This window comes from Plectropomus leopardus, chromosome 13 (assembly GCF_008729295.1).
Source record: "Plectropomus leopardus isolate mb chromosome 13, YSFRI_Pleo_2.0, whole genome shotgun sequence".
Lineage (NCBI taxonomy): Eukaryota > Metazoa > Chordata > Actinopteri > Perciformes > Serranidae > Plectropomus > Plectropomus leopardus.
This window is the reverse complement of record NC_056475.1, coordinates 15,642,934-15,787,112: the sequence shown is the minus strand read 5'-3', so window position 1 is coordinate 15,787,112 and position 144,179 is coordinate 15,642,934. Positions and strand designations below refer to the sequence as shown.

The window sequence follows — 144,179 nt, the reverse complement described above, 5'->3', positions numbered from 1 at the left end:
ATTAAATCCTGCCTATTTCATATATATACAAATGCTACCATTGTGTTAACAGAAAGGCTTGTAAAAAAAAAGCATAACCTTTTTTTTTTAATCAAAAGTTCATTAGATCAAATTTGATGGTTCAAATCAGTATTTAATGTCAGAGTTAAGATTCATTTTCAAATCTATGTGTTATTGCAAATCCATTTCATATTATGTTGGTTTCTCAAAATGAAAGCTCAAGAATAATGACTGGTTAGCTTGCAGCCTTCGATGTAACTTAACTGTTGATAAACATCATCGTGAGAGAGATTCGCCATGCTTAATTGATATAATATGCTTGGAAATTAGTGTCATTTATTTGGCATAAAAAATGCACTCTCACCACCAATATTGTCTGTTACTGTATCTTGACACATCTCTCACTCAGTGGAGGCGTACAGGGTTTGTAGGAGGATGTTGTTATTATATTAATAGACAAAGGCTGCCCAGGAGGTCAATTAATAGAAGGGGAACATTGGCTACATTTTCTTCTCAGCCAAACTCACACTAAAAGGAGGTGTGGTCGACCCATCTTTTTTCAGTATCTTGAACCTTTTTATCAGAAAATTATTATTGTTAGATGTCTTTTGGGCAGATAAAATAATACTTCACCCACAAAGTGATCATTTGCATATCAGTTTTTCCCCCATCTCCATCTTTACAAATTAGCACACAAACTGTGCAGTGTAATCCAAGTCTCATTTAACTAGACATATGCTCAGTTCTTCCTAAATGCATGCATTTTTGTTAAAACCTTGCCATTTAAAACACCTTTGCATAAACAGTCCCACACATAGACAAGTATGGAAAGCTCAATGGAAGTCCAACTGCTTGCTCAGGTGTGCTTCTTGTATGCAGAAGGGTTTAACAATGGACAATGAGACGTGGATTACATTATACGAGTTGTGTGTATGAGTTTGTAAATGGTTGTTTTGATATAGGTTACTGTTGTGAAACACATAGCCGTTTTACTCCAGTTCATCAAGAATTTTCTCCATTTTTGAATTCTTTGTTCACTGTAGAGGCTTGCACCAAAAAACAGATAGCTTACAAATGATCATTTTGTGGGTAAAGTATTACTTAAAAAATATACTTGAAAAACATCAAAATTAATTTCCTCTTGGAAGACCAACATCGTTCAAGCACTGCTTTTTGAACAAGCTTTATTTTAGGCACTCACTTTTTGTACCATCAAGCTCTTCTCTTACACTGGGCTGCTGTGTATACCATCAAAACACTGGCAGTATCCTCATTTTATTGAAGCTCACAGCTATTAGTTCCTGGCAAGTTCTCCTTGGGGAATCAATTCTTTGAAGACTGAACTACTAAATGAGAGCTGCACCACATCGTCCACTCTCCTCTTTCTCTCTCCCTCAGAGATACACTCCTGCTCAGAGCCATATATGGTCAAATGAATACGTCTGCCCAAACACAAAAGCCTGTTTCATAAATATGCGAATACTCATAAACATAGCCTGGGATGAGAAAATATCTAAAATACAAATATATGCTCAAGCACACATACACTCATTCCAGGCTATTACTCATAGCTTACCGTCTTTTTCCCTTTAATTTATTTTATTAACTTTAAAACAAACAAACAAAAATGCAACTCACATTGGTCCCCCTGGTGCTGAATAGTGAAAGACACATATGATCAAAATGCATACACACAAAGTGCTTGTTAAAAGCATTTCAGTTAAACATTTTTTTCTTTACAAAATGAAAGCTGACACAGTGTTGAGACTTATTTTTATTTATTTACAACCTCTTTTATTACTGAACATTACTATTCTTGTCCCTGAGCAAATACATGTGCACATTATACTGCTCTATTGATGTCATGAACATCCACACAGCATGTGGATTTAGAACAGATATGCAGAAAGACCTAATATAATTACCACATGGAACATGAGGAATAAAGCCTTCAAATCTTTAGGCTTCTAAGTCTTTAAATGCTTAAGCAATTAACGGAGAATAACATGAGAAGGGTCAGGGCCAATGCCAGTGGGATATCAGGACGGATGCTGTCTGGCTAATGCACAGTGCTGTGATTTGTAATGTGTTATGCACATGGTAAAAGCTACCATGATGCTAACACCTGCTGTGCATCAAGCATCAGCACATTTAACAGCCAGTGTCACACCTCCTGTGAAAAAAAAGATAGGGTTATCAAGGCTTAGGAAAAATGTTTGATTTTCAGCCCACATTTCCAGGCATACTGTGAATTTATTTTGTTGTTGATGTTCTTCTCTTTTGTGTAGCCAAGAATTTAGCACTAAGCAAGTTTACAAGTACTATAACATGGAATCCTTAAGACTATTGACAAGATGGCTGTGGAGTATCATTAACCAACATGCATGTTAGCAATAGTGAGGTTTGACCTTTAGACCTGTACATTCTGTGCTTGCATTAGAAGAAATAACTTCATACCTACAAGCAGTGGTTGTCTGTACTTCTTTAAAAAGGCAGACCGATGAATTAGCTGAGTAAAAAAAACTGTCAAAGGCAGTGAGTGCCAGTGGTGTGGGACACAATACAAAAACTAGGTTTAAAGATGATCGCCCCAACATTGACCAACGGCTGACTGATGGCTTGGTGTGACAGAGCCCCAAATAAACAAAAAAATTAAATATGAGGAACTACTTGGTAACCACTCAATTTGATGTACGACTTTACATGGGGTGCACAAAAATAGTTACAAAGGATCCAGTAATGAGTAATTAATTATTGAGTTCTTAGTCTTTGTTGGTTCAGTTAATCAGACATGACTCAGAAAGAAAATGGTCTTTATTCTGATTCACAGGTATTTATGAATGAATCACTACAGGACTGTTCTTTAGTATCTCATGATTTTCCAGTCCTCAAATCAGAATTATTTAGGAAACTATCAAAAACGATTCACTTACAGCACACATCCTATCAAGAAGCCAATGATTTTGAAGTTGACACTCTGAGTCTTCTTTGTGTGAGCTCTTCCCATTGAGTTGCTGTGTGGCCCTGAAGGCTGCAGTTCACCTTCAGAGCCACAGTTGTAGAGCAGACTTGTTACACTCTGCACTACTTCAAAACTCGATTCATCTTTGCTGCTTAGATTAAAAGTGGCCATCTGTTGTTCTGTGTCCCATGACACTGGTTTCTGTCTTTCTGGATGATCTAGGGAACACTGTGCTGGCAAAGGGTAAAGATGAAACCAGAACACAGCATCACTGATGACAAGTATGGGCCGCCAATGACATTGACCCACCGCAAAGCCCTGTTTGTGCTAGGAGCCTCCTTTAGAGAGATTCTGAGTTTTCAATCAGGATAGTAGTATTGGAAATAAGATTTATTTCTAAGACAGGCAGTGAACCCTGGTCTTTAGTGTCAAAGTCTTGCACTTTGTTAACCGTGCAAGCATTCACCACGTACTAAACCTCCTAAAGGAAGGTAATTAGTGAAATCAGCTGGTGTAACATTTGGTTGGAATTTAACCTTTAGGCTAATTATGGAGAGTGCCAAGTCAACACTTGCGTAAGAGAGAGAGAGAGCGTTCCTCTTCAGTCATTTTTTGGGGGAAAGGGAACAAAAAGCGGCTTTACAGTTTGAGATGAGCTTTTTGCTCTAGGTCACACGGTTAATTAAGTCACACAGGTGCTTCTTCCACCTGTTTTCTCTAACATTCTTGAGCTTTTTTTTGTGTTGCCTTCTCATGATCTCTTTAATCAGAAGTCTGCATATGTATGCAGAAACAATGGGACAACATTTTGCTGTTGGAAGCTTTCTGGTTTCCATGTGTACTGTCCATTAGTAAGCATTTCAGCAGCAGGTAAACAGTCAGTTTGGGGAGATAGAATCGATTGGCCCAAATGCAGTAGTAACTCATTGGCTATCATCTGATGATTTTGCTTTATATTTGTTTTATTTTGGTTTGTTTTTTTATCAGTATCCTTGTGCAGATATCCGTTTATAGACATTAGCTGAAATGACAGGTGTACAGAAGAGGGAGTCTTGGCCCAGATATCCTCTTGCTAAACCGGGTCCTCAAAAATATTGGCCATTTCCCCTAGAGGCTTATTGCCATCAAACTGACAGCCGATGAATTCAGAGATTACCCTTTTCACATGAGAAATCTTGGGACTTTCCATTCTTTTTTTTTGGCTAGACTATCCAGATGATATTAGATACAAGATTTCTATTTATGCTCCATCTTTGGCAGTTTTTGTTTTGAAATTATATCCGGGAGGACACAAGAGTGGACATCAATGAAAGACTGTCCAAAGAAAACGATCTTCATAGTTATAACTTGTAATCTTTTTGTGACACTGGAGACTAATTCTACTAATAATGATATTGACACTGATTGTGAGTGTAACTAGAACAAGTAATACATAGTTATAGCCTGCTATGTTATAGGCAGACTTCTTAAAAAATGCAAAATGATGCAACCATATTTGTATTCTGTTCATACACTTATTTATTTACTGCCTAGTTGGATGCAAAAAAGCTTTCAAAGTAAAAAAAAATCACTGTCTGAATTATCAGTTTGACCTGAACCTTCAAATATGTGCATTTAAAGAGAAAAAATGCTAAACTTACCCAATCCAACAGAAAAATCCCTGCAGCTCCTTGAGACTTTGTAACAACTTTCAGCCTCTAACAAGAAACAGAAGGATCAATCTGTCTCCCTGTTCACCAATAAAGTCATGCACACAATATAAATAAAGCATCTGCACTCGTGGCTCCCCTTTTGGGAATACATCCAACAGAAATCAATAGTTCCCTCAGAGAAGCACAGTACGTATGTGCAACAGTTTGTTTCAGTGTCTACAGAGAGACCCTGACACACATCCCACTTCTCTGACACCAAGATTGACAAGGTTCCTCCCAGAGCGGATCTCAGACCAGAGGTTAATAAGCTGTGGGTGCACCTCGCTGACTGGCTGGACTGCTGTTGTCTCCATTTACCAGCATTTGTCCTTCCACTGGAAAACATTAAAGTAGTTCTGGGAGTAAATGAAAGACAGACAGCAACATTATATTAGATCATTTTATTTGATGATCTTCTTCATGCCTCCCACAATCTCGTTCTTCTCTCATCATCTTCCTCCTGTCCGCAAATAGCCCTTTCTCTATTAACTATATCTATTATCAAAGCACACCCACCTCTCTTCAAGTTTATCCCCCCACAACTTCACACTTCTACATCCTACGCTCTGGTGCGTGTGTGTGTCAGTTTGTCTTCGTGAATGTGTGTGTTTAGCTCTTTCACAAGAATAATTGTAGTCCCGTTGCCATGGCAGCTTGGCATTTTAATTGATAACTTAAATTTGTCACCATCAGATTTTTTGTGTTTTTGTGATTAAATGTTATCTTAAATACTTTTGCTATAAATATTCATATTCCTCAAGTGTTCTTGACATTTTCTCAACTGTATTAATTGTTAAGGTCAATTAGAAAAGAGTGTATTAAATTTGAGCATAATTTGAGGTAAGCCATGTGGGTTCTCAGAATGGAGAACGGCTTTTGTGCAAATCTTGGCACAATTCGTACTTTTTCGCCCATGAGAATAACTCGGCGGAGGCAGTCAAGTGTTCTCTTGCAGATAATCGGTCTTTTCAGCTTTAAGCTCTCTCCAATAACCAAAGTGTTTTGTGACCGCAGCAATGATTGAACTGCTTTGCCTCTTTCACTTTCTGATGAACCAATCGCTTGCTTTAGAAACTCAGAAAGCCAGCTGCCATTGACTAATCACACAAATTAATCTCCTTTAAATCAGCCTTGAGGACTGACGGGCTGAAGTTTCAAAAGGTGTCATTGTCTGTGGTCAGCTGTGGTTTGCTGTTTTGCATATGTAGACTGTACCTGCTAATATGCTATTCTCATGTGGAGCAGTCTAGGGCACTGGCAGGCACTCCACTGAAACAGTCATAAACAGAGCTTTGCAATCCAGATGAAATATGAAAATGGAGTTACAGGAAAGTTAATGGGTCATACTAAATAAAAGTTTATAGCTCCCTCCTTTAAATTAAATCAGTAACTTTCACTGAAATGTGATAGAAAAAAAAAGGAGAGTCGCAGTACACACTTTTTGTCACGCTCTGAAATAGTTTTCCTTTCAGAAAGCATAGATCAGTGCATTGTTCCATGGCCTATGACCAGGGTGCTAAAAATTGTGTTTTTAAATGAGCTTTGTAATTAAGTGTAGTGGATGTACTGTACCTGTAAATTGCCATTTGCCTGCTGAAATGATAAAAACAGAGCGTTCAAGATAAAGAGATAAAAGTATTAAATAGTGTTAACTATCGAATTCAGTATTTGGAAATGGTTATACAATTGCAATCTTTGGCATTTAATCATAATTGAAGAATTTGTTTTGAGTCATCTCTCCATCCATCTTTTAATACACCCATCCATATTCAATGGCTTATCTGAGTCATGAGTGACAGAAGCAAATTGTGCAGAGTAGCCTGGACACATCCTTCAGAGACATCTTCCATTTGGCAGTCTAGATTTGTATGTACTGTACTCCTCCACTGAGTCTCTTTACAAGGTCTTCTCCCAGTTGCATATGCCTCGAGAATGGCTCCGCAGGGAAGAGTTCAGCAAGCTTCCTGATCAGATGCCCGAATCACCCCAAATGGATCCTTTTCATTGCTCAGGAGCAGGGCCTCGACAAGCACTGAGCACCTCACCCTTCCCAGACTAGACACTGCCAAGGAAACTGACTGCTTGTATCTGCAGTCTAATTCTTTCAGTTACTATAGACAGTTCATGACTAGTTGGAAAGCATGTTTGTTACTAGAAAGCAAAGAGGTTTACCTTCAGGATCAGCTCCCGCGAGCTGGAGGATTTTGGCTGGAGCACGGAGTGCCTTTTGTAAAAAGCTGGAGCATCACCATATCTTTCGTTCCATCCCGCTCCAATTTCGCTCTGGTGCTGCTCACACGAAAGTACTTTAAAAAGGAAGCTTAGAAGTCATACATACAAAAGTACTATTCCTGTAAAAGTAACAGATGACATCTTTTCAGTCGGTAAACTTTCACTCGCATTTACCAAAAGTACAAATGTGTACTGAAAAATTAGAATGTACAATAGTGTGTGATTCGGGTTGTGACTGACAGTGCCAGCAACATGATAAAAGCATTTAACCTTCTCCCTGGCACTGAGGAAGAGGATAGTGAGGAGACCGCGGGTGCCAGCAGCAGCGCTGAGCATGAGGACGAAGAGGAGGAGGGACCACCTGCGCTCTTGCAAGTCAAACAAGCTGAAATTAAAATTCAAGACAGATGTTTTTATTTTCTTTTTCTGGAGCGAGCGCTGAGCGAGTTGAGTGGAGCGGGTTGAAATCTGAGTGAAGGGTGGAGCAATATTTAGCGGAGCAGGTATGGGCAGAACGTACAGCTCTGTGCGCGAGGAGCAGGAAGTCTCATCGCTCCACTCTACTCACATGCTCTGATCCATACCATGCAAAAACAAGACATGGAGTTGCTTGGGATTCCTCAACTTTATTCCAAGATGGAATGACCATTTCAATTTTTTTCATGGAGGTCTGTTACCTTTAGGCCGTTTAGGTGGCAAGACGGCTTAACAGAGTCAGAAATATTGTGACAACATGCTTGACTCGCCGCCAATAATATGGACACAACTTTTACTTTGGCCATATAGAAATCGTGGACTACAGGATGCGTCTTCTGACAGACCATGCCAGTCAGTCTTGAGATCCTCGAAGTCTAAATGATAAAAGATATGGGACACAACCCTGCTTCCTATTTTTAGAGCCATCTGACAGTTTTCAGAGTTTTCAGAGTATCTTTCTACATGGAATCTTCAAAATCCTGCGACACAGACGTTTATGATACTCCAACCACAAAAGCTGCAGTCCTTCTTGTCTGCGTCTACCTGTCCGCTACATCAGGACTTCCTGAGCTTCTTACTTACAACCTGATGGCTTCCTCCACAGATTCGTCCATTGGCTGCTGTCTTGAAAGGCACTGGCAATCTTTTTGCTACAGCTCAGAGTATCTGTTTTACTGAAGGAGGCTATGAAATAGGCCAACTTGGACTGCTGGGATATGTTTTATTTTAGGACACATAATCATGGTTTCCCTGTCTGGGTAATAAGCACAGCTATATATTATTAGTGCTTTGTCTTGGCACTCTGTATCCATAACATCTTCACACTGAGTGTGTAGTTCAAAGTCGTTTTTTAGTTGACTGGTTTTATAACCTGCTATATTGAAATTCTGTCATCAAACACAGCTGGAAAGATGGTGGAAGTAGACCAAAGTTACAACATATGGAAGACTAAACTTTCAAATAACCATGACATATTGAGCAATCTTAAGCTGTCCTCGAGTCAGCAGGTGTTCCTTCAAACAGGATCAGTTGAAGCCTCCACCAATGTGACCCTTATCATATTGGGTCTGCCGGGTGGATAACTCCCCCTTAGCAGTCCTTAATGTAGAGTGATACCTGAATGACCATTACCAAGACATCAATCTCCATTCGATTGCCTTCTGGGGAAGATAGCTGGGGAATAAGTTAGGGAAATGACCGCTTTTGCCAGCTGATGGTAATTCACTATGTATGCAGGCTGTCAAATACATGGGCTGAGGTCTTTGATCAAAGATTATGAAGGGTTTGATGGGTTTAATAAAGATAAATGGTGGGGGGGGGAGTGGAAACAGAGGGACATAGGAAGATTTGGGGGGTGTAGAGAGAGGGGGAGGAATAAAAGGTGAGTCACATGCTCCAGAAATGTGAACACTGTTTAAAGAAATGTCTTCAGTGAAGAGTGCTTCACTGAGTAGATTTTCTTTGGATTCCTTTAGATTCCATCCATCTGTTTTCCTACCAGCGAAAGGCGCTGTGTGAATTATTATAATACAGGGTAGTGTAGGGTACACTACAAAAACACAGTTTGAGCTTTTAGTCTATGTTCATAATGAGTGTAAAAAGGGACCATGGGGCCAACAATTGCTTGAACTGTTTCCCTAACCATAGTGCACCCTGTGTACAAATGAAATGAGAGGGCGTTTTAGATGAGGAAAAAAAAATCTGCAATTTTAAATAATCCAGACTTGCATAATTATTAGTTTGCAAAGTTCATGGATCCCTAGGGGTTCTTAGATCTCTCGATAAAAGAGGCACGTGCAAAAGGATAGTCTGCTATGATTGTCAACCACAATACATGAGGTTAAATCACGAAACTAGTGTTCTTTTCATGTTTTAATCCATACACTGTAAGTCATGCATATTTAACATTACAGTGGCAATAATCTAGCTTTACAGAAACAAAACAAAACATAAAACTCCACGATGTTCACTGCAATGTAATACTGAACAGCACCCAAGTTTCAAGTTTTGACAAGTTAATTTTCATACTGTGGAAATAACTGACAAGCAGTGGCTATCTGAAAGTAAAACACAGATATTTAAAAATGGAAACACCATTGTGCAATATGCCTTACAAACTAGTGAACAGTATTTTAAGTTTATGCAATGCTTGTGTATATACCTCATATAAAGCAACTGACAAAAACGTGCAAAAACATGAGTTCGAAAAAAAAAAAAGACAATAATTATAAGCCAGTTTTAATCTAATTTATTTTAATTTATTATTTTTTACCAGGACAGCACACAAATAAAAGTAATTGCAGCAGAGTTAGCTAGCAGTTAACTACACTACCTAAAACATGACATGGCAATATCCAGAAATATAAAAGTTTCACTACATAAAACGACACAATACATAAAAAGTCCATCAGAATAAAATCAGTTTGACAGACAGCATTCAAGGCAATCATTAGGGATGACCCTCAGCAAACATTTTGACTTCCAGTCCTAGGAAAAACACTGGTGTTAGTAATAAAATTATTGATTACTTTGTTCTACTCAAGTCAGCCATGACAGTATGCCAGCATGCAGTTAAAACCAACCATATATAAGAAGTAATGGGCCAACTACAGAATCAGTGTTTTGGCCTTTGCCAAATATCTTATTTCTAAAGCATGTTGGCATCACATGTGCATCAAACTTAACTTGTGCTTCAGTTCAGTTAAACTGTTGTTTCATTTACAGCTAATTGCCTTGCAAAATGTGTTGCAGTAGTCAGTGCTTCAACCCTGACAAACACATTAGTATATGGGACGCTGTGTCCAACATTTTCCGTAGCACACCTGCGGGATGACGGTCATCACTCTACCACACATGCCATCCATTTAGCACAATTTGAGATCCGTTCTCTGCAGCTTCCTCTGACAAACTGCCTGTTGTTGCTCTGAGAACCTAATAATAATATATTGTCTTCTGAGTTGGCTGTAAAGGCCGCTGGCTATCTGCCTCAATGTTTTGTACTGCAGTGGTAAACAGTCTTTAAATATAATCTCTATAATCTCCACCGTCAGCACAGCATATACAGCTCATTTAACTGTCTGTGATCGTGATCATGTCTGTTTGTCTTTCCCTCTCTCTTCATGTGCTTCATGTGTGTTAACACCCATGTGTTGGGTCTGAAGCTACACCATAATTGATGTGTGCCTCCTTAAAAAATTGACTCCATATTGGTGCTGCAGGGCGGCTTAGGAAATATGGGGACCACAGGAACTGTGATTGGCTGCTTGTATTCTCTCCTACAAGTTTCTGATGTCAGTAGAGATTGATAAGTGTGATTGATGTCAGTAAACACTGTTACTGTATATTACAGTATATTATACAATAAAGTAAGATACAGCATGACATTTGACATGTCCATTTAGTATTAGGGTATTGCCACCAATGGCTGTAATCTATTGCTTCCAATTCAGGACTTTGAACTCCTTGCATTCAGTAAAACTCCAGTTTATGAAGACGTGGTTGTGAAGTGAACAGTTGTGTCCTTTCATGGATATAAATATCTGTGCCATTTACAGAAGGTTCCCATGGTAGTGGAAAACCTGGAAACATCATGGAAAAACCATGTACTTGTAATTGCTTTATAATTAGATTTTTACAGTAATCTTAGCTGGATTACCTTCCATGTTATGAAACGTAATGGCAAATTTATTTTCTGTAGCTGTCAACTTAACTTAGCTTTAAAATTCCTCTGTGTGACCAATTTTTTGTTTACCATCACATAATGCATTCGTCTCTCCATTCATGTGCCAGCTAGCTGAAATTATGTTTGGAAAGAGTTTGAATTTGAAATGTTTGGAAAAAATGCTGGGTAAGTGAGGCAAGAAAAAAAATCTTTATGATGGATCCTTGAAAAGTCACAGAAAAGTTTGGAAAGTTTGTCCATGAAAAGGGTTTGAATTAAAAATGTTCGAAAAAAATTCTGGGTAAGTGAGGCAAAACAAAAAATCTTTATTATGGATCCTTGAAAAGTCACGGAAAAGTTTGAAAATTTTGTCCATGAAAATGTGCGAGAACCCTGTTTAGTGGCTCTATTGATCCTGTAGCCAGTTGTTTCTTTATTGTGCTATGATTAAGAATAAATTCTGTTCTTGTGTTCATTTTCAACTGCAACTTTAACATAATTATTTTTCTAAACTTTGATATGACATATTAAAAATCTAAAAGTTATACTGCCCTCTGGCAAAGCTACCACAAAGAAACCTGCAAGCAGAGAATTTCATTCCTTAGATGTTGGAAATATTGACAAGACTGTGGGATGCAGCCTAACTCCCCCAACCCCCCTCAAAATTTATAATGCTGTTCTGATCACAACTACAGTACAAAGACACTGTGAGCCTGGAAACCTCGTATCTGTGTGTGGTTACAGTAGCTCAGCTGGGTAGAAACACAAAATGAAAATCAAGTCAACTTAAATGCAGCAAGATTTCAGCTTTTTATGATTTATGTGATTCCTTCCAATTAACTTCCTCAAATGCCATGAGAAGCAACTGACAGGAAAGAGAACCATCTGCTTGAGTCTGAATGTGTGTGGCTTTGTGTGAACACCTCACTTTTTTTCTTTTTCATTTTGAGATGGAACAGATGCTATTTCACAACCTCACTGATTATCTTCAAACACTTAGTCTTTTGCCTGTCCATGTTTGAAGAAACTGCATTATTGATGCATTTAGAATAACCTTCTTGGGCTGCTTGCATTTACATGAGAAATTTCCTATTTGTATTTCTGAGAGGTTATACAGTAGGGATATCACACATATATTATATTCGCCTTTTTCAGCAGAGGAAGGTGAGTGTTAGTGCCCTTATCTAAGGACTGACACAACTTAACATTCAGGTTCTACGTTTGTATAGAAGCCTCACTTAACTACTGTTCGTCACTGCATGCTTATGAGATAAGGGAAGATGAGACAGAGAGAGAAGAGTGATGAAAACCCACAAAGGAGAAGTAAATACAGTGGAGGAAAAAGAGACAGACAGCTGGCCGAGGAAAGAGACCAGCACAGGAGATATAAAACAAAGCGAAAAGGTCGTGAATAGTACTCCAGTGGTGGAGTTAATGGCCAGAAGGGCTTGGAGACAAATGCATCTTCAGTCCAGAGGTCACATAAACAGCATTTGGTGTCATACATCTCCAAAAGGCAATTAAGAGTTGGAGCAGGAGAAATCTGACCACCCACGACAGCAATGGCACAAATACATAAACGCTAAAAGTAAACTTTTCTGTATTTCCTTTATACATTTCCTTTTCTTCCTTTGGCATTTTCATTTTAAGAAGAACCAATTATGCCTCTGTGGCCTGAATCTATCACACAATGTAGTTTCCAATATTAGTGCGATGCCAACGCCCAGGGGAGAATGAATCGGACACTATTAAATATTGTATTTGTTCTGCTAGTTCAGGTAATCTCGGGATAAAATGTAATAAAGAGTAATTCAATATCCATTTATTCAATCCATGAAATTCTATTCTCCTGTAATATTGAATGGACATGCTGTCACGTCCGTGTAAGAAAATTAAAGACTGTGTAAGGCCTTGAGTTATTATAGTACCTGCTGCGTCCTTATCAAGGTGATATTCATTCTAAAAAGGAGTAATCCTGTGTAAAAATAATTCATGAACTCCTGAGTCCTGGAATGACTTAGCTTGCTAAATGAAAAATGATTTCTGGATATGGGGGAAGTTTGAAGGAATCATCACAATCATGGCTGTTGCTCTGTGTGTGCCTGAACCAGGTTCCAGTAATATAGGCTGAAATGTTACATTAACAAGCTAAATGCTTTACTATTTTAACTTTTGAAGGGACGGCAGTGGTGGTATCATGTGAAACAATCAGTTTGTTCTGATACTGTTGTGTTTCTGTGATGCTCTTTAGGAAATTATGTAAATGAATTTCTGCATGACCCTGATAACATTTGAAGCTCTGAACAGATCGCACGTCTGTGAAAAGCATCAGTTAGTTGTTTTTTTAAAATATTTTTCAGAAGTTAGTAAGGTGGCAGTTGTAATGTACACCTGAAGCATTTCTTATATTCATATAGCAACATAACATAGAACATTACCACCGTTATATCCTTTTATCATAAGTAAGAATGGATATCTTACTCTTACCATTACTGCCTACTGATGCAGTATTTTAAAGTCCTCTTAGTACTTTTTGTTGTTTTTCTATTATAGACTACAACATACCAGAGGAGGATAGGGTAACGGGAGACGAACTACAAGCTAGACGTTCAAGAAAAATGCATTTCTCTGCCTGTATGTGACACACTTTTGCTAGATGTTTTGAAAGATCGCTCGTGTTTCCCCCCATAAGTGCAAAAGAGTTGTTGCACTTGTGGCAACGAGCAATGTCAGCAACTACAATCAGACTTAGGAGAGTGTCACTGAGAGCAGCGTCCCTGTGTGTGTGAGGGACAGAGTGGCAGAGCTGACCATGCCCCGCCCCGCACATATAAAGCAGGCTGCCAGGCGGCAATACTCAGCAAAAATGCATCATAGAAAAATCTCTTATTGCAAATTAGAAAAACTTTGAGAGATCAGATAACATTTATGTAACCTAAATAAACAAGAAAAGTTTTTTTTTTATTTCCCCAGTACCGATAGCAGAACCGTTAACGCTGGAGCTCACCAATACTCCGGTCTTTAATTATTCTGCCTTGGTGCCTGTTTAATACCGGGTTTTAGTACCCATCCCTAATCATAAGTGACTCCAAACAAAATTTAGCTTCAAATTAATTACCAATAACCATTTGTTTTTAGTGCTACATACTAATTCTAGGATGCTAACACTTTAAACTAAAGCCGCATGAATTATTTGTAGCAGAACTGATTCCGCCGCACATTTTCACATTTTATTTATTTCACCATCTTTAGAGACTTTGCTCTACTGATTGATCAAAGCTTGCTTTTTCTGCGAACAGGTCTCCATGCTGTGTAGCGAGATGAGCCCCCCGCACCCAAAGTGCTGTCAAAACTTTTATCTGTAATTGCCAACACAGCCTCTCTAATTCTTGACCAAGACAGAGGCAGAAATGAGGCATGTCGAAAAAAAGAAAACAATATATTCACACAACCTCCGTGTTTGGCAAAACATGATGGTAATTTGATGTGGAATTTTTATGCGACTAATAACAGACATGGCAGATTGGCACGAGATTAAGATCACATTCAAACTCTGCAATTACTACAAATGACTAGAGTTCCTCAGGTAATGTACTAGTACCGTGCAAATGGGGCTTAAGATTGTTAAGACGTGTTAGCCCTGTCAGAGTATTATGGTGAACATGTTAACATGCTGACATTAGCATTTAGCTCAAACCAACATTGTGTCAAAGAACAGCCGTCACAGAACCGCTGCATGGCTTGCAGATGCAAAGTAATGTTTTTAAACTGCTGCAAGAGTTCTTGTCGATTTGCTTTGTTTGCTGGTGCTGCAGAGAATTGGTGTCTGTCTTTCGCAGAATATGTGGCAATCCTGTCGTGACTTGCTGGACTTGTCTGCTATAGAGCCATGTGTGTGGTGAGTGACTTGCTGGGGATGTTTAGGTGTGTTCGGCCCTTTTATTGTTGTATATATGCCATTCAAATACACATATTACTTTTTTTTTTAAGTCTGTCATCATCAAATGATTTTAGGAACCCAGTCTCTTATATTTTCTAATTTAGGCCTATTGGTATATTATTTTGAGGCAATTGGTAAATGTTCTGTGAAGTGTTATAAAGGCCAACCTTTTTTATTTATTGATATAAGTTTGATTTCAAGGCAGTTAAAGCCTTCTGCAGAGCCATCTCGATTCTTCTGATCCTTGTTTTGTGCTGATATGTGGGCATCTTTAAAGTTTAATTCATATTAATTTGGGATTACGTGACAATGCGCCCCAGGCTGTTGAGGAGTAATGCAAAAGTAATGACACGAGTAGAGTAACAAATTACTCTCTGGTTAAGTAAAGTAATGCATTACTCTCAAGTAATGTGTACTTCATCATTTTTCGCTGAGTAACGATATCACCACTGGTAAGAATAAACCAATGTTACTTCCCGAGTGAAATAAACCACTCTATAGTGGAGACTGTGGGCCGCAATATTATGCAACTCACATAGAGCACAAGGCTGATGCTCTGCATTTTGAGCATGCTCTCAGTGTACAGTAAGGACTTCTGACCTTGATGGGAATACAGAGAGACCAACAGGCTGACACAGACCTCTACCTGTGGTGCTAGAGGTCTCAACCAAAAACAGAATGGATAATGCTCTTTTTCCCTCAAGTACTTCACTTATAATGCCCTTGAGCAGGGCACTAATGAGGGAAATTAGTGAGATTTTTTACTGCCCTATCCAAATAGTTATCTCTCCGGCTCGGCCTCTTTGAGTGAGCACTTCATGAGCTGCAAGATTTCTGGCTTTAAAACTTACTTTTTCAGCCTCTGTATTTTTGGAGCAATTCATCCATACACACTTAGGTTTTAAGCCAATCTCCCAAACTTTATTTTTTTAACACAAATGAATCTAGCTAAACTGCAAAACTACACACACCACAAATACTCAAACAACACCTACTGCAAACTGTGATGGCTTTGTGAGTGCAGGCTTTGTTCAACACAAAGCACAGACACAATCCTGGACATTTTTAGTATTCTGTTCATCTGTGCCTCTCTCCCAAGGGTGTGAGCATTGACTTTGGCAGACCACTTTCACTGTAAGAGGAATTATGGATTTATGTGAAGAAATACAAATAAGCAGTGAATACAAACTTCATTTTCCCTACAGTGTGTGATGTTGTAATTGATATTGCACTGCACTGGAAGGTTTGAGAGAGAAATTGCAAGGAAGATGAGGCAGAGAGAGAGAGAAAGAGAGACTGGCCCCCAAAAAAGAAAAAAAAAAATCTAATAAGTCATGTTAGAAACTTATTAAGATTCAGACTGATCAAAATGTGATCCTTGGGGTTTGAAGTTTCAAAAATAATGCTGGAAGAAAGGATGAGAAAATAGATGTGATCAGTATCTCCACAAGAGACAAAATGCTTATTCATATTAGGATGGCCACATATCTTTTCAGCAATCCGATGTGACTTTGAAGAATCTTTGCAGTGTTTCCAGGCCAGACCAAAAAGGGCATTATAATCCAGGTCACAGCGCCATTACACTTTCAGTCTGTTTCCAAAGTGTTTTCTAGCTCTGAGTCACGGCTAACCTGACTAATCAAAAGAGACATGAAAGCGTTGCTCCTTTTGAACCAGAGTCATTAGCAGCAGCAACCTCAGGGACTCGGTGCCATTGCAAACAGTGCACTGTCTAATCACAGGGATAACCGCTAGATTTATCCAGAATCCACACAACTCTGACAACTGTGTGAAGTTTAACATTCAAGTTTGGATGCACATCTCTGTGAAGCTCACTGATTTCTCTAGCTAGATGCCTAAGTTTTTAGTCAATTTCAACAGAACTGAGATCCTCTTTGACTCAAAAATCCTTCCTTCTACCCCTCCATCTACACTGAAAAGACTTTGGTGACCACTGCCTAAACAGCTGTATTAGCATCATATTAAAGTGAGGCAGCATCAGATTTCATACGCGCATAATTCAAAGTTCATTACATAGGACATTAATCAGTCAGTTTTTAATTTGTCACTTGGAATTGTACAAGGTACAACTCCAGTCAAATGTAATCCTATTAGCTCCCTCAGTTTGTTCACTGAGGATGCTGCTTTATGATTGTCTATGTTTCCAAACAGGCTGCAGTGTGTTTATGGCTTCCCAGATGGTTCTCTTGTGAAATGATTTAATTATAGTTTTGGGTACAGTTGCTTCTGCTGTTTTACACATCCTCCACAGGCTTATTAAATTCAGTGATGTCATCTGTGACGCTGACAATGGTATCCTGGAATATGTTCCCAACTCTGATCAGCTCAATCTCTCGTGTCACTGGTTGCATGTATTGTAGTTTGTCTGCGTGTCTTGACCTCAACAATACGACCCTAATGGTCTTTCCTCGTGAACACGGGTAGCAACTCTGCTCTATAGCTGCCTTTGAATGGTATACAGAAGTGATCCAGGGTGTTTTTTTTTCTCTTGTGCTGCAGGGCGAGCAGGAACAAGACAACACCTGAAATTCTCAGTGAAACTAGTCTTTATCGACCATAAAGCACACACCTCTTCCCCTTCCTCTCGCTAGAGTCCTCTGCTCTGTTAGATCTGCAAATAGAAGTTGAGTTATAGTTGAATGGTGCTTTTGGGTATTTCAGGATTACCCACGTTTCAGTGAATAAATGGATATAAGAGTCTGGGATATTCTACCAGACACTGATGTAGTACGGAGGTCCTCCACTTTATTACAATGGCTATCAGGATGCTTGTTTGGCTGGTCTCCATTTTCATCTTTTCCTCAATGTTTACTGATGTTGACATTTAAACACCTCAACATAGCTAGCAGAGTCGCAGGAGGAGAGTTTACAAATTGGTGAATTCATTTCCTCATCTTGCAGCCACATGCCACTATAGCTCACCAGCAACCATAAAAAGCACTGCCAACTCTGGAAAATAGGCATAAGAACATAAAGTAGGCATAAATTTACCATAGATTTAGCAGAGCTGACAGAGAGGTGATCGTAAACACCAGTGCCTACTTATTGCTTAAGAATTAATACAATTTCAAATTAAAAGAATAATGAAGAAAATGCTAAATAAAGCTTAACAAACAAACAGAAAACTTTGTTCAGTTTCAAGCAGCATCATTCTGAATGAGCTGCAGCTGTCAGAAAGCTTTTTGCCGACTTAAAAACTAGAAGAGCTTAACCAGCTGGTGTCTTCTCTTAAACACATATTCAGATATGTCCTTACCTCAGCTAGCTGTTTGAATCTCACTCATCTCCCATCTGGACCCACTACAGCTCCCTCCTTAAGCTAAAAATCTTTCTTTAAACTTTTCTCTCTTAACTCAAAGTGCTTCAATGCAGCATGTTTTCAAATTCAGCTAATTCTCATATGTCCCTCACCCTCTAAACCTTATCCACTGGATGCTTACACGAGTTTCACAGTTGTTGTTGAGGCATATGAGGCTAGTAAAGGATTTCCTGTGTATATCTATGATCAGCCTGTTGTATTTTTGGGGGCTTTTTGCATCATACTGATGCTGTCTTTGCTATTTTAAGTGTTCAAACCACCACTGCTTCCTTTTTTTTGGTGAGAGCAGCCTGGATTTTTTTGTTAATTAAACATTTCTCTAAAAAGTGGCCATCTACGGCACCCTTTATGGTAAGTAGTCATTACGATGGAGCTCCTGCTTTTCATTTCCCAAGGATCACTTTTTTTCTTCCACCATAAATCAGTACAGACGGTTATTTTAGCGTGACTTCTACCCAATTAGTTACAAGAGGGTTTGTATAATTTGCTATTATTCCTCTCGCCTTCTCCCTGTTATTGGTCTTTCAGATGGAAATCATTTCCTGACAGTGTGATGACACACCATTTTCACCAGGTCAGACGAGTTCCTGTAATTATGTAAATCACCATGGTTGTGTGGACTGGGAGCTCAAGATGGTCAAGAGGTTGGAGAGAGGGATCATGGGCACTGCTGCGGTTCAAGGTACTCAGCGTGTGAGTGTGAGTGTGACTGTGACTGTGACTGACTTATTATAAATATTATATACACTATTTTTTCCTCCAAGTGATACAGTAGTACTTTGCAACATTTCCAACATTGATAAAGATGATTAATTACAGAGTCAAACACCTACCTTTTCCGCAGTTTATCTTAGAGTGAGGGGGGTGGTATTTCTCTATCAATTTCTTCAAGACAGTCTTTGTTCAGAGTCACAGCTGAGAAATGCAGAAGGAAAGTGCTGTAGTCTTACACAGTAAGGTACAGTCAAATATCGTAGAGAAGAGAAGAAATTAAAATCACCTCGATTCCTTTTAATCCTCAAAGAAAAAGTGTGAAATTTTATGAGAATTAAAAAAAAAAGTTTTAAGTATCAGAGCGCATTATACCCAAATAATATATTCATATTCTGTTACATCCCCAGTGTATACACAATAATGAAAATTGTCAATGGAAATTACCTGGTAAAAAACTAAACAGAGAAACTTCCTGAGCATCTTAAAGCGATAAGAAGAGGATATAAAACTGTGAGACCTGATTACATGTATGTATTAGCTTATTTTGCAAGCTAAGTCAATATCTTCTTTCACTTTTCGCAAGAAACATGTAAAATTGCTTGAAGAGTTATGTCATGGCGTTTGCAGTAAAAGGCTGTGAGAGTGTTGTCAGCGACCTTGTCATCTCTGGTCTGGCTCTCCCGCTGAAGCTGATAGGACTGCTGAAACCTCCCTCTGTCCGTTTCCAGGGTCTGAATATGGGCTTCTGTTTTCTTCACACTATATTGCCATTTTATAGAACTCTCCTACTGTTTAAACATCCCAGACTAACAAAACCAAAGTGAATGAAGATAAGATGCCTGTGAGGACATAAAAAAAATCCCATCCAATTTCTCAAAACTTGGTTGCTATGATAAAGTTATTGCTCAGTCTGGATCAACATCTGTGTGTTATCTGACCGAAATAAAAAGAAGAAAAAAAGTAGATTTAAGCACAGTGGTTCTGGTTTAGGCCAACCACAGCCTTATGAAAGAGTAGACTACAAATATCGCAGTGGTTTAAGACTTGCCTACCTTTGGACCATGCTTTAATAATGCTGGAGGGTTCCTGAGGAAAAATCAGTCTAAATGCCATAGAATATATGGGAGCTGTATTTGACGTTTTGTGGAATTTGCTCAGTATTGGCTGGTAGAAGCATTTTGTTTTACATTGTTTTACAGTTCTTAACTTGGGAGATGATGTATTGACAATTATTTTTGTGAATTCAAAACATTTAATTTTGTGGTTCTCATGGTGATTAAATTTGATTTAGGTTGAAATATGAAACACAGGAAACATGGTCTTGGGGTGCCTTTTTATGCCTTTGCGCTGGCGACAGCCCCGGCTGATTGCATTATGTTTACGGGTTGTGTGTCCATTCGTACGCCCCGTTCTTGTGAATGTGATGTCTTCAGGACATGTTAAAGGAATTTCTACAAAACTGGCACATAGATTCACATGGATTCAAGGATAAATTCATTATATTTTGGTGGTCATAGGTCAAGGCAACTGTAAACTCATCTGTCTTATTTGTGTGAATGTAATATCTCAAGAACATCTTTAGGGATTTTTTTTTTCTTCAAGCTTGGCACAAGCATTCAGTTGGACTTAGCGATAAAGTAATTATATTTTTGTGGTCAAAGGTCAAAATAAATTTGACCTTGCATGCGTTTCATTCTTGGGAACATGCTATTTCAAGAACACCTTGTGGGAATTTCTCTAAATTTGGCACAAACATTCACTTTAACTGAACAGTTAACTGACTAGAATGTGGAGGTCATAGGTCAAGGTCTCGGTGACCTCATAAAAGATGTTATAACTCAACATAACTCAAGAATTCATATGCTAGTTATGACAAAATTTCCCACAAATGTCTAATAGAATGAAATTATAAAGTGATGTATATCCCAAAGGCAAAACATTAACTTCACTGTGACATCATAATGTTATGCAAAAACACTTTTTTGGTCTTTACTCAACCTCATCCCAGGAACAGAGACAAGATACTGGATTGGTGACACCAGTCTTGGGTGCCCATATTGAAACTGTGCAGATTGTATAGATTTTTTTTGTGTGAAGCATCCATGTTTTCTGTAAATGCAACTTGACTGGGTTGTGGAGACATACAACTGAGAGTTGGTAATTCCTGTTTTTTTAAAAAATTATTTTTATTATTTTTACAGTAATAATGATATACAAGGATGTATTGTATGGTGTAAAGCCAACAGAAGCCTGTTATTTCAGGTGCAGGGCAACATTTTAAGCCTTACATCCAGAAAACTATAATGTCTTTTAACTTTACAAAAAATATCTTATTCAAAAATTTACAATCTGTATTTACAAAAGGCATCATGTTGAAATTTTACCAAAAAATAGCATGATGAAAGAAAAATAATGCAAAAAAAGAAAGCCGTTATTTTGCTTTCTTTTGTAATATCATTAATAATTAATATTTTGCCTTAGTTTAATTCACCATGAAGTCCACATGGGAGTTCTAAAGCAAAACCTTGTGTACACTACAAATATACTCCTACACACACACACTTCACCCACACATTTACTTTTTTATATGCATACAGCAATAACAAATGTACAGCCCTGCCCTGTACCGCTGACCTAGATAAAAACTGCTCTCTTGGTGAGTTTTTTTTTTTTTTTTTTTTTTACCCCTTATTATAGGTTATGGATCAAGGGCCAATACAGCCTGTTCATAATGACAGAAAATGACTGGTTACTCCTCCCTAGCACAGCTTTGAGCCAGCTCTCATCTTGTTCTCATCTAAATTATTTCCCTCTGTTCTTCCTGATGCAAAGGTGTTGTTCTGCATGTATCTATTGCCCAGATATTACCTACATTATGCTTTCCTTTGCTGTACTGAGGAAATTGTAATAATTTCTACATACATGCACATATTGCATGCAAGAACACACATGCAAATGGTCGTTTTTCTTGCTCCTATCAACCCACAGTCAGAAAACAGCAGGTGCAATTTTGACTGGTTCCGATCGTCTATTTCAAAAGCAGCATCGTAAATATCACTGTCTAAAATTCGGTTTGTCAGATAAAGACATTAGGTCACAGGTCAAGTTATTAGCAATTGCACCAGAGTTAAAGGTAAAGATTTGGAGAAGAAGAGAAAAGAGGTGGAAAATGGAGGGAAGAGAGAATTATGTAATGGAGGGAATAAATGAAAGGCTGAAGTGCATCAAAAAAGGTGATGGGAGAGAAGCAGGGTGGTTGGGGAACAGAGAGATGCAGTGAATAAGAAAATAAATGACAGAACAGAAAAAGGGAGAACAAGTGACAGACAAAAAGGAGGGATGATGGATGGAAGAAGCAAGATAGAGAGGGAGGTCTCCAATTGAATGTTGATATGGATTGTTTTGTGTTAACAGAATACCTTGTCATGTCTTGTCTGTCTGGAGGCTAAAATCTATCGGATCTATAATCCATCATCAGCTGCAGAGATGACGATCAATACTGCCACGGCTGGTGGCTGAGGACTAATTAAAACAGTTTGTGCTTTTGTGGGTTAAATCAAGTGATTCTGGGTGAGTGGAAAGGTTGCAACTAATCTAATTGCTGAGAAAATGTGAATGAGTCTCTTTTTGTACTTCATGGTTGAGTATTTGTGCTTTCACCTGGATGACTACAAAGTGCAAAGCTGTTTTTTCCAGTGTTCAGCGTGGTGGAATGAGTCATCATGTTAACTCAGTCAGCTGACCTGTGTGACAGTTTTTTTTCAGTCATGTTAGTAAGTTAAAACGATTTTTTTTTCTAATTCAGTTTCCTTAATACCTTCTTGTGTGTGTATGTGTGTTAGTATGCCAATATCATTAATTGAACAATTGAAAAGCCCATACCTCTTAAGGGCCTGTTTCCAGATAGCATGTTTTCTGAGCACCAGCAGTTTTGTTTTTTTTTTCCAGTTGTTGCCATTGAGGAGAGAGCACATGCAGCTGCACCTAGGGGGAAAAAAAGTTTTTTAAGAGAGCTCCAGCTTTTTTTTTTTTTTTTTTTTTTTGTGGGCCACTTTGAACATTGGAAAATTTCTAAACTTTTCAGAAAGGCACTGGTGTCTTCAGGCCTGCTTTTTTAGCTCCTCTTTATCACAAGCTGTATGGCATGTCTGTCAAACTATCACAACAAAAACAGCAAAGCCCATTTGTGGGAGGATATCAGCTGGACCCTGAAGGTTGCTGGCAGGTGTTCTTGATAGTGCTTCTATCACTGTACATGTTGTAAAGTTGTTATTAACTGTGTGTCCAGCCCTCTGTTAACACAACTTTACATTAGACACTGAACTAATGGTAATGTCGAGATGATGTCATTAAAGCAAAACCCATAGGACATTGTTAAAAAAAAAGCACGTGGAGCAGTATTGTTTGTTTTTGTAATCGCTGGGATGAAGCACTCCACAGCCCCGTCACTGTTTGTCAGCCAAAGAAAATACTGCGTTGACACAGGCCCTTAGTCTTATAATGCTGTATTAGGGAACACAAAGTGACTTTATTATGTGAACCTAACCAACCTTCCGACACAATAGCCAAATGACAATCTATTGCTTCCAATACTGTCCTGCAGCAAATCCTTTGTGAAATTAAATTTTTGTTGACACTGAACCAGAGGGGTCAACTCCACTGCACTTTTAAGGCTACACACTGTGATGATGTTATATTGGACGTCATTATGCTGAAAGATGTCTTTTTTTTTTCTCCCTTCTCTTGCAATCTTGCATTCAAGACATTATTGAATCACTTCATCACGTCTCAACAGACCATAGTCCACTGACAAGATCACAAAATTACCAGAAAGTTGACACGATGTCAGCAAAAACTGAACCACAGAAGCTTTACAGGATTTATTGCAGGGCTGTTGCATCGCAGCAAGTGTCCCTAGGAATTGCGTTAATATTGGATGATTCACAATTTCCACCCGGTGCCAATGTTTAGTGCCAATGCGGGGAGTGGTAAGCCTTTTATATACCGAACAAGATCAGGATGGTGGATGGGTGTGTATCGTGTCAGACTTTTGTGCTGGACAGCAGAATGCATCTTGTCACATATCTAAAATTACTCCTTTTTATAAACCATACTTAGCATCTTTTCCTTACTCTTAGTTTATTTACAATCCTTCCCGTACAGTACAGCAGTTGCCATGGACAGACATTGTAACACCGTAAACTGGCTCTTTTTCTGCTCAACCTGAAAAGAAGGAAAAGAAAAAAAAACACTGTACAGTGTGACCTAAAATATGCTGTTGGGTTTCACTAACTAAAATTGTAAATCATACATTTACCTTCGACTTCAGCAGTACCATGAATGCCAATCACAACCATTCACTTTCAGTTTAATCACTCAATGTCATCAGTTGAAATTTCTTATTCCTAACAAGACACGGACTCCACTGTGAGCATTGTGTGAGAAGTAGAGGTGTGTGTCCATATAACTAGCTTAGCAAGCCTCTAAAAGCAGCTAATTAGAGCTAAGATGAATGCCCAGTGGGGGATGAGTCAAGGTTAGGCCCCATCTGGCCCTGTTTCACACAGATAACAACTGCAATAGGCCTTCAGTCTCAACTAAAGATAGCAATAACCTATACATATGCCCCTAAGATCAAGTCTTTTTCCCATCACACAAAACAAAATTGCTTCATTTGGTGGTGGTGCTGTATTGCCTACATGTGCAGTTGCTGTGCGGTGGGCTTTGTTACAAAGTCACTTCAGGTCTGGCAACAAATATTGAAGTAGTTTCAAGAGCGAGTTTGTGACTTTGATAGAAATTTGTATGGTTTTGTATTTAACGTGGAAACTCTAAATTCTGCATCCACCATTCTTCCTAAAACCTGATTGTAAAGGTAACTTAAAAGCCATTGGTTTTAAGAATACAGCAGCCAGACAGGTGACATTACAGTTACAGTAAAGTTCTTATTTGAAAGATAGGAAGCAGATGACAGATGTTGGTTGGACAGTGTCGCATTTAAGTCTGGAGATTGTGGAGTCCCACAGGGGAGTGTACATGGACCACTTTTTTTCCCCTTATTTATAAATGACCTGAAGTCTTTCACCTCATGTAATTTTATGCATATGAGTCTGCACTGTTGGTTTTTCTTAAGATAAAAGCAAAGTATGCTGAGGGCAGAACTCCCTAATGTCAGCAGGTGGATAACAGATGATAAACTTACTCCTTTAATTTTTTTGTTGGAGGTACTGAGTTTGCAGCTTACCTTCCCTGTGTGCAGGATAGCCATATGTCAGGAGTGGCACAAGCTAAAAAGGTTAAAAAATAGCATCTTATATAATATCAGAACAGCAATGAGGGTTATTTTTTATCTCCCCATGAGAATTCGCCCGTCTCATTTTGAAAGCCTTGGGTGGTTGAAAGTTCAGAGTCTTAAGAGTCTCTCAGAAAGAGTTGTGCACAGTACATAAGATTGTGTCTGTCCCTCAATACCTAAAAATTTTCTGATACAGGTGAGGGATATTTACCGCTATTCCATAAGGATCAGTTCCACTGTCATTGTTCCTCCCAGTTTTAAGGCTAGCCTGGGGAAGCGGACTTTTCTGGCAGTGAATCTGTCGAATGGATTGCCCAGAAATCTTAATATCATAAGCAACTTGGGAGACTTCAAGCTGGCACTAAAGATTTGGATCAGAGGATTTTCACAGTAAGACATTATGTCTGATAATAGACGTAAAATCTCTCTTTTACTTTACTAGTTCTGTATGTATGTATAGTGAATAGCTTGGTGAATGACATTGTGGAAATAAGCCTTGGGGCTTTATTGTGTTATCCTGACTTTTTTCTTTTACATAAGCACTCACAGCCTTGGCTGAGATGTTTGTTTTTTTCAAGACAAAAATTGACTAATAATATCAATCAAGAGACACAGAATGACCTAAACATATACAGTATTCTAGACAGAGGACATTTACACAATGTACCACAGTGTTCCAGCATTTAAATCCCCCATTTCCCATTTTTAATAAAGAACCTTCACTTTGAGCATTACAAAGAGTTGAAAGAAGTCACCTTTTATCTGAAAATTACAGTGATGCTCTATAAATACTTGTCAGCCCAGAAGGAGTACAACAAGCCAGGCTGGCCATTTGACTGGCAGCTGGAATAAAAGAGCACACAAAATCACTCAGACAGCATTCAAGTGACCGTGACAAATACGCAATCTGTAGAACACGAACAGTGGAGGTTTTTATGGTGGGTGTTTTGAACAGGGAGGGTGAAAACACATTTGTGTTTCTGCCAGCGGAGACTTGAGTTCTCACACAGCCAGATGGCTGGTGCTGGTGCTGTCTTGATTCGTCTATCCGGGGCAGCTAAAATAGATAATTACACACCTTGGTGCCAGAAACTGGCTGCTGCACATCAGTTGAAGTGGGTGAGTGTGAAAGAACACTAAATGACACATCTAGCTGAATGTGGTTAGCAACACGTAGCAAAGTGTTTTCAAGTAAACAGTTCATCCATGTGTATTGCCTAAATAACTAATACTGGGTTTATGCTAATTTTTAATAGACATACTAAGTATTCACAAATGCCAAAGGGTCCCAAAACACAGCTTCCAAAAATAAATAAAAACATTCAGGCATTTAAAATGTTTACCACTTGCGATATGCGATGTAAGCAAGATTAAAACAAGCTTAAATTATCACATTTCAAGGACAAAATCTACAGTATCTCAATATGTAAACATACACATCCTACTAAGTTATCTCAATATGTAAAGAAGCAATGGTCAAAAATTATCTACAATACCTTTAATAGAAAACATCTATGCCTTAGGCTGAGGAAGGATTGAGCTGTCAGACAGCACATTAACCACTGTAAGGATAATCTTCAAATGAAAAACATATCTAGTAAAGACAAATACTGGTCTCACCTGTTTTTTTTTTTTTTTAATATTAAACATTCTTCATTTAAATTTCAGTGTTTTCAACTTCAGCACTGTTTGCTGCAGTATGCAAAGGCACTGCAAAGCAAAATGAGGCTGTGGGTTAGAAAGATAGGTCTCCCTGTGTGGGAAACAATAGAGCTTAATAAATAGCCACCTAGCTATGCATACCATCTTTGTTACCACTCTTTGCATCCCAAGCTCTTTTTACGAGTGGAAACCATCGAGCTAAAATGACCTGCAGGTCAGGAGGTGTTTGGCATACTTTTCCAATGGGGGATTGTACAGAGCTAAATAAATGACTTGTTAGCGAGGAGAGGAATGTTATGAAAAGGAACACAGCGAGAAAAAAGCCCGGGAGTTCACCACAGTAATGTGCAAAGATCAGGAGGTCTGTGGCTACCAAATAAATAAGTAACTACTGAGAAAATAAGGAGAAATAGGTCAGAGGATGAAATATTACAATTGCCTCCTATATTTTGGCATTGGAACAATTTTGTTGAAGCCTAATTTCCAGATGCTGAGTACCAGAGTGGTAAGATTTATTAAGAATGAGCCAATTTGCTTTTACATCTCTCCTAGGTCACAGAAAAATAACAGTTCCAAACAAATAACCCACCAGCTTGACAGTACCATCGTTTTTTTTTTATTACCAATTTCAATTTTTCAACATAAGCGGAGACAAAAAACAGATGCATCAGTCTTCAGCTCAAGAACACAACAGGCTAAAGTTTAGTTTTCCCCGCCTCTCAGTGAGAATGCATCTGACATATTGCAGTCGACCCGCTGCTCAATCTCAGTTACAAGCGCGTCTAAGATGTGGCTTCCAGATAGCCCTCATCCGGACATCTGTCTTGCCAGGTGTAGCTCATAATGCCTATTTATTTTGCGCCTCAGAGGAAATAACTCAGCTAATTTGGAAGGCCTTCGAGTTCAAACGCTTCTTACGTCTCAGTGGGCTTTGGTCCGAGTAGAGATGCATTTTTACCTATTAGAGATGTGAGAAAACACTGTGCACATGCTATTAATTAAAGCATGAGTCAATGATTGTAAGGATGATATATTACTGCATATGCCTGACCAACGGCTATGGAGTTAGAGGTTGCATTTTGATTAAAAAATCTTCCCAAGACACAAACTGATAATTATTACTCTGTGCAGCATCTGAATTGGAGTTCTGTATGAGCACTCACAGTGAGCTCAGCTATAAATTACAGGACTTATAAATTATGTAGTAAGTAAGTATGATTATATCATTTAATTTTACCAGTGATTTTTCACCCATTATTTATTTTTTCCAGGATGCTAAATAAATTTCTAGTATATTCAAACAAGGAAACATTTTTTTCTCAACATTATTTCAGCAATACTTATATTTTATCTAGTAATATTAATGAAAACAGTAAAATATGCAAGTTGGATATAGTACCACTTTGACATATATCTAGCCTACTTTTATTGCGCACAGATCCTCTCGTATTTTAGACATGTATACTTCTTTAAAAAAAAGAATGGAGACTGGCTTGCTCATCGTGTGTCAGGTTATACGTATGCTTCCTTGAAAAAGCTATCCTAATTTAAAATCCACTTTCTCGCTTTTTGCAGAGCTGTCAGCTGTATCACTTCAATATTGTATACTTTTTGGGGTAAAGAAAATATTTGCTGATTAATTAGTTGATGTTGATCTCATTAATCCTTTAAAGTGATACTTTGCTGATTTTTCAGCCAGATTTGTATCCTAACAATGTGGGCAGTATGTGTAAAACTGAGGTCAATTGCCATCTACCTTAACAACGCAGGTATCTCCCTGCTGATTCCTCAGCTCAAATCTGCTCGTCATCTGGTGGATTTTTTGCTGCCCCTCTCTCGAGCTCAGACCAAGCTCTTGTCATATTGTTAAACTAGGTAAACCAAAATTTTGTTACCACATCACCCAGTTCTCATCTCTAGTTTTCATAAACATGTTTTAGTGCACTGTGTAGCTGTGTAGCTGCCATATTGTTTCCTGTGTCGCAACCACCAAGCATGCATTATGTCACTCACCAGCAGGAGCATGTATTGGTCCAGTGCAGCACAGTGCATTCTGAGTTGTAGGTATTTTACCGCTTAAGCAGATTTAAATGCAACAGTCCTTTCTCTGTATTCTCTGGTCAAGTTGCACCAGTTTCAAAAGTATTTGTTCCTTTCTACTGCATGCACAGCCTACTACTATTTTTTTTTATGGAATCCAGTATTGATCTTCTCACTAGTTTTCCTTCAAATATGTATAAATGGGGAATATATTTGGGTTTTGGACTGTTTGGAAAAACAACCATGGACATCTCCTCTGAGTGTGGGAGTTTGTGATAGTCAGCTTTCCTATTCCATTCTTCCATTACTATTTTACAGACTAAATGGTTATTAGGAGAAAAACTAATGAACAAAGAATGTAATTAATTATAGCTGCTTCCCTAAATTATAGTAGATAATACATCAATTTCTTGCACTGTGCAATGGTTAGTATATGAGTGCTTTATTTTTGTGACATCGGCTTATTATATATATATTTTTTTGTTTTGTTTCATTTTTTTATTTATCTTTTTTGTTTTGGCTCTTGATAGATGGTTATCCAGTTGTTCCCATTACGGCTGACAGGAGTCCACAGCCTGCTATCATGCGATGTTATCTCCCTCAAGGTAAAATTTGTTTTGTGCAGGAATGAATTGAGAGCCATGCTGTAGACCTGCTCCCCTTTCCCCAAACTTATTGGTGACATTTCTAATTCATGTACCTCGTCGCAGTCTCCCCGAGGACATCTCACTTTCTCTTTTTTATTGATATTTATGGTGTGATGCTGTCTGGGTGCGGGGACTGTGACAGCTCACTCTCCAAAGCAGCACTTGGATTGTTTGCTGCTGTGCGCAAAGCAATAATGTATTTGTCACCCACTGCCAAACGCCATACACTTCACCGTTCATCTTTTTGTGTTCCATTTTCTGTACAACAAAGCAAAAATATGTCCTACTTTCCCATGGCAGGTATGAGAAAATATGGGGATCTGAAATCAGAAACCTTTGGTATAACTTTAAACCATTATTACAGAAACAACTGGCTCTTTTCAATCATGAATGTCCAGGCTACGCATTTAAAATAGTCTGCAATGATGTTATGAAAAAAGTAAGACACACCAAATAAATCTCACATTGGAGGCAAGAAGAATATTAAAGTTTCAATATTACATGAGCAACAGCAACAAATGTGCCAATGTACTTCCTTCCCCATGCATGTACGCTGCTTCTGTTATTTATTATTGTTATTTATTAAAAAAATCTATTTTTTTGGATAATTACACTTATTTGAAACTCTTATTTTCATAGTTTTGGCTTTCACTCCCATTGGCAATACTGTAATAATGTTGTACGCACCAAGTTAATTAGTGAGATCTATAAAAATGGTGAGAAACACAAGCAGTCTATTAAACAGTTTTAATCGAACCCCAGGCAAGCCAAAGTTAGAGAAAATGAAGGCAAACAGTAAAATGAATGCCTAAAATATGCATAGAGAGAACTAACATAATTTGTAAGATGGCACAGAGTTGCTAACATGGCTTATACACATGAACAGCAACAAAAATAATTTAGTTTTTGCACTCAACTTCTTAATTTCTTTTTTTAACCCAATATATTTCAAAATGTAATAATACCAAACCCTAAAAGTCCCTTCAGTTACAATATTAATTTCTGTTTTTTCTTTTTGTGGAAGAGAAGTCTTTCTGGGTCCGTGGGAATCTCATGATCTGCAATTCAGACTGTTAGCAATGCACCACAATCACCTCGCAGCCCAGCTCTACTTCTAAGGGCTCCTTTTAAATATCCATCACAGTTTCCAGACTGACTATGTGGATCGTCTTACCGTACTTGCCATACATACTAATTCAGGTAATTGTGGGTGTGCACACTTTAGCTTTTGGCTAAATGTAGTCTCTTTTTTGTTCTGTTTGCTTTTGGTTTTTGTTGTTTGGTCCAACTTTTCTTTAAGTATGTTGAAAAATATGAGTTTTTGTGGCAGATTCAGACAGGCCATATGTACTGTGTGGCACAGAAAGTGAGCATAAAAATAAATTTTGCTAACAGGCAATTTAATTAAATTCAGTTACTTGACTATGTTGGAAAGTTTGACAGCATATAGCTGTGTAATAGAGTGCATATTAAAAAAAAAAATCATAACACTGCCTACATACCTGGCAGGCTGACCTCCTTGCTTATTTTTTGGAATACGTTATTGGTCCTGGTTTTGTTTCGATAATGCTCAATGCTCATTTTCCCGTGGAAGGCAAAAAAACAGACAACATTAACATCTCTCTCATTTCTGTATTGGCATTTCTATCATCCATAAATAGATGCATTTTCTTCTGCTGAACACCGGGAGTTGTAACAGATTATACGGAATAATTGACACAAAACTATGTGGAAACAATGTGTAAGAATGAAGAAATGACTTGACATAGTACAATTTCCCATTACTCCTCTTATACCTGGCCTTCAAGTAGGTTTTGGCTAAATGTGACAAGCAAGATGATTGCAGCATTGCATACAGTCATTTTGAGTGTATGTGTGAACTGCCTTTACAGCCTTTGTGGTGATCCATCTGGTTGGAAGCAGATCTATCTGAAAGAAATCTATGAAATCTTTGATAGATTAAGTGGAAGGTTATTCATAGAGAGCTGTATAAGATGGGGGTATTCGCTGTGTGCCATGGTGCATTAGTCCCCAACAATAGTTGCTGGAGCAGAAAGGTTGGGACTTCCTTTGTGATGGCTCGAAATGGAGAGTCGTGACGATGATGTCACGGCAGCGACCCAGGCGTCCAGATGCAGATCATAAGGTTGTGCCTTGTTAGAATATTCCTCCTATAAAAATGAAGCCCTGTCAACAGAAATGTCTGCCCCATCCCTTCCCGTCTCTTTAGTGTGCAGACCTAATCACTGAATACATTAAATGTGATTGGCTGGATTTTGTGCAGATGCATCTAACCTCTATTACATCTAATTCCTGTAATGACTGAGCCAATTTAATTGGATGGATGAAGGCGAGATCTCTGCCACAGCACCCTGATAGTTAGAGCTATTATGTCCGATTTGTCACCCAGTGGCAGCATGAACGCATCACATGCTGAAGGCGCCTGGGGTTGCTTTGCTAGATAAAAAGCCTCCTTTTTTTTTTCCTGCCAGCTTCCTCTGTGTAATCACTGAATGGAATAAACATAATTGGTGCATCTGAGGGCTACACTGTGTGACACTGTTGCAGTCCAGTCTTATCTATTTTTAAATCGAAACACAAATGTCATTTGAAATGTCAAAAGAACTGAGCATCAGTCTTGGTCTGAAATTACCAAAAAGATAAACACTTAAGCAGTTTGTGTTATTTCATCTCTGTCAAACTGTGTAAAAAGGTAAACAACTCAGACAGTTTAAGTTTTCAAATAACAACTCTGAAAGCACTTTTCTTTCCAGCATATCAAACTTTTTCCATTTTCAGTTCCAGGTATTCTATGTCTGGCTCTGTGATTTTTTGGGGCATTTTACAGTCTGAATGTTACGTGAAAAATGCCTTTTTACTGTTCTGCTATTTCTTTGTTGCCTGGTAATACCTTCTCGGTGCTGTAAGGATTTAACTGCCATCTCCAAGTAATCCTGCTGTTGCAGTCTGTCCTTGATCCCAGTCAATATCAGAAAACATAGCAGGGTCAACATTTGCAACTGCTTTTTTTAATGTTTTAATGAATGAGACTGCCCCTAACTATATGCATTATGCATAATTCTGTAGTGTTTTTGTCTGTCTTGCACTGACTGTGCAGTAAAACGAATGACACAAATCGAAAACTACAATATATGTAAGCTAACGCAAACCATGTAAATAATCCCTCTTAATCGTATCTGAATGGATAATACATCTACATAATACTCAAGGCTGGTTTTTTAAACAACAAAAAAAACATCTGCTTTGCCAGGACGGTTTGGGTCATACTTCCTGCAGCTACAGTAGATACAAGCTCATTATGAGCGCTGGAGCGCTGCACGACTTTCTATTCACTGGGCTAATATTGACTTCCAATAACATAAAAACCAGCAGTGAATGAGAAACAATTCAAGGATGGATGGTTGGCAGTGCTACCAGTGAAGACAGAGATGAAAAATCCTTTGTACTTAACTTTTTTTTTTTTTTTGCATGAATTGCTCTTTAAAGTTAGACATAACAGGAGTTTTAAAAACAGATACCTACAGTATTTCTTTCAGATTTAGAATCGCTGAAGTTGACTAAGCCTCAAAGAAATTAAGACAGTAATAATTGTATATACTCTTAAAGGCTTGTGCATCTTGTCAATGGTCCTATATATCATGGATCTTTAGCCACCCAGCATAAAGATAACGCAGATTAAGCCATGTAATCAAATGATATTGCTTGTAAACTTTGCATGTATTTTTAACAATAGCCAACATGCGCTCACTCCCAATTCTTCAAATACGGCAGCTTGGTCAGTGACCAAGCTTCCAAATTCCAAATTTCTAGGTACCTCTCCACTGTGAGTTTTGTGTCAATTTCTGCTGGTTACATGCTACAGTGAGTGCATTCACATCGACATGAGTAACTGTTTATAATCGTCATTTTCAGGCTGATTCTGTGGATTTTGAGTTACACAGTGTGCCTGGAGGATGTCTGTTAATGATATGCATTACCTAGAAAGGACATAAATGTTTCTTCTCTGTTCCAAAACTCAAATCAAACCCTAAAAGTTGTTGGGTTAGCTGACTTATCAACTGAAGGTATAGCCTACTGAATGTAATCACACGCTGCTTTTGCTCTTTAATAATTATATATGTGAAGAAATACCTACCAGGTTTCACAGGAACAGTAGAGGGAGTCAGAGAAACCCTGCTGATATTCAACCATCTGTATTTCATCGCAGTGTATGCCAATGAGTGATGCTGAGTTCCCCTCGGAGCTCGGAGCTGTTAGCTAAATGTCCGGCTGACAGCGCACACAAAAGACAATAAGTCGGTGTTCAGAGGTGGAAAGGATGTTCTTCACTTTAATTCGACTTAAGTAGCCATAATATAATGTTTTGTGAATAGTACAGAAGTGCATAAGTATAGCCTTTCAAAGCAAAATAGACAGTGTCAAACTTGACAACATAAACTTTCTAACTGGATAACAGGAAGCAAACAGGGATCAAAGCTGTTGCTCTAGCAACAGAATAGCAAGAAATGGTCCATTGTGAGAAGTTGCAGCATGTGTATCCAATGCCAGACCAATGCATCACTAGACGTTAACCTTTTGGTCTCTTAAAAATCGCAGTGTTTGAATTTAAATCAAAGTGTAAAAGAATGCGCCCTCATACTGTGAATATTGGTTTGTAAAAATTTGAGCTGACATTAATTTTGGATTTAATACCACTGTATTACAGGTTAGGGAACCAGCTTGACTAATGAGCTCTACGCATGAAGAAGTAACTCATTTGTCTGCTTGCACCTGTCTGCCCTGAGCTGCTGACCCTGGTTTGATGCTTGGGGATTTGAGCGTCTCTTAATCTCAACAGCGCTCACCTTGCCAACCTAACACAGCCCCCCCGTGCTCTCCACAGAGCCACACTCAGCTTTCAGGCTTCATACACGATAATAACTGGACTGCCATGTTGGCAGTGGTTGTGTTCTCTCCACTATTAAAATCACCACTGGCCTCCTTGGCAGCGGTTAACAGGTATCTACATAAAGAACAGGCTTTTTCCAGATCTCTCCAGTCAGACTCTCTCTACTGCTTCTTTGTTGCCATAGCATGTTGGCTTTCAGGCATCACACTTTGTAATCATTGGCTAGGCTTAAAAATTGACATTACTGTCACTCTGCCCAGGTAGGGGAAAATAGGCTTATTTAGAGTTTTGCGGCTTTTGGTTTATTTTCTACAACTGGGAGCTGTACAATGCCAGTGTGCAAGCCCAGTAATGTATCAGGCATTGTAAATAATGAATCAGGCAATTGCAGATGATAATTAGTGTAAGTATTTTCAAACAATGGAATTTTTCACAAACTGCAGACATGGTTATTTGTAAACAACAGATGCTATTTGCCCTGCAAGCAACATGGCCTACCTACAATAAGGGTGGAAGGGGGTCCCCAGTGGCTCGGTTGGTGGGGCGTGGTGGGTTTGATTCCAGCCCTTTCCTCAGCTCTTTGCTGCATGTCGTCCCCAGTCTCTCTCCCCATTTCACGCTATATATGTCCTGTGTCAAATAAAGGCTAAAGGCCAAAAAAATAAAAAAAATAAAATAAAATAAAAAATACAATAAGGGTGCCAGTGTTTTTAGCTGGTTTATCCAAAATGCTTGTGCAGAACTAGTTATCTTGGCAACTACTTGGAATTTGGTCCCCAAAACTTATACCATTGCCCCCAAAATATGATTTGTAAAGATTTGCTGACCATTTGACCCTAAGGTTAGTGCTGCAGTCCGAGTTTTCAGCTGTTTACAAGAAATATAAAAACCGATGGTGCAGTTTGCTGTGAAAATTACTGAACACCTCTGTGTCCTGTTTTATAGCTGAGGTTTTAAAAATAACACTAAGGTCTGTTTTTTCAATTCATGAAACTCTTTTGGGGTGTAATGAGCCTCTAGGAGCTCCTTTTTTTGGCTTGTTTTTACCTTGGACTTTTGCTGTTTTTCCTCTCATGTGTCAATCAAATGTCCTATTTTCTTCCCCTTGTGTTCTACTTTTCTCACCAGCCTTCATGTTCTACATCTTGTTTTCTGAAAGGTATTGCTTTGCTCATCAGTAGCCTGTCGTGCAGGACTGTACTCTGTATATCCAGCGTTTGTTGTCACCTGGCACTTCGAGCCCCTCAGTGAGGTTGGGTTTTGCAGTGTGACATTAAAAACAAAGTAGATAATATTAGAAAGGTTTGTCACACTTTTGTCAAGGGGAAAAATGATGATCTTCCAGTTGTTGAGAAATTCTGACATTTTTAAAGTAATTGTGTCTCACCCACCTTTGAAGTCATAGTTCTGCCTGTGTATATGCAGATGATGCAGTGTTTTACTTACTGAGAGGGAAAGTTGTTTCAGCAGGCTTTAATGAATACATTAGGATGTAGAAAATGCCTCATGGTCAAGAATCAAAAGGCTAGAGTTTCATTCGATTTCTGGTTTAGCTGGTCCAGTCCAGTGTGTCATAGAGACAATAGTGTTGGACAGGCTGTGTACAGTTTCCTACAGAGCCCAGGTCAGTGTCGGTAATATGAATGACATCAGTCGTCTGTAGAAGCAGGAGGGGCAGAGCGGCACATGCCCCATTTGTCTATTTTAAATTTTGTGTGTTTTGGGGGTCAACAAAGTCAAGTCTCTAAACAAAATCAGAACTGCTCCAACATGAGAACATTTTGGATGTGAAGCCGTCAAAGGACGTGTTTTAAACGGCCACGTGCCATTTTGAGCGTAACTGAGTGTAACTGTGACAGACTGTGTTTCCATTAACGTGTTGTGCTTGCTCTGAAAGCCCAGAGAAATGGCTGATTCATGAAGTTGAAATGAGGAATTAACTACACAGTACAAAAACATAAAACATTTTTGTCAGCTGGCTACAGTAAGATTGTTGGGGATATTGTAACAGAAATGCATATTCAAGAGATTCAGTGTGGACAGAGAGCTCCAAAGTTACGCAATAGTCAGATGCTTGTTTTCTGTTGGAACACGATGGAACACGCAAGTGAAACACCTGTTAAAACTCAGTACACCGGTCTGGTCTGGTGTTTGACTTAATACCAAACAGCTAACACACATAACTGTGGAACAGCCGAGCTCAATGCATTGCAGCAGTCCAACAGAACAGAGCATAACCAAAGTTAGCAAGTGATCAACAGACCAGACTTTACATGGATTATATGGACCACATAAACTCTTAGGCACATAAGCTAAAGCTGAACAGCTGCTACTGACACTTTTGTACATGTTCAGTGCTTTATATAAAACACAATTGATGCAAAGTGCTTTACAACACACACATATACACAAAAACATTACTCATTACACTTAGGGGGACTCCACCACTAACTCAGCTTATACAAACTGATATGGGGGTTTGATGTGTCTCTCTCTCTCTCTCTCTCTCTCTCTCTGTGTGTGTGTGTGTGTGTGTGTGTGTGCGTGTGTGTGTGTTTATTAAGTGGACTATTTTGGTAAAAATAATCTGAAAAAGACATTTTGAAGGAAACAGAGCACACACTGAAGTTAAAATTAAACTTTGACAGTTCAGATCTTACATGATTTATTACACAGGACAAGACTATACTGATCTGTGTGAAACTGTATTTGTTTGAGCAGCTATGCCATGCATAGCATAATTAATTACACTGCTTGTATTAATGAGCATCTTCTATTAATCCGACAAAGTGTTACATAAACATCACAGCCTCGTAGCGTAGCTAACAGGGCCTGGTCATGACGTGTAAAACTAACACTAAATTTATCATATGATAATATACACAGTAATGGTTACACACACTCACACAAACACAAACACGAGTATGCACACACCTTGCTGACTTTCGAGATTTAAAGGTGATTTTGCACCAAGTCGATGAAGCATGTTAGATTGTATTCCCACAGGGCACTTTAATTAACACATTAAATATTACAACATGGTGCAATATTAATCTCTCACATATAGTCCTACCTCCCTCTCCCTTCTTAACACTGTATGCATAAAGGCTGCCTTTGCATGTGTGTGTTAATGCATGTGTTGTATATAAACTGCTTTTGAGGATTAAATTTATTGTGCAAACTAATGAGGTGTTGGAAACGTGCGCACTGCAGTTCCAGTGCCAAAAGCACTGCAGAAATGGCGGCTGATTTTAGTTTTTTAATTTTGTTTTGGCACTTGCAACATTGGCGTTCAGTCTAGGGACCAAATGATAGATGCTTGTGGAGCACATTCTGTGGAATAACAATGCGGTCCAATATCCAAGGCCTTCAAACAGCGCTAATGACACGTTTTCCTTATTGAGCTGTCATGAGCTGATTGGCTCTGTTGATCCGGCATCAGCAGCGAAGATACACAAGCTGTTTGACAGCAGAGGCAGCCAAATATTGTGAGTCAACATATCTAAAAATATACCGGGTCAACAATGAGATAAAAATAGATAGTAGTTGAGAGCGTGACTGAAGAATTTACTCTGTACTCTCACAGCAGCGTTTTTCTAACCCCTTCTGATTGCTTCTCAGGTCAAAGTTATATAACTTATCAGGTTTCTCAGTCTATATCAGGGCTGTTTATTCTCAAATTCAATTGGGCTGGATTTAAAAAACAGGAAATGTAGATGGGCCAGACATTTTCAGCAGCATATTTAAAAATCATTAATGCACAGAATCAACATGGGACAATAAGACACCATGCCTTTATACCAGTATCTCCCTCTTTTTGAGCTCCTCTTTATCTCATACAAACACACACCTTACATCATGACGTTTTAATTTTAGAAAAAGAAATAGAACACCTTTTGACTATTTGACTGAAGTTCAGATCAGCTTAAAAGCTACTAAGCATGGTCGAAACTCTGTCTTACTTCCAGACACTATGTGTAGTTTACATATTTTATCATACTAGTTTATCAGATTTATGTTAACATGGCCACTTTAACCCCTTTTCCACCAACATGGAACAGGTTCAGTTATGGTTCGCACACCTAATTTTGAAGCATTCTGAGAATTTTGACTTAAAATGAATTGTTTCAGAACCCTAGAAGTTGGTTCTCAGTGGAAACCAAAGAACAATTTTAACAGTGACAACATTAGTGGATGTGTCATATTTTGCGCGTAGTGATCTCATTAGTAGTTGGTCCATGCTTGTTTTTGGATAAAAACATTTTTGGTTCAAACAGAACAAAAGTTTGTAGGTTATCAATGCAATCAGTGATGTTGCCAGTGCTGTATACTGTTGTACAACAACCTCTGTTGATGACATATTCTTGATAATAATGGTTCGGCTCAAATCTAGTGGAAACACAGACAGGTCCACCAGATGGTACCAAGGTTCCTGGAATTATAAAACGTAACCAGTTCAAGAACGAGCACTAATTTAGTGGAAAATGTGTATCTGCAGTTGCCTCTGAGCCAGATGTGGCCTGTGGGTTTCTAATTGAATAATCCTGGTCTACATCTTCTGAGTTTTAAAGAAAAGCATTCATACAGTAAAATAAAATCTGAATACTAATATTGCTTAGCTGACAAAGTTTTATGAACGTTGTCAATAACTCATAACAACAAAGGCTTAGAGTATCGAATCTCCAATGTACGTTTGCCGGACTCTAAAACCTCGAAGATGATTTTTTTCTAAAACTGACACCAAAGTAAGTCCCTCCTCTTAAATCATAACTTTGACTATCTATTGATTTTGTTTAAGTTAATTCAATATAAGTATATAGACAGTGAGGAGAGATGAAGACCCCAAGAAAACCCATCTCTTTCTCTCGACATTCAACTTACAAAAGACAGAGAAATCCTCTTCCATTTTCAAAACACCAACACTGCAGATAGATTTAACACTTACACATCTCACCCTTTAATTAGGACATCAGTATGAACAGCAGCAGGCTAATGGACTGGGGTTGTGACTCCTGTAACTGGAAATGGCTTCCCCCTCATTTGCGACAACACTGCACAGAACAAACAGATGCGAAGGTGATAAATGATCCTGATGGGTTGAAAATCAGTCAAGTCAGAAGAATAGGAAAATCACAGTTACATAATTTAAATCTATGCAGATTAGAAAGTGATGCCAGTGCTACTCTCAATTTAGGCTTTTAGACATTTTATTTAAAAAATATATTAAAAGTTGAATTATCCTACATTTGTCTGTGTTCTGAGTGCGCCACTGGAACAATTACAATATTTCTCAGAGTTTAATTATGATACATTAATACATTGATTAATCAAATGTGCATTTAAATGGTTTATTAAAGAGTAAGGTAACAAAAAATAATCCTTTCAAAAATAATTTAGATTCTGTTTTTAAATGGTAAATTACTTACTAAAATGGATTGTCTAAAATAATGAATTAAAATTATTTTTATTGCATTTATGTAATGTACATGCCTATCATACCTAGTCTTACAATTCATTTGCCTCCCTTAAAATTTACATTTTTATTCCATTAATGCTTTACTGTATTGACAGTGCTCTGTTATTTAAAGACTTAAAAAATGAAATCACCAGCCTACAGAGCAGCAACAGAAGCTTTATTTGGCAAACTGTCATGTGCTGCTGTTATCTGTCTGTTCACTTCTGTTTCCTCTTTGTGTCCCCATGTGTTCCTCTGAGATATGTCCTTATAGGATACAAGTGGTAGCAAGAGAGGAGAGAAAACTAGCAGATAACAGAGCACATCCAATTTAAAAATGCTCGATGAAATTATCACTGTCTTACACTATAAATGTACATAAGACCACATTTTACAGTTTGTGGTAATCAAAACTGAAAATATCGCTCATGAATATGTACTAAATAAATGTGCTCATATGTCTCAAATCAACAACAGTTTCCCCAGTGTTAAGGAAATGTGGAGTAGCAGAGATAATGAAATATACAGCAATAAACCTAAATCCTGCAATAGACATAAAAGGCATATTAAAGGCTCCCTGTGGAGTTTTATTGTAAACAAACATTGAATTATTTACAATCAGAGTATTTTTTTCCCACACATTGTGTGAATCATTAAGACATAACAAAAAAAAACGCTGAAAACATTGCCTTCCCCATAGAAAATTTGCAATGCTGTTTTATTAAATATGTGAAAACTGGCTTTGTTTATATCCATGTTCCTTTTCTTTGCTCTTTTAATGGTGCGGTGCCACCAACGAAGAATGGTGTGAATCTGACGACAGCAGTGTGTTTGCCATTTCCAGCCAGCTTGTGCGTGTTTAAGTGTGTTATTTTGTGCATGAAAAAAAAAAACATAGATGCAAAAAGATGTCAGTGCAGAAATATGGAGCGGTATTATGAAAATGGTAAATCTAAAATATTGTTGCTGTTTTCATCAAATTGATTATAGAAAACCCATTGAGATGTATCATCTCATAATAATAATATTGATTTTACCCCTTCGGATACAGAATTTTTTTTTTTTCCTGTGGCGTGTAGGATATGTGATTAACATAACAAAATAACATGCAGTTTAACTTTAGTTGAATTTTAACCATATGACAAAATGACACAAAAAAAAAAAAACACAAATAAATATCTCAGCAGCTCAAAGCTCCCTGCGTAAAGATTGCTATTGTTACCTCTCCAATGGAATGTCTTTTGTAACCTACCGTATATTAAAAAGCTTGCTGCATCTGTTAAGTGACTTCTGTGCACAGGAGGACCTCGAGTAATGTTTGGCACGGTTCAGTTCACAGAGCAAAAGCGATAATGCATTAAATGTCCTTTTACTAATCTTGTCAATGCGATAGTGGCTCCAGGACACAGCTGAAGCTGGATCAGCCTATTGTGCACAAAGGCTTGTACCATTGTTTGCTCCACAATGCCTGGCAGTGTGCATCATTCAGCTGTGTTGCTGAGAAAATCATCCCAGCTAGTGGCAACAATGGCGATACACACGGCTGATCTGATTGCAGTGCAGGAGCGCTCGCTTTCATCTGTAATGCTGGAAAACAGATCATGTAGCTGGAGCTCTTATCTTGGAGATGGATGCTGACAGCCAACACAGGCTCTGTGCGCTTGCTCCTTTTTTTTCCTTTTCTTTCCCCAAGCTCTTAATCTTTTATTTCCTCTTGTGCACCTCTTTGCCTTTGCTGTTGTTCTTCGCCTCTCTTACTCCTCCACCTGTCTCAACACCTGCGTCTTGTTGTCTTTATGCTCCTTCTCACAGTGCCCTTTTCTATCCACAGTTTCTATTATTTCTTTTTTTCCTTTCTTTTCCTACCTTCAGTCTTAATTTGTTCCATCTACTCTTCCTACTTCCAATCTATCTTGTCCATCCTCTAACCTCTCCCTCCCTCCATTCATTGCCCTATTTCTTGCCCTTTTCTCACCTTTAATTCTAACTTAATACCTTTTCCTCTTTCAGCACTCTTTTATCACCTCTCCCTTACACCTCCATCCACACCCCACTACCACCCATTTCTTTCTTTATCAGTCCCTTCATCGCTGGCTCAGGCCAGCTCTGAGAGCCGCATGTAGCCCCCATCGCCTGATCTTGAGAAGATGGCTGATCCCACTGATGCTATTTTAAGCCTGTCATGCATACTCTCCCTCCTCTTCTCTTCCACGGAGAGCTGGCAGCCACAAAGAGGGACATGAAACATGCATTCTTCCCTCACAACTAGACTTTCTCTGTCTGATTTTGACTTTGAAATCAGTATAATTAACTGTATTGTCAGGGGATGAGCCGGTCTGACAGAAATAGCAGATTTCTCTCCATATGCCGTTGCTAAATAGATGATTTAATTGTCTTGAAGTTTTGTTAGAGGACTTTGAGAAGGTAGAAGATGAGTTTTTGATGCTAAATGTGGATTTTTTTTAATTCATTTTTTTAACTGTGAATGTCTGAATCTTTCACTGTAAAGAAAAATGTCATCATGATTCTGGCTACATTTCATCTCCCATGTCTGAGTAGTGTCCTGCCCAGTCCCAGCAGTCACCCTGAGAAATGAACCCTCAGAGGCTTGACATCATAGGCATGACCAGTGAAAGTGCTAAAAGCTGAAAAGGGTGAAAAAGTTGGAAATAATTATCATTGGCATAAACCAGGAAAGTGTATGACTAATATTTCATTGTTGGTTGTTTATTTAAATTTTTTTATTTTATTATATTTTATTTCTAAATCAGCTGATGTTAACAACATAGTTAATAATAATAACACACTTTATTTTACAAAAGACCAGAAACAACAGAATACCTTTTTCTATGTGCCAGTTCCGTCATGATGTACTTTTGGCTGTCGTCCTCCTTCACTTCCTGTCAGTGAAAAATTACACCATATAAAAGTTTCTTTTGAACTCAATATGAAAGCACTTAACTGTGATGACAGTTAAAATTTGAGCTTTGCAGTTTATGAATGTACAGTGTGGATGTAAGACACAGTTTGTGTTTTTGTGTACTGTACTCACTTTACATTTTTAACTCTGCTTCGCTCACCTGCCCAGCAGACAGTGTTGTCAAGCTTTCCCCATCTCTGCAGAATCACCTGATTCGATCACTGGCTGCACAGCTGCCTCTCATTTCCTCATTAGTCTCTCAGTACACACGCTGCAGTGGGAAGTTTACTGTTGTTATTCGTCAGATTTTCCAACTGGCCTCAGCACTTACGCTGCTGGTTTCTGCCTGATTCTTCGCACTGTCAGCTTGTTGCCAACTGTAGGCCTGACTGACCTTTGAGTGAAGGCTCTTAACTCTGTCTTTTTCATCTAGTCTATTTGTTAGTTCAAGTTCAAATATCCACCAAACTCTATCATTCATTGTGTTTATATTATATGTATGTTTACCTATTTATGTTGCATTAACCCTTTAAAACCTGAGCAAATTGGTTTGAGACCTTAACTGTAAAATCATAATGGTCTGCAAAAACACTATTTTGGCCATTACTCAATGTCATAAGTCAGAAACAGAAGGAGAGACATTTGGTCAGATGCTGAATTGTGACACTAATCTTGGGTGTCTATTGAAACTTTGCTGATTAAATAGATCCTCTGTGCTCCTGGGGGGAACATGTGTGTGAAGCAACCATGTTTTCACAGACATGGATGTAAACTTGAAGTGTAACTTTGCTGGTTCGCTAGGCCGCAACTAAAGTTAAAAGTTAAGTCTTTCTAGATAGTGTCTGGATTCCAGATGAGTGGTCACTGCCACAGCAATAGCTGATGTAAACTGAGAATAAAAACAAGTCTTAGGTCGCTGTACAGAATGTCTTGTTTATTGGTTGTCGTCATACATTTTCAAAATGACTATATGCTTTGTATCTAAAGACTCTCGGATGAATTGTACTGTCTCTAAAGGCAGACGTAGTAACACCTGGAATACAGGGCAACTCTCACCACAGATGTTTTGTTACAGACAAATAACATTCAATTTAATTTCTGGAATGAAATCTAAGTGTGATTTAAAGATCAGAAAAACTGTCATATACAGGTCTTCATGATTCCCAAATTACCCAAAATACTATTTATTAATTTCTGAAGGATTCATGGTGAAACAAGTACTTCCATTAAATATGGTCTGTTCAAATGCACCTGGTGAGAATCACTCTGTTTTGCAGGAGCTCGGTCTCACTGCAGAGTTGACTTTTTATTTGATAATGTTATACACCTGTGGAGGAACAGCAGACACTATCAACACATTTGTGCTTATGTTTTTTTCTTTTTTTGCAAGTTTTCTTTTTTCTGTTAAATATCATGTTTTGACATAATCTTTTCCACAAGAACAGACTAAGTTAAATCTGTTATACATTTTCTATACCAACATGCTCACAATGTATCTGAACCATTTTTTCTTTTTTCTTTTTAGTGTCAGAACAACATACATAAAAACAGACGCCCTTTTATTTTTCAAACAGTATGTGCCAGGTCTAACATGGTGGTATCAGAATAGTGTGATTCTCTTTGTGGCTTGCAGGCTCATCAAAGGCAGGAGGAAAATATTGTGACCTGCAGTCATGTACACAGGCTTAACTTGTAGGGCATGACCATAACTTCATTAAAGAAAATCACAGACTGTTGTCGGGCACTCCAAGAAAACATAAATTGACAAACTTAACATCAGTTCAGTCTCTCTTCTTTTTCATACATCACATGTGAGTTAAAACAAAATTACAGTCACTCTTTATCAGTAAGATTTACATCATCTGTTGTTCTGTTTAGGCCCTCTTATGCTCCCAAGGTGAAAACTGGGCAGCTTTCTCTCTCAGGACAGACACATTATCTGTGGCTGCGTTGTGCATGGTTATTAATATTTATCTCTTTTTCAAATACTTTCTTGTTTGTGTTTCTCTATGACTTTATACATTGTGCAAAAACAGCTGTATTCTACTCTAGAAGGCCACCGGGTGTCTTGGTATTCACTTACACTCTGTGTCTGTTCAACAGCATTTCTAATCACGTCCTAAGACAGATCTGTGTTTGAAAATTATCTCCAATAGATTTCTATGACTGATTGACCTTATTTTTGAATCATCTCAAAGTAAACAAACACATTTTAGGCAAGCAAAGACAATCCCTAATATCAATTTGCTTTCTTTCTTAAGCTGGGCTGAAAATGAACGGCACAAGACTAACTACTGCAGGTGTCAAAAATAACTTCACAAGAAAAAAAAAAAATGCAGAAAGCTCCGCAACAGTTGTCTTTACAATTGGAGGTGTTCACCTTCCACATTTATCAGTGTTTGCAACTGGTTATTCAGACAGTTAGCTTTGTTTGGATCATCTGGCCAAATAACTAATACACCGGGTGAAAGGAGACACAGTGTCTTGAATTAGCATGCTGTTCCAGAAAAAAGCTGAAAGCAAACATCAACAAAAGGCAAACTATTGTCTGGCCTAACACTGAACTACATCTCTTTTCTCTTTGTATTTATATGCTGTATGAAGAATTCATGTAACTTCTAATTATAGGCCATTGCTATTTGTAGCTGGTCAGTGTGAAGCAACAGTGTTGTATGCAATTCAACAACAAAACTGTGTGAAAAAAGTTAACATTTTCCTTTGGTTCAGACCAGGAAAATTAACAGGAAATACAATATCTGTGCAGAGCACTTTTGTGTGTATGTATATATATATATATATATATATACTATACTATTATTAGTAGTATTATTATTAGCTTTAACTTGTTGGAAAATGTAGAAATATGGCCCCCAAATGAAGATGTCTTATCCAGTATTTGCTTTGCTTTGCAGTCAATGCTACGCGCTCTTCCCTCCTGAACTTTTTTTTTGGGGGGGGGGGGGGGGGGGGGGGGGGGGGGGGGGGGGGGGGGGGGGGGGGGGGGGGGGGCTTTCTCTGACTTCCATCTTGTGTTCAGCAGTGAAATTTGTCTTCAGTTGGATTGAGGTCAGGTGACTGACTGGATGAGGCAAAGACGTTGACAGTGTTTGTTGCCTTGCCTGTATGTTTACAATCATCCTGCTGCATTGTTCTGTAATTGGGGGGAAAGGTTTTGTAAATCTCACTCTGTTCACCCAGTGTGGATGTAAACACCCTCAAACACTGTTAGAAGCTAAAAGTCAGCACTTTCACCTCATAGTTGTTGTTTCATTTAAAATCCAATGCTCGTAAGTACAGAGCCAAAATAACAAAAAACATATCACTGTCTTAATACTTGACTGCACTATACGGTAAAGAATGCTTCAGGGTTACACATGAACAATTTGTACCTTTTTTCGGTTTTGAGCAAACTTTTGTTTTTGTTTTTGTTTTTTGGTTGCTTTTCTAAGGCCTGAACATAAATTTTTATATTTATTGATTGCAATTCAGCATTTCTGAAACATCCTAGCCACCAGTGACTGCCTCTGTGGCACTGTCAGACAAATGTTCCAACAGTTAGTTTATGACTCTGTTGTCTCGGAAAGCACGTAGCTTATCATTTGTCATAGTGGTTGATATAAAACATGTTATAGACGTGTATTATATTGTCCCTCGTCCCTGATGGCGCAACACCCTAAATGATAAAACATGAATGGCTGTATTACATTAGCGTCAGTCTACTGCATCACTGAAAAAAGTGTAGCAGCCACACCTCATGGATTTGCATGTTATGTACAGAGTATAATACATTATTCTGGTTAGGTATGATTTATGTTGTTTATTTACATATAATGTGTCGTCTGGATTAACATATTTCAACTTCAGTTCATAAGATAAATGACTTTAAAATGAAAATGTAATATCCCAGCAATGTAGAAAAATAAGTCATATTCATCGTATTGACATGAGGAAAATGGTTTTTATCTAGCACCTAATGCAACCATATTAATGTATACTATGATAAACCACAGCAGGGCACCGCTGAATATACTATAACTAAAAAATTTCTCTGTACCCATGAACTTCTTATATCACAGGAAACACATTTCATGGGCAACAAAGGGCATTTGATAAACTATCAATTTAAAGGCCTTTAGATAAAAAAATAAGTATAATAGAACATAATATATATATATATATATATATATATATATTAAATTGTCCATTTCTATTAAAACTTAAGGGATTTTTTTAAATAAACTGATCTTTGAATAAGTTTACCCTATGCATATTTTATTCTACTTTATGTGTGCTTTTCATTTAAATTTATACTTTGTGCTGTGTAAAAGCTATGATTGTTTATAAAGCCCATCCCTCTGCACTTTCATAAACTGCTATAACCAGAAATAATGAAAAGCTTTAATCAAGTTCCTTTCTGAAAATTTGTTCTCTGTTTTTTTTGTCCTTCAAGGTCATTCTGAACTTTCATCTATACAAGTCAGTTCATCAATATTTATAAGTTTCCAAGCTGAACTACATCTTTTATCACAGCTGTCTATCACACCACTCATAAATACCAAGATTTTTACCTGAAGCTGCATAAAACAAACACTTTTTTAAGCAGTTTACCAGTCATATCTGATACTTTTGGAAACATAAACAATAACTGATCAAACTCACAAACATAGTTAAGTTTTGACAGTACTTTGGGCAGAATCCTCTTTAGTTGCCCTTACTGTTAAAATAGGTTTTCTTGTGTCAATTTTTAACATCTTGAGCATTAATCATAACTGCATTATGTGCTTTTTTTCTTTAGTTGTTTTGACTATTGTACAGTCAGCTGTACAATATGTTCAATCCTTTTTTCATTTGTTCTCTCTTTTACACGTCTCTCCTAAAACAGAGATTGTGATGTTGATAACGCATACCTGTTTCAATAATCTAATCTGACAAAGTTTGTGTCATATAGCATTTTTCATCATAACTCTAACATCTAACTAAGAAATAAAGAAAAGTTTGACAATTAAAACATCAGTAAAAGTCTGTGTGCTTTTGCCATTTATGTTGGTCAACAATTAAATTTGCACCCTGAAATAATTTCTGAATTGTTCTGTCAGTAACATATAATCCAGCCACAGCCTTAAATAAATAAAATTAAACCTACTGGGAAAATTAAATTGTGTTCTTAAATTGCATTCATTTAAAAAAAACAAATAAAAAAACAACAACTATCTGTCATATTTTTTTGTGTAGCCACATCACAATACATCCCATCAACTCTGAGGTCACAAATGCATGAATAAGGGCTAACTTTTACTAAATACATGACCAGCCTGTCTTTTTAATCCAGAGGCTTCATTAATAACTGTAAACAAAAACCTAATCTATCAGCTCCATCACCGGACACTATCATCAATAACTATCAATCGCCATGTCAACAGTGAGGGCAGAAAGCATCTGTCTGTGTTGACGGGTTAGCCTGTGTTGCAATCCCATCCCATTCTGTCTGTATTTACTGTCGATGTCATATGGAACATGGTTTAAATGGCTTGTTGATTGATCACTCTGTTTGTTGGGAAGGAATGCTTATGAGAGCTCTGTTCATCCTGGTAAAGTAATAGGCCAAAATGCCTATAATGTAAATGGATAAAGTTTGCCTATAGGCGTGTTACATGAAGACTTTTCTTCATGGAACCTCTGTATTCCCCAATGGTTGGGCTATCAAAACAAATCATTCAGTCTTTCACTTATCCTTCACACCTGGTAATTGCTCCACATCTAGCCAACCCGGCAAAAAAATCAATGCAACGCAGTCTGATTCACTTGGGGTACATTTGCAATATAACTGATATTAGAAGAACAAAATTAATTGTGCTGCTGATGAAATTGTACCTCCTGCCTCAGAAGTCCCCAAATGTTGCCCAAAAGTTAAGTAATTGACCTAGGTGTTTACACCATCCTGGCAGCAGAGAGCTCTGGATGTATTTATAGTGAGAGCACTGTCGGGACAACATGAATTATTAATGGGTCCTGATGCAGATTTATCTGTGACCTCTAGGCCACCTGGGTGCGAATTCACACACACACACAGCAACACATACACATTCACATACTAAATCAGTTTGTCTTTGTGGACTAAAAGTGTGGCTCCTGTGTTGGTTTTCCCGGAAAAATTATGACAGATGACGGTGTGTGCAGTCCAGTAACCCTCAGTCAACCCTGTTGTGGCCATTAGCCTTCAGCTGGTTGATCGGTTCATAGAGGATGTCTTTCTCCTACTTGGATTGGTCCTCAGGGATAAATTATTTAGAGCTCTGAAGCATTCAGCAAGGTACAGCACATACTTACAGTACATACAGTAGGCCTAATCTACATACACACACATACGTACTACATATTTAGATAAGAGAACAGTCTAGTTTTTATGCTTCTCACTAGCTTCTGTGTAGTTTCCCCCAGAAACTGGATTCAAATGAGTTTAGTGTTATCTCCTTTTTGTTGCAAAAGTCATGATCATAAAACATGTAAACTGATCCTTGGCCTTGTGTGTCTGCTCCCTCTGTCCTGTGGCCTGGCTCAAAGGCGATACTTTCTCAGCAGGTCAGCCTGCCACATGTACTTCCTCTCAGGGAACCTCTCCGGGATCTTGATCTTGCGGAAATCTTGAATGCACTTCTCCAGCTCCTCCTCGACCGTCAGCTTCTCTTTCGCTGGCCTTTTCTTGCAGGTGCTAGTGTCGCGGGAGCTTGCTGTTAGCGTGCGTAGCAAGTCACTCTTCCGTCGCTGTTCAGACTGCTGGAGCATGGCGATGGGGCCCTTTTTCAGCGGTCTGTCCAGGGTTTGGACATTGGCGTGGGGATGTGACTGGCGGCTGACTGGGCCGCAGATGACTGTTCCCTGGGGAGAGCTTGCCTCTGACTGACTCTCAGAGCTGGAGGTGGAGAGCTCGTTGAAGGAGGTGCCACTTTCGCCCTCGCCATCACCCTTGTGGTTCTTGCAGCAGCAATCACACGGAGGGGAGGACCAACGTGATGGACCACCTGGAAAGAGACAAAACCAGAGAGGGAGCTAAGATTAGACTTTATGCAAAGCTATTTTTTCCATCTGTCTTTTCTTTCTGGGCCGATCATTGTGAAGGGAAAAACGAGACGGTGTCACAAAGAGAGCCACAAATTAGTCCGACAGGAGAAGAAAGGCAAAGTAAGAAGCACGGAAGAAAGACAAAGAGTAAAAGTCAGCTAATGCCAAATGGCTATCACCTAGAACAAAGTGATGTGACATAAGGGACACCTGGCTTGCTTCCAGCCTAATCATGGAAGTCAGCTGGCTGCCTCTGTGACAAGCCTGTATTGTTCAGAGAACTACCCTCATTGATCCATGCTGTCACATGAAACAAATGAAAGGGCTAAAATCATTTCAAACGCACAACAAAGGTCCAGCTTTATGTGCTATAAATGCATTTGCCGTAAGCCACTGTAGGAAATGATATTTGGATATACCAAGAGAGGAGCCACTGCAGTACATATGGAATACTTGGCAAAGCAAAGATTTTTAACTGCATAATGAGATACTGGTACCTACAAACAATGAAGCAAACTTGAGTCTAAAATGTATCAGAAAAAGAGATTAAACACTACAAATGTTTGCAGCTTAATTTCTCTGAAGCCTGCTTCTGCGATCTCGAATCTGCGTTTCCCGAGATAGCAAAGGTATGGCCCACCCTACTTTCCCACTGATTGTCCAGTACTTTCTACTAGCCTTCATTGGTTGGGTCCATTAGGATTTGGCATGCAGAGTGAGAGTGGTTAGGATAAGCCAGTCTGGGGGTCATGCCTTTGCTATTCTAGGAAACAGAGATTAACTTCCCGTTTACTGGCCAACTTATTAATAGCCAATTGCACTTCTTTGCAAAGGTCATAACACTCAAGAACCGTTCTAGGACTGGGCATTGTTTAAAAAATTACAAATATCAGTACCAACATCAGTGATTCTGATACCATAGAGAACTTTATTTGCTACCTTTTTTCCTGCTTTATTTAATGCCCACCATGTGAAGTAAAGCATTCAGCTGCATAAAATCCCACCAAATCCCACTGGCATGTAGTATTGTCATACTTTTGAATGTTTTAGTGGCATCTCAGCACCCTTAACTGCCAACCCAGTCAAATAGACCATTCTCAACTTTACCAAACTACATACTGTATATGTTGTAGTTACTGCTGTAGTGGGCAAATCACACATTGTATTGAATCTTCAAAGGCTTGCAGTGATTGCCTGTGTACAGATCCATACAAATAAACTTTTTTTGAGATCTGTATGCCAAAAGGATCCAATACAGGTGTGGTTTCACTGGAGAAGTTTTGATATTTCTTAGTACTGGGTTATTTCGGTCGATACCTTAAAGTACAGACACCGAGCCCTAAACAATTCCCATTCATGATTCGATCAAACACTGAAAAACACTTTTAGATGAACATGACTGAAAGAATTGTGTTGTAATTCTGTGTTGTGTTGTATTTAAAAGAACAGACTTTGCAATGTTTTTCTTTGTTTTAGCCTTCTTTGGTATCTTTTTATCACCCATTTGAAGATTCTTAAAATCAGTGCAGTGCTTGGATTTGCAGTGGTTTACAGGGCAGATGAGAGCTACTATTTATTGCTGTTCTCTGCAACATATGATCATTACACTTGACCCACCACAGCTGTTTTCACCTGACCAGGGGCTTACAGTGAGCAGGAATGTGTTTCACAAAAGTTACATTGTATCTTACTGTAAATGAAGTTGAAGCAGATGCCCAGACATTGTGGTCTGGACCAATAACGAGACAGATGCAGTGATCCACAATTATAGCTGAAAGGAATCAATTGCCCAGCCTAACCTCTGTGTGAGTGTTCAGTGAAAGGCTGAAAGACTCATAGGAACCAGAGTAGCACCGCACCTCTCACTGCAGGAAGAAGCCATTCATTTTTCATGCTAACCTCCTGAATAATTGAAGGGGTATCTGTTGCTGATGGACTCCACTCTGTTTAGTGAGGAGCGAGATCAAAACCCTTGAGGCAAACACACACATGCAACGCCCCCACCATTCTGATTTCGAGCCCCGTACCTCGCTGTCGACACGACCACACACGCAATCGCAGGCTTCTGCTTTTGATGCATCCTCTACTCGTCAAGTTCAATAGTTCCGTCGTTTCTTTTTATGTGTTGCTGAGCATATCACTTCAAACAAGATAGTACAAGGCTATAAAGAACGCTGCTTAAAATAAATGCCCCCCTCTGCTTTTACTTTTGTCCTCAGAACCGTATTTGGCTTGTTTATGGAGAGGAAGCAGAACTGAAATCAATTTATCTAACCAGTATTTGTTCCTTGGAGTACCACTCATTAACAGCTACCATGTATTATAACTCTATTTATGTGAGTATAAATAGAAGAAATATTTCCCGGATTGCATTGACACCAACTGTTATTCTAAACTGCAAGAGGACAAACGTTCAGTGCAGAGCTAAAAATACATACATGCACAGTTACACACACATACACTGCAGTCTACTGTATGTGAAATAAACATCACCTATCAAATGCAGTGACAGAAATAGAACGCAATAATATAAATTTTATCACCCGTTGCAGCTCTGGATCTCTTACATTACCACAGGCATTCACAGCTTTCACACGCACAACTACATGACAGAGAATACACCATCATGTAGCATGATTTGAAGGTACACACACAATTAGAAATGTATCAGCCTCAGATAAAACAATGTATTTGTTTTACAGTTTCAAGATAGAAGACATAACCCTGTGATTGGTGCAATTACATCTCTTCCAAACCTTTGTTTAGGGACACATGAGTTAATTTGTGTCACTCTGAGTGAATAGCTTACCCTGTGATCGATGAGGTGCAGACTCGTAATTGGTGTTTTGAAAAATGGCCCCAGACTCTGGTGAACTGTTAAGTCTGCCAGTAGCCAATCTGGCTGTCCAAGTCTGTTTAATACGATGAGACGGCTAAAGCTGCTGTAACAAATGTCTTAAAGAGGCTTGCATGCGTTTGTTTGTGTATGTGTGTTTGTTTGTGCGTGCCCGGTGTTACATCTGTATATATGACATTCTGATTCTGATTCTGAACTTATTAATTATATCCACCTCCATGTAGCTCTTCATACTCAAAGTCTTGACAATGCAACACGTTCTCACTCTGAATTCATCACATACTGCCACTCTGTCAGGACCTTTCGCGTCAACCTATGACGTTTTAAGTATCCTTGTGCGTCAGCTGTTTACGCTCCAGGATGCTGTTATGGTGATGTCAACAAATGCACATGGTGGGATGACACATTGGTGGGATGACACGGCTCGCTCCTGAACATCTGCACGAAGGTTGGTTGTTTGTGGGACCCATCCACCCTCTGACCTGTAAGTGGACTCACATTCCTTATTTTATGTGGTTACCGGCAGTTTTATTACCTGATGCTGTCCTTCAGCATTTCAGGTGCACACCACTGGCTTTGTCTGACCCCATTGTCAAGTGATGCTGCTCGTGCGTGTTGCATGTGGATGTGCCCGCTGCCATCCGGCTGTCCGCCAGCTTATGATAACAATGCCACCGGTTCTGTCCGACTGCGTTATCATCTGACGCGTCCATGTGTGTTGCATGTGGATGCTGAAAGTGGCTTTTGGCGTCACACTCATATGACAAAAGCACTGACAAAGCGGCGCTATTTGACGAGATTGGAATAAGAACAGGTGGGACAGTGAGATGCTGCTTTAATTGGCACGTATTGTGGATAGCTATTAACCTTGCTAACACTAAAGACTACCAGGGAGGGATCTAATTTATCATTTTGACCAATTGGATTTCCCATTAAACTTTACTGGCTCAGGACAAATTGTCTAGCAAATAATTCAATTGAGAACACCACTTACTGGGACTTTAAAATCCCATTTTTTTAAATAAAACTACCAACTGGCGCTTAAATCTAAGGAAGGGCTATGTCTATATGTAACCTAACTTTCCAAAATCTCAGGTAATACTGTAATAACACCACTAATATGATTTTGCAGTAAACAATGCACTATTTTCCATCTGATTAAGGGTCAAAATGTTTTCCTTCAAATGTCATTTTTCTAGTCCACTTTTGCCTAACAGTAGATTAATGATGCATTTTGGCAGTGTGCTCTGGAGCTTCAACTTACACTGATGGAGGTGCCATAATTAAAGGTCAAGGTTTCAGAGTCTAAAGGCTATGGCTGCCTCACAGACTTGTTTGATTATAATTATGCTGGGGAGGAATGATGCATCTTGTTACTGAATGGCTCAAACGATTTCTGCATCCATAACACCAGGTGGACATTTTTAATTGAAAATGTGCTTCTTCTTCTTCTGCACCTGAGGTCATTTAAACTGCAGGAACTGTGATCAATTTTCTCTGCATCATACCTGGGCAATCCACTCACTGGGGCGATATCTTTGTACATATTACGAAAAAAGAAGCATACATGATTATTAGAGAGGGACCAATTTCCTGCCTAGTCATTGTCATAGACGAGGTATTTTAGCTCTCTAAATGCCAGGGATTTGACAGTTTCTCTCTATGACAGGTAGGCAACACCACTGAATGATCCACTCACTCAGAAAATAACCTGAGGTTCATTATTCATACCAGTCAGGAGATGTCTTGGGGAGAATGCGTCCCCACTTCCTGTCAATCACGCCCACGTGCATGTCAGCATTTTTGGAAAGATGTAGAATAAATCACAGGAGGCGAGGCGGAGGCGCAGTCACTGAGGCAAGAAAGTGAATTGTAACCGAATATTATTGTTATATTTTGTACCTTATGGCACCTTTGTGTGATTGATTTTTGTTTTTTGGTTTTTTTTTGGGGGCGGGCGGGGTTACTAATTTTCAAATAATAGTTCCTTTTCTAATTTAGACATGTGTTTCAAAAAGTCACATTTACAAAAGTGTAAGAAAGAACAGCGAAGTCTAGTGACAGGACAGAAAACACACTGCCAGATCAGGTGAAGTAAAGACTTCAAAAACATTAATGAATAATATGTTGGGTAATTTATCAGACAAATTAAATATACCAACAAGTCCGAAAGTACATGTGCCAATAAACTAAATATAAGGAATACTTTTGGCAAACGTATCTTGTGATGACATCAAACAACCCCACAAACTTATAGTAATCTATTCAGACTGCACACAGCTGTATAGTGTCCAATAGATTGCCTGCAGCATTATTTTTAATGCAAAAACAGCAGCCCAAAGGTACAGAAGTGGGCTTGTGGCTGGAAGGCAGCCAGTTCAAACCTGGACCCCCAGGCTAAAATTGTTGCAAGCAAGTGAATAAGGAGCACTTGCCTTGAGTCTTGAGCAAGGCACTTAATCCCCAAACTGCCCCAGGGACCAACAGAAAATACTTTGGTTGCACCAAGCGGCTCCTGGGTGGGGTCATGTTTAACTGTATAAATTTGAGGCTCATTGCACAGACTTGAATAAACAAAGATTAAGTCTAAACAAATGATTTAGTCTCACTTATAGGCTTGAAACCCTTTTCTTTAAAACACATACTGCATGCCTATGTTTGCGACATGTTTCTTTTATGCCTACGTTTCAAGTAATGTAAGTTGCTGAAAGTAAAAACTTTTGAAAGAGGCTAATTTGTGTTCTCAGTTTTCTTAGTTTGTGTCTCTGCACATACATCGACATGTGTATATACGTGGGGGTAAGTTTGCACTTTTCTTCAGGGCTGAATACGTGTGTGTGTGTGCGTGTGTGTGTGTGTGTTTTGGCGCACATGGGAATGGCTATGTGCACATGCATGTAACATGTGAATGATGATGCACCATAAGTAAGAGCGCCTGATGTAGGTCAGTTTGTGTGCTTCACTGCTGCCTGCTTTCCTCTACATACATCATACATGCTGTAGTGTGGCATGTGTGTGTGTTCGTGTGTGAAGTATGCACCAACAGCGCGTGTGTGCATGCCTGTGGTCATCCCTCAGTGTGTAAGTGACATTGGCCTTGGAACTATTATCTGTATGCCGTTGGGCAGAGAAAGGGAGGCTGATGTCAGGTGGGGTTCCCATTCGTGTCATCAGAGGTGTCAGACTGTCGGCCGTGCCTCTGGCCAGCATCACTCAGCGCACACGCTTTGCCTTGTGTGTGTTTGTGTGTGTTGGGATGTACTGTAGCCTGAGTGCTATGTGCAGCAGTTGATTCATGTGATCTCATGGTGTTTCTCTTCCAGGGAGGAGGGCAGGAGGTCTGGCTGATGTCTAATGACTGTCACATGCTATTACACACACACACACACACACACACACACACACACACACACACAGAGCTTCCTGACAGGTGCTCCAGGCCCTGATGTATTGATCTCAGCAGGGACCTTCACAACTTCTGTTAGCTCTGGCCAGTAAAAAGACCTGGCTGACCCACACTACACTCACAATTGAATAAACATGCTCATGAGCATAAAAAATACATATATATCCATCATCTATCATTTCCTAATATTGGAAATTTGGAAATATTAAATCTGACACTATGCATCCTAATTGCCAGAATAGGCGTTGGCATTTTACACTTCTGCAAACCACGGATAAGTAAAGTTGTACGTGCTATACACTGGGAATGTAGAAGCTTTGCCGTTTGTTTGCATTTCAAGAATGCTGTGGTTAATGTTTGGTTATGTTTAAGTACAAAAACCACTTTGTTATGGTTAGGAAAAGATCATTATTTGGCAGAAGTTACCCGCTTCGGTGGCAAATGCAGCAATGTCTTACTAAAAAAGAAAAAAAACCTGCTTTTGGTGCTACAATTGTTTTTTTAAATGCTGCTGCTAATGTGCTGCTAAAAATTGAAACTGAAAACATTGAGATGGGTTCTCAAAAGACACCCGGTTTTGGTGCCACTATCACAGCTGAGAATAATGTCAGTGTGTTGCTAAAAAACACCTGGTTTTGGTACCATAAACACTGCTGGAAATGCCACATTGTATTCTTCACCAACTTTTGCTGTCATAATCATGACTGAAAATGCTGCTGATTTTTTGGTCAAAAACCCTGGTTTTGTGTTTTGCTAGTTTTGAACAGTGGTCTGCAGCCAATTAGCCATCTTGCCTCGGTGTCACGCCATCGACCATCCTCCCCAACCCCATGAAAAACTCGGCTCGTATACATTTTATCAGAACTACATCACTTTACATACGTTGATATATTTGTATGAAAAATACGAATGTGACCTATCAGCAGAAACACACAATTCCAACATTTTCTTTTGGTGACTACCATCTGTTATTTTGTTGTTGACATCACATGTAGTATACCTGTAGAATGTGATGGGTAGTGCTAAACTTGGCCTATCTCTACCTATACCATCCACTTACTTAAACATGATCATTTGACTTGTCAAGCTTGCCATCATCAGTACATGCTCTGGAGGTAAGCACTTACTGAAAACATTAGCAAACCAGTGAATCTGAGCATCTTTATTTCTCTTCTTTCATCTGCATTTCACATGAAACATCACTAAATTTTGTGGAAGAAACAGAACAAGAGCAAAGAACTTAAAATTACTTTTGAATGTCTTCAAACAATCCAGGCTGCATAATTTAACTCTTTGGTTGGCAAAATATTGCATGCCGGTATTCCCCTCATCATGTTGGGTTATTCTGGGAAAAAGAAATAATTATGTTTCCTAATGGATTAGAGTTTCAAAACAAGGGAAGTGCTGGGGTATTTTTTGGTCATACAAACAAGGAAAGGACGTTTGACTAGCACTTGAATGAGTAGATAAACACAAGCACAACATTCATTTGGGGATAACAAGCTCCCATCTTTCTTCTTCTACTCCTCTTTTTATTCATTTTCTTCTCTGCATTTTTCACCTTCCTCGCTTCCACTCCCCACGCGTCTCTCCCTTACCATTCCTCTCCTAATGCCTGTATCGATGGGTTGGTGCATCAGTGGTAGGGTATGGACGATTGCCCTCTGATTGATTTCTGTCATACAGCCTCTCAGCACTGGGAGGCTGTTCACTAGAGATAAATGATGTTGGCACAACAAAAGCAAATAAACCTCTTCTATCCATCACTCCCTCCCAGGCAGTTTTTTTCTTCTGTGTCCCACCTCAACTGTGCCATCTGTAGCTCTCTGCCACTGTGTCTCGATCCCTGCACCTTCTCTTCCCACCTTCCTGTCTCCTCCTCAGTCTCCCCCATCATCTAATGTCTCTCTCTCTCTTAGATTGAGGTCTCGCTTTTTTTCACCCTCCATATGACACTTTCCCTTTTTTTTTCTTTTTCCAATATTTTATATAAGTGAAAATTCCTAATAGAAGTTCCTGAGTGTCAGATTTCTGATCTGCTCTTTATGTGCTAAATAGACAACAAATTTTTAAATAATGAAAATTAGTTCAGAGCTCTAACTTAATGGTTGGAAAACAGGGTCCATTAATAGCAGCTCTAAATGAAAAAAAACAGCACAAGGATAAGCTCACTGATTGGAAATCAAAATTTCTTTCAGCATTTGTTTTAGCAGTGATGGTCATCAATTCAAGCAAAATTGTGAACTACATGCACTTTAAAAACTATTAAAGCTCCTTTAGTGATGAAGTGTTGCATTTTTTCTTTCATATATTCATGTCCCCTCAACCTGCCTCCTCTTGTCTACTTCTATTCAATTCTATTTCTCCCTGTAAACATCTATGACTCTAGTTTAGCATTAAAAAGATTTTCTCCTACAGATTTAAATACAAATATATTGGATGCCTCATTTCAATAACACTGTATGTCTTTTTTTTTCTTCTGAGAGACTCCCCTGTCCCCTTGATAAGAATAGATCAGACTATAATACACAAGGTCTCTGTTAAAGGCTGCCATTACAATATAATACCACAAGGATAAAAATATAAAGCACAACCTCCTCTGTAAAGGCCTCATACTGCGTAAACCTTAAATCCAACTTACAGTTTCTACTGTATTTTACAATCAGTAGACTAGTAGCTTTGATTTATTTCAATACTACATTGTATACCACAATTAAAACTGAATTATTAATGGACTGAACCCTCATATGCTACAACAATCCCAAGGAAAGTTGAGATTATAGGAGTGACTGTTCAGTCTAGCTGAGCGAAAAACAAAGCAAGAGACAGAAAGAGTTTGTTCCTCCCATGAGCATCAGACCGATGTGTAGCACCATAGAGAATCAATCAGAAAAGAGGGAAAATGAGACGCTGGCTGTACCCTGTGTGATTTTCTGGGCATATGAGTCTATTTTCTGGTTCAGAGCTGATATCACTTGCTATAAAAATGGATTTTATTTTAGTTCAAAAGCTCAGACAAAATGCTCTTTGGGACCACAAAGTCGGTCTTCTTTTATTGTTGAGAAGCTCCCAGCACTAAGGCACAACCTGAAGTCATCACAGGTTAAATGTAATAAAAATGTGATAATGTATTTATCCCTATAAGGAGATTATATTTTCAAATGTCCTCTTCCAGGGCAAAGAGAGGTCAAAAGAACAGCAACTAAAGTTGGCAGTAATTCAGACACTTGCCTACGGTCTCTTCAGCATGATAGATGCTGGTCAAGCCTGAGCCTGCGGGAACCTGCTTTACATCTCAGCTGTCTGGCTTTTAGCTGTGGGAAGAAGCTCGTTCGGTCAGGTATTGATTGAACTGTCGCTGGCCCTGCATGGGAATGAGTTCTGGACAAAGATGTCAGCTGCCAAATGAAAATTCAGCATATTCAGAATGCAAGCAGCGTGTGTTCCTAAGCAGATTGTTGGTTTGAGCTATATTTGCAAGGTTGGCATGATAGATAACGAGAATGAAACATTTCTTATCCCTTCCCCCTTTCCCGCTCTCTGCCTCTCCCTGTCTTTCTCTTGATGCAGCATAATTAGTCCCTCGCAAGGCAGCGTGAAATGATGTGTTTGACTGTTCAGCTTCTTAAACCAGCCACCTCTTTCATGCTAACGTGTTCTCACCTCTGTATTAAGGGCCGTGTGCCTCGGTGTGTGTGCCCCTGCGCTCACACTTGTTTTGTCTTGTGTGTCCGCTGAGTTAAAATGCCTCTCTTCCCAACAAGCAGGTGTTTGAGTTCGCTCCTGAGAGTGACACTGTGTGGTGACAGGAGTTTCCATCAATAGCAGCACATTTCTTTCCCTCTTCCCATACCTCATTCTCTGTCTATTGATTTCCTCCACTCTTCTTCCCCCTGAGTCTTTACTGTAAACCTTAGTGTGTCTATTGTAAAGCCAAAGTAATCTGAAACAGTATGTCTAAAAAATGTATGTAGCACATGGCAATACATGTATGAGTCACCATATGTAACAAAAGCACACTGGCAGGCTTTTTTCTGGGAAATCACAAAAGGGTACATAATTTGGCAAAATGGCGCAAGTTCCGATGACAAATGTGACACCACTCATGTTTATTCTTATTTTAAGTCAAATGTGTAGAAGAAACTACTAGTGGCAGCAGGGGAGGTGGAGAACAGAATGATTCAAAGAAACCACAAGAAAATTGGAGTAATTTTCTGAAGTAGGTTTTGCAGCTTTAGATGGTTTGAACAGGAATGGAAATCACCTCTTAATGTCTGATGTAGACCAGTAGTGCCCTCATTGTAACAACGAGGACTTGTGTAGCTTGAAACATTTCAAAGGAGCTGTGCTGATGCAGGCACAGTGACGTTTTCCTCTTGAAGACCAATCCTACTGATTACTAATCAAGCCTTCTCTCCACAAATGTTCAAAAAGTTCCTGTTTTAGAGTTTTGTGACGGGCACCAGCCTCCGTCAGCATTCGTTAATAATACTTGCAAATTACCGCTTTCAAAACCACCATATTCAGACTGCTTTCTTAAACATTCATCATGATGCTAATTAATGATCCTTCTCTGAAAAACCACCAAATCTGGTCCGTCTCTCACAGCTTACATGGAGCACCAGGCTATCAGTGCTCACACTGCTACTGTTTATATTTACAGCTTTCTTTTAATTAGCCGTGCTTATATTAATACATATCAGAGGAGAACATTTCAAAGTACAAAAAAAAAGCCATGCGCTTTGCCGCTTTGCCGCTTTACTTCCATAAGTCGTAGAAATGATGAATGGTCATTGAGAATATGCAAAGGTCACACAGAGTAATGTCCCAGCCAGGAAAACTTGTTATCAATGTACAATAATATGTGGTTATTGCAGAATCAGCCATTTGTTAAATATTTATTGATCGCCACATTGTTAGTTAGCTTTTTGGCTTTTTAGGTGTTTATAATGTTATCTCCGGGTCTATTCACAGCCATCCATCAATCTATAGCTCTGTCAATCAATCCTACATCAACCATTTCTCCTAACACAATGTCACTCCCAACTCCAAATACTACGACTTGGTCACTGGCCCAGCATGCCAAACCAAGACACAAGGTACCTCTTTAGTGTGCATGCAAAGTGTCTATACAAAATAAACATGTATGTTCACAAATTTAATGAGTTTCCACTTATTAAATGCATACAGTACGGTCTCTTTTCAAAATAAATGCCCAATGTAGGTTTACTTAATTTTTAGGGTTAACTTACTGAGATTTAGTATTTCACCTCACTATGTTTGTGTTTTTCAAGAGCTGTGTGTCTGTTGTTTGCGGTCTGGCACCCAGTCACTACCGTTTTATACCCTTTTACAATGCCTCATCCTCACCTGAGCGTTGTGGGGTACACACAGGTGGAAGAATATTTGTAGATAAATAAACCACCACACACTTCTAGCTGCTCATAAATGACGATTAAGAGGGATTACTCCTGCATGTATTTTTTTAGGAAAACCCAGCAAACTATCCTTCAAATAACTTCATGTTGATTTTTGGTTTCATGCAGGACATGTAAAGCAGTTGGCAGGGTGAAAGTCCTGTGCTTGTTTGACTCTTGTTTGCCCAAAATACACACACAAGCACAAACGGGAGCTATACATGCACTAAGTGGAGAGATGTCAGAGTGAGGGGGCTGCCCATGGACAGGTGCCTCAAGCAGTTAGGGGTTTGGTGCCTTGCCCAATGGCACCTCGATAGTGTCCAGGAGTTGAACTGGCAATTCTCCAGCTACCAATCCACACTCCATACTTGATCTAGACTGGGATTGAACTGGGGACCCTTTGGTTCCCAAGCCAAGACCCTATAGACTGAGCTGCCGCCCCAACATCAACACATCATTAATGCATATGGTAAAAGTGGCCATCGGAGTTAACAAAATGTTTAAAAAATCAAAATGTGTGCTAAAAATCTTTTCCTCGCCAGTTCCTTTGTACTGATTTCAAATATTCACGGGTGAATGTGACTGAGTTCCCCATGGGCACACATGGGTGATTAATGTGAGCCCATGACCAGGTGATTCTTTACAGTGAGAGAAATAGAGTGGCTTTTAATCTCAAAGCAACCAAGCGAGCAGCCTGAACCAGCAGAAAATGTTGGCACTGTGCAGCCAGCAGTAAAAGGGAATACAGACCGCACATAGTAGAGGGCTACATTATCCATTAATAAAACAACTCAACTCTAAAGTCGAGGGGTGGAAGGTGTACAGAGAGGAAAATATGGCAATTTATAAACACTTTAGTATAAGTATTCGATTGATTTAAGATAGAATAAAACATTATTTTATCTAAAAAGAGATTAGACCAAAGCCCCTTGACAAAAAATATTTTTTTAGGGTTGGGTGTGGTGTTACAAGAGACAAAACAATGAAGTTTAAGAGCTTACATGCTGTGAACATTTGTACAATGCGTGAAGACATGTATGTATGCTACTTTATTGGTAATAAAAGTACATCCCCCCGAGAGAATTTGTGTTTGTCAGGTGTCAGGGTCAATATTCACAGTGTCCAGTGATAAATTATCTATGAAGTCAGCATCAACAAACAGACTATAATCAGCAAACAATCGCGCTAGCATTATCACCGCCCAGCAGAGCGCTCACAAGGCGCTATCTCTGTCCCCCGTCACACACGATCACTCATTATCTATCTCACACACACACACACACACACACACACACACATACGCGGCTCACTTTCAAAATGCAATTGCTTACAGAATATTTCCTCATGACGGTATTAACACTGAAAGTCTGCAGACGCTGGTGGTTTCAGTTCTATATCGATGACTCTGCTTGCAAACTCATGGAATCTGAGGTTAAATGGAGCGTCATTTCATTTTAATTCCACCATTATCATCATTTGCAAGAGTGATCATCCATTTTTCATATTTTGTAAGATTATTAATTTTTTTTCTATCATTAGCGACATCAAGCCGTATTGTCTCTCATTTTCTCCTCTTTTCGGTCTTTCTCTGGTCACTATCAGTCTCATTTTTGTTCATTTTCTATCCACTTGTTTCATCCGTTCTCAATCAATCTCCACCCTTTGTCTCCCCTATCTGTCATCTGACCCTTCTCACCCCTTTGTGCCAACATAATGGAGTGCCTTCGCCGACTTTTCTCTCTGTCTCTTTTTCGTTTTTTGGTCTCACTTAACTTTATAGCTCTCTCCTCAATTGGAACTAAAGATGGCGCTTCAATAGCACTTTTGCTGTGATATGTGACAGCCTTTTCGGGTGTTCATAATAATGACTGTCAGCCTTGGCCTGCCCCTCAGATCCTTGAAGCAGTATCCAATATAGTGATGCAAGGCTTCAGCCACATACTCAACTTATAAACAATCCTCCCTCCTCCTGTGCTCAGTGGCCCGTGTATCGGTTATACCTACTTAGTAGCAGATAGGACCCTCTTCTGCCTGCAGGCCCTCCAGCATTTTTTTTTTAACTTAGATTCAACAGTGTGCATGAAATGTTCACATCAGCTTCCCCTTCTCAAATCTCACTCTTTAAACGTTTTCATCCACGGGACTAAAACTGACTGTTGGTGTTTTTGTCTATTGTCATTCTCAGGAGGCAAAAGACACTGTGGTGCGGGAAAATCCCAGGAGGCAGGCTGTTTCTGAGCCGTAATGATAATACCGTGTTTCGTTAATTAAGTCACATCTTGTCCGTTGTAACTGGAATTTTCAACACTGTCTGCATTAGTGGCTGCATGACTGAGCTGTTTGTAACTACAGGGAGGTGGAAATTAAGCGGCCAATTGGTGTATTAACTCATGCTAGAATGTTTTTTGTTTTTTTTTCCAAAAGCATTTTCACTACAATGAATAATTTCAGGTTACAAACCTGAAAAAAATGCATTTACTTGTTAAAACAATGAACAATGATAAAGGATCATGGTTCATTGATGCTTTGTTTCATCCAAGCAACCTAACGGGTCAAATAAAGTTTGGCTTGATACAGATAAGTGACTTTTTCCTGTGCTGCCAGTTGTATCTTTGTTACATTTGTGCATGTTTTATAAAGGCACATTGTGCATGAATATGACAAATGTATTGCTATGCTGCCTTTGGGTGGATACAGCTCTACAGGAGTTCATGAACAGTCAACCATAGCCTCATGTGACCACTTGAGTTTAACAATTCATGGGACTGGCACTGATTTCCCCCGAGGAGTCTGCAGCCAGACATTCTCAAGTGCCTGGACAGCGGGCGCGTTGTCCATTTTGTGGCCTGGATGCCGACATGTGCAGCATGACTGAAGCAATTGCGAGGAGTGGTGCACTGTCAGGAGCAATCCAAGCAGACGTTGGAATATTACAGATACAGAAAATAATTAGTTATGAAAACACACTATGAAGAGACTCGTGCCACATCTCTCGTGCCATAGTTCACAAAATTCAAAGACGGAACGAGAGTTTAAAACAAACATGAGCAATTCTGGATTCAGACAGAATCAATGTGGATGTCCAGGATGGATGGTTGGAGTGATGAAAGGATTGACTGAAAAGTAGAGGAATCAAAAGATTAAGAAAGGCTGTTGTTGGCTCTGAAAGGTATACAGACTGAAAGGCGTCTGATCAATACAACCTTATCGTGGTGTTAAATCCTCTCACGTCCTGGCAGGACTCTCTGTACTTGGCCTCTTTATCTCTGATTCCATCATGCTCTCTTTTTTTACTCGGATCTGTTTTACTCTTTATAAGCGGGCGGCCACATGCTCCAGAATTGTTTTTCTTTATTGAGAGAAAATGCCAAGAGAGGAAACAGATGCGATGAGCTCTGGAGAGATTTGGTCCAAGGCCAGGAAGGATAATTTTCAATTTAGGCATTTAGGCTTGGTTTTACCACGACATCATCTCCTGGTGTTGTGAATCTCTCTTTAGTGCTTTCTCTCTGTGCAGGTGGCTGTGAGAGTGCATGCTTATGAGAGGTTTAGCATCTCATCCCCATGAACTCTGCGAAAACAAAACACTACGTGAACTTGAGAACTGCTTTTCCCTCTTCACACTCCACTCCAAGCGTCTACTCTATGTTAAGTGCCTCAGTCTGGAGCATCATCTGTAAAAAGCTCATCGCAGTTGTCCCATTTTTACCTGGAGTATTCCTAGCAGGGAGAGTTTAAAGAAAACAGCACAGGACAGGATGTGCAAGAAAAAAGCATGATTGGTGAACCAAAAGGAATATTCCCTGAGGGGGAGTGACATTCTTTAACTTAACCTACTGTAAATCTCTACATGTTGATGCTCTCTCTTTCTCTCTACAGCACGCACATTAAGCATGCCTCTCTCTTCTTCATTTGTCATTTAGTTTGCAGATTTTTATTTCTGCTCCCCCGCCAGTCATCCATTGTGTTGCCCATTTGCAGGCATTTTGTTAAAACTAGAGGCATTATTTTTCTCTGTGTGTGGCCGCTCTGTTTTTAAGTCACCACTGATTTTGCGATGAGATGACTGACGAACAGGAGAGAAATGAGGGGAAAATGAAAAAGAAACAAACTTAGGCAAATGAAATCCACATCAAGCAAGGGGCTCTAAGCAATTTGTGGTTGAGTGTTAACATGCCTGCCTGGGCAGTCTCTCAGTTTGTGCAAATTGTGAACAAATGGGTGTTCGACATTATTCCAAACATCATCATATAGGCCAGAACTGATGGTGATAATGTCATTAAGGGCAAAGACAAAACTGGACTGATGGTTACCAGCCATGGCAGTTCAAAGGCTGCACAGCATAGAAGAGAACAGCTTTGAAATAGAGTTGGAACAGGGACGGTTTTGGAGAACCACAAGCTCTGGACAGCTTCCCAGGGGCCTCATTAGGGACTTTGCATGATGGGTAGATGGAGGAAGTGGGGCACAGCGACCAAACACACAGACACAACACAAAATCAAGTATGTGCATAGGAACATGCACTCTCTCTCTGATGCCCACACACACATTCATACAAGCAGACGCGTAGCAGGGGGCGAAAAGCCTTAAAGCATGACAGAGTGCAGAAGTAATTGGCAGTAAAGTGATGTGTCAGAACTGCTGTGCAAATGGCAGACACAAGTTCAGACAGATGAAAAGAAAAAAAATATGATCGTGCCACTTGAAATTTCTTTATAGCAAAAGCCAAAGGAGCTTGTCGAAATCCCAGTGTTTGGTATGCTATGTTGATATTTTGTCAATTTAGTTAATTAATTGCATGTGTTTTTTTGTAAATTCATGGGTGTGCATGAGTGTATATGTCTTTGTATGTGTGTGTGTGTGTGTGTGTTTGTGTTGGGTCATTAGCTACAACAGCTTTGGCTCATTGTGACTTTTAGAGCGTCTCCAGAGTTGATCTCACGCTAAGTGTCATTAAGCCACTCGTCTTTTCACGCAGCTGGTGAGCACGTGCGTACGACTGAATGTGTGAAAGCTTGTGTGTGTGTTCATATACTGGGAGCAGGCTGTGTTCTGACACCCTACATTTAGCTCTTCTACAGCTCACTGACGGAGCTCCATATGGTGTCTCATAGTTTCTACCTCACACACCCATCATAATGTGTGATTTATGCTTTTTTAATAGGCAGGTCCCCGTGTAGACGGGACACTCAACTTTTTAATGATGCAGCATAAAAACTAAATTTCCCCCTAAAAGTCAACATTTTCCCAAAGAGGTGACGCTTCGGAGACTCAAAAGTAAGACAAATGACCGCATGTATACCCAAGACTGTTACAGCTGATGAGGAAGGCAACTAACTAAGAAGATACCCGTTTTCTGATATACTGCAGGAAAGAAAGACATTTTCCTAAGACATGGCATGGAGATCTCTTGGCTCAGCAAGCTGAAGCATGAGTGATCAGTACCATTTGCTCACTATGTCAAAGATTAAATCCAACCCACATAATCATCTGCTCTCCCTCACACATAATCCCTGTCACTCTTCACTTTCAGATGCACTTGCTAAAAGACAGACACTGTAGAAATGTCATGTGTAATTTTATACTGTAAATGGAAACATTCACCGTGGCTTGACATATTATATGCTTTGAAACATTAGTATTCATTGTATTGCATTCATTATGTATTCATTTTAGGGATTTTGACTTCAATTATTGGTTTGTTTCAACGTGGTTACATGAAATATGTGTGATTTTGAGCAGACATGTTGGACATAAGTATGCACTATAAAGATAAAACAACAATCTGAAAAAATAGATGCGTTTCTTTGACAACAGAACGAGATATTTTGCACACTACCAAACAACCCATTATTTGTATACTCTCTCTCTCTCTCTCTCTCTCTACATATATATATATATATATATATATGCAAGATAGCAGTGGCCGTTCACTTTGTGCAGTGGGACTATGTTCATATGCATCATACATCTTTATATACAGTTCTAGGGGCTAAATATGTCAAATAAAAATACATGTAATCGTACAATGTTAATTGGTGCTATTTTGAGAGTTAAAGGCCCAAGATGATGCGTTTTTCAGTGACTATTTTTGTCTGTTAATTGATCTGTGTAGCCATATATGCAGACTGACTTCAGAGAATTTTTACTTCAGCATCTGCGACTGAGAAAAAAGCTGCTCAGAGGGATTTTTGCCTCCAAGCTACTCACATAGCTTCCAGTCATGTGGCTACCAATCAGATCTGCAGTGTAAAAAGACACACACACATATATACAGTGTATGCAAATGCATGCTAATGTACTGTATATGTATACAGATAATTAATTCTGGTGCACAGTATACAGTATACACACAGTTAGGCTCATTTGTCAATAACTGTTCAATAACATACAGACACTGTCCTGTAATGAGCCCAGATGGCACAGTAGGAGGGTCTGTATTCCTCTCCTCCCCAGCAGGAGTAAAAGCATTTACGGTGCATCATACTGCCCCTGGCAGCAGGCAGCAACATACTCTCAGGGAGGCAGACAAGCAAAAGCCCTTTTCTACAGTTATCTAGAGGAAATTTACAGTAGGAAAAGCACAGGTGTAAATAATAACAGTGGCTGAATTCCATTAAACTGTTTCAGTTTCGGTATCATGTGGTGTGAATAGAAATTCAGAGTGGGAATGATTGAATATTTTAAAAGCTGGAATGAACGGTTTTTCTCCTGTAGCATTTCCAAGTGGTATATTTGTTGGTGCTGCTGTCGCAAAGAGAAGCAGATCCATTTCCTCAGAGCCTAACAACTACCACGGTTTCCAATACGATTGTTCAACTGCACGCCATTTCCACTACTGAGGATAGTAATATGATTATATGTATGTTTGCATGATGATAGAAAAGGTCAACTTTTTGTAGTCCAACAAAAACTGGACTTTTAAAATACATGTAAAGGTGTTGTTCTGACTGAAATCATACTAAATCAATTTTCTCAATGTTGGACTAACACACCGATCTAGCGGCTCCTTCTGCGCCTCAGTCTGACTTGAACTGCCCTAGGCATACTGCATATGCTCCTAGCCAACCTAAAGACATTATTCTACAGCCACGACGTTGTGCAATCAACATTTATGTCATAATCATAAGTTGGCATGTCGATGAAAGCAGAAAGCTTGCTTAGACTCATCGAAAAATTGCTGCGTGAACATTGATTGCAGGAGGCAGGTGTTGTGCTTGAAGGATCTCGTGCGCCAGATGTCAGCTCCCTGTAGCAATACTTGTGACACAGCAGGACAACACTGGGAATGAAAATCTCTCTGAATCGCTCCTGTCGTCCTCTCTTTACTGTTATGCTCTTTCTACCATATGTTGCTTTTCATGTTCAGTTTGATTTTGAGGACTCTTTCTGGCCTCGATTCTAAACACAACTCTCCCCCTCCACTCTCAGCGTTCCAAGCTGCCCGTGAGAGATATACCACATCCCTAATCTTCTAATTGGTAGGTAGTCTCGGCCATTACCTGAGCGATGACAGGGTGGAATCGATAAGAGGCACAATGCTAAACGATGTGTCCCGCTGTTTCTCTCTATTTCTCTCTGTCTGTTTCGCTGTCCCTGCCCATTTTGCTCTCTCTATCACCCTCTCTGTTTAAATTCACGGTATCCAAGGCAACAGCCATTCAATCTCAACACGGCGGTGAAATGAACACTCCTTTAATTTGTCTTTATTACTGCCCCGTTGCTTTGCTCTTCATCTTCTTTCCATATTTCATACATACTCCATATGAAAAAAGCGAACAAGGGTTACAGAATGTCCTCCATCAGCTTAGAGGTAATCAGTTGAAACCGGTTCTCAATCAATGCCAGTAATTTACCCCCACAAGAAACCACAAGTCTCAAGTGATGCATTATTCAATGTGTGCCACTGCATGACATCGTGCGGCCTGTTTGATGAACAGTCCTTTAATGGACTTGATGACGGATGTAAATGGAGGTGATGATCATGCTGAAGAAAAAAAAGAGAAGGGGCGATTGGAAAAGAGAGAGAGGGGTCAGATAGCACATGCCTATTTAGCATCATTAAATGTGTTAGCCACCAGAGATGGAGACAAACTGAAAAGACTGAGTCAAAGAATTTAAAAAAATTGTGCTGCTTTCAGAATTGCTCATAGTTTTGGCTTCTTTTCAGCTTATAATAAGGAAATTATTCTAATCATCATAAACATCATTGCCATCATCATACAGCTTACATTCACTTAGAGGCAAATAAAAACACTCGGCGTATAGCACCTCCCTGTGAGCAAACATTTATCCGTCTTTCTTTGCAATGCGACACTTTACGCATGCCATTTGAATAAAGGCACCTTCATTCCAAATTGTGTGAATAGACTGCACTTCTTGGACCATTGTCACGTCTGAGCGTCTCGAATATGTGCATGCATACAAAGCAGAAAATGAATAAATTCCCCCATGTAGAATTATGTAGGGTTGAAATCTTATTTGAAGCCTGCAGTGAACGGTCCCACCAGATTATTCTCCGAAGCGAAGCCAGAAAAATGGTGACAATCAGTGATTTCTAACGCAGGGCAGAACTTCTTAAAGCTCTGTCATGGTCTGCCAAATACCAGTAAACAAAAAAGAAGTAAATGATGGATGAGAGTAAAGGAGAAGTTTATTAAAATGGTTTTATCATATGGTCATTATCGATGAGTACCTTTTGTGTGACTGAATCTGAAAAAAAAATGCATTTGAATGTCGCAAATAACATAAAAAGGAATGGAGATGGACAATCCTGATCTGCCGCACCCTGAAATAAGAAACTAAATTTAGTTTTTCCGCTCCCTATTTACTTAACATGAGATTTTGTCAGTCAGTCTTCTGGTATAAAACAGCGCCAATCCTTCATTACAGATTGTGCTCCATATGCTGACAAAACAAACAAGCCAGAGGTGAAAGAATTTACATGCTTCCCTGCTTTCAAAACAGCATGATGAACAGACAGGACACAACAAGTACTGTAAAATAAGCTGATTTATCCAGTGTTATGGGTATTGACTTTTTCTTACTACCAGAATTACATTTGAACCCTGCATAACATCTCTGCAAGCTAAGAATAGTGTCTCCTCTATTTGGAACAGACTGCTAAAACTCCTGCTCGCATGTTGTCTTTTAATTAGGACATTTTCTGAGTTTCAGCCTGGTAATCTGTGAATATTCCTGAAAAGCTCTTACTGTTCTCCAAACCAATTAAAATACAGCGTGCAAAACGGCCTCAAAGGGCCCCTTAGGTAGTCTCTCCTCGTGCTCGACAGGCTCTCTGTCAAAACTTATCTGGCAGAGCAGAAGATATTTACATATTGTGTATGGAAACAGATATCATTACACTGATACTGAGCCAGTACTTCTGTATTAAGGAGGGAGGGTGGGGGGGTTAATCACAGCAGCTGGATCAGCCCCGACTCACTCTGTAGCACTTGTAACCTACAAAAGCCCTTACTCCATTTTCAAAGCAATGTCACTTTTAGACAGCAGGACACGAGGGATTTTTGTAGCCCTTCAGATTTTTTATTAGCATCAGTGTTAAGAGAACGCTGACAGAATGTGATGTTCGGTCATTAAAGCTTGTGTTAATTGAGCTCTAATCGCCTTGTCAAAACTCAACAGTGATAAATGTTGAGCTGGGCTGTGAGTAGACATGTATACTGTAGAATCAGCTTTAAACATTGTGTTATGTACATTAGGCACTCAAGATTTGATTATTTGACAGTCTAAATGATCATTCATAATGCAAGAGTGAGAGGAGATTGTTGTCTCATGTGAGGTGAACTGAAGTCAAGGCTTCTTTAGCCTAACTTTGCATATAGACTACCATTTAATGCTACCCCAATAAATTGATTTTTTTAAATGTTCAAATAAATTGATTTTTTTAAATGTTCAACTTAAGCTGCTACAACACTTTAAGTGGAATTTAATTTTTGTTCATTTTTTAGTGATTTACTTATACTATAATGCTCTAATAAGCAGGATTGTGATCCCTTGTTATTCGTTGTGACAGGAATTGCAGCTATAATGCTACTTTAAAGTGGAAGTGTGATTTTATTACTCATTTATCGTGTTTTGCACTTTTATTACAAAGCTTCACTTAGTGTGTCGAAGAGCAATTTCTCAAGATTCATTTTACTTCATTTATTTTGTTCAAAAGTGTAATTTAGCGCCAAGTGGAATTGAGATAAGAGCATTGCATTGCATTGCAGAGCTATTAACCTGTCAAGCATACACACTGGATTGATTTTAATATTTTTTTTAAGTACTTGAAGTGTGCATTGTGCTGCTGTAATATCCAGTATTGGATCGGGACTTGGTATCAGCAGATACTCAATATTAAATAACTCAGATCGAGATTGATCGACATCCCTTGATGGTATGGTATTGGACCAGTGCTCAGTATCAGCCAATAGGCAAGTTTAAGTATTGGAATCAGTATTGGGAAGGAAAGGTAGCATGAGCTGTTGTTTGTCAGGCAGGAGCTCCAAGCTGTTGTCTTTCTATAACATTCTGTAGTCAACACTACATATTTGGTTTTCTTTATTCCAAAATATTGTAATTTTAGACTGTTCAGTACTTTATCAGTAATAGCATCTGTGGTATGATTCCAGAAAGCCCTATAATCTAGAACCAGTATTAGAGAAAGGGATTGGAGTGTCTCGATGTGGAATAGGTAAACAGGCAGGGACTGGCATCTACGCACAGCCGGGCCTTCCAGGCTGATGGATGAAATGGCTTACAGAGGACACAAGCGCTGTGACATTGATGGACAGTCTGATATTGCCTCCCTAATCTTGCCTCCACTCAGTCTCACACACACTCGCACACACACATTTCTCCGTGTACCTCTCACTCCTCCATCTCGCTGCCTCTCTCTTGTTTTCTCAGTTCTGCTCTGACTCATACTTTTTCTGTCTGTGCTCTCATTTCTCTCTTTTCTTCCTTTATTATCTCTCATTTCCTCATCTCGTCCTTACGGGGTCTTATGATGTTTCATTTCTTTGTTTTCTGACTGTTCTGCGCCAGGATCGCACACTCTTGCTCTGCCTCTCCCTTCAACTCTGCTGCTGCTGCTGCTCTCTCCGTCCTTGTTTGCACACACAAACACACTCACAAAGACGCAGATTCCTGTAATCGTTTCCCAAGATCAAACAACCACTACTTTCTGTGAAGGACACAGGGGAAAGGTGTCAGACAGCGCACTAAAAATCTAAATAATATTCACTCAAAAACATAGGCACATATAAAAGGTAGCACATTTCTCCATTAGTGCAACAGATAATTTAGTGCCACAGACTTAAGTAAATGCAGTCGTCTGCATGTACTTAAAAGAATCATGTCTCTTTCTGTCTGTCTCCTTTTCTTCTTTATTTCTACTAGCCTGTCAATCATACAGAAATACTCTGTAAGACATTAATAAAAGATTTATTCAGACACTCATGTAAGAACTTGTCAGTTTTACAAGACATTATCTCTTTGAAACCTGGAGCAACATAACTTTCTTGTGCTGCCTTCAGATGCCTTTCACCTGCATTTGAACACTAAACAAATAGGTGTGATTTCTTTCAAAAACATAGGAATAATGGCACTTGATGACACAAATTAAAAAAAGGAAGATTTAGTAATAGTTATAGTCATCATAATTACATATTGAAAGTTATATTATAAAATTACTTTTGGCTTTACTTTTTTTCTATTTGTTTATTTATAAGCCAGATATTTCTCTCAGGCGCTAAAAGGAATTTGGACTTAATCATTAGATGCCTAGAAACGTGACTCCAAATGAATGGTGATGTTACTTTGTGTCTGCTGGACGTGTAGACAACTGTTTGCTAATTTGTCATAGCAACTTTAAAAGATGATATTTTGACAGCTGCGTTTCCGCTTGTTTGCAGTCCCAATTGTAAAATGAAATAATGGAAAATAATTTTAAAAAAGCTTTGAGTGAATCCAGAAAATTCTTTGACTTGCAGTTTGCACACATGAAAGAAAATACTTTTGGCAGTTGTTGCACAAACATTGAAAATCAATATGTTTGCCTCAGCGTTCAAAAGAGGTCAGAACATATAAAATGCCTCTACATGTTATTCTTTGTAATATATACAGTAGATCACGGCATGTCATTGGTGCTTTCCATCTGTTACCTTTTATTAATTACTGCAGTTTGCTTCCTCTGTCTGTATGTAACATGAGGTTACCATCTGCTGCTATTTTTATTTCTTTAGGCTTCCTTTTATTGATACGCCAACTTTCCCACCAGAGCCAAGTGAGAAATAAGCTCTTTTTTTTTTTTTTTTTTTTTTTAAATATTATGGTGTTTTTTTTTCACCTTGCTTTAGCGTTAGGATTTGTATAGACAAATGGAAAAAGTACATAAAAACAGGTGTATAGGAAACTCGCTCATGGCACCCACCACTGAGCGAGAAGAGTACAACAGTCGATGTGTGAAGTTTTGTTATTTTGACTCATTTCTTGTTTACTTGCCTCTTCATATTAGATACGGGTTGCATCACAGATCAGAGGCACAAACAGTCTTCCAAAAGCATCAGCTGTGAGCTTGAGTCTAACCTGAGCCTGAAGGTCTGCAGGCTGAATGTAGCCTTTGTCTGTCTCCTTCCGTCAAGCACCTCTTCTGCTCCAACGTCCTATCTGTTGCCTGTCTGCCAGCTTGTCTCTCTGCCAACCGATTAACCTGTGTGCACTTACTGTCACTTGTCTCTCCTCGTGCCAGGAAGGAATTTTTTCTCTTTCACAGAGCGCCACATTATGCAAAGGAATAAAATAAACACACAGCGAGGCCTAATCGTTTTCACAGTTTACCTTTTCTTTCCACCCACATAAAGTCTATCACAGCATATCTGTCCAACTCTTACTTCAGAGAGTGCCGTTCTTTCTTTTTTGTCCACAATGATGCTTTTGCAAGCGACTTTTGTTTCCCCTCTTACCTTTGACCTCTTTTGCTTTGTGACCTGGTTGTGCAGAAAATGGGAGTATTCCACCCAGCATGGGTTGGAGAAGTGGAAAATAGCGCAGCACTCTTGTGCGACCTGGCTGCAGCGCACTGTTTGATTACAGCAATCAATCGAGAGATAGATAGATAGATAGAGATACAGAGGGAGAGAGAGAGAGAGAGTGCATCCATGTGTACACACTGGGGATTGTGGGTCAGATAAAGCAGAACAGACAATCACAGAGGACTCTCAAACACACTCCACTCTTGTGTTCATGTGAAGAACACTGTGGGCCGAATATCAGAGAGAACACCGGATTCTCCTGAAGGGGAGATAAAAGAACAACAAGGACGAATTACATCCCTACTGGACCACATTTTGTTTCCCTGACTTTTCTCTTCTGTCTTGTACTTGCTTGGTCAGTGTGGGTGGTTTCAGTTTGACGTTAACACGCTCCGATGCTCTCTGTCGACATGTCATTGCTTCCTAGTGATGCATTACCATTGCCTTACTCCAATAACAGCTCCAATTTGGTGCACAGGTCAGGTAAACCAGTCAGGAATCGAATTCACATTTAGTATTGGTGCGCACTGGTTGTGAGCTGTTGTGAGCTGTAATGTACTGTGTAGTTTTGTTTTATTTTGCGTTTTTTTTTTTTTTTTTCAGGAGGAAGCATGAATAAATGAATGACTGATGTACACTTCAGAATGCTTTCTGAACAGAAGAAATCATAAATCTTATCCGCCTCTCACATCTCTGCAACAACTGTTGCCAAAGTCCAGTTAACGGGGCTGCATATCAATTTGGATATTACACAACAGCTTTCTTCAAAGGCCGTCCTTAGATATATGCATGACCAGGCTCGTTTGAGAAGTACTAATCTGACCAAATGACTTTGTGAGGCGTGATGATGCAACTGAAGTTTCAGAGGTGAGATGAGTTACACACGTCTGTTAGCAAGAGGCTGTCTGGAAGCAGCACTGGAATCTGAATGACTGGATAATGATCTCAGGGATAGAGAGATTGATCCAGTCTTCCATCACTGTAATGAGAGACTATAAGACACCCAAACCACTCTGATTGGGCTCCCCGAAGAAGTGGCGGCAAATGTTGGACAATTTCTTCTACTGACTATAACAAAGACATTTAGGGTCCCTGCAAGGACTGTGAAAACGGAGGGATGGCCACATTTAACGACAAGCGCCTTATATAATTCCTGCACATTCAATCTGAAAGGTGCACACAGTTGCTGATGAGACGAGGAAGAGGGTATTCACATCGAACAGTTGGACCCACAGGGATACAGATTCAGCCTCTAACCATGAATGGAGATGAGATGTGCTGGATTGCTAATGATAATTAGGCTAATCTAGATGGAATATAACAATTACAAAATGATGAACCTCATCTGATCACAAGATCTGTCAATTGATTCGGCAATAAACTGTCTTCTGCTGACTGACTACAGATGTGAATGTCCTTGTGTTTCTGCAGCCTGACAATCAAACGGTGGATAAAAGGAGCTTTAGATGATTTAAATAACTCAGCACTCTTCTTGGTATTTTTGTAGCCAGTGTTGCCAGGAATATTCTGCCTATTAATTGATTACAGAGCTCAGAATATTTTCTGCAGCTCTGTTGATTTTAAAATTGAGTCCCATCACAGAGACAAGCAACATTTTACAGCTATATATCGATACTCAGCTAGTTAACATCAACATAAGATGAATGGTTTGATTGTTTTTGTAAAACACAACATGAAGTCTGTTTCCTCTTTGAGTAACTTTTATCCCTTTTATTTCACCATCATGATGTTACTGGGAGATTCCAAGAAGTTACTGGTCCCAGCCAAGACAGCTTAGAATAATGGTATGACAAATCAGTCATTGATACTATTTTTATACATTCCTATTTACTTATCAAAAATGCTTTGTTTTATTGCCTTCTCTAAAGTTGGCCATGAATTTACTTTTTTATTTGAAATTTACTTTTGGCACAATTAGTTTCCTTCCCACACACATCCAGCTGGCCTAGATGGAAAAACATTCACACATTTCTTCTCTTTGCTCAAAGCGAGCAGAACAATTACAGGCACATCGTGCATCAGAGCTCTGGTTTCTTTGGTTGGTTGCATGCAAGTCTGCAGTAAAGCTTTTTGAGTCATCCTGACCTTTTTAGTTAGTGTGATGGAATATTTCTTCCAGGACACAACAAGATAATAACATCACCTTTAAGCATGGACCTGCAAATGCAAATATATTTTTGTTGTTATTATTGTTGTTGATGATGATGACTATATGACCTATGCGTCCTATCTAGCATTACATTAGGTTCATTTGCAATTCAAATTCCTGAAAAGTTCAAAGGTTCAATTTGACATCCAAGACATGGACACAGTGCTTACTTCAGAGAAATATAAAACTGCATGTGGCAGCTTTCCATTTTTCTCCCCCACAACCGCTGCCTTTTCATCAGATACTTAGCATCAACAAAACCAAGTGGCCTCAATCTCCCTCATTCCTATCACCCTCTATTCTCTGCCGTAGCTTCAATTACCTTCACCTTTGCTACCTTTGAACTAGCCAGATGCTCACATGAGTCTCATTTGCATAAATGCTTCGCAAACACCCTCGTAACATGCATAATTGATGCACAAAGCCCAAACAACTGCAGCTTCCCAATGGAAGTGAATAGATATATAGTACATGCAAATACCAGTAGTACTTCTAATATATTTATGTGAAACTAAAAATATCTTGTGTACATGTTTTGGATGAGTGCTTCATGACTGACACATTGTATCTTGTGTTGTGTTCAAACTCATCCTACTGTGTGTTGGGTTTTTTTCATAACTACACTTTTTTTTAAGATTGGGTACTAGTTGTGTGTAACTTTAAACTTCATACAGTGAAATTTATTTTGCAGATGAAAACTCATGATCCAGATATGTGACTTATGTAACGTATTCTATAAATAGATCATTCTGGAGTCGGCACATAGTATCTGTTTATTACACTTCTTCCTTTCTGCTTCTCATTTCGCTTCCAACACTTCACTGTACATCCTTACCTTTACTTTCTGCTTCAAAGCACATCTTCATGATTATCATGCCACTTCATTCACAGCCTTGCTCATTTGTTCAACAGCTTTTTTTCCTCTGTCATCTTCACATCCCATCTGCTGAGACTATTATGAATGTCATGCAGAAAAACTGGTAGGGATTCTGCAAAATTTCCAGAGGCCCTAGAAGCCCAAATTCCTTTTTGTAAGATCTCTCTTTGAAGTATTTTACTTGCCTGATATGAGACAGAATTGTCAACTTGTTACACTGTTTCCATTTTAAGTCAAAACGGAGCAGAACAAAGCAAAGTAAAAACAAACTACAATGTATATTTTGAAGAACTGTTTAAAAGAAGAAGAGCTTAACAAAGGCATTAGCCCTGCACTTGGTGCTGTTTTGCAAATTGTTAAGACTCAGGCATATTTTCCACATTGAACATTTGTGAACTGCAGCAGTCATGCAGATGCACACACGGTTCTATTAAAAACAACTCCACCCATCCTCCCTCTCTTTAAACCTCTAGAAAAAAACACCATTTATAGGAAGATGGCGTTCCACTTTTGTGTATTGAAATCAGACTGTGGACCCAAACAACATTATGCAGAAGTTAAAACAATTCCCAGCAGCTTGGCATTAATTGTATTTGGAGAGACACCTGTGTAGTAACATTTAAAACTCAATCCAACAGCTACTAAAGCTGTTTCACAATAATTGTTAGTTTGAAAGTAATACTCTAAGGGTTGTGAAAGATAACCAATACAAAACCCTCTAAAAGCAACCTAATTGCATGTCAGGTTGTGTTGTTGGTTCTCTGGAATGTAATGCATACATAACAGGCTGACAGACAAACTGCTTTTAAAAAGTGAACCTAAAACCTCATTAAGTGTCTCTCTGCTCTCCTTAGCTTAACCTTCATCTCCGCCTCTACTCTCTTCGCACATTTCGACGCTGCCCCATTCCCACTCCTCTCCATTACTCTTGTACGCCTATGCATCACCTATTCCTGATTTCCCCGGTACTGCAATGGATTATTTATCCAGAAAGAACCCTATAAATCATGTCAACCTGACCAGCATGTGATGCCTACTGAAGGGGAGAGAGAGAAATATGAACGTGTGTGTGTGTGTGTGTGTGTGTGTGTGTGTGTGTGTGTGTGTGTGAAAAGAGAATTTGCCTCCCCCAGAACATAATGTGACACCCGTGCTGTTAGCATCAGTGCTGAGTTAAAGCCTTCCTCAGAAAAATCTGAATGCTGAACAGCATTAGAGGGCCAGACATGAAAGTTTCATAGCTTGTGCTGTATAGCCTGCTCATAAAACTAGGTCAATGTAAAGAGCACATGCAGTGTTATAATCTGTTAATGAGTGTGGAGGTGTACTGGAATGAATGTACATGACAGTTTTAAATATTTAAACTACATATAAATAATTACTGTAATGAAAAGGGAAATGGAAAGGTAGAATGAAGAAGGAAAGCCAGAAAGGCAATGTGAGAAATCAAAGTTATTTAAAAGACTTTGGTTACCAGAGTTGAGCTGCAGCTGAACACAACAACATGACTTTTTGTCATATTTGCTGAAACTGTCACTGTATTCTGAAAGAATTCCATGAGACAGAAAAAAACATCATCTCACTCATCCTATAACATCATCCTACTGTTCTGATTGCTTTCCCTATTCACTCAACCGTAGTATACCAAAAACAACCAATCAGAGTCGAGTCTCTAAGGTAGCTGTCAATCATGTCAGTCACTTGTGAACTGTGGTCAAACTGCCAGACTGAACAGGACTGATAAAATATGAATCAAGACTCTGCTACTGCATTATCTGTCACCTAAGCTGTTTTCAGAAACATATTTTAGTGTACTGTTTAGCTGTAAAATAAGAAAGTTTGTGACCTGGCTATCATGTTGGAAATAGCCAACTGAACTACCAAGCAAACTTAATTTCTCATTCAAAAGCTGAACAGTACATTAAAATATGTCTCTGAAAACATTTAAGGCAAGAAAAAGACAAAGCATTAAGGAAATCTTGTTACATATTTGATCATTTCTGCCTCATGTGACAGTCTGACTGCAGTTCACAAGCCATGATTGGCATGAAAGACAATTGTGTAAGAGAGTTTAATTGGTTATTTTTAATTCTGTGTAGTATGGCTATTAGAAGCACTACAAGGAGATATAGCAAGCAGAAAAATGTGGGGTTTTTTTCATATACTGACTATAGAGATAATTTCAGCAAATGTATTTATTTATTGAAATTCACCAACTTTAGCTTTAAGAGTGGAGATGACTATAACAAACAACTTAATTCTTTCCAGACAGATATGACATTAGTCTAAGGGTAGATGGTATGTTTTTCTTCATAAGATGTCTTTATATTTCCACACAAATCCTGTCAAGTGTAGTTTTGAAGTCCTTCTCTAAACTCCTCTAAAACGTAATAAAACTTTTCTTGAAACGGCTATGACAATTTGAAAATGTTCATGTCTCCAGAGAGTGCTTTATAAAACTTTGTAACAAGCGCACTAAATATGTCAAAGAGTGAGCCAGGTGACGGTTGATGACATTGCAGCTTCTTTCTGATTGGTGTCACGCACTCTGGGATTTTTGTCACTGCAACAGCAGTGTCACTGCGGCTATAGATAGGTTAGCAGAACTGAGACGACTTAGAGCCTTCTCTCCTCACCTGTCTGCACAGACACGGTGATGGTAAAACCGACTAAAAGAGATGTAGAGAAAGTGAGAAATGGGGAAAAAAAGAGGGCAGGGGTAGATGAGGTGGCTGTCTTTCAAAGTGAGGTAGAGATAAAGCTGGGGGAGAGATGGAAAAGGGAGTGATTTTGTGAGCCAAATGAGAGTGCGGCCATATATATATAATTGCGGCCATTACCATCATTAGTCTTGTACTCAGATTCACTTGGCTCACACTCCGCCCGCACTCTTGCCAGCCCGCACAATGCCCCTAAAATAGCCCTGTGTTTTAAATTATGCATGGTGACAGAAATAGACAAATTGCAGCAGGACAATTCCCTTCCCTCTCACTAGCATATTTCTGCTTTGCAGAGTTGGAAAACAATGAAAAAGGAACAGGTCTTTTTCCCAGGAACAATCACTTCAAAACAAAAAGTCATTAAAAGAGGAAGTTTTATTTCACATTTTGGACCTCATTAGAATGCATAAAATGTTTGAGCGGATACAGTACAGTACCCAGTCCTGATTTATTACAGGTAGAGGAGGTCAAGGCTTTCTTCCTGGTTGGATGGGCTCTGGGAAATGGAGTGAAAAATGAATTTGTGCAGGAGAGTGATGATAAAATGTGAGACTGTTTGATATACCCCATCTTGCCAGCACAATTTAAATGTTTGATGGGTGTGTTTTTTCCTACTGAACAGCTTCACTGGTGTCATTACCAGAGAAGATTATACCTCTACATGCAGTTTGCTGTCACTCATTTTCTGAATAACACAAAATTCAGGCTGAAAATCTATGTACAATATCACAGCTAACCCATAAAGGAGATGACAAACACTTATTTGAACTACTAATGCTTAAAGATGCAATGCAATCATTCAGAAAGTCCTCAACTAAGGGTAAATATGAAAAAGCTTTGCCATCAGAACAATATTGAATTAGATTGGATTTCCTGAAATGTCTTAAACCTGCAATAGCAGATTATTTTGGTCACAATAAACACGTTGTAAACAACATTGACATACTGTCACGTTGTGAAGCAAACTTGTTAGCAGACAGCAGCTCCTTTAAAACATCCAACAGATACTGAGTAACATTCATTTGGGTGTGGATGTCTAACCCATAGGCTGTATAAACCCATTGGTTTGTGAACTCCCATTTGGAGCTTAAAGTTTGGCATTTAAGCCATCACTATCATGTTTTTTGGAGCCAGAAGTGACTGTATGTGGACAATGGGGTGGAGCTGACTCATTGCAAGGCCTCGCAGACAGTCTGTCACTAAAAATGTGGCCCTGCCTTTAATTGTGCATAGCTTTAAGCATTTATATTATTTTAAAAGGTGAATGATGTAAAGATTAACCCCCCTGTATAGTTTTTATGAATGCAAAAATTAGTTATAGACCAGAAATGTTTGTTGTACCAATTTTAAAACATGTTTATTTTGGCTTGATGACATGGAGGTCTACAGGGATCGGTAGCCAACCTGAAGTGGCTATTGGAGGAGCTATGGTTTTTGGCATTTTTCTGCATTTATTTTTCAGCCCTGGAGATTGCTGCATGGCCATGCCATCTGATGAATTTAAGTATAGTATTCAATCTCCATTTAACTCTAGTTTCACCACTTAGCTGCTAACTTTGACTCTTTGTTTTTTATGCAGGGCATGTAACAGGGCATGTGGGTTTTTAGAATGTTTTTACTGCAACAGCTGCCAACTGCATCTGGTAACAATGCTAATGAGAGTGTTTAGAATAAACCAGAAAGGTAAAGCTGCAGGCCATAAAGCCAAAACGATTACCTGATTACCTGGAAAAAATGCAAAAACAAAAAAAAAGACATCTGCACAACCATGTGTGGAGCTGAGTTAGGTTATAATTCTCTAAGAGTCATTAGAACCATTGTTAATATAAAATATTGATTAGAGCAGCTTTCATTTTAAGCAAAAGTCTTTGTATTTCATCATGAATGAAACCTTAAATTAATCTCTATGATGGTTTGGCTGCCCAAATCCAATTCTTACCCTCTACAGAACTTATTCAAGAAGTTAACATTTTCAAATAAAGTGAAAATTGGATTCTGCCAAGATAGCATTTATTAACTTATTAACTATGTAGCTGTCTATCACAATCATGTCTGTCTTACAGAAGTAAAAGAGCCTTGTAAAGTCAAACTAATGGTAATTAGCCAAATTGTCATGTAGTTAAGTTCCAGTAAAATGTGTTAGAAGCTGGTGCTTAGTAAGCAGGTTTCATGCCTTGTCGTGTACAGTAGATGAAAACATCAATTGGATCTCATCTTAATGGAATTTCGTGGCAGTTAAGCCTGCCTTTAACTGCTATAACACCCTTTTTGTGTGCATATAATATAAATAAAATGTAGGACATGTATAAAATCATTGAAGTTTACCAGAAAATATTCAAGAAATTCATAAGGAGACAGTGCTTAACATTCACCATGTCTGGAATAATCCTGTAAAATAAGCTTAGAAGAGAGCTGGCATTACTAAACCGAAATCTTAGAATGTTGTTTACCACTCAGCGTGGTGTACTGTTGTCTGCTCTATGCTGCGTATGACTCACACTGTTTTCTTTGCGAGGCTTGAAAACTGAGTTTCCCTTGGGACAATGTGAACATTTTGCATCTTGCATCTTGTAAGCTAGTGGTATCAGTCTTCAGGCCTCTGCAGCTCTGTTTATCACACAGTATTTTGATGTAAAAGAGGAGTTTGGAGGCTATAATTTGAACAAGAGATGAGATTATTCTCCATGCGCTAATCGAACAAATGATTGAAAGACAGTTATTAATTGGAGCATCCAGGCACTGCCCACCCCCCAACCAGAGTGACTCATTACCAAGGACTTTTCAAAAAGAGCAAGCTATGTATGTTTTTGTTTATATTGTATTTTTTTATTGCCCCAGCCTGTGCTGTTACAGCAGAGTGCCTTTCAAAGAGCGCTCATTAAGAATGCAAATAATGCTTGGTTCACTTCAGCAGCTATACAGAGGCCTGAGAGCAGGCGGGAGGGAGAGGAAGAAAGGTTTTTATATTCATACAAAACAGTAAGAGGCAGAGAGAGAAAGGGAGTGGACAAGAGAAAATAGGGAAACAGATGTAGAAAAAAGGATCCAGCAAATGGGAGGGAAAAAATGGAAATAAGGAAAAAAGAAAAAGAGTGCGGGAGAAATCCCCACACAGACTTTAACACACCATTGAAATTGTTCATTTACAGAGGAAGTGGCTTAGAGGCAGAGCACAGATATTGTGTTTGTGGAAACACACTGGCACTAGTTTAAATTGCTCAAGGTATTTTCCATTTAGATGCACTGTGTATTCATGTGCCTCACCCGGCTGTCAGCTCTGTGATTTGAGCCACAGTTCACTCTACTGTGTGGTGCAGTATTTTTACTACAGAAGCCGGTACAGTACAGGGATTCATGCAATCTTTCCTGCGGTCATTCATACACACACACACACACACACACACAGACACACACACACGCACGCACGCACGCATGCACGCACACACACACGCACGCACGCATGCACACACACACGCACACACACACACACACACACACGCACACAAACATGCATGCACTCATGCACACACACACACACTATTGGTGTTGCTGCAAATGGCAATTCAGTCCTCAGACACTGACTTCAACACATCCTCTTCACCCACAGAAGTATTAGCTGATGTTAGTGGTCATCCCCTTTGTCATCTCACCGCATTGGCCACATCAAACTGACCATAGCACAATAGCGAAGCAATTTGAAGACCGGGAGTATTATTACAGTCATCTATTTTTTCTTTTGTAGGTAACGGTGTAGTTGCATTTCTGCATACAAGGTCCCTTGGCAGAAAGTCCTAAGTCATATAATGCATTCAGTATACATTTCTGATTTATAAGAAGACTGTAAAAAGGTTATCATTTTCAACTGACCTCTGCATCTCATTCTTGTCGCTCTTGGCATGATGTATTCATTTCCATTGTCTATACCACCTTATCCAATTCAGGATTGCAGGGAGCTACAGACAGATCCAGAGCAGGTCACAAATTTTTTGATTTTAATATGATTGACTGAAACCCTTGATTGTCTCACAGTCCTTGTGATTGCCTGCCACTATTGGACACCACTCAAAAGTGAACTATAAGTCAACTTCTAGAATATAGTATAGTATAATCAGAAAATAAGCGAATATGCAGTTGCAATATGCAAAATAAATTAAATGCCAAACCTGTGGGAATCAAGATTCTAAATGCAGGTGACATTTAAAAAAATGACAGAAATGTTTGCAAAATATCAACATAAGCAGAAGAATAATGTATTGAACGTATCTGTAACAACAATAATGACCTGCATCAGCAGATGGGAGTTCCTATAAGCTGATTTATAGTTGTAGTCATAGGCTTTGACTATGGCGTAGGCTCTGTGTAGAGTCAACGCCATAACCTATGGAAACAACCTATGACTTTAGGAGCATTTATACTTGTGAGGTGTTGTCTCTGTGTTGCTCTGCAGTTACACCCCCAAAGCAGCAGTTGGCTGTGGGGTTTCTGTGACATTCTTTATAAAGTTGACATTTTACTTAACATTTACAGCTTAAATTACCAAAGTGGCTAACAGAGTTTTCCTCTACTCATACAAAGCGGGGAACAACAGCAACATTTAACAAAGGTTACATTACAACATTCAGCTCCATTTAAACTCATAAGGTTCATCAACAAAACAATTTTCTTACACTGGACACGTTTCTCCACATACAAAATATGCTGACATTATTAGCCCAAACCTATGGCATTTTAAATTGCATAAACTGACCTACCAGATAGCAGACTTAAAATATTCAGTTATGGGGGCTTCATTGTCTCCACAATTTATTGTTTCTTATCTATGAAATAAAAGTAAATCAAAGCTTTGTTTCTACTGAGGGAAATGGCTTTCAGATTACTTAAATAAACAGAAGATCTACATTGCTGCAGTAGTAGTAGTACTTGTTACATTTCTGTGAAGGTGAATGTCAGACTAAGGTGGTGGGTACATGCATACGTAGAGCCTACACTTTAGGTAGAGCGTTGTTTACTGCATAAGTATAAATGCTACTTAAGTGTCTATGACTGTTAAAGTCACCGGAAAAAGCCTACCAAGCAGACCTTAAATTAAGTTTTTAATTTTCTAGCTTTTCGTGTTATTCGCCTCCACAGGTGAGGGCATGGTGGGTCCTTAAATCCGGGAAATTGGATGTACCAGCACTAATTGTGGGAATGAAGCTTTTAATGCAAGTTCAAGCAGGAAGGGAATTACCATTCTAATTTTCTCATCACACTGCTCTCTACCTCTCAATTACAATCTAGTGAACTGCACTGGGTAATGTGCACCATGATTTTTCTGTGTTTCACTAACCTATTTAGTTAAGTGGTATTTAAACCACTTTGTGTCTTTTGTCTCTTTGCTGTCATTGCAGCAAAGCAGTCCATTGCACCAGACTACTTTCAGACTAAACTGCAGCTGTTATCACATATCAGCAGTGTAGCATTATGGTATCATTTAATCATTTTGACAGGAGACTAATTATGAAAAAAGATTGCCAGTCTTTATCAAGCTCTACACTTTTTTGATTTTTACAATCCCTCTGCATTTCACAGGGAATCTGTTAAGTTTCTCAAAAAGCAAGATAGTGAACTGTGTAAAAGGTTATTGTAAAATACACTTCCAGCAAGTTTCGAGTAATTACTAACTCATTACTGTTGCACTGCTGGTCCTAACTATCGTTGTCAACCTCAGTTATGCAGAAACAAAGCCTCTATGCTTCCAGCTTTAGAGACTTGTTTTTCATTAGAATTGATTTACTTTCACTGCCTTGTCATATTGAATACACAAGGTAAATAGGACCCCCATCTGTGTGTGTGTGTGTGTGTGTGTGTGTGTGTGTGTGCGTGTGGGCGTGTGGGCGTGTGCGTGTGGGTGTGTTTGTGCGTGTACCTTACAAGAATAAGCCATTTATCAGAAAGTGGTCAAGACCCGGATCAATGATGAGAACATTTAGGAAATGGAATGAGCCATTCCGTCACCAGACTTTAACGTGAAAATTGATTCTTGCGAGAAAACTATTGCTGGTTATAATGATGTTTTTACTGCAGTAAAGAAGTACAGGGATTGTGTGTGTGTGTGTGTGTGTGTGTGTGTGTGTGTATGTGCAGTGTGAGCGAGGCCATCAACTGGCAGAGTAAGACTGAGAAAACCTGCCACTGTGATCCTGTCTCCCTTGAGTCATCTTCTTGCTTACCTCTCCACAGCCCTGCCGAGAGCCCGACCCTGAGCTCATGTCTAGCCTGGCACACCTGGGGTACGTCGGCAGACACACAGCCTCCACTGCTGGTGCAACATCCTCCTTGACCCCAATATGCTGCCCTCAAGAAGCTATCAGTGGACCTGGGGAAGTGGGGTTGCAGTGATAATGGTAAGCGTTCAGATGTCACACCTGCAGGTTTGCTTGGGGCGACTCGATGAGCCATGCAGTTCTTTTTTTTCCATTTGTGTCTCCCTCCGTCTTTCTCACTTTTTGCCCAGTTTTAGCTCACTGTCTTCCTTGCTCCTCCTTTCATTCCTATAGCTCCTCTCACAACAACACAGACAGAGGTCAGTTCTATAAAACAGGCGTTTATTGGGCATTCCTGTCTCTCTGGAGTATCCCCTTCGTGTCGCGCCATTAAAACTCTTTGTAAGGATAAAGATAACAGAGAATACATCGATGTGCTAAACACAATGAAAAACTACAATAATGTTGGCTCTTTTCAAAGGTGTAATAGTGTTGATTAAGTCCAGGTGATTGAATAGTTTGAGTATTCAGAGACTTTCGTAAATAGATTCATGGTTTCCTGTAGTTAGTCTTGTTGATTCTCTAAGTAGAATGCCATCTGCATAGAATTCTTCCAAAAATAGAGCCGGGATCCTGTAATCCTTCCATCACCCATCACTCCTCCCAAAGACACCATAAGATACCTAGGGATTACCCTCTTGCCAAAAATGTCAGAACTATCAAACTTAAATTTCGACACACTTAACAAAACAATTGGCGATGACACAATCAGATGAATTAATCTACCACACATGATTTGGAACAATAGCAATCACCAAGATGTCAATACTGCCCAAAACAAACTACCTTTTTTTCAATGATCCCACTTATCCCACCCCCCACACAGTTGACTCCCCTAGACCCAATTATAACAAAGTTGTATTGGAAAAATAAGAAACTCAGAATTAAGCTCATCACAATTCAGAAGCTCAAAAAGAGTTTCCCAGAGTCCTCAAAAGTCATTTAAACGTCTCTCCAACCGTCCAACTCAGCCTCAGACATTAACCAAAAACAAAAGCGAGCCTAGCAAGACATCCTCTACACCACACTCCGCACTGCACTGTGCACAGTTTCACAGCAAAGTCGGCCGTAGTGGCACACCTGATAAAAAACATTAGTTCTGCCACAGCAATACAGGTAAGCAACCAACGAACTAATGCCTTAGTAGCTATAACTTTTGCAAGTATGTACATTTTTCCCTTTATACATCAACTTAATCACGAGATTTACATTTTAACCTTGATAGATTTATTATTCATCAATGTCTTAATTAAATTATGAACGTATGCATTTCTAAAGTAAACATTTTTAAATAACTCTTACCCTTTCTTTTTGTCATATCCCTTTATTGGTTCTTTCACTATCTCTTTCTGTTCTCCTGGTTTTGACACTTCCTTACTCCTTTGCCAATGACTTACCAATGAGAGAGGCGTAATCTTAGGGGTTATTTTAGGAGGCACTTGACCTTCTTAATTTCCTGTTTTCTTGGGATGCAATTAGTGGGGAGCGAAATGAAGCAACAGCTAAGCATAACGAGAACAGCATTCAACCAGCTGTCCCCACCAAAGCTAGATATCAGTGTTTACGTAATTGGAACAGTGCGCCTTTGTAATTGGCTTGCCTTGCTTGGAATGTAACAGGGAAATAGGGAAACTGACTAAAATACAAAGAGAAAGTAATGTGACTGTTCACAGTGATTATCTTTGTGTGTAATGCACAGTGGCACACAAAGACATGCATTTAGATGTATGTATGTTTATGTGCACACAAACACAGCAGTGTTTTATTTGGGTGCTCACAGCATGCGGTAATTGTTTGAAACACTTAGATATTGGTTGCAGCATACAGGCAGACATTAATAGGTCAAAGAACAGTTGAAAGATGTGTCGGAATAAACAACACCACCTGAAGTTCTTGCCCTGTGTTGTATACCAGATGCCTCAGCTCACCTTCTGTGCATCATCTCTGCTCTCCATAGATGAAAGGAGCTGCTGACTCCTCTGGCATGCATTAGCATTCAGACACCCACCTTCCACCTTATCTGCCGTCAAAACAGCCACCTCTAACTTCCACAGAGAAACACTTTGACCACACATCAGTGACAAGCCTCCTTATCATTGGCCCTAAACAAGCTCAGTGCATGTCAAAACCGCGGACAGCGGGAGACCAGGAGCTGAAAAAAAAGGAGTGGGGAATGTGCCTCTGCAGAGAGACCCAGACAATCACAAAGACAGACGGAGAGAGCAGTGAGTGTGTCTGACATTTCTAGCGCTGGTATTTTGCTATATGAGGAGACCTAGAGGGAATGGAATTGAAGAAGCCTCTTTTCCTCCTCCCTGCACCCACACATCCATCTCTAATATTTGTTTGGGGGCATCTTTGCAATGGCTCGCCTGGACCTCTAAAGTACGCAGGAGGGGTGAGCACTTGTCATACAGCAGCTCAGAAACATAGAGCAAGAAAGCGAGACAGAGAGGGGAGAGTGAGAGATGGGAGAAGACAACAAGACAGCTCAAGTGATGGCAGAACAATTGCGAGGGTCTAAGGGCTTGTCATGATAAAGCACACATCTTGTGTCGCTGCAGGGGGCAGGGATGTAAAATTTGCATGCCTGCTACTGGTAGAAACTACATGGTGTAGGGGAAAACCCTGAGAAGTACTTTGGACACCATGTTACTACAACATCCCTAACAGTGGAACATATACTTTTATGTGAGAATAAGTTGTTTTGTCTTTTAATATCCACTGTGTAACCACTGCAGTTTCATAGTATTGCACCGCTTTCTTTAAACAATCAATTTTGAAACCACATTGAGATGTTGCACAAATTTAAATTGTACACAATTAAGAAATATTACACAAGAGGTTGTGCTTTAACAAATGACACTGAAGCACACCCTTACTTGTAATATTGCAATTATGCAACTGTTACTAACAAACTATAATATATAATCAAAATGTATTCATTTGTAGGGGCAATTGTCTCTCAAAATAAAAAGTAATTACTGGAAAACAATCAGTCACATCAGTAGGATCTTATATGTTATGAAACCTAGTTTACTATCACAGCAGGTAGGTCAAACCTTAGTAACAACCCAGCAACAGATATGTTTTGTAGTCACTGTTGAGTCTGTTGGCCAACTTGTGCTTCTAGTTTCAATATATCGTGGGGTTCCCCCAAAATAAATAAATATTCTAGAATTAAACACAAAATGCTTATCTTGCACATTCTTGTTACAACTAAGATATCTGTAAGGTAGTAGTGCCTTGTCACCAGCTCGGTTGATGAAAAATGCCAGAGGATGCCAAACATTTCTCAGCATGGAAGAGCCCATTAGTCAAAATTAATGAACAAAAGATAGCCGGAATCTTTTCCAGAATTAACAACATGTTGTTGTCTCACTAAATGTTTTGCTTCATTCTATATTTTATATTTTATTTATATGGCATTTAGCCTGTCAAAAACAACTCTTTCACTGCAGTCATAATCCCTTCTCCTATATAAGTATCGTAGCAACACCCACTTTCCCATCATGCCTTAATTTGGACTGAGTAGTTTTTAGTTTGCAGTTAAGTTATGTCATATGTGTGTTAGTTTATAGTTGTATATTAGTGGGTTGATTTTACTTTTCATAATGGCAGATGTATTTTCAGCTGAAGTGGTATTCAGTAATAGGAATTGAATGCTCTGCTCCACTGAAATGCCCCTTGTCCCCTGCATGCTAAAAATGACCACTATTATGAAACTTCTGCAGGTATAATGATTAAGAAATGTTGGAATAATATTTTCAGTGATGAGGAAGGTGTGCTGTCATGTTGACTTGAGCACATCCTTAAATTTGCACCTACTGCTTATTCCATCCATCTGATTAAAATTAAGATGTTTTGCATTAGTAATATACCTTCATTAACGCACATATATTTGTCATTGTTTGATTCAAGTTCAATTACCTATCAGATGGTGTATCAGCAAGTAGTATGTATTTCCATTAACTTGAGCCCTGAGAGATAGATTAAAAAAAAAAGAGTAGCTGATTCAACAGAAGATAAGACATTCTCTTAGTCTCCTGTGTGGGTTAAGCTCATGAAAACACAAATTCCTACACTTCCCAAAATGCAACTCAAAAGCATCTTGTTGTTAAAGATGGTCAAAGTTTGTGTCTTTCAAATTTATCACCCCCTGTTTGTTATACAGAATTTATGTTATTAATTTGCAGTTTACCCAGACAAGCCTAGTAATATTCTCTAAGACTTGATCAATCTCCCTCCAGAGCCACAAAAAAACAGTATACAACAGTTTTTGGATGCTGAGTAGTAAGAACTGTGTTGGGTAAATCAATTTTGATGTGTGCAATCAGCAGAATTACCCCTTAAGAAACCACACAGGTTGTCCACCTAAGAAACTGAAACCAATTTCAGCCATGGTCCTCTTGTTTCATAGCTGCAGAAATATGTCTGTGTGGCCCATCCATTAATAACTATGCTGCTGTATCTGCATCTACAATAAGATGATTAAAGAGAAGATGCTCAGACAACACTTTTGTGCCTCCGTAAGACCATTCATCACAGCTGGACAATAAATACTGTGAGAAACCAGCGCTGGGTGAAGTTTAAGTTTCAGCATAAAGTCCAAATTCACTTAATGTCTTGGAGCCTTGGAAGCCAGACTCATGAAGAAAGAACAAGGCTCTTAAGATTAGGGCTGCTCCTCAGTTGACTGACACTGCTTCATGTCAAGCAGTGGGTTTTCTTTTGTTTTGTTTTTTTTTTTAAAGAGAGTTGGGCTGTGTTTGTAGAGACAAAAGCAAAGCAAGTAATTTTTAATGATAGTTTGGTACATTTTAGTCTTGTTTATAGCAACAAAAGCAGATCCTTTTTTTTTAGCAAGACCTGGAAATGTTTCCTGCCTTGTTAATGGAAACATAAGCTAGTATTTTTTTAAGAGGACTTCACCCCAGTCTTCCTGGCAGTAACAAAAGTGGGTACATTTCAACACGAGTGCATTTCCAGCTGTGTTTGTAGTGACCAAACCAGGTAGGTTTTTGTAAGCCAAAACATGATGTTTTTGTGCCTAAACTTCAAATTGAAACATAAGGAAACATAACGTTTCATTGTATCTACTTCGTATTAAACATACAAATGTGACATTGAACATTTTACAAGGCAGAATTTATGCTGACGCCCCTTGTTTTCATTTCAGTTGATGCTCAGCTGTCTAAATCTATCATCTCAGCAAACTGCTGACAGTGATCAATGGAACAGCATGAACTCGCCCTGGCTTATAAACCCTTGCCTCGTAAGTTACCACCCTCTCTTCACTTCATTTCTGCCCTCCCCTGCCGCTCTGCCTATATACTGTATGTGTTGTATCAGCAGAGTAAATATGCCGGCAGTGATTGAGAGTTTAAAGGTCATCCATAGTCCTTGCAGAGATGAGGTGGGGGTTGAGGTTGGAGGGCTAAATGTCATTCACAGTCTGGGCAGTGTAGCCAGTGCATGGCCAGAGGCGAGGTCACAAGGTCTGATGAAAACAAATCCATCACTTTGCTGTCCGGGTAACAGGCCAGAGAGCTGAAGGGCTGTAGGGGTGCAGAAGAGCTTTAGGTTATGGAGGCAGAGGGAGAAAGGGGCAGGGATCAAAGGAGGTTGTGTGTGTGTGTGTGTGTGTGTGTATTTGTGTGGTGGCGGGATGATGCTAAGCAAGGCTAAGCTGGCCAGAGAAGGCAGCAGGGTGTGGATGTTTAAAGTCGGGATGAAGAGCGATGGTGATTATCACAGCCAGGCCTCTTCTGCTTGTCAGTATTCTATGATCCACAATCTGGAATAACAAGAGAAAAAACTACCAAAACACACCATAACACCATTCAAACAGACATGGTTTGCATAGTTTTGCAGAAGAATGGATTTAGGTCTGTCAAAGATAAGTGTGGCACACATACATTGCTTTTACACATTAATGCTCAAAGTCCCAGCCAGTGCTCGTTTTTAAGATGCATTGTAAAGCTAGGGTCTGTCTAATGAGTGGTTTACAACAAGCTATGCAATGCTGCCAAGCGGTTTGGCGACATCACAATTGCCATAGACAAACAATGGCTCAAGCCACTGCAAAGCAATTCTTACAGTGATTATGTGTATATAATATATATATATATATTGCAATTCCTTCACTCTCCATATATAAGAGTGAAGGAATCGCACAGTGAAATACATTGGCTTCTTATTTTACAGGTAATGACGTGTGTTAGACTAATATCAGTGCAGTTAACACTGTGTTTCACAGAAATCTTGTTTTAATGTAGCTATACAGGCTATACTTTAGGCAAAGGGGTACATTGATTGTAAGGAACAAACATTTACGGTGAACAAGCCTTTAGCAGAGACTTATGGGTTCCCAGAATCCATTTTCATTCAATGTCTTTAGGTGAGAGATCAAGGGACCCCTTTGAAAATGAACATGCCAGTTTTTCCCCTGCCAAAATTTAGCTTTGGAGCATTTTTTAGCCCCCTTCCTTGGAAGTTATTTTGACTTGGTTTGATGCCTTACGTTGTTTAGTACCCCGAGATGCTACCTTTATGCTTACAAAAAAAGTGAACGCAGAATAGCCTCTTGACCCTTTGACCTCTGCAATAGAAATGGTCTGTCATGATGCCTGCTTTAGAATTTTTGCTTAATGTGATGTCATTTCTTGGAGTATCTTCAATTGCTTAATATCCCTAAAATTTGTACATCATAAACAAAATGCTCCTTAACCCTCCATAAGTCATTTGAACTGTGTACATTGTTTAGTTTTTTCTTTGCAAGGTGTTTTAATGGAATCATCATTTATTCCTCTGGCGCTATCACGCATGTTTTCACCGCTGGTAACGTAGCACCATGACCTCAATACGAGTGTACAACGTGATGAAACTTAAGCATCTACAGAAAAAAGAATGAGTGATCTATTTATTATGATTTTTATTTTAAAAACGGACCTCCCATGGCCTCCAATTATTTTTGCTGAAGAGGGTAGCAATTGTATTAGGGTGTCTCTCCACCCGGGATGCGCCACTGCTGTTTAGATTTTCTTGAGCGGGACACTTACGCCTTACAATTGTCTAAAGGCTGCACCTCTCCAGCTGTGCTCTGTAAAATACCTTAGGCTCTGACCTTGCTGGGGGGCGACTGGCGAAAAGAGAACTTCCTAATGGTGATCAGCAAGGTATCACATTATCATTATTAAAGGAATATGACTCTTTCAATTTCCATCTCTGTGACCACTCTGCCACCTCCCTTGCTACTATCTGCATAATGCTAGATGAAGCAGAAATGCTTTACAAATCATCATTATGAAATGTACTTTAGTGACAAATGAGGGAGAGGAGTGTTGTACAGCTTATACATGAGGCACAGAAAGGAATGTAATACAGATGGAGCACTAAACAGGCAAATTGAAACACTGATGATGCTTCTTACTTCACCTTTGGCATAATGTGGTTTTGCACCAGTGCATTAGAGAATTACATTAGGGTTGGCAAGATCGAGCTCTACATTTATTCAAACAACCATGCATTTAATACAGTTAAAAACAAACAAAAAAAAACACCTGCATGATCTTGGATGTCGGCCTAGACCTTTACTTTAAAACACAATAACATCCAACACCAAATGCTTAGTCACTCTCAGGGGGGGAGACGGTTTCACTCTGACATCTGATTGGTCAAGAGTGCTGACTCCATCAACTCCCAAGAAGTTTAGCCAGACAGTGTAATTGCTAATCGTTCAAGCTTGAGACACACCTAACAAGGCGTGCCGGGCCCCACGCCTTGACTACACGCCATTCTCTATGGCTCTCTGGCTATAGTGAAAGTGATAGGCTGTCCTCTGAGACCAGAATAATGTACATCTTGCTGCAGCTTCTAATGGGCTAATGGGGTGAGTGGAAATGAATGGAGAACAGCCTCCACTCTGACTGGTGCGGGTAAAGAAAAACCCAGCGAGACCGAGGTAGCAGTGGTGGTGAGAAAAAAAAGATGAAAGTGAGGGGAGAAAATTGGAGAAAGAGAGAAATGGAGTGAGGACAGGAAGACAATGCGAGCGAGATGAAGTGACAAGGGTAAGAAATTGAAAGATTCTGAAGGAAAAAAAGAAGTAAGATGCGCAGCAGTATTAGAGACAGCATAGTAGTAGTAAGAGAGTGAGAGGGATAAGGAAAGAAAGGGAGAGAGATAGAGAGGCGAATGGTAATTATAAAGATAGAAGGCGGGTGAGGGAGACAGAGAAAAAAGAGAGACGGTGAAAGGAACTGAGATAGGGTGTTGGGGGGAGAGAGAAACTGTGAAAGCGCTAAGAGGTTGAGCGGAAAAGCCATTTAGAGCTCTAATCAGATTGCTATTGAATGTGCAGGAATTAGACTTTGGCCCCGAAGCCGTCTTGGCTACGACCAGACACACTCAGCATCCAACACTCAAGTACAGTTGGATCTGTGTCAGCCAGACAACACAGAGGCTAAGAGCATCCCAGAAACAAGTCGTGTGTGTGTGTGTGTGTGTGTGTGTGTGGGGGGGGGTATGCAGATTTACAGGAACGCATGTGAGTTTCTCAGGTGAATCAATGTAGTTTCTGTGTGCATGTGTGTTTGTGTGTGAGTCTTTGTGTTTAATGTATTTGTGGGTGTTGTGCGATGAGAGCACTGCCGGGGAGATTAGCGGATTATATAAATTAGTTTAGTGCATTTGTAATGCTTGTGTTGGAAAAGAGATAAGATGCTAGTTGAGGAGTGCATTGTTCTTAAATGTGCAGGAAACGGCTAGAGTTACATGGAATTCAATTTATTCATTGCTGTGTTATTAATATTCCAAAAGGGAGTTCTGTATAGTAGGTATTTTTGTAGAATAATAAATGAAAGTAATAGCAGTGATTGGAAATCAATTCATGTGCATTTTGTAGTTATTTTTAATAACTAAATTTGACAGAATGAAAGTTGATAAATAAAGCCAACTTACTTGTTCACTGTATTTTTCCCTGTCCTGCACCAGTAGCTGGCAGTGTTATTATTTTTGCTGTGTCCTTTACTGGCTCTGTGTTTTCCACAGCCGCACAATTTCGAGGCTGACGGCCCTTCCCATCATGTCCTATCTGTCTGAACCCAGCCCAGGACGGGCTGCTCAGCAATGGGAATTATTTTCGACACAATTCACTGTCAGGGCAAATTGGTGCAGTGGGCTGAACTTGAGCATCATGGGTGACGGAAAAGGAGAGAGGATAACGAGGAGACAGACGCAGAGGGAAAGACGGGCGAGGAAGGGTCGACAGAGAGGATGTTGGTTTAATGGAGAGCTGGATAAGGGGGTGGCACAACTGTGTGTAGATAAATAGAAAACAAACAGACATGGAGCTAAAAATGGGCGCAAGATAGGCAATGGCAGTGGACAGGAGGAGAGGGAGATGGATACATGAGAGGGGAAAAAAGAAAAGTTAACAGAAACAGGAAAACAATTGACAGATATATCCATAAGTGAATAAGTAGCTTTGTTGATGATTGTCTCTTTGTGATTCTTTTTAGCAGAATTAACTTGTTAGTTCATCACTCAACACAGTTGGAAATGTTGAATTTCAGATATACTCTACTTTATTTCCACATTAAAATTGCCTGACTGAAATTTTGCTACATATTGTGTAAATGTGTGTGTGTGTGTGTGTGTGTGTGTGTGTGTGTGTGTGTGTGTGTGTGACACTGGAGAAGTGGATGGTGTGGAAATGAAGAGGCGGTGTGCCGCTCCTCTGCATGTGAGTGAATGTGGGAACAGGAATACATCCAAATGATGAGATCTGCAGTACATTCTCTCTCTTCCTCTCTTTCTCTGCACTCTCTTTTTCTTCTGTGTGTAACCTGACTACTTTGATGTATGTGAGACTCAGAGGGGAAAAAAAAACCTTCAGCTCCTTCCAAAGGCCCCAAACAGGGGAAGAAACGTTTGAAGAGAGAAGGCAAACTTGCCTAATGGTGTGTGGGTGAGTGAAAAGATAGATCTTGGCTATAAAAGTGAAATGATTTATTTTCTGTAATATAAATGCGGTGAAATCCATGATACAATTGTGTTGCTCATCTGAAACATATTTCAATTTATGCTTGAACATTTTAATGTGACAGTAATTGCCTCATTACATGTGTTTGTAGATAATCATATACCACCCCGCATGCACATTCTGACACACCAAGAAAAAAAGACGAGGTTTGAATGTTTAGACGCAATGAAGAGACAACATGTGAATGTTTCAGCACCATGGAGAGAGACAGTTTGAATATTTTAGCACCGCAGAGAGAGACACACAGAGAGAGATAAAGGAGCTGTGCCCCAATTTCAAACTACAAAGTAATTTCAAATAGAGTTTGGCGTATGTAGTGCATTCACATCAAGTGGCAACCTCCGGGGCTGAAAAATTAAGCCAACGTGGAAGTTCCAAAAACTGCAGTTCCCTGAGACTGCCACTTGAGGCTGGCTATAGAAGCAAGTCAATCCACATTGACGCCAATGTTATAATGCCTGACTTTGCAGCAGAAATAAAAATGTTTACAGCCTACAACAAATATCGATTTTGTTCTCTATAGCTAATTTCAACATTTATGACAACTGTAGCGGGGCAGAATTTTTATATTACTCACCCGTTTACGTTTTATTAAGGACCAAAGTTACACATATTTAAGGTTGTGGTTGCTCTGAGTGACTGCTGTTTGCGAGCCATCACCAAAGTCTGTGGGTCAGAGCCAGCTCTCCTTTCTCCACAGTTCCACCCTCTAGTTCAAATATGGTCACATATGGCTCAGAAAAAAAAAAATGCTGAAAATGTGAGTCCACAAACAAATAGCTGAGATCATGGTAGCTATGTCTTTTAGTTTATATAATCTATGATTCACACTGGTGAAAAATAATGACATGATGTCACTGACATCATCCATAACCTACTTCCCAACAGACTCCAATAAGTCAGATTTTCAAGTCTGATAAAGTCTGAAAGTAGCATAAAACCTCAATGGATTTCAAAAAGGTGGCAACATTTTTAGTTACTAATTACTTTGTAAAGGAGGCAATTTGTTTGTAGAATGCTAGAAAACTGTCTCGGGAGACACTAAAAGATGGAAAAATAATTATGTGGTACAAAAGTATTTGGACTGTGTCACATAAAAAAGCCTGTTATTCAGATGCAGTGACAGCACTTTACTTCATAGTCATTGTCTCATTTTAGATCAAATGGTCTGGAGTACAAAGCCAACACAACAAAGATGTGTCACTATCCTTTCAGGAAATGTCTAAAAAGCAGCATTAGACATGTCTGTACTCCCAAAAGTGTGTTCTTATTATTTACAATACCCATATCCTAATGTAAATTCTACCAAAACAATGGACGTTATTCATTCATCTAATGAAGAAATAAAGCATTGTGGTCTTTTATGGGCGCTTTTGCCTCATTGTTTTCTACCATGACTCAGAAATACACAAACAAGGAAGAGATCATTCTCTGTGGATGCATCCTTCAGGTCCGTCTCTCTGTAGTAGACATGAGCTGGTGGTAACTTACGTTTCGTAATGTCAGGTTGCATATGTCTAAGTTCATTATGCCGTCATCCCGCACAGGGAACAAGTTAAGGTGCCTGTCCCTCTGGGGAGTGAGTGCACTCTCCTCCTGTTTGAGTCAGATTTGTATTTTCTATGTCATCATCTTGCCTTACTGGACATCTGCTTAAAGGCAGCACCCCAAAGAGCACTGAACTGTCACAGGAAAATGCTCTGCATAATCTGCATCCCTGTCAATCAAAGTGGGACTCTGGGCCCTTAGAATACACCGTGGAAACTCATCTTGGCAACTCATCACACCTTTAAATGACATAGTTACAGAGTTTACAATGGGTTCTTGAATCCATTGGACTGATAATCTTTTTTGTGTGTAGTTTTTGCTTTACTTTGGTATTGCTTTATTGTTTTACATAATTAGCATTTCTAACAACCACTTCTATATAGCTGCTTGTACATAAGATTTCCAGTGGTTCTTCAATCACTGATACACATACTGCTGGCCTATTAAGCGCAGCGGCCCTGCAGCATCACTGTTATGCCAATATTAACAATAAAGCCCACACTCTCATGTGATATTGCAATTATACAACAATTACCATTTACAATAATAAACAGTTAGACAATAAAATATTTAATCAAAATGTATTGTGGGGCAATTGCTCTTAAAATAAAACACTTTTTGCTCTCTCAATGAAACCTACTACTCCAGCACGAAGGCTGACCCTTAGTAATAAAATAGCAACAGGGACAATTTCTAGGCCCTGCTCATCGTTTGTGGGATTTCCTAACCTGAATACACACCACACACAAAGCCAGCTAGCTTAATCTTTTTGAGATATCTGCTGATCTTTTTCCATGGACGGAAGTAGTTTTGTCTGCAGACTTCACGTGTAGGCTATTTTTAAGATAACACCGTGTTATTGATTCACCACCACAGCTGAAGTGATCCAAACATTTCTGTAACAGTTAACTTGAGTAGCTGTGTCTTACGACATAGAGTGGCCGGCCACTAATTTGGGGATCAGAGGTTCAATTCCCGACTCTTCCAATCTGCATGTTGAGGTATCCTTGGGCAAATAATAAACCTCAAATTGTTCCTGGTGGCTGTTCTGATGTATGAGTGTGTCAGTGTCGATGCTGAGTAACAGGTGGCGCCTTGTACAGTGGCCTCAGCCATCGGTGTATGAATGTGTGTGTGTGTGTGTGTGTGTGTGTGTGTGTGTGTGTGTGTGTGTGTGTGAATGGGTGATTGTGACCCTGTAGTGTAAATGTGCTTAGAATTTAGAAGACTAGAAAAAATAAACAAGTGCATGTCCATTTAACTCCACAATGCTGTAAAGTAAAGAAAAAAAACAAAAAGATACTGTAGATGCAATCATTCCAAAAAATTCACAGCATGTTTATTTAATGAAACATACTGCTTAATCCATATTTGTTGTGTTTGGCTTTCAAAAACATTGTCCACAGCCTTTACAAAACTGCTTGCTGCACACACAGGAGGTGTTCACCTTTACGAACAGGGCAGTCTAGGAGCAGCACCATTAATGATTTTAATTTAAGACATTTGATTTACATTAATCAATTTTGTGTTAATATTGTAGCCTACAGGTTTTTGATTTAGCTCTGGTAGTCACAATGTTGCCATGGAAAGTGATAAGGAACATGTGCCATCATCCTTATTTGATCATGTTCTAAATGTGTAGTTAAATAATCAGATCTGGTCAGATCTATTTGCTACATGATACAAGAAGAAGGTAAGGCATCATTCTGTCTGAGTTCTGTCTCAGTTTTATAGATGCAGTTTTTCAGGACATAGCTTATTAGCAAATGTGTCACCACCATGTCTGTTGACTCGAGCAAATTGTCACAAAGCACAGCTTGGAAAGGAGATATTTGCTCATTTCGTCTGCATTCTAATATAGCGAACACTAAATTTCAAAAGTTTCCCTCTGTGCATTAAGAGCAAAGCAAACAAACTCGAAGACATACTATATATCAAATTAAGCCTCAAAGCCTCAAACAGTCTTTCAAGTCCAAGTCTTTGAAGTTCCAAAATTCTGAGTTTTATAAATAGGAGTCAAAACACAAAAGCTTTACTGTTGTCAGAGAGAAGAGAAAGTGACTATTCTTGGACTGCTGGGCAGAATCAGAAACATGTGGGGTTAACATGTCAATGAACAACTTGGAACACAGCGACACAAGCCTATTTTTTTTTTAATAGGTCATTGCTCCATTTATTCTTTTCCTCGATCATAATAACATACACCCAGTTGATATTAATCGTTTGTTTTACCTGGAGGTGTAGCCTAAAGGTGAGATTGGTGATTCTACTCAAGGTGCCCTTGAGCAAGGCACATAGCCTCAATTGCTCCAGAGATGCTGCTTAGTAACGAGTTGTTGTTCTGGAAACTTCCCTGAGGTGGTGATATGAATTTAAAGTGTGTTGCTGTAAAGAGCATGCTTGAGGAGGAAAATTAAGATTAATTTCCTGGATAAATGAAGGTTGCTGATTATAAAGGCACGACAGCTTCGCTCACTCTCCACTGTTTTGTAGAGAAGATTCACCCTCCAGTCACAAAGGCTATCAGTAGCATTCTGTTTAAGGGGAATTTAAACTCTCTCTCTGTCTTTGTGTGTCTCTCTCTCCTTCTCCTTGAGAGCAGTGTCTAATTAATTAATAGCATGCGACTGTAAAATTGCTTCCATCCAGAGTTCTCTATTGTGTGTAATGCCAAGTCTCTGTAGCAATTATATTTCCTGTGGTATTGTCAGATAAATGATTGAGCATTAGCTACATAGCCATTACATTAACAACTTTCTTTTATGCATTCTAACTCATGCTTAAACTCATCTTCAGATTCTGTGCATTATGTTAAGTACTTGCGTGCACATGAGAACATTGAAATTATACCTTTAATAATTGATTTTGGCCAACTCGACATTACCATACATTTGGAGTGGTGATTTTTTTTTTCCACCTGATGAAATTTAGTTCAATATGTATTCTGCTTTAAACTCTGTTTTGGTCTTCACCACCTCACCAACTCCTGAGGGACCAACTCAGCTCTGTAGCTGCTAAATGTTCAATTATATTCACAAGTGAGTCGCTTACTTTGTTTCTCTGCTGTTTGATGCTGCACAGGTAGCTTACAGTATTATAGTGTTTTTAATAATAATACATTCCTGCTGCTGATGGAAATTTGCATTGGGAGATCTTGGAGTGAATCAAAACACTGATATTGGGAAACAATATTAATAAGCTTTTTTTTTTCGAGCTGAAAACGCCACGCATTCCCAACTGGAAGTGCCTGAGAGTGCTTTGGAGGCACTGCATTTTTTTCAGCTAAGATGATTTGGTTTCATCTGGTTGCTTCGTTACAGAATATCCACATACGGAGCATTGTGACATTTTTCAGCTATTGGCACTCAGGAAAAATGGCAAATGTGTAGCACTCTGCACAGAATAGATGCTGCCGGTGTTTTGAGCGTAGCAGAAATACACAGTAGTCCCACTGCAAAGAATTTAAAAAATATGCTGGTCTTAAGGTTAAAAAAACACTACAGTGGACACAGCCCCTTATGATATGATCATATCCAAAAAGCTAAGATATGTAATCCTATAAAACAATATCAGTATATTTTATTGATATATTTCCCAGCTATAGCCATAAGGGCCCCAGAATCTGATAAAATCCTGTGCTGATAAATATATGATGTTGACATATTATTTGGTGAGGTTAGCAAATTTTGTTATATTTAATTTGAATACTGATGTTTCTGAACTTCTTAGGCAATGATTGTCTGTGTGGGTGGGTTTTGTCTTTCATGCGTTGCTACTGCAAGTACAAAAAAGACTGCTCGGACAAAACAATAAATAATGAATAAAGTAGTAAGGTATAGCAACAAATCTTATCATATTAGGAATTATATACAAATACATACAAATATAATGCTACACATTGTTTAAATTATGCTGGTTAGCAGTTTTATGCACATCCTTTTCTTGTGTTTTACTTAGTATATTGTTGCCCCCACAGCACTGGAACTCCCTCACTGAAAGAGAGATTTATATAGTAAAAACCTATCAGAAGTTCTGTGATTAGATGGCTGTAGTCATGTTCCTTTAAAGGGCTCAACGCTGACTGATGCCAAATTGATTTCTAATAAATTATCATTCATTTATGCAACAGGTTTGGCAGCCCCAGGGGCCAACTGTCTGTGATCTTTTCTGCAAATGCATGACAATCTTGTAATGATTTCCATGATTTGGCACATACAGAAAAGGAAATATGAGAAAAGCAGAGAAGGGCATCCCTCAATTAGGTATGTTATTTGCATTGAGCTTTCATAAAAATCATGCAACAGAGTCACAGTACATTCGAGAAGAAATGAAACCTGCAAATTCCACACCTAGGATGGAGCTTGAGCAGTTTTGAGACATTTTCACTTTTCCCTTAAATCACAGTGACAGGGCGACAGCATGGTTAGACTGCCCTTTAAGCCTCATGTTCTGTCTAACTAGCCTTCATCAAGTGTCATTAAAAAAAGACTCTCTTAAGAGAGCACTCTGGACAAGATTGTCAGGTAATTGCACAAAATGTCCTCATTGTGTTTTTTTGTGGCTCTATGGTCTTAAACTGTGGGCTAATATTTATCAGATGTGGCCATGTGGACGTCAGGCAGACACTGCGCTTTTTCTGAAAAGTGGTTTGTCCGTTAGTGACAGTGGCTTGTGTAAGTGTGTGCTTTTATGCAAATCAGGTTCACATGAAATTCATAAGTTGAACCAACCTTTTATTTCAACAGACATCACACAATCACTAAACGCAAAGGTGAGCACACATACAGTAATTACAGCTTGCATTTTTCTTGATGGCATAGACTGACTGAGGCAATAGGGTAACAGCGTACAGAACATTAGGTTCACTGTGGGGGGAAAAACAGCAGCAACTCTTTAATTCATGAGACAGGCAGTGAATTTAATGGCCTACTTAATCAGCAGCAAATTCCATGTGAAGAAATATGTCAAAAAAAATGGGAATATATGAAAGCAGTCGGAGTGCATAATAGCTATCCATTTTACCTTAACAATTTCCTTATTACAGCTGTATGTTTTAGGATGAAATATTGCACTATTTCTACAGGACTATCCAATCAAACATCCACTCTTGATCCAATATCTGCCTCTTTCCCTGAACCTCTCTTTTGCTCTCTTTCCTTACAAAGCACCTTGCAATCGATTACACAAAACCGCAGGTCAAAGCGGTTCACAGAATTAATGAAAGCAGAACAGGCTCTCCTATTGAAATAAATAATGAAGGATCTGGCCTTATTAGAGTAGTTAGAGTAGCAGTTATATACTGTTTGCCAGTTGTTATGTGTTTTTATTGCAAAAGACATATTGTACTTTACAATTAATCTCCATTTCGTGACATGTCAGCATTCCACTTTCAGAAAAGCAGAGAGTGAATTAGATTGAGTTTTGAAATGTGACTGCTAATGAAATTCTCAACATTTGCAAGCACTGCCAACCAGCTACTTGTATGTTTCAACGCAGTAAAGGTGGTTTCAGTGTTTCAAAGGCATCTGCAGCTTTCATGACACCTGATTTATCAACTCTTAACATGAATCCCTGCTGTTAACCTCCTGAAGCAGCTGTTCACATTGGGTGCAGGAATTTGTTAACTTTAAAAGCATCACATGTGCGGCCGGGGCTCATTTCCCGCTCCTTTTATTTTGCAGTGCTTTCATGATATGTTCAGATGTTGTGTCTACTTTTTAATATACTCAAGTTAAATATTATAAGGCACTGCTGCTATTGAGGAGAGGGACAAATTTGAGCTGTAATTCAGGGATGTAGACATGGAGTAGTAGTATTGAGTATGGAGTAACAGTATTTTTTCACAATTACCATTCCAGTGCAAAATGCCATATTGACATTTTCTGACTAATGTGAAGTGGGTTTTTTTTTGGTACGGTGTTACAATAATAAGTTTCCCATCAATAAGTGAGGAGAGCATTGATGAATCCTAATTGTATGCAAAGCTATCAAGTGGAATACACTCACAGTGTATGGTATGGGTATATTAAGAGACCTAGATACAGCATTCGAGACAGGGCCAAAAAAACCTTTCTGAAGTATGAAATTACCTGCATATTCTGCATGACGGGGCCCATAGAGCAAGCGCACCAGAGGCTTACGGTGGCTGCATGTGATCCAAAAATTTATGCTATCCAAACAACTAATTTCTCGTTTAGCTCTCTGCTAACTTGAATGGGGATAAAATGAGTTACTCTTGCAGCTCTTATAGACTTTTGAAATGTTATAGGTCCAAGTGGATCAAATCCTGATAGTAAAACGAGTTATTTTGCATGAGTTTTGACGCTCAGAAAATGTATCCACTGATTTACAGACGTCTCATTCACAAGTCTGTGTGAAAGTCTTTTGGGCCCCATGGATTCACTTAACAGACCCAGCGATATAATTCCATTTTTGGCCGCTATATAGCATTGGCTTCAAAATCAAGCGCTGTTCTTGGGGGCTTGGTGTATGCTAGTGCATAGAATATATGCTAGGCATCTAACATTGTGCATTTATTAAAACTATGCGAAGATATAAGCATTCATAAAATTATAATTTCATACCCCATACAAAAACACTCCTAATCAAAAGTGATGTAGCACAAGTATTACTCACTTTACAGTATTATTTTCCACTTTTCAATACATTTGAAAGTAATTACATTAGAACCAATAGTGTTACTTATCACAGTTTGTTCGTTTTTTTATGATTCTGATAATATTTGCTGTTATTTCAGACACTGGTGCATGGTGGTTGCCTGGGCATGTTCCCTCCAATATATATGATTACTGACTTGCTGTAGTTGTTTGAAAACAGAACAGAAAGCTGATATAAAATATATTTTATCATGGTAAATAAGTGTAGAATTTGTCACAATTAACATTTAGGGAATTCAAAACTTAAATAATAAGCCCAAACTGAAATTCTCCCTCAACAACTCTTCCTAGCAGTGTGCTTATTTACGCACCAGGCAATATCCTTTCTGTTCATTTCGATTCTGGGCCCCAAGCTGGGTGCTGCAAAATCAGGATGAAACATCCGTGCTATATATCTCTTTCACTGTAAGCTAGAGGTCCCCAGAGCACGCTGAGACACACATAAATTGAATTCAATAGAGAATTCCATTTGGGACCAGACATTTCCTGGAGCCATCAGCACTGGTATCATAATGTACAAAAGACACAAAGTACGTTTCAGCCAGAACAATCATGACTTCAAAGGCCCCCCCACCCTGAAAGCGACTGTGAAAAATCCTTTTCAGGCACACCTCAAGGTCATGTCTTTCTGAGAGGTTCTGTACTGAAGAGTTTCTTTTGGATGCTTTCAGGCTGCCTTAAAATGAACACTGGTGAAAACAAGACTCTTCATTTGCTCTTTTTATCTTTCCTTTCTCACAATGTCCTCCTGGATCACTGATCATATGGCGCACCCTCTGACAATAAGAAGTGGGGGAACATTTCAAATCTTCTAGTGGAGAAGTTGTAATATTCAAACTTTGTGACTCTCTCAACTTTGAATGTACGAGTCGGAGGGAAAATAGAGAGATTTTGTGTACGTTCCCCTATAATAATGGTAAACATACCATCAGGCAAGGTGCTGGCCTTATCGGAAGCAATTTGGGGTTCAGTGTCTTGCTCAAGGACACTTTGACACGTGGAAAAGGGGAGCCAGGGATCGATCCACAAACTGTGTGATTAATGTATGACCTGCTCTATCTCTTGAGCCACAGCTGCCCCACTTTTATATACAATTTAGAAAACAAGACAAAACAATGTTCATACATAATTCTCTGTCTCCCCGTGTTTGTCTCTGCATTTCTGTCCATCTCTCTGCATTGTACATGTGAATTCTTATTGCTGTCATTCGTGTCTTCGTGCATGTGTGTGTGCATACAGTATGTGTGCCAGTGTGAGCTGTGGAGTGGTGGAGTCTCCAGAGGCACTGCCAGCCAAAAGCTTCCCCGTCAGAGTGCTGCCTTATCTGATGATCCATGAGCGTGTGAAGCAGCGGTGAAAGCCAGCCCATTGAGTGGAAATATCGCTTGATAATACAAGATCAGATCCCCTCATTCATAACACATGACCTTGCAATTTATGGTTCATATAATGCTGGGGATGCATGGAGGAAACTTCAAGGAGAGACAGAGATTATATAAGTTGGCTTCGACAGATGTTTGTGTGAACTGGAAAAGAAAAGGGAAAACAACTAAAGGGTGGAAGTGAATGAGTAATTCTCTCCCACATTGCTGAGGCGCCTTTGAGAAATGCTTGTAACTCATAACAGCCCCAGTGGAGTGGCTTTGATGCAAATGGCAGAAGACTGTTTGCACCCAGCAGCTAATAAAACAAGGCAATCCAAAAAAAAAAAAAAAAGTTATTTTCTCAAAAGATGGAAACTCAAACTTCTTCTTTTGGTAAATATGCTAAAAACAACACATGCAACTTATCTTGTTCTCAAGATTTAATCATTGAGCTGCTTTGGTGTTTAATTGACATAACTTTCTCTCTAATAGCCACTTGACAGTGTTCCCAAGTCCCAAGCCTCTCTAGCTAGACAGCTACATCCACATCATGCATTTTGAGCAGTATCACTAAATGACAGTCAAATAATTTTTGTCCAAGAGGGTGACAGTCATCAAATGGTCACTTAATTCATATAATGACAGCAGGTCAAACAGACTACACAGCTTAGCAGTTACAAACACTGCCTAAACATGAAACAAATGCAATAAATCCATTTAAACTACACCATGACCTGAAATATAATTTGGTATTTTTTAATTTACTGCCTGCATTTGACAGACGATACACTGGAAATAGGGGGAGAGAGAAGGATATGACATCAGCGTTTCCCTTAGAATTATTTTCAAGCCCGATGTTACACACCAAAAAAACAGTTAAAAGATGCAACGCCGGGGATGGCTTATTGGCGTGGTTGGCTTCAGTCCAATGACACAGGGGATCAGCAATTTAATTATTTGCGTTCAAATTTTGGTTCACTCTGTGTATTAAAAACTTAAAACAAAGTAAACACAACAAGGAGAGGATGTCTGAGCAAGCTGTATATATTTACAAAATAGTAGTACATCATAAGCAAAGTGTGCATAATTCACTGCTGCACTTAATCTTTTTTGGCTTTGAGAAAGTTTTTCACCACAGCATCATTCTCCTTTTCCATCTTTATTTTTGCCCCCTGGCTTATTTGACAGAAAAGTGAATACATAGATGTAACACAGTTTTTTCTTTTTTGATTGTGGTACTATGGTCATTTAGCTAACCTATGACCGTCTGTTCCTTTTCCCTGCTGCAGAAATTCAAACCTGCAATCCCTTATTCTGGCAAAGACAGTAAAATCAACAACACTGTTGACACGTGCATACATCCATATATCATAGCTCGCCATAGTTTATTTAGTAAAGCAAAACAATCTGCACAGGGTGTTTTATTTTTGAAAATTGACAGGATGCGTGACTTGCTTTGCAGCTTGAAGCATCAAGCGTCTCCCTCGTTGCAGCTTCAGTCTATGATTGCAGCACTAAAATGGTAGATAAATCATTTTGAGGGTTACACAAATCTGATCAGAGAAGCTTTTGGCACAACACATGTGCATGGACAGAAACATACCGAAAACAGAAAAGTCATTCAACTTTAACCAGTACATTTCACACGTCACACAGCTGTGCCTATCAATGTAGTCAAAACATCTACACGGTCTTGCTCTGGCAGTATCTTAACGCACAGACTTACTGGAGACAGTAAAAGACTCAGAAGTCCTGATGACATTATTGAATCATATCACACCATACAGTTACTCATGATTACATTTGCTTTATTTGAATATAATTATTTTCTACAACATTTCTACTGACAAACAGACTTAACTGTGCACATACTACACTGCTACTACTCGCTGCACACAAACACCAGCGCTCACTCTCTGTCTTGCCACTCACATAGCATGGCACTTAAATTAGGCACAAAAATCTGCATTATGATTCAGTCCAGTAGGTAACTGTCAGCATTTGCCTTATTTAGGCTACACTCACAAAACAAAGCTTAATGCTCAATTTCAATTTTTTCCCCTAATCAAATCTTTCTTTCTTGTCTGTTCACATTCATGTCCGAAGTGACCCATATCTGACATCAGTGTGAACGGATCTCTGCCCTGAAACACCTCACATGCAACCAATAACATAACACACACGCCCACTGGAACAAAAACAAAACAAAACAAAAAAAAACAACACATTTGCGGAACACAGTGGTGCAAGTGTTCGTTTCCCGGATGATTTGCTGCGGACACTGAATGACAATTCATCATATGTTGAGGATGAGAAAATGAGGGATTGCAAAAGCCATTACAAGCTAATTAGAGACAGGGTAGGGGGGTCATGCCTTTGCTATAGTCTAAAGGTCAGATGATGTCAGTCTGCATTATCTTTAGCCATTTGCTTCTGGTTGAGAGTACCATCTGAGACATGGCCCTTTATACCATGGGCGTCTGATTTGGGGATAAGGGGCTGTAGTGCAATGGACTTTCGGTCAAATGGGATATATTTCCTACTATAATGGTCTGAAATATGTAGAATTATGGGCTATCAGTGCAATTGGCAGTCCTCAGCAGTGGTTTGGCAATGGCAGCTATCTGTCATTTTAACAGACAACTCTTACAATCTATGCTGAGTGAGCTACTCCTATTCAGTGAAGTATGGCATGAAAAAACCATGGATGTATGGGAAAAACGTGGATTACGTTATGGCCATTCTCACAGCAGTCGCATGGCCATTGACCAGATACGTATCAGATTTAGGACCACAAATGAAAGTTGCTCAGATCTGACTGGAAAAAAATTTCTGTGTTAACAGTATACTACACAAAAATCTATTTTATCACAAGAAAGCAAAAACAAATTGATTTGGGACACATTTTGTCTGTAATGTGAATGTAGTTTTCAAATACTTAAAACCTGAAGTGAACAGACAGCAGACACATGCATCAGTCAGGATAAAATAACACCAGCAGGCCAATCAGAACTAAGCTTTTACCTGGACCACTGTACTTTTGAAAAATAACATAAGATAAAGTGTTTCTAATATTCCTGCTATGTCATAATAAAGTATGTGCCCATGCAGGTGAAATAAAATGAGAACCTGCAGCCAGTCTGCCAGTTTCAAAGTTGTTCAAAAACAAAGTCATCACATCCTGCTGCTGAGGCTTCCAGTACCTCGCCTCTCCAAAATGAAGTCGTACTGACTCGCATTCATCATACCGTAACCAAGTTGATCACAGGAAGTCCTCCGCTCAGCGTGAATGCACAAAGTCATCACTTCAGTTGGCTGGTAGCGGCATGCAGTATATGAGAAGCATCCATTCACATTAGCACCCCACCCAGTCATACCACATCACTCACACTCTCTCTGGGCTACTCTGTATTGATAATGGATTCCTGTCTTACCGTAAGCATTAGAGTGTGTGTGTGTGTGTGTGTGTGTGTGTGTGTGTGTGTGTGTATCCCCAGTAAAGCAGCGTGTTCCCAAATGTCCTGCCTCATTTTCTGGATGTTTAGATTGCATTGTTAAGTGTTTTGATTTCAATGTCTGGATGTCACTATGACTCCTCCTGTGGTCATTCAGCACCTGACTCACATGAACAAACACATGAATACACATGAGCACAGATGCAAACAGTAACATAAACTAGGGATGTCGTAAATACAAACAGACAGGCCCCAAACATGACTGACACAATCTCCAGTCAGTTATTTAGTGCATGCCACAGACAGACGCACGCAAGTACACGGCCTGACAATTTCATTCTGAGATTGAAGGTTACAGTAGGAGACATTTCGGTCTATGTTAGAGGGAAGACAGGAATAAATTACTGCCACAGAGACAGAAGGAAATAAACAGCCTCTAAAAGTGAATTTAAAAGTCATACTATAGGAGTAATAACAAAAATCTACATGTTCGCCAATTTAAAAAAAAGAAAAAAACAGAAATGACAGAATATCGATAGAAAAAATCGTGCCAGGGCCGTTGCTCTGAGCCATCCAGTGCTCTTGATATATTATTTATTATCAGAGTTGGGATTTGTCTGCATTATTGCCATTAAGTCAAGTGTATTCTCAGTCAGTATTTGGTTTCACCAAGGCTGTGGCCATGGAAAGAAGTCAGAATGAAGCAAAAATCTTGATTAAACAATCAATTTATGTTCCAACCCTCAATGATCAAGGGCTTTTGGTAGTGAGATAACTCTAGGTAGCCTTTATACTTTTATAACATTGTTAGACTTGCAATGTAAAGCTTTTTAAAAGGATTTCAATTGGTGAGTCAAAGCCAGAGACATCATCTTTTTTAAATCCATGGATTCCTTTTCCTTGTCAAAACCTTGCACCTAAATTACCCACAATGCAACTCAACCACTAATCTGCTTTGAGAGATTTTTGTTGTGTTAGACACATGCATGTAGCCTGACATGACTTAAGGCAACTTATCAGACTTTCCGCAGCTCACTTTGGAGCAGCAGGGGACCTTTTTTTTCCCTTTTCATTTGCTGTAGTGCTCTCCAAAACAGTACTATTGTATTGGATATGGGTTGGTTTTGCCATATACCATGTGCAGATGGTAATAACTGTGACTGGTGACCTTTGACTTCTTCCTGTTTCAACTTGCATGTTTCGGATGAAAACATAAAGTGTCAGCATGAAGCAGGTTGAAGAAAGGTGCCGTAATCTCTATTTCAGTATGTCTTACTGAAATAAGATTCAGCAAACTATTTTTTTCTTAAGACAGGGCTTGATGAAGCACAACATAATCATCTTCGTGTCATGACATGCCGCTGAAATCCAGCACTCATCTATAAATCAATTCTTATACCAGAGGCATCTTTGGTGGAGCCGCCGTACACCGTGACACACATGTATAATTACGTTTGCTTCACAGGATGTTGAGGCTCACCCCTCAGAACAGTTCAGGAAGCTCAGATCTTAGAAAGGAGCTAAAAATAGCTCCAGCTCCTTTTCATTGAAAGGACCCATTGGGTGTCTGATTGGGATGCCAACAAGATACTCCCTGTGGAGATATTCTGGGCACGTTGAACTGATAGAAGACCCCGGGGCAGACCCGGAACATGCTGGAGGGTTTCATATCCTATCTGGCCTAGAAACATACCAGGATCCCCAACAAAGGACTGGGCAAAAAGGGTGGGAAAAGGATATCTAGGCTGTACGCATAGAGATGGATGGATGGATGGATGGATGGATGATGGTGGATGGATGGGCGGACGGACAGACGAACGGATGGGAACATGCCGTAGGCCACCATTGCCTCAACCATGTCGGAGGTTGAAGGTCAGAGGATTGCAGAGGTCACTTTCCTACAGGGTATGGCTGGGAGAGATTGCTTTCTGTAGCAGAAACTCCACTGGGGGAAGATTATTCCTGTGTTTTAATGCGAGCAGCGTGCACACCAGCTATTGGACAATAGAGGCCCACAGATCACTGGGGTCACTAGATTATAAGGTCAGATTTCTCTCTACCTAAGCAATAGCTTCATGTTGTAGAAATCAAAGCTGATGAAGTCGTTCTGCAGAGGTACATGCCTTAGGGTGCAAATGAGTGAAAATACAATAAGAAACTTTAATAGTCACTAGAGGGACCTGCGAACTTGTTAAAAATGTGACCTTTCTCCCCCAACTTTTCTCTTTTCACACTTGGGCAGTGGTGACTTATAATTTAGTACAGAATACACCTAATATGGCACCCAGGCTCACTTATAAATGACTCCCAGTCCCACTCATCCTTCTTGTGCTGACCTTTAGAGGTTTATTTTACGGTCCTGTGGATGACCAAAGTATACGCTCGGTTAGGCTGAGTATTTATGTTATATTTAGTAAGAGCAACAAACGGCCTAGAAGTGCATCTCCTGTGCTGAGGGTAACTCTATTACTATTGCTTCCACTTGCTGTCTATCTTTATTGTTCTTTGGGTGTAGTTACTAACGGAGGAAATATGAGGATCTAGTCATGAATATGACAGAAAAAAAATGGAGCCAATAGCATAAGCAAAAGGACAGTAGCACTGTTGTTTTGGCCGATGTTGATTTTACTCCTCAGACGCTTGGAGAGAAAAAGAGGTAGTGATCCAAACCAAATAAAGAGAAACAGGTGGTTAACGAAATTTAAAGCAATGATTACAAATGAGAGTCAGATCACAATAAAACTTCAGCTTTTGGAGGAAGAGAAATATAGATAAGAGGTGGATACTGGCAGGACAGACGGAAAGAGGCCTGGAGCTGTGAAAACTGACCAAACACTCCACTTCAGCTGTCAGAGAGACATACAGTGAAAGAAAAAAAAGGATAGTGGCGGGTTAAAAAGAGAACAGGCTATAGTGTGAAACAGGAGCTCGGAGCAGTAAGAGCAGCAAAAGCAACAGCAGTCAAAAACATCTGCCAGCAGCTTCAGCACTGGCTGCGTTAGCGCTCTGTGCACTCCAGGAGAGATGTTTGAAATCAGCCAAACAGCAGCCAGAGATTGTTTACGAAAGACAGAAGGCTGAACTCTCTGCGTAACACCTTGATGCTTTAAATGCTCCAGAGAAAACCATAAAAAATATCTGATCTGCACAACTGGCAGAGAATCAAATGCTCTAAGCGTCAGATACAGAACAGGAAGGTGGGACCCGTGGAGAAAAACAGGAAATCTGAAATAAAAACATGCTTGTAGCATACATATTTGACGCCCACTTGTAGATTTCCATCCAAGACATATTTCTTTGTTGCCAGTGAGCCAAATCTTAGCATCTATTTGTATTTTTGCAAACCTGTTTTTTATCCATGATGGATTTGTTCACACTTAGCTGTCTCCACCACCAATAGCTTTTAAAATGAGAGGAACTTTGCAATGCCAACAGGCACAGAAACACAGATATCATCCCCAGAGATTAAGCTTTGCCCAATACTAGATGTCCTCTCTCTCTCTCTCTCTCTCTCTCTCTCTCTCTCTCTCTCTCTCTCTCTGTCTGTGTGTGTGTGCGCACTTGTACGTGTGCGTGCGTGCTTTTCGCCACCACTCTTCTTGCTCCCACCCTCTGCTTCCTTTCACCATCACTTCCTTTTCTCGTTTCTGTTCCTTCAAATGTTTTCTCTCATAGCACAACTGCCATTTGGTGTTATATAATATATTCCATGCTGTATGCTGGACCCTTTCCTTAACAAATACTACCCAGAAGGCCCATGTGGTGTATCTAACAGTAGAGCCTTGTTACAGCATGAACACAAACCACCTGATCAGTAAAGCGAGCTGGGAATCAAAAACCAAACACGGCAAAGCCCTTTAATGCCCTTGAGGAGTTAAGGTATTAACAGATGAGCTGGAAAAACTTTGAAAACATTTGGATTTCCAAAGCAAACCGTCTCCGACAAACACACCCTGAATATTTATTCTGAATCTTCATTTTTGGCTCATTGGTTGACTAACTCAATATGCATATCTCTCTTTGACTTTGCCTGTTTTTGAGCCTATTTTTGGATTGTTTGCCTGCACAATCTGCCACATCTCTCTAACCGTACAATCTTTTGCTCTGGAAAACAAAAAAACAAAGCACAGATAATTGTGTATTCATGAGGGAGGATTTAAACTGGAAGGACATGTGTGAAAGAGAATTGAAGCTGGGTGAAGTAGAGAAGAGAAGGACCTCTCCAACGGCTGAGTGATGTCTGAGAGTGGAAGGCAAAGTGACATTTGTTATTGGGTGTTGCATGAAAATAAGAGAGTGTGATCTGAAAAGGCCAGTGTCCTCTGTTCCCCCTCACACACACTCAGTGACATACACATGGAACACACACAAGGTCCTAATCAAGATGAATGAGATTTGCTCTTCACCGCGGACATGGCATTACATCATGGGACAACTACATTATTGCTCCGATCCCACCATTTAAGCAGTGTGAAGTGTAGTGTGTGCTTGTATGTATGTGCATGACAGAGGTCACCTTAATGATTAAAGGGGATTGTCCTACCGAAATGTCAACCTGTAACGCCTTTAATTAGCTAAATGAGTTTCTGAGGTGATGGATGTCGATAACTGTCTCGCTCCATTTGCTTGTTTCTCATCCCAGCACACATGAGCGTGTATAAGTGGGGCGTACCGCACTCCAGAGATCAGATCTCAGTGTATGGTATGGCTGGAGCCTGCATGCAGACACAAACATAGATCTGAAGATTGGAAAATTGTTAGTTTGTGTCGGTACGTTGGTTGTGTTGCCGTATAGAGACACACACTGTTTACTAATCCCTCTAAAGCTTCAGCCAGGTTAATCTTGAGGTAAACAATGCGTCTCTAGGCTAGACTGCACCGTCTGATCTTATCTGCATAATGTGTGCGAGTGTATGTTTGTGTATATGACCTGCTGAGTGTTTACGCCCTGATGTGCTTGCTGTTGTCCTGCAGAACCAATTTACCAGCAGACCTCCTGTCTGCAGACCATAATCAAACAGGTTCGCAGCCAGCAAATCATTATCTACACACAGCTAATACAGCCTTGTGTAGTTAAGGGACCATAATACAGGTAGTATGTGTACATAGGACCCCAGGTAGCAACCCATTACTTTTGCAAACAAACAGCCAGGGCACTTCTGTGTGCTGCCACAGACTGTGCAGTCCTCTGTGAACAGCACTCAATTATTCATTACACCATGAATGGTAAACAGGAGTGCTGGCAAGATGGGATGATAGCGGACACTCTCATTTTCTATAAATCATCACCGCTATGAGACAGAAAACACAAAGTCATTAACCACAAACTCTTCAAATCCACTGGATGTTTGATGAAGCACAGCCAGATGACAGCAACGGATCTGATGCTGTTTCCTTCTTTATTCCTCACAATCCCATTATGACTGAGTTATTCTTCAGTGTTTAATTCTAACGCATGCTTTCTTTTGCATGGGACTGTTACAAGAACTGCATTTAAGTCTGCCATAGGTAGTCATGGACACAGGGGCAACATTTTCCAAATTGGGTGCCTCATCCACACCCACTAGAGCAGCATCACCAGCCAACCACCCAATATTAGCTCTAATACCAAAACAAGTCATTTACAAATGGTCTCACTACAATGAAATGGCTACTGTGGGGGCTAACATCATCACACATGAATACAGTTTGGCTCAATATATCCACAAAACACAATTTTCCAGTCTGACCTAATTTATGCAATTCCAATATTTTGGGACCCGGTATACAGAAATATTAAAACCAATGCCACTTTCACGCCTTTTCCCTACAAGATAGCATGACATGCTTGATACCAACAGATGCCTTAGGTCATCTAGTTTAATATGATAGCACTCCTTTTCAGTCTGGTTTTAAAATTGAGCCCAATAAGTTGGGTTTTATGTGTTAGTCTGCCCATCTCCTCACCTTTGCCGCGTTCCACTTCGCCTGTCATAACCCTAGACTGTATGGTCACACCTGTTGCTTCTCCTCCCTCGTTTTCGACCAGTAATTTTGCCATTGCCACTCTGCTCATTTCATTTTCTTGTTCTCTCAGTACCCTGGCTTTTTTTGAGCCCTAGACCTTAGATGAAACATTTTGACTGAGCTTGACAGGCTGAATTTTGCTTTATTTTTATATATTAGTGGTGCATGTGTGTTCTGCACATCTGACCGCACCATTTTCTAAAATAATTACAAGTGGTGTGGTTATCAGATGATGAGTTAAAATGTGTTTCAGTGATAACAATTAATGTATTCTCAAGAAGAATGAGTATGTTTTTGCTTTCTTTTAAAAGAGTCCACTGTGAGTCTGAAAGTGTTAAAGGAGTGCAATGGTAAATAAGGGGAGCCCTGTTTTAATCCAAGCTACATTTTCAAAAAACGTGTGAGTTTCTAAGTTGTACCCATGATCAATGTAGTAAAGTGTCTCACAGGCACCATGTTGTAAAGTACAACAGTTTTGGTGCTTTCCAGGGAATGGAGAGAGATGAACCAGTAGTTTCAGGTGGGAAATTTGATCTCACTCTGATGTATTTGCCCAGAAAATCTCCTTCAGTCTTTAAAGGGAGCTACTGATGAAAGCAATGAAACAGATTAGGGTAAAACATTTTATCCATGAGGTGACTTTAGGTGCAGCTCACTGATGGCATGGTGTTTCTAATTTTTTGTGTGCTTTGCGTTCATCACGTTGCCATGAATCCAAGGAATTAAACAAAATCCATCTTATCCATCAAGGTAAAATGGGTTTTAAGAGTTAAAGCTCTCACTCTCCTGCCTCCCGTTGCTCTACAATAATAGGTAGACCTGAGTCAATGCAACAGGGAGAGATATTGCAGATATCTATACACACAGAGTGTGTTTAGAGATCTAGAATCTACTTTCTAATGAGAATCATTTGTCATGGGTTAGCTGTTTGTATAAGATAACCTCCAAGTGCGCGCGTGCACGTGTGTGTGTGTGTGTGTGTGTGTGTGTGTGTGTGTGTGTGTGTGTGTGTGTGTGCCATGTAAGCATGCCCTGCTTAAGTATACAGTACGTGTATGTTTTAATGGACAGGGAGCTTCACAGCCACTTAGAAATGAAATGGTGATGACAGAATGCTCTAGCAAGCAGCCAAGTACTCTGAAATGACACTGAAGGATTACTAATGAGACACAGTATTGGAGTTTTGAATAATCCTCTGCAGTGGCATAACTTTGGTACTGTCTGGTAACATTCTAAAGACTATTTATAGATCTACTATGCAGGATTGTCAGCTACTGTTTGTAAACAGTATCACCAGCAAAAGTGAAAGTGAAAGCCAACCCTAGATTCACTCTTTGTTTGACATTTCGTTGCTATATTTGCATTTTTTTGCCCCTGTATTTCTTGGATGCCGACTGTTTATGGTTTGGCACCTGGTCAGTATTTTTCTATAAAGTCCTGACCACACCTGAGTGCTGTGGGGGTGCATGCACATGAATGTCACAAACACAGACACGAAGAAGAAAGCAAGAAAATACAAACAAGGCAGAATCTCTGCAGATAAATACACTGCCACACACTTCTAGTAGGTCATAAGTGATAACTGAGAGGGATTACGTCTGTATGAGTCTATGCATTGTTTTTTTTAGGAAAATTATGTTTGGTATATTTTAACACCATGTACAATCCTATGTGATTGTCATTTTTCTTTATAAAGTGTCCTCTCTGCTCTTTGAATTAAACCCGTTCTGCCAAATCAATCAAATCAATCTTAAGTCTCAATTATCTTACAAATTCTTCCCAACTCTGCCCCCTAAGTTTCAGTTGTCTTTCCTTTGTGTCTACAAACCCCTTTTCCACTGCACACACACACACACACACACAAAAACCCTGACACCCACTAATTTGTAATTAATGGGAAAGTTTGCATTAGACATTCATTTCTGTGACAAATGACTCTGCAGTAGTCACAGATATTTATTGGCTCCAGCTCCGATTGGGTCAGATGGGCAATGATGGAAATGCAATACAATTCAATTTTATCCCCTTTGCCAGTGCAATGAAGTGACGGGGCGCCACAAAAAACTACCCATTTCAATCCAAGCAGTGCCCAAACGTCATTTCAAATTTACTCCACAAGCTAGAGAGACTGAATAAGTAAGAGATATAAAAAAAGGAGTTATCATCGTAACATTTTCCCTGACCTCCATGCTGCTTTTTATTATTAACTAACCTGTTTTCTGGCCTGTCCATGACACCAAACATGACGCACCAGAAAAAAATCAAAACAAAAACAAAGGCATACTCATCCTCTGTAAAGCTGTGTACACAGCTCTGGTCTATTGGTAATGGGAAAGGAGTTGATTGCCTATTTTTAACAGATCTCCTCGCATTTAAAACTTAAATAGTGGCTGTGTTAGAAATGAGTAAAAAAGAAATAATTACATATAATTTCTTTGTTTGACTTTTATTTGTATTCCTTCCTATATCAATAATGAAAACAAATAAATTTGAACCAAACTGCACTCTCTCTCTGAGGAAAAAAAGTACAGTGATATTATATTTTTATAAAATATCAAGACACATCAGGCTTTTATCACAAGTTACCATTGGTGGTTTCAGTAATTTCCTCCAGAGTTAATTTCCTCTAGAGTTGCTATATTAGTGCCTCTAGCTTTCTTAATGGACATAAAGACTTCAATTCCATTTACAAATGAAATGCCAGTGACATTCTGCCCTGGGAAGCTATAAAGCACTGTGGAATGAAATTACAGCGGTATGACCATATGCTCGATCAAGCTGTGGACCACTGCTGTGTGAGTGACAATGTGCGATCCTAATGAGGCACAGAGGTATGCAGAGCGCTCCAAAACACGATCAAACTGTGAAGTTTCATCATGAAGTTTAAGTACTAAAAATCTGACTATTGACCGACCATTTCATCAGTCACACTGTCTCAGGAATGAAGAAGATGAATGAAGGGGCTGGTAGAAGTAAATGAGCTAACTGAGGGGAGAGCAAGAAAAAAATACACCAGTGGAGCAAAGACTTGCCCAAAGCACTTATATGAAACATCCCCCCAAAAACACTTGTGACTTAATTGGCCTGTCACAATATTTCAGAACACTGCAATCAGAAGTTCAGGATTTAAGTCTCATTTTGCATCAGATCCTCTATTTGAGAAACTTTGACAAACGGCAGCAGGCATCCATCTGAACTGTGACATGCTCTCCCAAAGTGGAACCAGCCATTGGTGTGATTAGCCGATGCAATTACTGATGTGATGGGAATTCTGTGCATCCTTTACATTGTGTTGCGAGCCAATCTGGGCTCACGCATAGCTGGGCTATTAAAGCATTGATGCATTGCAGCAGCCAGCCGGTGGGTTGAGCGAGTGAAGAGGCTCTCCAGCTGCAGCTTCTGTCATTATGGCAACGCTCCACACCTCGTCGCACCGCAGAGCACTTATTCCAACACAACAGGGGAAGAGCATCAGCATTATATCAACTGTGCCTACCACCGCAGAGAGAATAGAGTGTCAAGAGTCACAGAGGAGGGGAAAATGGGCTGATAGACGGCCAAGGAGAGGAGGGAGTCGCAGAGGGCTTAGGGGAGCTTGTTGTTGACGCTCCGGTGTTCGCTCTCTTTTCATTCTCTCTGTCTCTCTGTCTTTCTCTCTCTCTTTCTCTCTCCCAGAGCTCCGTAGTTCCCCATATCCTCCAGAGGCTGGGGATTATGGGAATCTACGCTACGTAGCTACACTAAGCTTCCAGGGGAGAAGGTCAAGGGGAGGCTAGACAAACAACAAAGTCTATCTTCTTTCCATATGACCCACTTGCCCTTTATCCATTATTTCTCCTATATGTCCTCTCCTTACTTTAAAACAACCGTTGCCTTCCAATGTGAGGTCTTCCACAAAATCAAACATAAGCCAGCAGCATAAATGCAAACAAACATATTTTCCAGGATTATTCTGTTTATTTCCCTGGAAACACTTTTTTTTCCATATCTAAATCACTTGCTTTAACTTTCGATCATCTTGAAAAGGTGAGTAAATTCTATTTCAAAAGTGAAAATTGAGATCATCTTCTGTTTACTCTACACTCACTTTCAATCACACTCGCTCCTCTCATTGCTCTCACCCACAGATCATATCTCATTTTGCTGTTGTTGCTTTAAATTATCTTACCTTTTTAACAAACAAGATTCAACAGTTACTGTATTTGATTTGTTTTTTTGGTTTTTTTTTTTCTCTGAAGAATATTCCCAGTGTAAAGCAGTTTTTTATTGTTTTTGCTGAGGATCAGGTCATCTGTGCTTTCATTTCTGCTCAACTCCCTGTATTCTTGACTCAGTCAAAAAGTCTCTTCCTTGCCTGCAGCTTGTACCAAATGCAGAAGCGCGGATTCTTACTGTTAAAAAAAGGCATGCTCATGCCAGTTTTATCTGGCTATATTAACCCTCAAAAGCAAGCAACAAAAGCAACAAAATGCACAAGAATTTGTAAGTAGTGTTGGGCTGTACATTTAATTGAAATGTCAATGAAATCACAATGTGGCCAAAGGCAAAATCCAGGTTGCAGGACCTGCAATTTCTGATAAAGGGGAAATGTGTCATAACATCATCATTTTTATATTTTATTCAGTGAAAGTGAAATGCAAAAATTACCATCCACACTTAAATTGGAACTTGTATATGTCAAAACCTTCACAATGTCTGCAGCTCTAATATAGAGACAACTACACAGACTGCTTCCCAAACTATCTGAAAACTGTCACTTGGGCTGTTTGCAGGGTCAGTGCACACTAAGAAATGTCATCTTTTTTAAATTCTTATTTTTGTGAAGCCTTCTTTCAGTGTTATTAACTTAAGATTGATTTCCATCAGTCCAGGCCTTGCTCTTATACTCTTAAGATTGATTTTAGTGCATTTGCTGTTTTTTGTACTTTCTTGTTAAGTGGTTTTGAAGTGTGTTTTGATACTACAACATTATAATCATAAACAGTAATGATTGATTGATGTAGAAGCAGTAGTAATGTTAACAGTACTGTGGCAGTAGAGATATTTATAATGCCAAGACATGGCAAACCAACATCAAAGTACTAGTGGCAACAAAGGCTAACCACTGCGTTGTTTTGCGTCGCCTGTGTCTTGGCCAAAAAGTTGCATTTGAACACACTGCAAAGACTGCAGCCAACAGTAAACCAGCATGAGAGAAAATAACTCTAACTACTATAGACAGAAGTCTGTACTCCTCATTATACAAGGGGAAAGCAGAAGACCAACAGGACAAAGTCAAGATGCTAGTTAGCCAGTTAGCACACTAACACAACCTGATATTGAAAGAACAACAGGATATTTACTGCATGCTGGTGAACAATTCAACAAACAATTTGGAGATGCTTCACCTAAAGAGCTCAATAGCAAGAAAAAATCATTTTAGCCTACCTAATACATCAAATTTATTCCAATCTCACACCATCTCATTTTCATCTCTTTTCTTGGGTATAAAGCTGAACTTCCAATCAAGAGTGATTTCATTCACTGTCAGGTCAGACGCCAATTCAACATGCTTAATATGCCATAAAACAGAGGACAGGGGCCGAGAAGGACCATCAAACGCCAACATAGCAGCACGCACTGAAAAAACTAGGGGGAGAGACATGCTCTCCAATGGCCCAGCATTATACTAGTATTAGATATAGCAGTTCTTGGATTAACGAAGCACCCGTAGTTGTAGTAGCATCTAGCATGTTGTAGGAACAGTCCTGGTTGGATTATAAAAGTAGTAGAAGTAGTCAGAGTCAGAAGTAGCATTACTAGTAGTCGTAGTAACTAAAGCAGTAGTATGAAGACTAGCAGTATTTTTCTCTTCTGTCATACATCAAACAGTGATATCCACATGCTCCCCTCTCCTTCCTCTTTGTCTCAGCCTGAATAATGCAGAGTTGAGGTGTGTGGTGGTGGACTCCCCTGTGGAGCTGAGGCCAGGGTAGCAGCTGTCCCTATCAAGACTCTCCTCAGAGCTGTCACGGCCTGTCTGCTCCTCGGCTAATCACTTCCTACAGGCCTGCAGCATGGGACCGCCACAGCTAATGTCGTCACCGACTGGGCTGAGGTACGCTTGCCGGATGAGTGTGATGTAGTTTCATATGGTGATGAGTGTGTGTGAGTGTGTGTGAGTGTAGGTGGGTGTACGTGTGTGATGGGTTGGTGGTGTACAGGTGTGTTTAGCCAGCGGCTCCAGGGGTGTGCAAATGCCTCAGGTAGTGCAACATGGATCATGCATCCACACACACACACACACACACACACACACACACACACATCATTACCACAGCACCTTTTTTCCCACCTGCCAAAACACATTTGCTACACAAGGAGTTACCCATCTGTGTGTAACAAGCTAATGGCACAGTGTGTCACACACCAGCACACATGGTCATATGAAAATGGCCATTTGTAATGACACACACTTAACTCTGGCATGTTCAGCTGTGGTTAAAAAAAAGAGTGAAGCCTGGGGAAATACATCCAGAGCCAAAAACTGTGATTTTCCTATCCTCTTAGCAGACCTTTGAAACATTTCCCTTTTTTGCACACAGACGATGTTGTGTTGTTGGATTATTGTGTTGTGGTAGGCGCTGTCAGGCCCTGCGGTGAATACCACAGAACCAACTGTCAACAGTGATGATTAATTATCAGTCACTCCAGCCATGCAACAAATTGGTAAATACATTTGCCTTCTGGGGTTTCAGAGGCCATCTTGAATTTGGATAGCCACAAACAGAAAAGAGATTGATAGGTCCAATCAGGGGAGTGTAGAATTCAGGGCTCTAGATAACAAGTGAAAAACAGGATTTAAACAGATAAAGGTGGTTCAGGCTTCCAGCAAGAAAAATATCAAACTTGGAAGTGGAAGCTTGCAAAGCTGGCAAATTGGAAATGGCAAGTGAACCACTGTTGTTGTACAGTGAACATACAGGTGACCATATTTGGGCGAGAGGCTGACACTGTGAAGGAGGGAGGGGTGGATCTGAGGACACTATTGGCAGATAGCCTGTCATTCAAAGTGGCCCTTCCTTAATTATGTGTAAATTTAATCCTTAATGAAATGTAAACTAGTGAGCTATACAAACAAGGGGAAATTAGCTATACAGACCAAAACCTTTTTTTGTACAAGGCTGTAAAAATGTATATTTCTGCTGTAAAGTTTGGCATGTTAGCATGGGAGCTGAGGGGCATTGACTCACTTTTGGAGCCAGCCTCAAGTAGCCATTAAATGACCTGCAGTTTCTAGCACTACCCCATAGGTTGCTGCTTGGTTTCTTATGATGGAAATGTTTTGGGTTGTTGTAGCACATTTGTCCTTGTTGGCTACCGTAAATTACAAGTCAGTTGGCATTAATATGATTGCAAACAGCCTCCACTCATCTGCAAAGGCTTTCCACAAGGTTTTGGAATCTGGCTCAAGGGATTTGCTCCCTCTCAGCCACAGGAGCATTATGGAGGTTGGCTACTGATGTTGGGATAAGGCCTGGCTCAAAGCTTCAATTAATCCTGAAGATGTTCAGTGAGGTCAGAGCTCTGTGCAGGCCAGTCAAGTTTTTCCACTCCAAGCCAGGAAAATCATTTCTTTATCGACCGTTCTTTGCGCACAGGAGCATTAGGCGAGTTTCCATTAACCCTCAAATTGTGCAAATTAAAATTGTGAATATAAAATATGCCTAATTGAAACACATCCGTTTCGAAAAACTCCCGTTTATCACAAAAAAAGTTTTTAGGCTTGCATGAGGTGGTATTTCAGGCGATTAAAAAAAGCCATGTTTCACAAAACTGTAATGGAAACATTTTTTTTGCTTTTATAGGTCACGTGATGCTATGGCTATGCAGTTGTCGGTAGCAATTGGCTCCTTCAGGCATGATGCAGCAGGTGCTAAAAGAGGTGTTATTGGATCACATAACTCCTCAGTAGTTGAGTGGATACATCCGGAACTTTTGAATTCAAAATTGGGAAATTGTGAACAATCACCTCCCAAAAATCCCTCATATATGGCCGTTCCCATGTAAAAGGGGCTTGGCTGTCCATTATCACTTGCATAATACGCCCATGCTGCCTTCAATTGGAAGTAATGGTGGTTAGTGCAGTGACTGCTATAGAAATAAACCTGCTAATGTTTTGAGCATCTATCGCAATGCTTCTTGGAATTGTGTTTTATCGATATTTCAAAAATATTGCTAAATTTTTCCACATACCTGTAATGGAAACCCGCCTATTGTCAAATTGGAACACAAAAATGCCTTCCCTAAACTTCCAGTGTTGTCTAAAACATACCCAGACCATGAAAACAGTAACAGGCCACAAGTACATGTAAGTATGTGGAGATACCTTTGGCTATATACTTTTAAAGAACAATTAGTTGCTGCCTTTGTCCACGATGTAGGACCTCCATTACTGCCAAGAGAGGACCAGCAAATGAGAAAGATGTTGCTGGTACTAAGTATAATAAGGATAGGCACAAACACAAAGAGACAGAGAAATGCCTAAAATGCAGAATGAGACAGCCAAAGATGAAGGTAAATAAACAATCATGAAGATGGACAGGCAGACAGACAGAAATAAGAATAAGAAGAGAGACAGGAGGCGTGACGGCGCAGTGAGGCATGTAAAGGCAACTGGTGCCGCCACGCTGCTCCTTGCCCCTGCGGCGCACGGAACAAAATGAAGCTGGAAAGAGGGAGGGCGGGAATCGAGACAAGAGAGAAAAGCTGGGTATGATTGACTAGAGCAAAATGAGAAGACATGAAAGGAGAAGAGGGAGAGAAAAGACAAGAAAGGCGAGGGAGAGGGAGGATGGGGAGAAGGGGCAGAGAGGAGTGTGCCAAAAATGTGACAGGCAGATAAACAAGAGACTGTCAGTGACTACATTTTATCCACTGGGTGACTGCAGCATTTAACAAACTCCCTGTGTGATTCTTTTTGCATGCTAAACCTGCGTGCACACCTGCTTCTGTGATTTCGCCTCTTTACCTGCGTTTGTGTTCGCACTGCCTCCGTGTGAGTGCGTAAAGGCTTTTGTGTGACAGAGCGTGTTGAGATATTGGACCAACACATCTGCCGTTGTGCCCTCACCTTTGAGAGTGCGCCCTCTAACAAGCTGAAAATTTGTCAACAAAGCCAGGAAGCAGTTGTTGTTTGCCGGTAAGCAAGAAGAGGCCTGCAGAGGCAGCCCACAGACACACTGCCAGATACTGCATAAGCAAGGTGTGTGTGTTTATGGGGAGTGTGTGTGTCAGCAGCCCCCACCACCACTTGATTTGGCTTGTTAGTGCTACTTCTGGGGGTTATAAGAGCCAAGAGCCATCCAGTCATTGTAGCTGCTTCATGCAGGCCATTAATGCAGAGCTCATTTAGCCTGGAGCCAGCCCAGCGAATCGCTCTCATGTGTTTTTTTTTTTCTTTACTCATGCTCTGCTCTGTGACCATGTGATCATTTGACTTATGTGATTTATGGGGCTGACAGTGGTTTTCCCCACGGAGGTGGTGAATGCACAGCTCAGTAGCTTCTAACCAGCGGTCCTGGCCCCCATCCCGGTCCTTAGAAGGAAATTTTGGAACAAGATGAATAGAAGAAAATTTGGGGGATGTGACAAACTTTACAGATAATGCTAGAACATCATAAAAACACAATGCTTTTTTGAGTCACATGGCAAACTGCAAATTAATCTTTTAAGGATGTTTGCATATCAACACGTAACTGCTTTTACTTGCCAAACACCTGGACGCTTAGGCACTTAAATGAGACAGCAAAGCCAGTAGTAAACAGAAACTGGGTTAGATGTCCTTCTCCTTGAACTGAAAATAGTTTCTTGTGAATACGAAACAGTGTCTAATGCTTCACTACAATTGCTTTGTAATCGTACATAACTTGGAATAAGGATTGAATAACAATTCAGAACAAGAACGTTTTCAGTAATGCATGTGTTACTGGAGAGAGAAGTCCATGTGCCAATTTAAATAATGTAAGAGTAAATAAACCTTTTTTATTTTTAAACCACTGTGCCTATGAGAGTACACATTCTTTCTCAGGGATATTAGCAAATATCATGACAGCTGCCTTGACACATAGATCTCAGTACTGTTGGTAGCTTCTCCAGTTCATTTTTTTTTCAGCAGTAGTTGGCACATTTTGCATGGCTGTGTTGTATCTCAGGTGTACCTTAAGACTTTATTTAATATTTGGGGGTGATTTTAACCTAGAAAACCATTCATCCAGATGCCCAAATCATTGTTATTTTTTTTTCTGTAGTAGCTGTGGGAGCAGCAAATCTGCACAGTTTAGTAAATGTGACATAAATTGCATTTTGAAAAAGCAGAGTTTATTCTGCTTGTGGTGAAGATATGCCTGGCACTTACTCATTGTCTCACAGTATGTGCTTAGACACTATTAATGGGGGTCTCATTATGGGTTATGCACGAGAGGAAAGGAGTTTTGTTTCATTTTTATCAGCCTCTTTTTAGTATTTTTTTGCTGAATATTTTATGACATCTCAGAAATGGTCTTCCAATGCTGTTTCCAAGTAAAGTTTTGTCACATAACATACAAATAGTTTATAAAGGTACTGAGAACTCAAGCACATTTACAGGATCTCCTACACCCTCTCTGTTTTATGCTAGCTATCAGAGTTTGTGATAGATTATACACTTTCAGACCCAAGAATATGGCTTATTTTGTTGCATCATAAAATCTAACAGAAGCTAATTTAAAAGTCACAATGATCTCGACACTGCTTCTCTTGCCAGTGAGCAGCAAGGATGGAGAAACGGAGGGGGAATAAGCCAGAAGGAAATGCAAGAAGTTGAAAGGGTGGGATGGATGAAAGCAGACAGGAGGTGGAGTAGAAAATTGCACCGAGATGAGAAATGGCAAGCGATGACAAATCATTGCTTTGACGAGTGCTGTGGCTCAGATGAGAGTGAAATCATATTAAAAAAAAAAAATCTGGTTAAATCTTATGAAATATAAAGTAGCCTGTAACAGCGTACCGAATGCTGCAACATGCTGTAATAGGTTTGAACACACTGTGATGAGAGCATGAAGTGGCCTGTCAGTTATGTGTTGGCTGCTAAGGTTTCATCGCTTCCAGGGAGAGAAACAAACACCTTGGCTTAACCCCAATTAATGGGACTGATATCTAATTGCTTTTGTTCCACATGGCTTGAACAAAAGTTCAGACACTAACAGAGGATGTTAGTTTGACTCTGACTGTGTTTGTGCTTTTATTTTAACCAAGGTGGTGCAGGCTACCTCTTAGGTCACGGACAAGTGGAACTTTTACACACTCAGTGTTTGTCATGGAAATGCATTGTGAAGTATTGTAAAACATAAAACAAATAAATCAGGAACCACAGATCATAGACACAGGTGGAAGCAGCAGTCACCACATGGAAGCGTATATTTACATCATACAAAGAGGGGTTGTACTATGCTAGAAACGCCCATCCACCCCAGCAGCAGATGTCTCTCTCACACAGAACCAGTAAAACAAGTGCGCCTTCTAGCGGTGCCTCCAACTTTGTGTGCGCGCATCAACCTGCTGTAATAGCTGTAATCAAATTGTGTTACTTACGGTAAAAAACGTATTCTGTGTAGCTGGACCAGATCTTGTCTTCTGTGTGCTGGTTGACGAACGAGGCAGTGACTGACGAGTTGCAGGCCACCATTTGGAAACCACACTCCGACAGCATGTCAAAAGACCTCTCCAGGTGCTTGAACTTGAGGTAAAACCGGGAGGTGTACCGATCCGGGGTTCTGTCCGGGTCCCGGCTCTCATTCAGGGTCTCCCCGAAAACTTCTTTGGCGAGAGCCACCCGCCCGCATATCAGTATCCGAGGCACCCTCCTGAACTTGGCGTCGGTTTGGCTCTCTCGGCCCATGGTGCACGACCCCCGGTACCCCACCGTGATGAAGCCGCTCTTTCTGTCCGCGGGGACGAGAGAGGGAGGCGGACACTGCCGGTGGTCGCTGCCCTGCGACCCGTCTTCATAGTCGCTGTGGAAGTAGTCATCCGGGCTGTGCTTGATATCGTCAGGGGTCAGGAGCTTCACCAAGTCGGGCAACTGGAAGTACTCCGCCTCTTTCCTGAGCCTCCCTTTCTCCGGGAAGTGGTCCGGGAGGACGACTTGCTTGTCTCGGAGGTAGTCCAACACATACCGGAATAAAAACCCATCTCTGTCGATAAAATAACGGCCCTTTGGGTCTCGTGCCAAGTCATTACATGCATCTTTTTTGGAGGAGAATAGCTTACAAAGTAATGAATTTGGGGTGCCCACCAAAGTTGAGTGACGCGTGTAATAAACCTGCCCCCCTACGTTTAATTCAACAACATCTGGGAAACTGTTCTGAACTGATGCTTGCTCTTTGGGGTTAGTCCTACAGTTTCCACTCAGCGCCATCGTTTCCGTCATGAACAGCTACAAACGGGCTGCACACCTATTTCTACCAATAAAAAAGAAAAAGATCAAAAAAAAAAAAAAGAAAACGAGAGGGATGTTAAAAGTTGCTAAGCTGTGTCCTCGGTTATTCTGTGTAGATGCAGGGCCTCCAACTTCATCTTACAACAATGTGGATAAGCATTTTTCATCGGCCACCTACCAGTCTTAAGCAGTTGTAGAAAATGGGGGGGAGATGGCAGTCCGGGGCGTCCCTCTGTAAATGTTAAATTAAAAGATGGGTGACTTAGTGGAGGACAGAATCAGTGCTGCAAGAGAGGAGAAATGTATCCGGGCGCATCAAGCCTGGCTCATGTGAGAGCATTACATAGGGGGACCGATGGAGGCTGTAGATGCCTATTGCACCGAATTAAAACTTATCTTGCTTGCCTTTTTTTGCTACTATTATCCAGTAAATAGAAATCCTTCTTCACACATGCAACCCAAAAATACACCGTAGAAGAAAAAAAAAGTCCAACAACTTCGGTATAGTCCGAATAAAAGAAGGTGCTGATGTGTTACTTTTTCTTCAACTTCCCTTGAACAGCAGCAGATTTTCCGGGAGGAGGCACAGTCTCTTTCAGTGGCGAGAAACTTCGCAGAGATTGCACACGCAAACCTCGGGAGTCCTGTAATGGTTTTGTCTATAGCCTGTCACTGCATATATGTCGCCTTATCCGGAATGAAAGAAACCCTCTTCAAAAAAAAATATCTTTCGTACTTTCTTCGAGAGGTGTTAAAAAAATCTCAGTTTAGATTTTTTTTTTCTGAGCAGCGGAGAGGACCGACCCGCTGCTGCTGGCTGCTTTTACCGGGAGCTGTCCGCGGTGCTGAAACGAGCATCTCACCCCCCCCCCCCCCCCCCCCTCCCCCCTACCGCCTCCCCTCCCCTACAGAGCTGGGTGGTGTCTACACGGCTGCCCCCCACACCCACCCTCCCACACACGCGCGCGCGCACACGGAGGGAGGGAGGGAGAGGGAGAGAGAGAGACTGACTAATGGGGCGATTCCAGGCTACTGGGTGGGAGAAAAACAAAAGTCCCTAAATTATCCACAAGAATGGAGCAGAATCAGTCCTATTTACGGAAAAAGTAAGAAATAGCCATAATATCCATACATATCTGACGTATACTAACCCTTTGAAACCTGTGCAAATCGGCTTGATCGCTTTCAAAGACATGGAAAGAATGCAATGGGCAACAAGAAATGAGTAAATAGTTGCATGAAAATTACCTGAAAATGTGAAAAACAAAAATAATGTGTGTATGTATGTACATATATATGTGTACATACATACACACACACACACACGAAATTTGCTTATAGTCATTTGGACATTTTCCCTTTTTTAAATAATATCTAATAATCACCACACAGCTTATTTTCAAGTAACTGTCTTGTTACCTTTACCCATTTATTTATTTATTTATGTATTATTATATTATTTTTTATTATTAGTTATTGTTATTGATATATTTATTTATTTATTTTTGGGCAAATATCTGGGCATCATGCAAGGTTACTCTTTCCTATGTTTTAAAAGATTCAGACCAATTTTCTCAGGATCTATAGGTTAAAATGCTTTTGAAAACTGTCTGAACATAGCACAACTAAACTGTTGTAATTTCAGTGCAAAGTTTGTTAAATTGCTGCATCCATCTTTGTGCCATTATTATAATAAGCTAAACACTCACAATGCTGCAATTTGACCCCCAGCTTGAAACCATTTGCATGACATTTGGTTTGAATGCATAAATACACAACATATTTTGGGTATGCACAGTGCAGACTGTGTATTGTTCCCAGTTTTGCATTTTGACTGCAGTGCGTTTGTAGTTTTTATTTTGGAGCCCTTTGCAAATTAAAATCTCTTAACGAAAATGCTGTCTTCCAAGCCCAGATAAATGGCTGTAACTGGCATTGAGTTGTGTGACGTTTTTGTCTTGAGTTTTGCAACAGCGCCTCCCTCTGTTTACATTGTGACATGGCCAGACTTCTTTCAGCACCATGGACAGATCCTGACAGATATAACTATTGCGCAATAGCCATTTGTCTTGTCTTATTGTTCTATTTACCTAATGTACTTAACATTAAATGGATTTTCAATTATTTTTTCCAGAAATTTGACCAAGATTGATCTTTTTTGAGCTGTATTATACTTCAGACCCACATGAAAATACAATAAAAAAAAATTTAACTGACGTCACAAGACAAAAGAAACCGCATGACTTATCAGGTTCATACACTATTATATCTACAGAATATCATACCTACAGAATTCAGACAACCACAGTGTAATCTGTAGTCTCGCAAACATGCAACATCTGCTGCAGTTGCAGGGACAAATCAGGGCTTGTATTAAATACAAATATTGTGGATAAAGAAAGCATAAATATACAAGGTCTGGTATGTCTCAGAAAGTCTGGTTCATACAGTTCCTATTACAGCTCTCTGCCTGTATGCTGCTTTTATTTTTGCGTAGCTTTCATCCGTCCACTTTTAACCAGCCTTGCCTCGAGCAAAACTGCATTTTTTGGCATTCTTTCATGAGCTGTGCTCTACCTCTGGGGACATGATGCCACTGCTTTTCGCTTTAAATTTTTTCAATTAGATTTTTGCCTGTTTAGCCTTGTATTAACTGTAGGCCACTGAGGCAGTCATTCACATCATATCCAGCAGGAGTTTGTTGTTGCTCAGAGGCACTTCAGCAATATTTGGCATTACTTATACTGGGAAATCAACAAGCAGACCTCAACTCCTGCAGCCCTGTCTGTATGTAGTCTGATTATAAACAATTCTTCCCGTCTGTCCCAACTTTGCACTTATTGTAATACTCATTCTAACCATGTTTTCAATAGGATTATGGTCACACAGGATAATTTTCAAACAGATGTTTGAAAATCCAAGCATGCCTCCTAGAGTCCCCTGACTTTTAAATTTGATGTTGATGGACACTCTCGGATTCAATGCTTAATCGAAAAGGGTGAAGCTATTGATGCCCTTTATCTGTGATATGGTGTCATGTAGCATTTCCAAGAAATATTAAAGGGAAGGAGAAGCATCTTTTTAGTTGCTATCTGTTGCATTTTTAAATTTGAAACTAATATCTAAAGTTGTAGCTCAGTATAACTCCCACTAACACACACATTGCATTACATCTTGCACAAAACAGAATATTATTTTTTGCACCCCAGCTGACAAATTAAGACATCAGTAGGAACAATACAAAGGTTATGCTTTTGATAATTAGTAATATGGAGTTGTCAGCCAGTATAATTACAAGGGTCGTATTTCTTTAAAGGACCATTGTGTAGGATTTAGGGGGATATATTGGCAGATATGGAATATAATGTATAAATTATGTTTTTTTAGTATATATTTACCTGAAAATATGAACTGTCTTGTGTTGTTACCTTAGAATGAACAATTTATATCAACAAAGAGAGTGGGTCTTCGTGCACGGCGTCTACTATGTTGGCCCACCATGTTTCTACAGTAGCCCAGAACAGACAAGCTAAACACTGGCTATTGATGGGGTCATTTGCGTCTTCATGTCAGCCACTGTAGTTGTCAGCCCCTACACAATGAGCTAAACAATGTCAAAAAAACAACATTTTTTTAACAAACTGCTTTACTCAGTGTTTTTACTGATTTAAATCACTTTGTCCATTATTTTTGGAGAGAAAGAGACCTCGTCAGGTAAATCAGCGCCTGGTATAAACCTCCTGAATGTCTGTATCTTAGACTTCACTCAGAAGTTATCTGAGGGAAAAAAAAAGGGGGACAACACATTAGCAGGTGAGCTGCCCATCTGACTTTCATATTGAAACTGCTTTACTTAGTGATTTTACTGCTTTACTCTGTTTTGGCGAGACAGAGACCTCTGCAGATAATATATCTCCCACCCAAAACCTCCTGAGCAACAAACACTGAAAAAAATGCTAACCATGAGTTCCTGCTTGCCACATGTGAGAAGTTTCAGCTGGTTGCAATCTGCAATCCTCACCATTAGATACCACTATATTCTACACACTGCTCCTTTAATCAAAATGTCAGTGCGATTTGAAACACTTCTCCAAAATCAATCCCTGACTATTCACAACATGCCCTATTCAGTCACACAGAGCTGACACTACAGGAGAGAAATGGGGCAAGAAAGTGAATGATATAAAAAGAGGTGAATTAAAGACAGAGAGTGAGAGAGAAAGCGAGGAGGTGTGGCTGACTGGCACCTGAGCAGTCACCCAGAAGTAGGGCATGCTGGTAGCCTCATCATAAATACATGTAGCCTTTACACCCCTCTCTGCTGCTATTTAAAGGCCAGATGATTGACCACCTGTAAAGAGTTAACCCTATTTAGGCTGACACAATTCATTTCACCTTGGCTTTTTCGGTCCCCAAAGAGCACTTAGTTTAATGGCATAAGAGCTTGCAAAACACCCAGCAGGACCATCACCAAAGCTGACACATTCCTTCACATTCTCTGCATGCATTTCAAACTATGTCAGAGTGAAACACATCTCAGTAAATGGTTATATGAAAATAGTTATTATTATTATAGTTGTTAAGTCAATGAAACAAAATCCCAGAGCTAAAGGACAGACATGTTTAGATCAAACAGGCTCTGACATTTAATTTTCTTGGTTTCTTTGCTGTTTTATATCTTTGAAAACTCATTTCAGTTCCATAATAGTCAATACAAAATATATGATGAAATATTTACTCCACACGCACAGCGGCAACATTCATAATTTATTGTTTTTCTAAGAGAGACACCATATCAGAGGGATTTTTAATTTTTCGCTTGCAAAAAGAAATCCACTTACACTGAAGATAAAATCATGGGCACTTCGCTTTCTTGACACAGATCAACTCACAGCACACCCATTTTCTTCCTGTGCAGTGCAGAGAAAACTATTTAAGGGAATTTTCAGGCCGGTCACAGATGGTTGAAATAAACAGCATACTACTTCCACTTCCATCTCTCATTACAGCCACACTGAATGATGCCAGGCCTTAGATGGGAAATCTGCTAGTACAGCAGGCTGACATTCAATGCATAAATTCAGTTGACTCAGAGAGTATTTACCAAAATGAGTTTCTATGTAAGCCTCGGCTATCCCTCAGACTTGGACATTTATTATTTCTTATTTAAACATGGTCAGCTATTTATAATTTTTAAAAGTTTCAGCAGGAAGCAACTTTAAATGTCAGCTCTGTATTTTGTTAGAAAAAAGGGCGCAAGGGGAAGTTCTGTTGAAAATGAGAGAAACCACAACACAAAACTAATCAGAGGTGAGGAGACTTAGGTGGAGTACAGTGTTTGTCAGGTGAAATATGCTGTTTGCGGAAAGTGATTATTGATGTCATCGAAAGGACATTGCTGATGGTATTATGTTTGTTTATTTTGAAGTCATCTGTGATGCCGATAGAGAACCATCAAGTCCAGCGAGTCACTGTGTCATTAGATGTTTTGAAGGCAAGCTGAAACTGTTGTTTTTCTGTTTTATCTTTTTTTTAAAGCCATTTCTTCTGTTTGTTTAGACAGAACATGATCAAGAAATATGATACATGAAATGAAAAGATATATCATGTTGGCGTAAAGTTTAAAGAACTGTTCCTGTGACTGGCAGGTTGCTGGTTTGATACACAGACTGGCAGAGTTTCACTATTGAGCTGGGTCCTTAAAGAAGTATTTCACTGGTGGAAAGATGATGATGACTGATGCAGTCTTTTCATAAAATTAGGCTTTCTAAGCAGCATAAATATGCAAATACTTTTGGAATTATTATGTTACCGGAAAAAAACAGAGAAAGAAGACTGTGGAATTCATTTTTGCCCATGAGGTAGAAAAACTACAACTACCAGAATGTACTGTGAATGCACTGCACCAATAAACACTCCCAGTGGTGGGAAACGTAATGCAAGCTTGTTTTGACCAAGCCCGCAGAAACAGTGCTTGGCTTTAAAGCCAACTTTATACAGTGATCAAAAGTGGAACTACTTTGTCCAAGTCCGCTCCATGACGCTGTGGGACATTTTCCCATAGACTTAAATTGGAAAGATACATCTGTAAATCAGTCGATAAATTTTATTCAGCCTTACAACCCCTGTGAAATGATTCCTTTTATTATTCGGCTTTGATCCATCCAGTAACATTTTGAAAGTCCCAGTTCAAGTTAGCAGGGTGCTACACCACATGTTAGCTCCTCGGTTGTTGAAAGTTAGCCACTCGGCTGTGCTTGGCCACCGCTAGTCTTTAGTGCACTAGCTTTATGGGCCCCACACTGTGGAAGATGTGAAAAATGTAACAGCATGGAAACAAAGCTTTTTTTCTTTTTACTTCATACAACACTGATAAGCTTTAAGCAGAATGAACAGGGACCTGCCTCAAATGCTGTATCCAGGTCTTTATAAACATCCATGGCTTTGACACGGGAAACAATATGGTGGCTTGCTGGTAACAAAAAATCCAGATAACAGTTAAACAGTAAGCTAAAATATGTATCTGAAAACATTTTAGGGGAAAAATAAGCTACACATTAACATAATATTGGTTCATATTTGATCAGGACCAATTTTAGCCTCCATTTTTACAATACAGGAAAGAATATGGGGCCTATCTTCTGTTCACAAATTCTAGTATTTCAGCCATATACAGCACTAAAATATGTTTCTGAAGACATTTTTGTTGAGAAATACAGTAACAGAATCTTGGTTTATATTTGATCCGCCTAGTTTTAAAGTTTGATCGGAGTCTACATTTGAGAGATAGAGAGAGAGAGTTTTATTTTTTCTTTTAATCCGCCGGTGGGCAATAAAATGAGGAAGTACAATCTGGAGTTCGAGCAACAGCTTAGAACCAACTCAAAGATTTAAACTGGGACGTGAGAAGGGAGATCTGGGCACTGGTAAGATGGAAGGATAGTTTGTTTACAAATACTACTCAAATTCTTATGAGACAAAGCTGGCTAGAAATCAGCAAAGTATTACTTTTACCTCTACTCCACTGGAGACACAAGATCATTCCAGGGTTTTAATGTAAAGCTTCCAGTTATAAATGTGTGTGAACATGATAAGGGCACTCCTCAAAAGGGAGCTTTGCTCTCTGTGAAACTTGAGCCCTTAGGCAAGGAGCAAAATGTATATGAATAAATACATATGATAATCACTAATGGTGCACAGCTACTTACTACATAAATTACAGTAAGTCAGAGCTTTGTAGTTCAAAGCAGATACAGTTCTTGTGTCAGGGAATCTGCTATGTAGTTATTTTCCAGGAAGTCTACGAATGAACCTAACAACTTCCTTAAAAAATAGATTTATTTATGTTTCTGTTTTTGCGTGAGACAAAAATATCCTTCTGATGCTCAGTCCCCATGAGATAATCTTAGCAGGCTGGTGATTGGACTGAACTTCTACTGTCCAACTGAGCAGGTACACTTCAACACCTCCGGCTACTAATGCAATGAGTCATCAACCTTAAAATGTGTCTTCAAAGACTGCACAACAAGGTTTTCGGCTTATTATGGAAGTCTAACGATGAGTTCATAATCATTTAGAAACTTCCTGTCTCTGCAGTATTGATCTTCAAACATAAACTCCATGAAGTCCTTGTGGGAATCAGCAACAAGTCCCAATGCCCCAGATTTGGTATCAAAACAAGATATTTTTAGCTGATTTCAGCAAACATGGAGCATCTTACGACTTTGACTCAGATCTGCTACAGGAGTCAGTTGAACTGAGGAAGTAGATTTAATTTTCACGCTGTAATTATCACATCTGAAATGATGGCATCAATATTATGATCTACAAACAGTTTCTTGTAGGAAGAATTTATTTCCTCTTGTGGCTCAAAACACAGACTACGTGCCAGCAGACTGATCAATTGGGGGCAGATTTGTTGTGAATGTTACAGTGTAATATTCTCTGGGGCACTGCGCAGTATAAATACAATATCTCTGGATTTCTATCCAATTCAGCAGGTCAAAAAATGAGTTTCTTCTCTTTTTTCACTTTACCGACCCTCCCAATCCCCTCCTCATCCACTCTTTGCACAAGCCAAGCCAGCTTTCCTTGCTAAACTAGGTCCACTGCTCTCCCTGGAGACAAGGCTATTTAACAGGAAGCCCACTAAACATTAAGGGCTTTGGCAGCTGAAGCAGAGCGGGGCGGTGAGGGACAGACACTCCTGGAGCCAGGATAAGTTTAAGCCTGCAAGACACCACAGAGAGACGGGAAGTTGAATGTCTCAGCTTGTCTTCTGGCCAGCAACACAGCAGCAGAGCTGTCATCCCACTCACTAACACTGACTCTGCAGGTGTCTGAGTGTGTGTGTGTGTGTGTGTGTGTGTGTGTGTGTGTGTGTGTGTTTGTGTTTGTGTAGGTGAACACATCAGGAAAGAGGGTGTATCCTTGGAGTCAAGTTCAAACAGTGCAGGGAAATTTGGATCCAAAGCTATTTTGGATGCAGCCAGCTGAGCTAGGCGTAACTCTGACTGTTTATGTTACTTTTTTTGAGAAATAGGCTGTCAGCTCCACTAATTTGTGAAGTTGACAGCAGGGGCGATGCTAGATGATGATGCTAAATTAAGCTCAGACAATTTTTATGTTGTTTTGTTTGTTTGTGGGTGCTGACCCAAATGACCCCAAACTTTATATTTTCAGTCACTGCATATTTGCTTGAAGGACAGTAGGAGCAAATGTTCATATCTTTTTAAGACTTTGAAAGACTTTTAAATATTTACTTTAAGGATACTTGGAACTAATAATTGTGTTCAGTGCATATTTTTTTCTCACCTTATTGCTTTATTTGAATGTAAGCATCCATGTTTTTGTAATTGCTTATATATATATTTTTTTTCACTTTTTTTACATGTATATTGTGGCCATATTTACTTCATGCTGGTGGCATTGGCTATGAATGACCTCTCTGTGGACTCAGATCATTGATCTGTGTCACCTGTCTCATACACTGTGGATTTTATCGTGAAGAAGAAGATGTGTCAAATGCTAATCCAAGAAATTGGTTGTGAGTTCAAGGTGTCACAGTCTGCTCTGCCTCTCTCCTGCTGCTGTGGGATTTTTTCCACTTACTCCGCCCCCATCTCTCTTTCCACCCGGCCACTGCCCCTCAACAGCCTCAACTCTACCTGGTGCTCCCTGCTGCTCTTCATCTCCAATCAAGCCAGTATTTAAGCAGCCTCACTCCACTTACTCTTTTCGAGATTGTCTTCACTTCCATGTCTGGCCTTCCAGCACTCACTCTCAGACAGTTTTCCTGGTTTTTACTCAGCTCTCCTCTGACCACCTCTCCTCTTCTCTGCCCCGCTGAACCTCACAGCCTCGTCTCCGACCACAAGTTTTGCCTGCGCACTTCCAGGTTCTGGTCTGCCTGTGGCTGGGCAGTGTTTTACTGCTCCGGCTCTGTCAAGAGAGATTGCCATTCTTCCGGCCGTCTTCAGAGCCTCCCCCCGAGCGAAACATCTCCTCCGAGTGCCTCTGGTGTTTATCGTTCTTCTGGTACATCAATTCCCCGCCTGTCCTCGTTGATCCCGCTGCCTGCTCCTACTGGATTCGTCTGCTCCGCTTCCTGCCCGACACCGACTCTGCTTTCTCCTTGACCACAAGCCCTACCCCTCTCTGGAGTCCCAGCTTTTCCCACAAGCTCCCTGCTGTAAGTGTTTTTGCAGCTTACCTGATACATTCACCTGCCAGTCCGCTCCATGTTCACAATTTCCCCACTCGAACTCTGGGGAGAACTCATATTCACAGGTGATAGCTCAGTCTCTTTACGAACTCTGCTTGACCAATGAAGTATGCTGCAACCCCAGAACTGATAAATGTCCCTACTTACCTGCAACCTGATTATACTCACCTTTGCTCCATTCAACCTGCCAAAAGATTAAATGAAGGTCATAACCAACAACTCACCTGCTCTGTTGTGCTGCAATTGGGTCCTACCACACCCCGTTAGACACAAGGCTTTCCCCACCTTACCTGTGAGCCATTCGTGTATTAGAAGCAGGGTGGCAGGTTTCTGGCACAATTTCACCTACTCCTGAGATGCATGGAGAGGGGAAAGAAGTCTAAATTTTTGCTCATTAGAACAGATTTTTCTCCAGTTCATAACAAGGATGATGACACAGCATGACTCATCTTAGCATCTTAGCCGACTGGTTTTCAGGCAGGCGAGCTAACTACAGGCACCCCAAAAAGAAACAGGCCTACCCGGCACAACATGATTTTGCCAAGGCATTTTTAATGTAAACTGCACAAAATGGTGGCAGCATGCTGCAGACATGGCCTGAGCAGCACACTGATGATATCAGAGGGCTGAGATTGGTTGATCACAATGTTGGTCCAGGAACGCAATGCGAGATGCTGATCTCCTACTTGGTGCCTAACCCATGCTGCACTGTACACGGCACATATCTAGGATACCTTCAAGTAAACTCTTTGTCAAAGGCACAACTGATAAAGCAGAGGAAAGTGACCATTAAAATTCCTTTTACTGCATTTTTTTTCAGACACATAGTTGTGATATCAGTGTGGGCACATGGTACTTGAGTCACAATGAGGAAGAAACAAGTGAAATCATTATCATCATTACACATCATTTCATGACTACCAGCGTTTGTGATTTTGCATTCATAGCTTAAATTTCCAACTACAGTTTAAAAGACTATCTGGAGCTGTTAATGATAATATGCATGACAGGAATGTGATTGGGTGAAATGATTGCAGTGCCATTTGAAGATGGGTCATAATAAAACACTCAGTCTTTGGATTTTTAGTGCTGACAGATTTACTCTTCCTGTCAGCAACTTGTGTTTCAAGTAAAAAGATAATTATGGGTTTTTAGAAATAAAATAGAACTGATTAACCAACAAAATAAGTCTTTATTTCCACATGGAGACAACCAGTAATTTTGTTGGAGAGTGATAACAGCCTGGCCTCTCTCCAAATGTTCCTCTCCACTTTTCTTACAAGGGAAATAGCCCATTTGCACTCAAAGAGATGATCAAACTTGTTAAAACCAGGAGGTTTTGTGTGCATCTTACAGTAGCTGGCGTTTGATTCAATTTGCACCATGTGGGACTCGGAAAGCAGTTGGCCAAGATCAAGTTGTGGGTGTAGTGAAAGGATGGGAGGGGGCGGATGATCTGACAGCTCCATGGTGAAGGGAAAAAAAATCTCTGTTCATTTGTTTAAAAAAAAAAAAAACATCTATTGAGTCACTGTGTGTGTGTAAGTGTATACTGACTCATCGTTCTACCTGATTTGCATCAGATGCAGATGAGCCGTGATGAGCATGTATGGTGTAACCATTCAGTCCTGATCCAAGTCAGGTTGTATATATTCACTGAACTTATGTAGCATTTAGAAACAGTAACATGTCATATACTTTAACCTAAGTGAAGTTAAGCACATTGTACACGCTCTTTTTGCCTCAATGCTTCAGAATTCATTTTTAATAATTGCATCTAAGTAACCTTTTGTGAAAGCCAGCTTATGTCTTGTGTCGGAACTTCCTGAGGTGCTACATGTTTTTCAATAGACGGAAGATACGTTTAAACTTTACATTTCTTTTTGTTTCTATTTTCAGTTTTATGTTGTAATGCTGTGGTTAATGTGTAGTTAGATTTAGGCACAAGAAACCACTTGGTTAGTGTTAGGAAACATAATGTTTTAGCTTTGTTTGCCATAAAACATGTCTTGACATATTCCAGTGTCTCCTTAAAAAAAGTACTCAGTTTGGCTGTTGGAAATGTCCCAACATCTTGTTAAATATACCCAGTTTTGGTGCAACAAACACAGCTGTAAGTGTCCCGACCTCTTGCTAAAAAAACAACAACCAAGTTTTGTCATTACAAACACATCTGGAAATGTCCCAAAATTTTGTTAAAAAATACCTGGTTTTGTCGCTAAACACATGGCTGTAAATGTCCCAGTGTCTCATTAAAAATATCTGGTTTTGTCACTGCAAACATGGCTAGAATTAATGTCGTGATGTCTTGTTAAAAAATACACAGTTAATTGCTACAAACGCAGCTGGAAATGTCTGAAAATTTTAATTTAAAAAAAATTGCTGACAGTTTTGTTGCTACTAACACATCTGGAAATGTCCCAGTGTCTCATATAACAATACTGTGACTGTTGATTCAAACAAGGCTTAAGATGTCACCGGTCTCACACAGTGGTCTGCTGCTTGCCAGCCTGCTTGGCTGCCACCAGCATCCACCATCCCCTTCCTCCTCCTGATGTGAAACTCAGCTCATATATGTACTATGTCACTTTAGAAATATTAATATGACACATATGAAACATACAAATAAAACAAATCTGTTTGCAGAAACATTCAGTATCAACATTTAATTCTGGCAACTGGGCTGCATTTCCAGTATCTCCACTTCAATCTGCCGTCAAATTTAATTTTGACATTTAAAAAACTCCTGAAGAGAAACTGGACTGGAAACAGATATACAGATCACCTCACATTGGCTTTTCCTGTATTAGGAAGAATAGATGCTGAAGGCTAAATACCGTGACTAAGCAATTTAGGAAGGGATTTTTTTTTTCTGGCCAAGAAGAAAGTCAGTCCGTGTTCACACCATTCCCTCCATCTCTGTGGCCACTCCTTCACGGTGCACAGCACAGTGGAGTTCTCCCAGCCTAAAGGGATGTTGACCCTGTTGATTTGGCAAACTATGCAGATGAGATGTTGCTAAGCACCTGATCTCCCTCTGCCAGTGGAAAGGCCATGTGGGAACACTGTAGAGGGGTAGATAGCTGTGCTAGCTTACTGCCACAGTCAGCTCTCCTGTGGTGTGAGTTTCTGCCTCTGTGAGCGTGTAGGAGAGTGTTAGTGTGTGTGTGTGTGTGTGTGTGTGTGTGTGTGTGTGTGCGTGTGTGCGTGTGCGTGTGCATGTGTGTGCAACACTGCACAGCATCCTTCTCTCTCTCTCTCGCTCTTGCTCTCCCTCTCCCTCCAGTATTTTCCATGCTTTACTCTCTCTGGGATTAAAGAGTGGTTTCCACAGGTTCTCAATGTGTGAAAAATCTTTGATGGGGCCAAATCTCGAAAAGCCCTTAGAACTGTAAATCCCATTTAAAGGTGTAGTATCCAATTTTACTCTTAAGCTAATATCCTCAGCTATTAACTGCAAATGCTTCAGAGTAACTAAACCACCCACTTTTGGTTTGAGTGCCCCTTTCCTGGAATGTGGGAAAAAAAAAAAAAGTAAAAAAATGGGCAGGGCTGGTAGGGGGGCTAAGACACACCCAGTCACATGGTTGTGCTGCCCCTTTATTCACAGCCCCGCCCTGTGAATGTGACAACTGTGGCACTTTGTTGCTATGTATAAAAGCTTTGCGAGTAGAAAGCCCCTGTTACTAGCCAGAATAAATTTTATAGTAGTTCTTGGATGTATAAAACCCAAAGCATGTAACCACTGGAGCCTAATTTCCAGTACCACGGGAAAGCAGTGCAGTCCTGAGGAGTTTTTGCAGCCAGTCCGCAGTGCTGGAAGATGCTGCTTTCTGTGGAAAGGGAGGGGAAAATTCTGGGTTAGGGAGGAGGAGGGGGGTGTCAGTTGGTGAGAGGGTGGCGACTGGAGACTTGATCAGTGACAAAAACAAACATGCTTATTAATCAGCCAATAGCAAAATTCAAGTGCCATAGCCACGTGCAACCTTTAGAGGGCAGTCCTTATGCATATTTAAAAACACAATATGTAGAATTTTAATACTTTGAACTCAATGTCAAGATTAGGACCTGAATCAGTTGACAAAACTACATTACCCATCTATATTGCTTATCAACCAAACAAAAGTGGCCTTGGGGGTGTAGTTACACTTAAAGGATGTTCAGTACACTGAGATTAATGTTGCAATAGTGTTGCTTATTTGATTTATTAATTTTTCTCCTCATCTTACAAAAGCCATTTATTTTCAGTGTCATTTTTTTCCATAGGATTCTCAAATTGAGATACATTGCAGTATAAAGTAGCCTGAACGAAGTGAGCAATCAAGAACTGCATGGAGCTCTCTGCACACGGTGTCAATGAATAATTTCTGTCAGTGTGAGAAAGTGAAGGCGACAGATACAGAATAAAGGATGTATAATTGAACATGTGGTGGGTCTCTGTTCACTCCTGCCATCCGTAATTTCATCAGGAAAGCAGAAGGTCTAGTGGGGAGTCACCCTAAACAAAGTACGACAGGAAGTACGAGTCCTTGTCTGCAGCTACATTTGCACTTTGAAATACACCTCACTCACTGTGCAATTCATGTGTTGCTGCATAGTTATAATTTTGTTTAATTATCTTTATCCAAAGTTAGAAGACAGACCACCTTAGATATTCGGAGAGTCCGTTATTTTCAAAGCTCTTTGCTACACTGTACATGCAGTAAAAGACACACATGGCTCTCATTTTTTTTCTCAAATGACGTCCACTTTAGAGAAGTAAACACCGCTGACGGCAACAAGATCATAGCTGTTCTCAGAGGATTGTCAAAAGGCATTCTGGGAAATATGCGATGAAATAGAGAGGAGCCAGCTTGAGGGAAAGTGGGTAGGACCGCAAAAAAAAAGAAGAAGAAGAAGAAAGAAATTGCAGCACTTCATCATAACTTCTGAAACTTCTGAATGTGTTAAACATCATAAACTGATGATATAAAACCATGTGAGAGCATCTGAGGGAGGATTTTCTGACACTTAGCGACCAGACGGATGATTGAGTAATGTAAGTTGGCAATTTAACTGGAGTCCCAAAGAAATATCTGCCTCTCAGTCCTGGACCCACTATTATATCTGTCAAGTCATTAGTTTTTGTTAGCAGGGAAAATACACATGAAGCAGAGAGGGAAAAAATAGATGGTGAGCTTTACAATTCGGGTGCTGATATTAATTAATTTTGAAATTAATTTAGAACATGTGAGGTTATTGTTATTGTTGTTGTTATTAGTAGTAATCATAATCATAATAATAATAGCAGCAATGTAGTTGCACTTGGGGATTTAGGAGTCTTTTCCATCATTATAAGAAATACATTTGAAACACTGAAATCTTGTGAAAATAGCTAGCTTAAAGAAATTACATATTGACACAAAATATTGTTTATTAGAAGTTCTCTAACTAAACAAATTGATCTTGGCATCAGCCTTGATGCTAAAATCAATCTCAATTGATCCTTGCATCAACACCGTTAATGATATGGGATTTTAATTGTAAAATGTTTATTCTGCACTCTGAAAGTGATATAAACAACAACCCCCAAGATGCTGTCAAGTGGAAAAAATATCGACTTTCTTTCATTTGATCTGCAATAACAAATACTGCAGCACTGACCCACTGGGCCAAAGCTAATTGAAGTCCAGCATGACATATCTTGAAGTGAATAGAATCAGTATGGCCAAACCGTGTAACAAAAGTTAGGGGAAGTGAAACTTGGCAGAGTGGCTGTAAAGGTGGGATGGAGGAAGGAGGAGAGCCAAGGCCTTGCTACTGTTTATAATATGAGACTTATTTTGGAAGCCTCTAAATCTGTTTTGACATGAAGAACACTCGTGGGTTGACTGCTGCTGTCCCTGATGCCAACCAGAGGCAGATAACAAAAAAAGGATGGCAAAACTCCACAGTACAGTCCATCATAGCATAAAGCAGCAGTTCTCTATCAACGCTTACCTACTATTTCAGGTTTAAATGAAATTACGCTTATTGAATCATGCATGTGATCATTTTGGATAACATATAGACTAAGAAGCAACACAGGCATTTCTGTGAAACAGATTTTAGATCTTTATTTGGC

At 39.6% G+C, this 144,179-nt stretch overlaps 1 protein-coding gene across 1 annotated transcript; it reads right to left on the bottom strand.

The window, feature by feature from the left end:
* Window positions 1-49,471: 49,471 nt before the first annotated feature.
* Window positions 49,472-128,958, bottom strand: kctd16b (potassium channel tetramerization domain containing 16b). The gene is made up of 2 exons (XM_042499815.1): window positions 127,506-128,958; window positions 49,472-49,964 (listed from the first exon to the last, which is right to left on the bottom strand). The coding sequence occupies exons 1-2, from the start codon at window positions 128,341-128,343 to the stop codon at window positions 49,501-49,503; spliced, it is 1,302 nt and encodes a 433-aa protein (XP_042355749.1). The 5' UTR covers window positions 128,344-128,958; the 3' UTR covers window positions 49,472-49,500.
* Window positions 128,959-144,179: the final 15,221 nt, after the last annotated feature.

Excerpts from the sequence above, each read along its gene's own strand:
- kctd16b (XM_042499815.1), bottom strand. The coding sequence starts at position 128,343 with ATGACGGAAACGATGGCGCTGAGTGGAAACTGTAGGACTAACCCCAAA. Across the intron at positions 49,965-127,505 it reads CACAGAATACGTTTTTTACC|GTGGTCCATCACGTTGGTCC; the intron begins GTAAGTAACACA and ends GTCTCTTTCCAG.